Consider the following 144,179-nt stretch of genomic DNA (forward strand, 5'->3'; position numbering starts at 1 on the left):
CATCCGAAGAGCGACTACAGGAGGAAGGTCCTTCTCCTACCTGGCCGCCAAGACCTGGAACTCCCTCCCGACCGACCTGCGCCTGACCCAAGACCACCTCTCCTTCAGGAAGAAGCTGAAGACCTGGCTGTTCGAGCAGTAGCGGCTCCTCCCCCCCCCCCCCCCCTCCCCCCCCAGCGCCTTGAGACCCTACGGGTATGTAGCGCGCTTTATAAGTGTCACTGATTGATTGATTGATTAAAGAAGTAGCCTGAGTAGGCGTGGGGGGCATCAAGGGAGTTGGGCAGTTTGGAGGAGTCAATAGGTGGCGTGGGAGAGTCATGGGTGGACTGGGAGACATTAAAGGGTTGGGAGACATTAGGGGACAGGGAGACAAGGGTGTTGCAACAAGTTATAATGTTGAGAGCCAGGGAGGTAAGTAGAGATTGAGAGTAATCAACTCGATTGGGGGAAGAGGAGTGTGAGATGGTGAGAGGGGATAAAGGTGGAAGAGGGTGAGGGGAATCAGTGTAAGTAAGAGAGAAGGGGTCAGGGGGTGTTAAATGCTGTTGTTGGGCAGGGGAAACAATGTGGTGGGTACAAGAGGGGGTGGGTAGGTTATGGAGAGGAGATAGGGGGTAGGGGAGATGATGGAGGGTGAAGAAGGAGCTGAGGGATGGGGTAAGTCCGAGGGAGGCGACAGGGGGGCAAGGGTTAAGATGGAAGAAGTTGGGTTTAGGGGTTCAGGAGGAGAGATGGAAGGATTGAGGGATTGTGTGAGGGATTGGGAAAGCGAGCTGAAGTAGGATTCAAAGATGTGGAGGTGATTTTCAGAGGCCTGGATGAGAATGTTTCCAGATTTGAAGATGGAGATATCCATTTCGCCCGGAAAGGAAGGGGAGGGAGTGGTGGAGAGTTTCAGACCGTATGGGATATTGCAGGAATTCGTATTAGGGAGGTGACGGAGGAATAAGCTTTTCCATTTCGAAGTGCGTTTGGTGAAGAAGATGTAGTTGGTGATAATGGAGGAGTTAAGGCTATTATGGTAATCCGCAAATAAGGTTTCTCGGTGGAGACAGAGAAGTTTATGCTTGAAGTTCTTCTTACCATGTTTGGAAAGATGGGAGGGGTAGAGGATAGACCAAGAGTTAGGGCCGAGTTTCGAAATGTGTGAAGCTGAGATAGTGGGTGGAAGTGAGCGAGGAGGCAAAATTAGGGGTATAGGGAGAGAAAGTAGTAGCAAAACAGGTTAGACCGTACAAACCCACTAAACAAAACTATAAAAGGTGGAATGGGGGGGGTAGTAAGAGTTAAGTAAAAGCAGGTTCAAATAGTGAGGGACATGGGTGAGGCCAGACAGAGGGACACCTTGTGGAGGGGTAGTGTAAACAAAACTAATATACAAGGCAATCTTACAAATGGGCAGCCAAGGAATAGGAGACTGAGGAGGGAAAAGGGAGAATATAGTTACGTTTAGACAATGTAGAAATAGCAGAAAATGTGATAATTAATACGGATATAAGCTAGTTACGTTTAGACAATGCAGAAATAGCAGAAAATGTGATAATTAAAATGGATATAAGGTAAAAACCTAAGATACAACATATAAAATTAGAACATATAAAATGGAAAAGGGACTCATCGTACATTAAATACAAAAAAGCTAAAATATAAAACAAATTAGTACAGACACGATGTGAGCTCATGGTCATGAAAAAATGTCACTGGAGTAAAATATAAGCTGCGAAGATAGAGCAATATAGTATAAGTAAGAAAAATCAAACTACATGTATAAACAATCAAACAGCATGTAAAAACACTTAAACCCCCATGATATAACAAAATAATAAAAAATGAATAATGCACAATAAAAAGACAGAGGATATAAATGTGTATAACCAATACGTAAAGACAAAAACGAAAGATTTCGATTAAAAGGGAAGAGTAGAATGGAGCAACAATGAGAGGGGTGGAAAGTTTAAGGAAGAAGGCAAGCGCAAGAAAAATGTAGGGTGAGTATGGCTAAAAAAGATTTGGAAGAGATAGAAATAGAATAGTGACTATGTCTAAGAAAGATATAGAAGAGATAATAGGGAAATCAAGGAGAAAGAGGAATATACTTTGAGGGATGAGGTAGTATGCTGGCAAACCAGGCTCTCATTAAAGATGGCCGCCGAATTTTGAGGGGGAGGAGTGAGTCCTTTCTTAACGTCTATTAATCAGCAAGGCAGGGCAACAACAACAAAATACAGAAGGCAAACTGGAGGTCTAATAAATAAACATTGCTTGTTACTTTAAGAGACAAAATGGTCACCACAAGCTTGAGACAGCAGACAAGCAGGGAGGAGAGACAAATAAATTGTAAGTAGCTTCCAGGTAGGTTTTGGTGAAGATAGTAAGTAGGATTTGTGATGGGCAGTAATAAATATCATACAACACATCAGGCAAAATAATCTTGGGAGTATATAGCAAAAACACAGATTAGACAAGCAGCTAAAAATAGAAGGTTAGGTAAAAAGTCATCAAATGAGGTAGATCGATTTGGGAGCACGTAGCGCATTAGGTTAAATGTATCTAATAGCTCTACAATATCAAATACAGATTGTCCAGCATAAAAAATAAAACATTAAAAATAAAAATAGATATACTCACAATGCTAGTTACAGATTACAATTACTAGTGACTAGAAGGTTTGGGAGTAATAATAAGGAAACTCGTAGGGAACAGGACATTTAAGTTTTAAACTTACATAGGATAGGGATTAACAGCACATATAATAGAGGGTATCAAGATGCATACAATAACTGTTGATATAATGATTTGAGGAACAGTTCAATAAAAATAAGATAGGATTATTCTATCCCAAATGACCCTTCATGTAGCTTAACTGGGAGTGGAATCCAGATATAGTTATGGGCAGGGAGTAAGCAGGAGGCTTAATCACGTGATCTTGGTTTACAATTGTTTGTTTGGTAGATGTATGAAAATGGCCAGAAGATGGCGCTGATAACTCAATAATATTCCTGCTTCACTTATATCACAAACTTGCAATGATATCCAAGCTTTGGGGCCAGATGCTTAGCTGTTGGGTATGTAGTATGTTGTGACAGAGCAATTGCATTTTCGTAATTACTGTCTCACGCATTCAACCAGTGTCATCCACTATTAGACTGCAATGGCCATGATCGGGTTGCGTGGTTCAAAAATACCATCTAAGAAATGATTATTAGTGCATTGAGGCAGTGCAACAAACGTCATGTGAACTGCTCCAAACCACTGTGTGTTTGCTTGGGCAAGTGTGGGCATATTTATACCTTGAAGGTGCCTGGTTTGACGTATGGTTGGACATAATAACGTCATCAAAGAGTCTCAGTTCTTTGAAAACTCCATGAGTTCTTGGATAAATCAGTGCTCAAACAAGGGGAAGTCCCTGACTGCTGAAGGCGGGTTTTTCCAAGAAATCGTTGTGGATTTTCAGAACTAGTGGAAGTAGCCCTGCTGTATTTGGACTGCATGAGCTATGCCCACATATGGTTATGATTTCTATGCCTATATAAGAATATAGTGATGTATACCTTTATAAGAGCATGAATCGGTAAACTTACAATAGAGTCCTTAAATAATACATAACAGTAGACTAACTTCTCCTTTGTTTTCTTGTATGTTGCTTTCTTCTAACACTAACCTACATACAACCTTGCCACAAATCCAGAATGCATGCAAAGCCCTCCCTTGCAGTGAGCAAATTATTCAATGCCTGCCACTACTTTGTAATAGATCTAAGCGGTGGTGGGTGTATATTGCAGTACAAGGCATTTGGTGTGCTGTGGAGTCCGTGGGTGATGTCTTTCTGCTGTGAGTAGGTAGCCACTGGTGCTATGCTGACAGCAGATCGAAGTGAGGCGGTAATCGGGTGGCAGCAGGACAGGAATCCTGAATATAGTTCATAAAGCCCCTGACATCTTGTTTTCTCTGCCTGGTATAGCTCTTTCTCGAAGAACGTGTTGCTCCCTCTGGAGCTATCCAACATCTCCCTTGATTTGCATGCTCTCCTTACACAATGTGGATAATGTCTTCCCAGGTGACCGGTCAAACTGGAAAAGAAAAGAAAGCTGGGGTGATGGAGAATCCTGCCCTTGGTTCTGCCACGTATACAAGGTATGTTCTCTTATCCTGTTTAAAAGGACGGTGTCTTTTTAGGTCTGACTACAGACAGCTTCAGCTCTCTGCCAGAGTGCATGCTGTAAACACTACAACATATACGCAGAGATGGACTTTGGATGACCACATTTCAGCCATTGGCTCATGTGGGTCAGTCCCCTGCAGCCATTAAATGAAAAACATGTCTTTCACCTTTTGGTTCAGGTCAAAAAAGTACTTCAGTTTTCCCACCAGACGTTGACTATTAAATATGTTCGTCTGCATGCCTAAAACGTGCTTCCCATTGCAATTCTTGGATGGCGAAGTCCATGTGATTTCATAGATGCACATTTGTGTTTCTAAAAGTTTTCTCACACTACTGTTTATTCTTTACAGGTAGTAACTTTGCACCTACATTTGTTTCTTGCTCCTAAATGTGATGTGCACCCTAAACGTGTTTCCACACATGATGTTCTACCAATAGTGAGTTTGCACTAAAATATGATTTTGCTCTTAAATGTTATACCATAATTTTGCACTTAAATGTAATACTATAATTCACCAAAGGAGATTTTGCACGCCGAAGTGATGTGTTCTCTTAAACCTGTTTCACAATCATGTTGATGTTGGATCAAAGGTGATTGTGCACCTTAAGGTGCAATCAACCTTATTACTGTTGCACCCCTTTTACACCTAATGTGATATTTTATTGCATGTTCTGTCTTTGCTGAGCAGTTTCACACCGAGATACGAAACCAAACTCTTCTGATAACTTTGCACCAAAGATGATTTTGCACCTAAATGTATTTATGCACCTAATTGTGATTATTGCTTTTAGATGTGTTTTTTCACTGATTTAAGTCTTATGCTCCTGTTGATGGTGCAATGGTGGTTTAGAACTGAAATTATATTTTTGCACCTAAATGTGATTGTGTACCTAATTGTGATTTTGCACGATTGATGTGTTCTCCTTAATTTTGCCACATCCCTGGTGATGTTGCAATGAGTGACTTGCACCCAAAAGCGATTTGAATTTAAGTGTGATGATAAAAATGTGAATGCTCAGCAGCAAGGGTTGGTGTTACTTCTACATTTTTCTACATATATGCTGGTGTTTTATCACGGCTGTGTTGTCATGCACAGGCCAGTGCTAGACTCACTAAATTATTTGGAAGTCCAGTTTATCTGAGCAGTTCCATGGGGTGTAAGATGACGAGGGTGCCCCCACACGATTGCTTTACTCACAGGCATGATGGTCTGACGAAAAGACCCTGGAATGAATGAACTCATAATAACGCAAGAATAAATGAGCAACTCGTTTATTGATTTTGTGTAGTGCCAACCTAACAGTGCTGGAGGCATCAGCGTGCCGTGGATTGACCCACGAAAGAAGCGAACAACTGCAAATAAAGTTTGGAGAGGGAAAAATTAGCCTAGGCAGTGCGAATCCATGTCACTTAATCAAAAGAAGGCATGTCTCACACCTATCGCAGCCTCCTTTATAGTCATAGGTGAGGTAACATATTAGCAAATGTATACTATATATGCATGTAAATGTAAGATCTTCAGGGCCTATTTTCATATATAAACCACATGTTGGGGTCTAAGAGGTCTATGATCAGGTCTTTATCGGTGCCACGTGTTGAACTGACCACGTGAATTCGTCACAGTGTCTTTTTAATACAAATGTTGCAATTTGGTGCATTTAAGCAGGATCCCTTTTCAACAAGTGAAGTAAATGTTCTGCCCTGAATGTGCTAATACTATGGAGCTGAATGTATGAACTATTAAAGATGGCTTGGAACGGTAGCCTTATATGTCTCCGACATCCCACCTTAGTCCCCTTGAGAAATGCTGTTACTCTTTAACACCCTGAATTTCTGAAAGACGGTGCTTGACAATACATGAGCTGCGCCTACATTTAGCCAGGAAACACTGTGAACGGTCCTTGCCCAACATTTGGACCCTTATGACAAATTATTGGTGGTGTCCAGGGAGTACAGGCCCTTATAACTTCAGTGCCTATGCTGTCTAGTACATGGGTACTTGTAAACATTTTCCCAAGGGCCGCAAAGCTTGGTCTGTGATGTGACTGAGGGCTGCATCGATGTCAGCAGGGTGGGGATCCTGGGGGGGAGGCTTGCTGTAAGGTGGGTATAGTGGAAGCGAAGCATATACATCTAGTAGCTGAATCGCACAATGTGAAACAAGAAAACCTGGGATTAATCTCAGCTTCTCCCTTTTACCAAATTGTGTGATCCTAGGCAAACGTTTTGTTTCACTTTCTCTCCTTTTTCTTTTATTATCATATATAAGAGGACCTCGAAATACATGACTTCAGTATGTGCGCTGCACAAAACCTTCTCCTCTGATTTAATAAACTAAAACGTTATTCATATATAATAGGTGGCCGCCCGAAGAGTGCACATAACTGACTTAACTCTTAGTTCACTATTGGCATTATTGTCAGTGTTGGGGAAGAATGTATGTTTCTAAATACATATTTGAAAACTATCACTTAAAAAAATACTTCCCAATGCACTGTTAGAATCTGATATACTAAGGTGAAAGGATTCTGCATGTCAATGAAATACACTTTTTGAACTTTTGAAGAAACCGTATCATAGTTTTACACTTTTGCTGCAAGACAGCTTTAAAACGAAGGTGTTCCTACAATTAAGCTTTTAACTGGTATTAATGCTGTCATCAACTCCAAGCTTATCATCACATCCAAGCATAAGGAAGAACGCCTGCGGGGGTGGTTTAACCCGGCTTGTACCTTGGCCCTAAAAGAATTAAAGTCAGCCTTATCAGCAAAGCCTAGGGATAAGTGCCTGGTTCTCGTCCTTAGAGTTAGATATAAAGAAACGCTAAAACGTGGGAAACTGGAACTCCAACATGAAGCATGGGATAATTTGACTCTGGCTGCCGAAATGAATAATTGTACCCTGTTTTGGAAAACTGTTAATTCCCCATTCCTCAAAGATAAGATCCCCGAATTAACTTCCAACGTCTTGAGGGATGAGTGGATCCTTCATTTCTCCCAAATTTTTGACTCCGGTAGTGTATCAAGGGATTCAGGGGATACGTGGCCACATATGCCACTTGATATCACTGTCCAAGAAGTCTTAAATAGCATAAGGGCCAGTAAAGGAGGAAAAGCACAGGGACCAGACGGGGTACCAATTGATATATAAACTTGTCCCCGAAGTTTGGGGGCCTTTGTTAACCAATATTTTCAACGCAGCAGTCTGCAACGAGGTGCCCCCTATCTGGGAAGAGTCAATCTTAATTCCAATCTTTAAGAAAGGAAACAGAGGTGTGTCAAGAATTATCGTCCAATTTCCTTGTTGGACTCCTCCGTAAAAGTAATGAGTAGAGTGCTCTTAGTTAGGTTGGAAGAATGGGTGGAGGAAAATGGCATTCTAGCAGAGAGCCAGTTTGGGTTCAGGAAGGGCCGAGGCACGATTGAGCAGTGTCTAAATTTGGACCTGCTCATCTGTAAATATACTCAGGCAAAGACTGGCACTATTTATCTCTGCTTTGCGGACCTGAGTAGTGCCTTTGATCTGGTGGACCATGGCATCCTCTGGGCAAAGCTTATTGAAATTGGGGCATCTGAGGGTATTGTGCACTTCCTAGCACGTCATTATGCCAAATTAGGTGCTTGTGTCAGTTATGGCCTTAACGGGGAATGCACCACTAACTTTAAAATCGGGCGGGGAATTAGACAGGGATGTGTTTATTATTTATTATTTATTAAAACTTTTATAGTGCGCTCTATTACCACGGGGTATCCTGGCGCGGTGAGTGATTTGACAGCAGGAGTGATGGACCAAACCAGAACGATCTGTTAGAGTGGAGCATTAAACAGATGAGTCTTAAGTTCCTTCTTAAAAACAGTAATGGTCGGCGAGGCTCTAAGGAACAAGGGGAGGGCATTCCAAGCAGAAGCTGCCTTAACCGAAATTGATTGGCCTCCCAATTGGGCGTATTTGTATTTAGGAATGGTCAATTGGCATAGATTGGCCGATCGTAGGGCACGATTGGGAGTATAGAATGAAAATCTTTTCTGCAAATATGTCGGTCCCTGGCCATGAACTGCTCTGAATGCCGACACAAGAATTTTAAACAAGATTCGGTGTGGCACTGGGAGCCAATGCAGAGTTCGTAAGTGGCTTTGCACGCTCGACCTCCTGGGGAGAGAGAAAAGCAGACGTACTGCAGCGTTTTGTATCACCTGAAGGCGATGAACCATGTACGCAGGTAGGCCACTAAATAAGGCATTAGCGTAATCGAGCCGAGATAGGATCAGGGCTCGAAGAACAGTCTCCTTGGCTGCCCTGGGAAGAAGAGGGAAAAATCTTCTCAAGGCTCGCAAGGTACCAAAGCAAATGCCGGTCAATTTTTTTATATGATCCGAGAACTTCAGATCCTGACCGAACCAGACCCCCAAATTTTTGGCTGGGCCTCCCAACACACTAGGGCAAGGCAGGTCCGTGTGTGTGTTGGCTCCACTACTCTTTACTCTTTTCATAAATGAGATTGATTCTTTTCTCAAATCCTTGGCAGTGGATGCTCCCAAAATAAACGAAGACAGCGTCCCTGTGTTTACGCGGACAACGCGGTCCTAATTTCACGCACCCCTGTCGGCCTCCAACGGCTGATGGATGGCTTTTCGCAATTTATTAACAGCAGAAAATTAGTGTTAAATAAATCCAAAACCTTTGTTATGGAATGTGGGCGAAAGAATAGAAAGAAGCACTTCTCATTCTTTATAGAGGGTCAAAAGGTCCAAGCTGTTGATAATTTTTCCTATTTGGGGGTCACCTTCCCTAGTAACAATAATTGGGCCAACGAGCATAAGAATGTCCGGGCTAAGATGGCGAGGAGTTCTCATGGAATATTCACTATGGCTACAAAACTGGGAGATAGGCGGGTCCACGACATGCTAAAAATGTTCCAGTCTCGTTGTGTCTCGATTGCCCTGTATGGAGCAGGCATTTGGGGCCATGCCACGGCAGGATCTCTTCAGGTAGAGGAGAATGTCTTCTTGAAGAGACTTCTGTGCCTGCCAAGCTCTGTCTCAAATGTTTTGGTGCATAATGAATTGGGTATTTATCATCTTGCCGACTTGATTCTCCTCAGACCTCTGATGCTATGGCGCTCTATTTGGATAAAAGAAGAGACCTCATTGTGTAGAGCCATTATTTCTGATTGTCTTTCTTTGGATCACCATGAAAAGATTCCCTGGTTAAAGTATATTGTGGACAACTTCCGTGAGATCTTTGACATTAATATCATTGTGGACCGATGCGGGCCAATGAGCTGTCTAAAACTGAACTTAAGGGCTGCTTTTTACAACAGCTATCTATAAGGAGACATCAAAACAGTGCTGAACTTTCTTCCTGTGTTCTTTATCTTGACTTAAATGAATTTGTAGGTTTTCAACCGTATTTATCACAAGTGACCTAGAAAGCACATCGGTTTGTGTTGGCTAGACTGAGAACTGGAGTAGTCCATCACCTTGTGGCCTTCCCCTCTCTGCATTTACATCCTGTTGGCCCTTGTTTGTGTGATAATACTACCCCACAAAGCACTGTGCACTTTCCTTTGCCAGCTGTACAAATATCTGTGGATTGCCTATCTGAAGCCATTGTTTGTTAAGTTCGGTGTAAGGACAATACGAGACTCCATGAGCCTGCTTTTTAATTTACATCACCCCGATGCTTGTTTTTATACGGCTACTTTCATTCTCAAATCAATTAATGCTAGGAAAAGTATGCTTTTTTTAACCTTCTTAAACTGTTGTATCCTTTGCTTCTTATGGCTGTTGTTTTATATTGTAATCCTTTTTATGCTGTGCTTTTAGGGACTTGTGTTTTGTTCCGAATAAAGCCTTATGAAAAAAAAAAAAGTGGTGCGGGAAACTTAGTTACTTACTTTTGTTGACTTCAATTAACCTTTAATGAAGGTGTATCTGTATATTTAACTTTGCTTTAATGTTAGTGCTGAGTGGAGTGAACAGCAGCCCAGTGCTACTGTGGATCGGGGACCGCATGTAAAGGTCAGGAGGGGCGCAAGCGGCCGCCGGGCCTTACTTTGAGTATCACTGGTCTAGCGTGAGGTCATACTGATGTAGACATTTTACAACTAATGCGATATTTTGCCAGTATATTTTCTCTCTGTACTGGTCCTTGAAGGTCATGAAGGCGTCGACCATGGCGAAGGCACTGACACCTGTCCCATGGTTATCATCTCTATTGGTACAGATGCTACCAGCTCACTCACCTTCACTCCCCTACCTCTCCATCTCCATCCGCAGTAGATTTGGGTAATAAAAACAAGACAGCATAATGGCAGCATAAATATAGGCAGTCTGGACCATACGTTGGCCAAACAAGCTGCTACACTGACTCAGACTGATATACTGTCAAGAACCAGATGTAAAACCCTCCCAGTATCCCTCACTACCCCTAGATCCAACTTCACTCATACAGCATCCTCCAGGTCCAGCCCTGCTACATAAAACCAACAGCAGACAAAATGACTGTCCACAGAAGCACTGAACCACTCATAAACCTGACTGACCTGAGAGGTGTTACTTCCTTCATACTTCATTACAACCAATTACTGCTGAGCAGAGCACATATCTCCTATACATTCCTCAAAAGGAGCTGGTTGGCATCAAACTGACACTGGATCACCCGCATGACATGATGCAAAGTCTGAAAAGCGCACACTCCGTTTCACTATCACAAGCGCTTCCCTTAAAGGAACTGCTCGAGCAACACCTTATTCACTAAACCTACACCTGGAGAGCCCAACACCTACTTCAACGACAGTGCTTAGACAATATCTCTAATACACTAGCTCCAATGCACACCATACATCGTGCACTGCCAGACCCCACATGTCTTATGAATCTGTGTGCCTGTTCTCTGTGAAGGAGCCTTGTCTGCCAATGCCTGGGCTATCCTGTTGTTTGTGTGAAATAGTCGCTTCTGCGGTAGATGGATATTCTTAATGTTTGATGCCTTTTCTGTTACTGTTCTATGTGTGCGGCAACGTTGCGATCTGTCTGCTTGTAATGTACATGTTCTGTGCATTCCTGCTGCATTTTGTGAGTCTGGGTGTATGTGATTGAGGGAGTGAAGAAGCCAGCATTATACCGCCTGGGATGTTATTGTTCTGTGTCTGTGATGGAACATTGCCCTGTGGCTAAGATGCACTGCTTTGTGTTTGTTGGTGCTGCTGCCACTGGTCCAGCGCTCTTATTTGGACAGCAGTAGTTGTACTTCCGTTAGGGAAGCCTGCTAAAACGTTTATAGTATACAAAGCAAAATGACTGGTTTTGTTAATGGTTGTTTAGGCACCGGTTTTGCTTGTGTATAGCCGAGCTTCTCCAAGGTCCTTTTTTCCACTGATGTTCTTGAGTTGCTCTTTGATTTTTGCATTTGCAATTTCATCCTCAAGAAGACAACTTTATTTCACTTTAGCAAAAAATAATTATACATGGATACAAAGGTTTTGACATGACTGTATAATAATTACAAACATAAAATCAATAGAACACGCAGCAATCTTGGAGTAAGACTGCACTTCATCATAATGCAGTTACATTATACATAGTAAATCAGATACTACATTACTGGCAACTCTAACCCTACTGATTGATGGTCTACGTGACCCACACCCTACACAGCTCACCACTGCGCGTCCAGCTCTGACATACATTCAACGAGCACTGTGTATCCTCAACAATGCAAAGTGTTACTGCTCTCTGCATTATGGCAGTAGTTCTGAATTCCCACCCGAGTTTGGCTGGTCAATTGGGATATCAGTGAATAACAGTCTAAATGGGCCTCCTGGAAATCTAGTAGGATTGTTGCAGTCACATTGCAGGTGTAATCAGGCATGGATGTGCCTGCCCAGGACTTCCAGATCAGCCACCCAGTAGGCCAGCCAGCTGCAGTAGACGAGTGGCAGTGGGATTCTGAAGACTACTGACTTGCATCCCTTTGGTAGCCCATGTCTGCTTAGTGTGTCATTGCGGTAGGTGCCATCATTCCTTCCCCCATTCAATGATGAAGTGTCGGTCACAGGGGTGGGGGCAGCAGTCACTCGATCTCAAAGACCACATGGAGGCCATCCACCACTCTGTCTCGCGGGTCACAGGGGAGGACCACCAGTCATTCTGTTTTGGCCTCTTTTGTGCAAAGCTGTTCATATATTTCAAGGCAGCCTCTGTGGGCAGAAGAAAAAAAAATGACAGTAGTAAATATCTCTTGCGGCGGTTCGTGTATTTATTTGCTTATTTATTTGCAGTTTAACTGAGCACACTCCAGGCCAAACAGGTAGCTAGCTTCTTAAGGAAATGCTTTTTCTTGTTTTCGATCGCAAGTACATATATACACCAGGTCTAAGGTGGATTATGCCCCGAAAGACTTTGCTCCTTCATACAGCTTTCTTATCACCATTGATTGGCTGGATACTTACAAGGGGAGAAAGAGTTGAACAATTCCCCAAACCATATTCGGTTTTAGCCTAGAACTTTAATTATATGTAAATAGAACTACTTGTGCTTTCCTTTTTGGTAAGTCGTGTTACTAATAGGCTTGACTCTTTCATCTTGACCAAATAATAAAATATCTGCAATACATGCACTTGACAGTTTTGTCCTCTTTCGATGTTATCTCTATATAATCTCCTAGGCTATGGTCACGTTATTATTTTTTTGATGATGTTGGTTTTTTCCCTCCCGTATGCACTGACAAAAATGTTATTTTATGTTTTGGAAATGTATACATTTGTATTTAATATGTTATATGTGGTAGACATATAGTTTTGTGTTTTCTATGTGGCCTTTTACTTCTATTGTGATGTATATATGATTGTAAATATTTATGTGGAAAAATTCCTTTGTGTAAGTTTGTGGGTCATTTTATAAAATATTGTGTGTTCTTTTAAAAGTTGGTTATGGACTGTTAATGTTATGCTTTGTCTATGATTGTTACGGCCATGATGAAGTTCCCTTTTGGCACAATCGGGAACGAAATGAGTTGGCTGTTTGCCGGTTTAAAAACTGATTGAATAAAAGAAGTACTTTTGGAATTACTATTTTTGTGTCTGACTTTGCTACGAGTGCACTTTCACCTTCTTTTGATAAAAGAGGTAGAAAAACTTTTAGGTGCATGAGATTTCAAGTAACACACCGGGACAGTAAAAGGGATATACAATGAAGCATGACAAGTTATACAGGCAACAATACGCGCTGTATTGTATTGTAATAGCATTTATATAGCGCTTACTACCCCATACGAGGCGTCAAAGTGATTTTTCGGCGAGTAGCGCGCTACTCCAGAACCCAAGAAGGATTAGTGTTGAATTAGCATAGTGAAATATGAAAGTAATTCTAGTGGTGGATAGGTTAGTCAGTTATTTGGATTCAGAAGGATAGCGGAGGGATAGAAGAGGGGAAAAGGTTTGCATTTATATAGCGCTTGTTACCCCTGATGGGGTGTTGAAGCGCTTTTTTTTTTATGAGTAGCACGCTACTCCGGAACCCATAAAGGATTGGTGGTGAATTAGTATAGTGAAATATGAAAGTAATTGGAGTGGTGGATATTAGTCAGTTTTTTGGATTGAGAAGGATAGCGGAGGGATAGAGGAGGGAAAAAAGTTTGCATTTATATAGTGCTTGTTACCCCTGTTGGGGTGTTGAAGTGCTTTTCTGACGAGTAGCACGCTACTCCGGAACCCATTAAAGAATTAGTGTTAAATTAGTACAGTGAAATATAAAAGTAATTTGAGTGGTGGATGATATGTTAATCAGTTACTCGTATTGAAAAGGATAGCGGAGGGATAAACGGTTGCATTTATATAGTGCTTGCGACCCCTAATGAGGTGTTGAAGCGCTTTTTTCGGCGAGTAGTACGCTACTCGGACCCATAAAGGATTAGTGGTTAATCAGTATAGTGAAATATGAAATTTGATAAGTGGATATGTTAATCTGTTATTTTGATTGAAAAGATTAGTGGAGGGATAGAAAAGTAAAGCATTGTTATTTTTTTTTGTCATAGCAGTAGTGAGAGGATTGGGATGAGAAAAAAGGGGTGTGGAATTGAAGAGTCAGAGAGAAGAGTTTAGAAAGGCTTGTTTTGGGGAATCAGTAAAAAAGGTGTCCGATGTTGCAAGGAGGAGTAGAGTAGGGGAGAGTCTAGAAAGGGCTTGTATGGGGGTCATAGTAGTGGTATGGGGTTTGAGATGAATGAGAGAGTGGATGTAGAGGATATATTGATAGAGGTATAGGGTGAGAAATAGGGTAGTGCATTGGAAAGAGTAGTAGAAACAGGTTTGAGATGAGTCCGCAAGTTGAGTTAGAAGATATTTTAAGAGGTAAAGGGTGAGAAATAGGGTAGTGCATTGGATATGCTGAATTAGAAGAAAGTAATTAATATATAGATCCATAAGTACATGGAAAGTTTATAGCTGCATAAAGAAGGTATATGTAGATTAAAGATATTGATAGACGTTTAGGGTGAGAAATAGGGTAGTGCATTGAATACGCATTTGTTTTTGGGGAAGAAAGTAATAAATACATACTTCCAATGACATGGAAGGTATATCGAGCCATAAAGGAAGGAAGTATCAGTAGATTCATGATGCATTCAATAAACTGGTTTTCAAGTGTTGTACTTACATTTTTTTTTTTTTAAACCATTATTCAACATGTTTATACAAAGCAATACACATACATAGGTACATATCTATAGCACAAAACAATGATTACATACAGAGTGATATGCTGTATATTTCTGTTTCCGTATGGTGCTTATGTGGGGAAGAGCCAATTCTTCAGTAGTTTTCTGAAGATAAGGTGGTTGTTGTGGATCTTATGTTGTGGGGTAAAGAGTTCCATATTTTGGCTGCTTGAACAGAGAAGGATGTGCCACCCATGATTTTTTCTTGTATCTTAGAGGAAATGTGTTCATACACGGGGAGAAGATATACTAATTGAAGGCCAACATGCACCCAATCGTATCTGGCAATGATGTTTAAAAACTATCTTTTAAGATCTTTCTTGAAATTGTTAGACCAGGAGGTTGCACTGATATCCACAGGGTTGGACTTCTGTGCTTTTAGACACTCCCTGAGGAAACTGGCTTCAGTGGTCTTGATTTTTTGTATGGCATGGTTTCAAGATGGAGAGATTCAGCTCTTCTGAGTGCACTGCAGCCTCCTGAGATGATTAATTTGTTCATCAAGCGATTTGCAGTACTCGCAAGTAAAGTCCTTTGGACTATCCAGGCCGATTTGAATAAGTGTCCGACTTCAATGTGAAGCCATCATAGAGTTCTGCGAATTGGGGTGGCATAATGTGAGCTTCTCGAGCTGCATGCAAATCTTGCTGCAGAATTTAAGTATTCTTGTAATGGGACCAGCTGGAGTTGCCATAATCTAGTCTGGAAATAAAAAGCAATTGATAACTTTTTTAAAGTCCTGTGTTGAGATAAGGGACCTTCTCTCCCGAGGGGTCAGATTTCATAGTGTGCTCCTTTTGTTATTGGTTGGAGAGATGTGGGCATGCAGATTTAGGTTTTTGTCAAGGATAAAGTCCAAGGATTTTGCACTTTCTGCAATGGTTGGCGTGCAGTCAAGTATATTAGTTATGTTAAGGGTGTTGCAGTGAAGGGGTGAGCTACAGAAACTCTGTTTTAGAGAGTGTAATATGTTATGATGTGGCATCCTCCATGCCTAAATATCCTTGTCCTGTAACTTGGAGAAGTGCACCATGCCACAAGCAACAAATCAGTGGACTATTATCCTTGTTGTGGATTTAACACATAGAGCAGGGCTGAAAGTGTTTGTGTTTTGTGTACCTTTAGCTGTAACCAGACCTTTTTATCTGTTACTAGAGTAGAATTCTACAGCCCACTTGTGCAAAGGTCTTCTTCTATGCACTTTCCCAGTTCCTAGCACTGACATCCTGTATTTAATTGGTGCATGTATGTGCTGCACCCGACCGCGTCACTTCGTCCGCCTCGCTTTCACTCAGGGAGTGTTGGTTTTTAACCAACACTCCCTGAGTGAAAGCAAGGCGGACGAAGTGACGCGGTTTTTAACCAACACTCCCTGAGTGAAAGCGAGGCGGACGAAGTGACGCGGTCGGGTGCAGCGAACATACCACAAACAACTAAGGGAGGCTAGCCAAATTGGCTTAGAGTACGCAGCACGCCCAGCATTCCACCCGAACCACCCCAGGATGCGATAACAACAAAGACCGGTCCCTAGATCACAACGTGCGGCTCAACACACAAGCATAAGACGAGGTGCTGAGTGGCGCGGAGGATCGAAATCAACGATCGAACAGAATTTTTAGAAAAAGCAGGAGGCAGATACCCGCTTATTATACTCTTGAAGACTGGAGGTGTCTCAAGAAACTAAGGGACGTTTTTAAAAAAACAGATCCAACCGCAAACATAAGAGTGAGGATGGAAATATCTTCCCACAACAAGTGTATCAGAATGAACTCTAGAAAGACCATGCAATAAGGACCGCAAGGTAGAGGCAACCATCCAGTGCCTTTATAGGAGAGAAGCACATTATAAAAGTCTTGAAAAAGATGGCCAACATCCAATGAGTCCATCGAAACGCGTCGACGCCCTTCCTTTGCACAATTTAAAAACCCAACTCATCCCATGAACATTGAAAAAACAAGACAAGTCTGGGTTTGAGCTATATTGCGGGCCTTAATGTGCATAAACTGTATGACAAATTGTGAATGTCTGTGTCTCCCCTTCTCTCCCTTTTTCCTACTATCTCACATCGGATGAATTCGAGCTTGTGTGTAGACTCCCTTTCCCATATTTGTGTAATATTGATGTTTAGATAGGGTGTGTATGAACTACACGACGAATATTTAATGATGTCAATAGGAATAGTGTAAAGAGTGACAAACTCTGTTTTAAGTTTTGTGTATGTGGTTTTTTTAAACTTGTGCCAATATTGTTTTAATAAACTTTCTTACTTTTTATATACAATGTTGTTTATGTTTATATTGTGATCAATTTGAGTCTTGTGTCCAAGATCAATATTTGGGCCTAATTCTCTAGACAATTTACCAAGGGAAACTGTTGAATTCTACTGATGGTACAGGTGCCAGAGAAAACGCCAATCAACAAGTGTCTCCAGGAATGAGCCCCAAGGGAAGAAAACGTCAAGCAGCAAAAGACATACCTAGGAAGGTGAGTGGGGTGCAGAATAATCAAGTTGTAGCATAAGATTGAGCTAGAGAAAAGGAAAGCCTTCTGAGACAAAACAGGAGCTTTAGAGCAAGGAACAATTTCTGACTAAAAAAACAAGAGTAAGAAGAAGAGGAAGCACCTGGAACTACAAAAGAACCAGGTGGTGATGTACACCACAAAAAATACTTTTCAAAAGCATTGTGGCATAGGGAAATATTCTAAAGCTCCTCCTTTTGTAGTGGTCGAACCAGAAGATATTATTCAAATCCTTCCTTAGAGTATTATCAACTGACAGGACTGAATATTGGATAGACTTTTGTTAATTTGTTTTTCAATCATTTGTTTTCAGTTATTAGCTGGAATTTTGGATATTAGCCGCATATACATATATGTGGAGTCTGTTTTGATAATAGAATAACTCAATAGAAAACTAGCAATTGTAATTGTAAATGAATTGATATAGTGCTTACTAGACCTGACTGGACATCAAAGCCCTTTTCAGCGAATAGCATGCTACTCCAGACCCAAAAATGATTAGATGTGAATTAGTATAGGGAGATATGAAATTAATTTGAGCGGTGGACATGTGAGTTTGTTATTTGGATTGAAAAAGGACAGGGGAGTGATAGAAGAGGGGAGGATTTACATTTATATACCGTGTGCTATCAGAGATGAGGTGTTCAAGCGCTTGTCGGCGAGTAGCACACTACTCCGGGACCTAAACGGGATTAGTGGGGAATTAGTATAGAGAAATATGAAATTAATTTGAGCAGTGGACATGTGAGTCTGTAAATTGGATTGAAAATGATAGTGGAGGGATAGAAGAGGGAAGAGTCTAGAAACAGTTTTTTGGGAGTTCATAACAGTAAGCGGAGGTTTGGGATGAGTACAGGGGAGGTGGAGGGGGATGAGTCATAGGGGAGAATAGAAAGGCTTGTTTGGGAGGTCTAAATAGTAAAAGAGGTTTGAGATGTTGCAAGGAGGGGTAGATGAGTGAAGAGTCTAGAAAGGGTTATTTTTGGTGTCTTAGTAGCAGAATGGGGTTTGAGATGAGTCAGAGAGCTGAGGCAGAGGATATATTGAGAGGTATGGAATGAGATATAGGGTACTGCATTGGAGAGAGTAGTAGAATAAGGTTTGGGATGAGTTAGAGAGTGGCAGTAGAGGATATATTCGAGAGAGGCATAGGGTGAGATATAGGTGGTGCATTGGAGATGCAGAATCAGAAGTAAAGTAATAAATATAAAGATACATAAGTACATGGAAGGTATCTATGTATAAGGAGGGTGATCTATGTAGATTTAAGTTGTATTTAATAAACCCAGACTTTCAGGTGGTGCTGTACTTTAAGCTAATTTATTTGTTTTTATAATTTCTAATACTTTTTTTGTAATTAAATAATGAAGCAATTGTAGATATACTTATTTATGCAGTGACCTATATACATGTTAAACATAGAATAATATAATTAATATGTACATTTGTTAAGCAGAACTAAAAAATACTTATAGATCTATAAATATAATTATCATACACGTTTATACAAAGGAATACATTCTTATATACACAGGGATATACTGTATATTTATGGTTGAGTGCAGTTATGTGGGGAAGAGCCAACTCTTGAGTAGTCTTCTAAAGGTACAGTAGTTATTCGTGGATCTTATGTTTGGGGATAGAGAGTTCCATAGTTTGATTGATCAGAGAAGGATGTGCCACCTATGTTTTTTTTCTTGTATGATGGGATTTTGAGGCAAGGTGCCAATGTAGAGCAGAGGTTCCTTTGTTAAATGTATTTGGTGATTTTATTCCTGATGAAGAGTTGTCTTGTTCCATGTATCGCTTTGTAGGTGATAAATAGTGGCTTGAAGGTAGATCTTCTGGCAACTGGTAACCAATGTAGGATCTTCAAGGCTGGGGAGATGTGAGATTGTGGCTCTACATGTTAGAGTAGTCTGGCAGCAGAGTTCTGAATCTGTTGTATTCTTTTTCATATCTGTTAAAGATGATCTGTGGTAGAGGCTATTGCGTAATTGGAACTCCCAAGTGGGTGAAGATGCGTTGCAGAGTATTTATAGAAATGAAGCTTGATATTGCTAGTTTGTCTACTTGGGCATTCATTGATAGGAGTCCATGGTAACTCCAACGTTTCTTACTTCCTTAGATACTTTAGGTGGTGTTCCCAGATCACCAGGGCAGGCGGCGAGTGGGTCATAATTTTTATAATCGCCACATGCGACTATTTCCATTTTGGAAGCATTCATTTTGAGATGGCTCTGTCATCCACTGATCAACGGCTCTAAGGCAATGGAACATTTCTGAGTTTCCAATATCTTTAGGGCATTCCAGTTTAAACTTTCGGTGCCTGAGTAGAAGCTAGCTATAATATACTGCAGGCTTGTTCAGCAAAACCCTTGTAGTAACTCCTTTGCAAGTAATGTTGCGGTCATGCTAAGGGTCAAAGTATGCTAGGCTCCAAATTTGAAATTCACACTATGGCACATTGTGATTTGGCAGGTCTGGGTCTAAGTGGAACTGTAATGCATCTGATGTTCATGTAAAGTGCTCCGATACCTTCAGGTTGAGTTCACGCTATATTAAAACTCCCCCCCCACCCCCCCACACACAAAAAAAACCAAACGTTCAGCCATCCAGTTCAAACATCTTGAGAATCTGTGGTACAAAAGGGGGTGGTGATGGACGGAGCATCTGAATCAATCAAACACTCACACCCAGTCAAAAGATCTGGGTTTAATCCATCACCGTTCTTTAGCCCACTCTGCCACCCAGTTCAGACATGGCAATATGCAAATCAGTCTGACCCTGTGCCTCATGGGAACAGTACAGCCTGAACTGCCAAGCCATGTCTTCCCTGGACCGGAAACAAGCTTCCGAGGACCGGTTTCTGACCCAACGGATCTCAAGAACTAGAGACCAATCCCTCTGCTCCCCTTTTCAGCTAAAGTCATTGAGAACGCCATCAAAGCCCAACTCTGTGAGTTCATCTAAATGAACAACAACCTGGACCTCTCCCAATCAGGGTTCAGAAGCAAACACAGCACCAAAAACGCTCTCCTTGCCGCTACAAATGACATCCACACCCTCTTCCACTGAGGCAAAACTGCTTCCCTCATCCTCCTGGATCTCTCAAACGCCTTAAACACCATCTTCCACCACACCCTTTGTGTGGCTCCACGATGCCAGCATCCGCGACAAAACCCTAGAATGGATCCGCTCGTTCCTCACCGGCTGAACACAGACAGTCAGACTGCCACTGTTCAACTCAGAACCCACAGAGATCAGCTACGAAGTGCCTCAGACATACTCCCTGAGCCCCACCCTCTTTAACATCTACATGGCCCTGCTTGCAGCCATTGTCAAAAGCCACGGACTCAATATCGTCTCCTACGTTGATGATACACAGCTGATTCTCTCCCTCACAGACGAACTCACAGCCGCCAAGAGCAATTTCCACAACGGAACGAAGGCAGTCGCAACCTGGATGAAGGACAGATGCCTCAAGCTTAACTCAACAAACAAGATGCCAGTACTGCGCATTAGATTCAAGCTGACAAAAAATTTAGTTAAAAATCCTCAATTATAAAGACCACTTGTTTGTTGACTCTTGAATTGGCGCAGCCTTACTGCGCTATAGCCAAAACCCTTATTGTTTCCCTCAAGCTTAACTCAGACAAGCCGAATTCCTCATCCTGGGCTCCACCCTCTCCGCCCGGGCAACTCCTGGTGGCCTACAGCGCTTCTAACCCCCTCCACACCCACGGACCACACACAAAACATCAGCATAATTCCGGACTCCTCGCTCTCAATGAACCCTCAAAGCAACTCTGTTTCATCCTCCTGCTTCCACACGCTCCATCTGCTTCCTAAGATCTTCAAGTGGATCCCCACCGAGTCCAGGAAAACGGTCACCTATGCATTTGTCAGCAGCAGACCCGGCTTCAGCAAGGCACTCTAGGCTGGCACCACCTAGAAACGCCTAAATAAACCGCAGAACATCCAGAACGCCTCTGCCAGACTGAACATCCCACGCCGCAACCACTTCACCGGCCACCTGAGAGTCCTTCACTGGCTACCTATCAACAAAAGAATTATCTTCAAGATCCTCATGCATATCTAAAAAACCCTCCATAATGCCGGACCTGCATACCTCAAACACCGCTTCTCCTTCTAAACTCCTACCAGACCTTTCCGGTCCAACCAACTGGCCCTGGCCACCATCCCATGGATCTGACCATGGCTGGAGGAAGATCTTTCTCCTAGCTCGATGCGAAGACCTGGAACTCCCTGCCTCTGCACCGCAGACATTCACCATCACTACCGCAATTCAGAAAGGACCTCAAGACCTGGCTCTTCGACTGAACCGCAGATCCAACAGCACCCCCCAATCTACCCCAGCACCTTGAGACCCTTACAGGTAAGTAGTTACGCTTTATACAAAACTTGAAACCTTTAGTATCCTCTCCTCCGTGCAGCCTTCTACTGAATAAATGCTCCTTCAACACCCCCAGAGCACCCACTCGCTCACTCCTATGCAAATGTTATGTGTTTTAACCCCTCACTTAGACTTACTTGCCACCTCAATACCCTTCCAGGCCACAGCTCGCTAGCTCCTCCCCTGATGGCTTCTTGCACCACCACCCCCCACACCCTCCAAAGAGCTTCTGGTTTGTTGTAGTAACTCTCGCCAAGGACATTGTGTACAAACCTACCCCTGATTCTTCCCAATGTATAATTTTGCCTCTGTGTAGTTTTGCCCCATTTAAACGGTCTTTGTACTGGGTCAGATGGCACAGACCTCCCCAAGTTAACCTTCTTTGAAGGGGCTCTGCTCGTTGTCTTGCAAAGTTCTGTCGCAGATAACTCCATGGGCGGCTATTCCCTCACCCCTTCATTTACCTCAGTTCCCAACCTTGCTTCCCATATATGCCACCCTCGGCATACCTAAACGACCCCACCTCGGGAGTCTACCACTCTCTCGTATCCCTCTTCTCACACCCAGAGTACCACACCGGTTACACATAATAACCACACACATAGCAATAAAGGGTTACGTGCTTGTAAATGGAGAGTTCATGAGCGAGGCCGCTCCTCAGCTGCTCCAGCTCAGTGTTCCTCCGCTGCTGGAGTTGGACCCCGATCTTCATCTCTCGGATTCTGCTTTCCAGTCCATCCACCTGTTCCTGCACAGTGAGAGCGAGAGACATGGATCAGAGCAGCAGGGGAAAGTAGTCACATTCCTGAGCATGGTGCCCCTTGGAACCGTAAGGGTGAAAATGCTCCACAAACTGGGTGGTAGCTAGGGAGTGTTCTATATGTTTGTTCTATATGTTTGTGGTGGGGTTTTGTGTCTGAACAAAGCCAGGTGTAGATTTAGGTGAGCCTGATTGACCCTAAACATGAGAATATCTCATAAGTGGATAATTCCTACCTTTACTGGCATGCCAGGCTCAAGTCCTAAAAAAAAGAAGAAGAGGGACTCACCAAGGTAGGCAGAATGGGTGTGACAGCACTACGCATGACATCGCAGGAAGTGACATCATTGTGTGCCATCACAGGAAGTGACATCACAGGAAGTGACATAACGGCACGTGATATTGCATGTGGCATCACAGGAAGTGGCATCACAACCATTGATCACACACGAAGTGACATCATATCTTAAGACTTCACATATGTTTAGCAGGTCTATCATGAATACACTGGAGCGCATTACAGTATTTAGTCAATTAGATTTTGCATTGGGTTTGTGCCAAAATATTGATGCAACCTTGACGCAAAATCTGGGCCTTAACTTATACTTTTTTTTAACTCTGTAACAAAGAAATTGGCAATCAGGAGAAACATGGCAGTAAATCTGTTCTGCTTAATTGGTTACAATGTCTATATTTTAAAATATCTTATGGGGTTAAGTCACCTGCTGCAGGGATCTTTGTGTGTCAGCTAAATCTCAGGGAATAATAATAATGATAAGATAACTCTGGAGGATAACGTATTTGCTGGAAAGAGCTGTGTTTTACCTAGGTTTAGTTTGGAGCAAATGTAGCATAGAGTGTTAATATGCCTCCTGCAAAGCACATTATGTAACACGCAGATGACAGATTTTTATTTTATGTAAGTGGGTTAGTGGCTTACTTCTTTTAAGACACAGATAGTTTTGTTACTCGCAGTTCATAAATTGTAATCGTTCTAATGTACCACAGTGAGGTATTAAGAACATGTGGCTCCTACACCTTGTAACCTTCACTGTCTTATGTAACTAATCTTTTATATTCATTTACCACTATTGTCAATGTATTATCTATGTGTGATATAAAGCGCTCTGGCACCCTGCATTGGGATGAGTAGTGCTAAAGCACTATAATAGTATACAAAATAGTGATATTTAAATTGTTATTTGTGTAAATACTGAGGCGAGCAACAAATCAGACATTCTTAAAGTGCATGCATATATATCTCTTATATACAGAGACGGAACAAAGTCAAAAGCATTTCTCTCATAAGTACCTGTAAAGTGATCAGATGTGAGCCTTTGTTTCCCCTCCATTGCATCTAGCTGTGAGGCTTCCGGTAGCTTCATGACAGAATACTCCAATTAAAAGAGGTCTAATGGCCCCTTAACTCCGGCTTTTGTTATGGGGGAAGCTGGAATCTTAGAAGCCCCGCCCCCGCCTGCACGTTTCCGTTTGGAACAAAAGCAGACAACATTCAGTTGCTGCTGAAAGTGTCCCAGTGTCAGAAAATTACACTACACTAGTTCAGCATATTTCTGTGAATTCCGGGAGCATAGGAAAGGAACATGGCACTCCGCTGAAAGTGGCCAGCTTTGCAGCAGGTTAGACTGCGTCTATCCTCTGAAAATAGTGGATAGATGGCATCTACCCTCGACTTGAGCCCTGCTGACAAGCCATGAGTATGTAGGGTTTAGAGCATGGTATTCTAAAAAAAAAAAAAAAGGGGGTGACCCAGGGACCTGGGCCATACAATTATTATCAAAAGGATGGTTCCTGTAGGGAAGTGTAGCCTTGGACTTCCATAGCAATGGTATTGTAAAGAAACTTTTCACCCAGTTTTCTTAGTTTATGTAATCAATGTTTTCATTTGTGGCAATTGAATTCAAACAATGCAGAGAAAGTAATTTTTTTTAGATTATGCAATCAATATTTTTATTTATAGAAATTGGATTCGAATAATGCAGAAAAGGTTCATTTAGATTATGCAATTAATACTTTTATTTATAGAAATTGGGTTCGAATAATGCAGAAAAGGTTCATTCCAAAACAATACATTATTTATATTGGTCGGAGAAGGCGCGAACAATGGGAGGGAGGGGGGGGGGGGGGAGTACAGAAGGCACCAAAGCTCATCATGCCTGCAGTAGGACAGCCGCCATTGTCAATAAAGTAAATAGTGCTCACCCACTAGATAAGGCATGCTGTGTTAAGAGTGAAGTAAAATGTCTAGTCCAGGGTGGTACTGAGGCGGGACTAACAAGCCTCATAATGAATCGGAAGCCAGCGTTTACCAAGTACACTGACACCAGACAATTACAAATATGGGAGGAGAGAATGCGAGGCTTCCACAACATACTCGACTACTGCATGCCTCGCAGAGCGAGCAGCGCATGCAAGCTGCCCCTAGGCTCGACCTAAAACCAAAAAAAGTGAATTTGCTAGTTTCGTGTCTCACAGTCATTCACGTACCACCAGCACATTGCCACTGGGAGCAGTGGATCTGCCAGTGAAAGTTCTCTCTGTTTCGGAGCAGCACCTTAGTGGCATGGAGAGTTGCAGTTCACTGCCTCTGGGCCATGCCTGCAGCCTCATGGAGTACCTCGCTGTTTCTGAGAGCTCCGCCTTCATCTGTCACTTCCAGAAAACAGCAGCTCACTCCTGGGACCAGCGCACTGTTTCCTCACGCACAAAGCTGTGAGAAGCATCTTAGTGGCACTGGGACTATTTTGCTGCTACTTGTAGAGAGCCACCCGGCCTCTGGACAACATTGTATCCACACACACACACGCACGCCTTCACCCTCGGGACGGGCACGCCCCGAGGTATATAATAAAAGCGCGGAAGACCGCTCGGGGTCTTTCCGGCATACCCTCCTACCTGTGTGTGTGTCCACTTCCTTCACCCGCATCACCACGTGCGAGGCCCAGACCTTGCGCGCTACACTGGCGACGAGGCCGGTTCCGCCCCCGCGCGTGCCTGGCCGACTGGTAGGTGCCGCCTGCTGTGGTGCCTGCTGGTGGCTCTCCAGCATCTTCGTGACCGCGGAGCCCGTCCGCCGGTCTGCGGCCCACGCTCAAGTCGGCTCCCCGCCCACGCGCCTCCGAGGACGGAGCGTGTTCAGCCGGCGGGAGCCGCCTGGTGAGTCTATTCGCCCCCGCCCGCAGGCCTGCCCGGGGCCCCCGCGCTGCGTGCGCCGCTGTCCTGGAGCGTGCCCCGTGGTGCTCCCAGCGCGAGCGCGTTCCCTGTAGCGCGCTGCCCAGGTGGGGGAGGGGCGAAGAGGGGAGACGCTGCACGTCAGCCCCGTGGCCCTTCCAGGGGTGTTCTCTGCACCTGCCCTGCATTCTGCTCCCGCGTGCACCGCCCTGCCTCGTGTGCAAAGCTGGCTCGAGGCCCGAGTTGTAGGAGCCTTGAACAAAAAAAAAAAAGAAAAACACGAAGAGGACAGATTGATGAGCAGGCCGGTGGTGTCCCTTCATTAAACAAGCACTGGCGCATCCAAATACAGTCATCTGGGGATTCACCTGCATAACAACCAAACCATTCCAATTCATTCACTCTGCCCCAACTACACAGCGCGACCTACACAGCTGAAGTGTCCCCCAGAGGAGGCACTCCAACATGAACGACGCTGCGACAGGAGGTGCCCCCACGACGCCGGCCACATCTGCCGTCCCTCCACACCCGCCTCCACGGCGCGGAGTAGAAACGCATGTGGTCAGCCATGCGCACACTGGAGTAGCCCCACTTCCGCCGTTCAGCGAAACTGCGGACCCCGCGACTGCGGCACCACGCTGGAAGGCGTGGCTAGGACGCTTGAACCTCTACTTCAAGGGGACCAGGGAAAACGACAGCACCGTAAAGAGGTCGCTCCTACTCCTGTATGGTGGTCCGGAAATATATGATCTCTTCGAAAATCTCCCGAATACTGGTGAGGACGACGACTATGACGCGGCGGTGACCGCGCTCAACACTCACTTTGACCCACAGGTCAACACAGACTTCGAGAAGTTCAAGTTTAAACGGGCGTGGCAAACCGAGAGTGAATCGGTGGACATGTATTATGCGAGACTGCGCCGGCTGGCCAGCAGCTGCCCGTTCACCGACCCACGTGAGGAGATCAGAGACCAAATTATCGTAGGCTGCAAATCGAAGCTGTTGAGGAAGCTCATCCTCAGACAACCGGGTATCACGCTGGATGCCATTCTTATCCTCGCTAGATCCCATGAACTGTCAGATTCCAGAGCAGACGAAATGGAGCTGGCCCTCCGATCCCCCATAGCCCCACAAATAGCACCCAAGATGGCGCTCGTCAAGGAGGAGACCGTCGACGTGATACAGAGGAGACCGACGGGCGGAAGAGCGCGACAGTGGCAGGCTCGAGACGCCCAGTGCGCATACTGTGGGGGAGACCATGCAGCGACCGCTGTGTGTAACGCGAAGGGAAAGACGTGCTCGAAATGCGGCAGGCTCAATCATTTTGCCGCGGTATGCCAAGGAGGACGATACAGACCCAATGCGCAAAGGTCGCGAGGCGGATACGGGTCTCGGTCGATGTCATCCAGAGTGCGACAGCTATCGCTAGAACAAGCATCTCCACCGCCTGACGCGCAGGCCCAAGGTCGGAAACCGTACTACGAGGACGAAGAAGATGACGAAGTATACGTAATATCCTATGTCAGCAGGGTAGCCACCCGGAAGAGACCACCACCCATGTGCACGATCTCAGTAGAGGGATCAGAAATCAGAGCACTGATCGACACCGGAGCCTCCGTGAATGTCATGGACTCTGATCAGTATGAACAGATGTCACCAAAACCCATACTGGCCCCGACGCACGCCCGAATATACACCTACGGAGGCACCGAACCCATGCCGCTGCGCGGTGTAATCAGCACCGTCATCAGAAATGGAGACTACACAACCACGGCCCGGTTCCACATAACTGAGGGTAAGAAAGGCACACTGCTCAGCTGCAACACCGCGGAAGATCTAGGGTTGGTCTTCTTCGCCAACCAAGTCCTCCAGTCGCACGCCGATACCATGCTAAAAGAATTCCCTGCGCTCTTCAGCGGCCTCGGAAAGCTCAAAGGCAAGAAAGTCAAACTGCACATTGACACCTCAATTCGTCCTGTCGCCCTGCGACACAGAAGAGTACCTTTTAACCTCCGCCCGCAGGTTGAAGAGGAGCTGAGGAAGCTCGAAGCTCTCGACGTGATTGAAAAGGTGTCAGGACCGACCCCATGGGTATCTCCCCTGGTGGTTGCCCCCAAACCCAAGCAGCCTGGCGCCATTAGGCTGTGCGTCGACATGAGGCTACCGAATACAGCTGTGAAACGGGAGCGCCACCTCACGCCCACCATGGACGACATCGTGGCCGACCTCAACGGGGCAAAGTGGTTCTCTAAACTTGATCTCAACGCGGGCTACCACCAGCTGGAACTCGACCAGAACAGCCGTTACATCACGACATTCTCCACCCATGTTGGGCTCCGGCGATATAAGAGGCTAAGTTTCGGAGTATCATCGGCGGCCGAAGTGTTTCAGAACGCGATAAAGGAAGTTCTGTCAGGGTTGAGTGGAGTCATAAATCTGAGCGACGATATCCTGATCTACTCAAATACATTGGAGGAACACCACACACATCTAAGGGCCACCCTTCAAAGACTACAAGACCATGGACTAACCCTCCACAGAGAAAAGTGCTCATTCTACCAGGAAGCAGTGGACTTCTTCGGATACAGATTCACACGTGAAGGGCTCAGGGTAGACCCAAAGAAGGCGGAAGCCATTCGGAATACCAGCACACCCAGAAACCCCACCGAGGTGAGGAGCTTCCTCGGGATGGCCACGTACTGCGGCCGATTCATACCCAACCTGGCCGACCTGGCCGAGCCCCTTCGCACACTCACCAGGCAGGACCACGAATGGGAATGGACGGGCGCAGCGAATCGAGCCTTCCAAGAAATCAAGGCGAGCCTTCTGGACAAGGCTACGATGGCGTACTTCCAACCCCGAAGGAAAACTGAATTAGTCGTGGACGCCAGCCCCGTAGGCCTCGGCGCCGTCCTACTGCAGGAATATGGTCAGAATGACTGGAAACCTGTTGCGTATGCGAGCAAAGCCCTCACAGAGACTGAGACACGGTATGCTCAAATTGAGCGGGAGGCGCTGGCCATCAAGTGGGCCTGCCTCCACTTCCACCTGTATCTCCGTGGCCAGCCCTTCACCATTGTGACCGACCACAAACCACTTCTACCCCTGTTCACCGGATCCTCCAGGCTCGCCCCACCGCGGATCGAACGATGGGCCGTCCAGCTCCAAGGCTACAATTTCAATCTGATCTTCCGGCCCAGCGCCAATAATCCGGCAGATTACTTGTCCAGACACCCCGATGTAACCCGACAAGCAACCCCGCTGGCTGACAGTCCATTGGTGGAGGAATTTGTCCACATGGTATCCGCAGCTGCCTGCCCGGAGACCCTCACCCTGTCGGAGATCGGAAAAGCCACTGCAGAAGATGAGACCTTGACCCGAGTCAAGAATGCCCTGGACACAGGAAGCTGGACAAGGTTTCTGGAAGGAGCACAAGGACTTCGTCCCGAGATAAGCCATGCCCGACAACAGCTATGGCAAATCCGACATGAGCTGAGCGTCGGCGACGAAGGCATCATACTGCGGGGACATCTCATTGTAGTGCCGACAAGCCTTCAACAACAGATCCTTGCGATCGCCCACATGGGCCACCAGGGAACAGCCAAGACCAAGGCCAGGTTACGAAACAAGGTGTGGTTCCCGGCCATGGATCGCATGGTGGATGAGGTGGTGCGTTCCTGCCATGCCTGCACCATCACGGGGTCGGACCCAGCCCCAGCCCCGATCATCACGGAGGAAGCGGCGACAACACCCTGGACCCAGCTGAGCATCGACTTCGGGAGTTTCCCCGACGGCCGACACACGCTAGTGGTCGTGGACTCCTTTTCGAAATTCCCTGTTGTGGAGCTGCTGTCATCCACAGCGTTCGGACCTGTCAAGAAAGCGCTGGACCGCATATTTGCCACCATGGGACTCCCTGAAGTGGTGAAGTCGGATAATGGACCCCCATTTCAAGGGCGAGAGTTTCAGGCATACCTGGATGGCCTGGGGATAAGACACCGCAAAATCACACCGCTGTGGCCGCAAGCAAACGGCGAAGTAGAGAGGCTCATGCGGACCCTCAACAGGGCGCTTCGCATCGCGGTCAATGATGGCAAAGACCCAGAAACTGAGCTGGACCGGTTCCTGAGTGCATACCGGCAAACCCCTCATAGCACCACTCATTGCGCACCGGCACATGTCCTATTCAAGAGGGCACCCAGAGGCAACATCCCGGCGTCTTCTACATGGACCCCTGAAGAAAGAGATAGTGATGCTATCCAAGCACGAAGAACCGTCACGAACCAGAAAGCAAGTGAGAGAAGACATGCAGAACACCAGGGGCTACAAGTAGGAGACCGCGTCGTGGTCCAAGATCGGCACCCGGGGTGGAAGTTTAGAACCCCATTTGAACCAGAACGGTGGATCGTGGAAAAAATCCGAGGGACGATGGTGACGGCCCGCCTCGGCCAGCAGACCGTCACAAGGAATGTATCCTGTTTCAAAAAGATAGGAAGCTCAGACAACGCTCACCACGAGGCCGACAAAACCATGGACACTGCAACAGATGGCCCGGGCGATGGAAGAACGAGAGCCCAGGACTCCGTGCCTCCCCAGAATCGTGACCAGCCAGAAGGAGACAGGCGTCAGGGCGAGGGGGGCCGAAGCGAAACAACTGGGTGTCCCTCCTTCTCCCGAGACGAAGCCACCATCCCGGCTGGGGCTGGCGAGTCACCCCCCCGGTCCAACCACAGGTACAACCTGCGGCCCAATCCTGGACCGAGCCAAAGACTCCGAGACTTTGTATGCTCTTCCCCGTAGCCATTGTATTTGGACAGTTGCATATGAACTAAATTGAAGGAGGGATGTAGAGAGCCACCCGGCCTCTGGACAACATTGTATCCACACACACACACGCACGCCTTCACCCTCGGGACGGGCACGCCCCGAGGTATATAATAAAAGCGCGGAAGACCGCTCGGGGTCTTTCCGGCATACCCTCCTACCTGTGTGTGTGTCCACTTCCTTCACCCGCATCACCACGTGCGAGGCCCAGACCTTGCGCGCTACACTACTGAGAGGTTCTCACTGTGGCGCTCCGGCGGGTGGAGTTGGATGGTCAAGTTGTTCTCATGCTCTGAGCTAAGGTTATTACTATACAATATTTTCAAGTTTCTCTATGGTCATTATTATCTGCCTGGATTCATAGTGTTCCGACTCCCTCTGCCGGTCAAATCGTTTACCTTTTTTCCACGGATTATCCTGTTTTCAAAACATCTTCTATATGCGGGGAAAAAGGCTTGGTGTCTGCTTTCCCTGGGAGCTGCTGTTTTTAGGTGAAGCCTAACGGGCCGTGTACCTGAGTGATGGAAAAAGGCATTCTGCCGGATACCAAGAACATGAGAGGGCTTGGAGCCTCCCAATGCTTCCCATTGGCTGGCTTTCCCACAGCCATTTACCTGCCTCTTATTCATACCCCAGTTTGTCAATCTTGCGTTTGTTTGTGTCATGCACGGAGGCCCACCTCTTTACTGTACCTTTTTTGATTGGCAGGCTTCTATGCTTCTGTACTTGCCTTTCAAGCAATAGTTTATTCTCTTCGGCTAAGCACTCCGTGAGCATTAAGTATAATGGGGTGACCCTGTAACCCTCAGAACCTGGGCGGGTAATTGAACAAACAATAATGGTTCTGTCAAGTGGAAATACCATTCAACAAGGCATTTTAACCTGTAATCTCAATAGTGTGTCCCTGGTGGGGTACAGACGTAGTAGCACAAATCAATAAACACTGACCCAAATGGCTGAGAAATTAAATCTTTAGTATTCAGCTTTCTCAATATTTTTGACTTATATCACGCATTAGTTGTGCTGTCCAAAATACAAGAAACATATACAGTGCAATACAACGTGATTTGTGAAGGACTAATACAGGTTACAAAACATAAATACATGAAGGTTGCAATTATTCAAGGTTATCAACTGTAAACACAATAGTGATTAGGCAAAATGATTTCTTTTGTTCCTATCCGACTTTGTACAGCCTATAACATGGTGCGTCGACGTTTCGACCCTAGTGCTGATGCGCTGACTACGTGCATCTGGGGGCGGCTCCTCATCAGGACTGGGACAAAGGTTGAACAGCTTGATAATATTTCTTCCTTTAAGTTTCTTCATGTGTCTGTCAGCCGACTAGGCACGCTGAATGAGGTTGGATCACTGCTCCTTGAGAGTTTCTTCAAAGCCAATCGGTGGGAAAAGTACTGGTCAACGGACGCCTCGGCTGCTGCTTGAGCGTGAGAAAAGGAGCAACTGTCTCCTTCAGATTCTTCGCCATCAATGGCGAAGAACCTAAAGGAAGAAATATTAGGCTGTCCAACCCTTGTCCCAGTCCTGATGAAGACCCGCCCCAGATGCACGTAGTCAGCGCATCACCACTAGGGTCGAAACGTCGACGCACCATGTTATAGTTCTAACTGTACAAAGTCTGATAGGAAAAAAAGAAATCATTTTGCCTAATGACTATTGTGTTTACAGTTGATAACCTTGAATGATTGCAAACTTCATGCATTTATGTTTTGTAACCTGTATTAGTCCTTCACAAATCACGTTGTATTGCACTGTATTTGTCTTCTTGTATTTTGGACAGCACAACTAATGCGTGATATAAGTCAAAAATATTGAGAAAGCTGAATACTAAAGGTTTAATTTCTCAGCAATTTGGGTAAGTGTTTATTGATTTGTGCTACTACGTCTGTACCCCACCAGGGACACACTATTGAGATTACAGGTTGAAATGCCTTGTTGAATGGTATTTCCACCCGACAGAACCATTATTGTTTGTTCAAGCACTCCGTGAGAGCACATGTGGTCTCTAGCTGTCGCCCAAATTTAATATTTCCCCCATGCACTCCGTGTTGTTCCCTGACTGTCACTCGTGTGGTTCTCCCTAACCCACTCCATGTTGCGCTTCCCTTTGTGTATTTTGTCTCATTGCGGTCTCACGCGCATCCTTCCCCACCCCTTCCTGTTGCTTCTTCTCCCAGCCCGCCCTCCATGTTGCTTCCATCCCCCAGTAGCTTCTCCCCACTCACGCCCTCTGTATTGCTTCCCCCCCTTCCAGCCCTTAGTGTCTCACTCTCTGCCTCCCACCTGCATCCTCCATGTTGTTCCCACCACACTTGCCTATAAAGAAACAGAAAAATGAGCTACTTTTTCTTTATTTACCAATCTAGCTTGGTAAATTAAAAAAACAAACATGCTATTTTGTAGGCGTGCGAATGCGCGATGCACTTTCCTATAAACTGCTATATCTGCTGCACCAAAGCACTTTAAAAAAATGTTTATTTTTGCCATGCTGCACAACATCGTGGATGCTGTACAACATGGTGAAAAACCCTTGGCAGCCAGGCCCCAAAGGCACCACCTGTTGGGTTTGCCAAAGCTTTTTTTTCCCCTTTTATTTAATAATTTTCATTGTGTGTAACAAACATTACAGCTTCTGATAACCATGATATAGACATGCGTCAGTCTGGCATGGTTTATTTTTATTGTGCATGAACAAGAAAGATCACAATAGGTGGATAAATCCTTGGTAGCACACAGTTATAGCAAGACTACATATTTCAGGTATAGTGCAATAGGGTTACATTCGGGACATCAGGGGCATATTTTAGCAAGCATGCAGGATCATGTTTCTTACACATCACTTAAGTCGCACATCCCTAAACCCTGAGCAATAATGGCGAAGTATCGAACCACAGTGCATAGAACAGTGACAGTTGAAAGCATTTCATATATCTTTGGCATGGAGGAGGGGAGCTTGGGAGACAAGGAAAAGAAGAATTCGTACAAAAGCTAAGCATCATTTCCCAGGGGGAAGGTATCCGATCCTTCAGAGTCCTGCATGAGGAGATAACCTTGGAGAGGACCCTATATATCTTTGTGCCTAGAAGCACAAGGGAGCGTTTCAGCATAGGCTGTCAGTTGCGCCTGACAATAAAGTAGGTCATCCAGTCAGTCCTTGAATTTTGGAGCCCGCCCCCTACCCCACCTGGAAGCTACTCTACACCTTGGCCAGTAAGAGCGACATAGCAAGGAACTTGCGATGTGACTTAGGAACCTGTGCTGTATAGCCCAAAACCGCCACTAAGGAAACCTTTTCTCTTGTAATATCTGTAATTTTCTCAAGTGCCTCGAAGACCTCTTCCCAGTGCTCCTGTATCTTTGAGCATTCCCATGCTAAATGTAGGAATCCAGCCCCCAATCTTCCACATCTCTCACAGCAATCAGTATCAGCCACTTTGAATCTATACTTTTTAGCGGGTGTACAATATAGGCGTTGTAGGAATTTGTAGTATATGACCCGCAATCCACAACTAGCGGAAATTTGTGAGGTTTGGAGACAACAGTATGTCCATTGGTCGTCAGTCACCTCCCTCCCTAGTTCCACATTCCAATGTGCGTGGGCTGAGCTTGGAGCTTCCGTTTGTTGTGTGCGCATACTGTGATAGAGCCCAGGTACTAGGTTTTTTCCATCTGTGGATCCCAACATTTGATGTAACGGGGTAAGGCTCGTGGGCTACCGAGGAAAGTCTGGGATAACTGACTGAACCCCTTGTCTGAGTCGGACATATAAGAAGAAATCTAGAGGCGTGGGTCGAAACCCATGGAATAGCTAGTCTGAAGAGCGGAATATACCATCTTGAAAAAGGTCACCCCATTTAGCAACCCTAATCCGTTCGCATAGTTTGCGAAATCCCTGTTCCTGCAACAATGGCATGCAGGGATGATAGGATAGTGGAAGCCTCAATGAGTATAACAGGGGGGAATCAAGAAGATCTGTGATACGATTCCATGCGTCAACCGTGCCTGTGACCGTGGTGGGTGGTGTGTCGCGAGTGCGAATGGGTTCATGTATGATACCATCCAAAGGAATAGGGTCAGCGAGCCAGTTTTCTGTAGCTACCTGTGGCATGTATCTGGGGGGATTAATCCAATAATAAGCATAATGGGCTTGCACACTTAAAAAATAGACCTCGAAGTCTGGGATATCAAAGCCGCCCTGGGCATAGGCTCTGGTGAGTGTGGACCAGTTGAGCCTTGGTTGTTTACCTCCGCAAAGCAATCGAAGTAATTCAGTGCAAGAGTTTTAAAAAAGAAGGGACCAGTGTTTTAAGGTATATTCATGAAGAGATATAAGAACTGCGGGAGAACAACCATTTTTATCAGAGAAGCGCGACCTGGGAGCAAGAGAGGGGGGGAAATCCAGCGAGTAACATTGCTGATAAGGTGAGTTATAGCTGTGCCATAGTTGAGACGTCTGGTGTCTTCTCTGTCTCTGGAAAGCTGTATACCCTGAGAGCGAAGGTCGGCATCGCACCATTCCAATGGAAAGTTGAGAGCAAATCTAGTAACTGCAGGTGTCGGAGGAAAAATTTGAGATTTCCCCAAGTTAATGTGGACCCCGGATAAACTACCAAATACAATGAACTCCCGCAGTAGGGGGTTGATGTTTTGTTGGGGATGTCTAACATACAGGGTAACGTCATCTGTATAGAGACGATATCAACATTTGGCGTAAATCGCAAGGGAATGCCTTGTCTTGGTGGTGCTGACGAAGCCTGGATGCCAGTGGATCAATCACTATAGCGAATAGAAGTGGAGACAGCAGGCATCCCTGCCGGGTGCCTCTCGTGATGGAAAATGCAGATGAGAGGTGACCATTGATCAACAACTTGGCAGTTGGTTGTTAATATAGTAATCATCCAAGAGATGAACAGAGGAGGGAAGCCCATTTGCTGTAGCACTCAGAGGAGATAATCCCATTTCACAGAGTCGAATGCCTTAGTGGCATCCAAAAATACTGCAGCTAGTGGGAACTCAGGTGCTACGTTTTGGAGCAAGGAGAACAAGGTGCGAAGGTTATGGGTTGTGGCGCGTCAGGGATCGAAACCCGACTGATCGGGAAGGATACGTTTATCCGTTAAAATAGTTAACCGGTTAGCCAGGACCTTAGCTAATATTTTTGTGTCACAATTTATAAGCAACAACGGTCTGTAAGAGTCACAGGAATCCAGGGGCTTGCCGGGTTTCAAAAGAGAGGTAACAAGTGCTTCCCTCATCGATGGGGGGAGCACGCCATTTTCTAAGGATTCCTCATATACTTCTTTAAGAACCGGAGCCATGATATCAATATAATTGGTGCCTTGCCAGATTTCAGTTGCACTATCGCCTCCCTAATTTCGTCCAGCTCGAAAGGGATGCATAGGAACTCCCTCTGTGTATCACTTAGCCACCCAAGTTCCACATCTCTCAAGAAGTTATCTAGGTCCACTGACCCACTTCGCTGCATGGTATATAGCGCAGTATAATGTGAGGTGAACATTTCAAGTATGTCGGTCGTGTCCCGATGTAATATCTCCCCAGGCCTTTTAACTTTCTGTATGTGATTTGAGAAGCGTGGGAGTATAGTCACTTCCGCAAATGCTTTTCCAGGCCGTTCACCTTCACCGCATCTGCGGGCCACCCAATAGCGTCAATTAAATTTCACCTCACGCGCTGCAGTTTCTCCATATTCTGATAGTTTCTCTCGGAAATCTTTTTGCACCTGTCCTGTGTCCACCACCACCATCCAGCCTCCAACCCCTTCAGGTCTTTCTCCAATTTCCTTAGTGTTCCTTGTGTATCCCTAGGCTCACCAAAGCTTTTGAGATACAGATCCCTCTGATTGTGGCCTTGAAGACCTCCCATATTGTCTCCACACTACCCACTGACCCTTTGTTTCTTAGGAAGTAATCCTGGATTTCCTCCCCAGTTCACTATAAAAACCGCATCTAGTAAGGCATTGGGCTGTAGCCTCCAGCTAGGCCGGGGTTTATCATACCCTGGAGGTATGAGCGTGAATTTCACAGGGCAATGATCAGAAAAGGTTCTGGTGGGATGTGTGACATCACGAATAACCGGTCCCAGGCCCCTTGAGAGTAAACAATAGTCTAGACAAGCCCATGTTGCAGCATATGGTGTGAAATGTGTGCCTTCTTTGGCTTGCGGGTGAGTGTAGCGCCATGTGTCGATCAAACCCCCCTCGTCCAATATTCCCTGCAAGACCACCTGAGAGTTATAGTAATGATATGATGCGGTATTGGTATGCGTTAAGGGCTACGTAAAAGTCCCCACCCCAAAGTATATGGGTGGATTCCACATTTACAATTTCCCCCCTGATGTTAGTAAAGAACTCAGGAGTGTCTACATTAGGGCTATAACAGTTTGCTATTGTGACCGAATCCATGCCCAAGTGCCCCCATGCTATTACATATCTCCCTTGGGGATCCGTTATCGCACCTGCTAGAATAAAAGGTGTCAGTTTTTTTATTAATATTGCCGTGCCATGGGCATAAGAGAAGTATGAGGAGAACAACCTACCCTCCGCCCACTTGCTAGCAAACGTGGTAGGAGAATGTGGGTTAATATGGGTCTCTTGGAGCATAGCAATGTTTATCTGTAGACAGTCCAGATAGGCTAGTATCTGCCTGCGCTTTCGTGGGTCCCCTAACCCCCTGATGTTCCAGGACAGTATTCTCAGTTGAGATTTATCTACCAAGTCCATCATATCTGCTAGTAGTGCAATACTTGCTACATTGCAAAGCTGTGCATAATAATAATCGGACAAGTAGAGAATCACATTTACAAATGGAGTGCTGTAAATTACGCATGTCAGAGCATTCATTAACCCACATCCCTACCTCCCCCTCCCACTGAAGCATCCCAATTATGCCCGTTGCGTTTCTCCCTCCCCCCACCCTGTTACCCAGTAAACAGAACATTACGTTTAGCCGCTCTAGTCAGTGAACAGAGAAAACATGAAAAGGGGATCTCCCTTAGGGGGCAATTCTGCTGGGTGGCACACGGTTACCTCTCGCCGTTAAGGGGAATCTGTGCTGACAAACTACTCCCTTAGTGGGCCTCGAGGGTGCCTGGCTACCTTTGGATTTTGTTTCCCAACAAAAGGCAGGTCTCGCCTCTATGTTCATGCACCCCACTGATGTGGGATCATGTTGTGTGGGTGTCCGTCGCGCAGTTCTGTGTCCATGTTCATTAATGAGAAGCAACATGCAGCCATCTTTCATGGTATCCATCAGTCTATGTTCGGTGAGTGCGATCTCGGCGAATCTTGTGGTGTGGTGGTGGCAGTCTTTTGTCTCTTGAGATGCTTTAGAATTTCTTCGACTTGTTGAGGCTTTGTGTACAACATTTGTTTACCTTGGTATGTGACCCAGAGGCACGCGAGATATGGGGGGGCGTAATCTATTTGGGCCTGTCTTAGCTTTTGTTTTACAGGGAGGAATTTGTGTCTCTGCTCTTGCACGATTGCAGTAAAATCGGGGTACATGGCGAAGGGCACTCCCTCAAAATGCAATTGTTTCTTCTCCCACGCCACCTTGAGGGCAACGTCTCTGTCCCTGTAATTCAGAAGATGCACAATGATGGGTCTGGGCGTGCTTCCAGGGGGTGGCTTCGGACCAAGGGAACGATGGGCTCTTTCAACTATGAAGTGGCGGTAGTGGCCCCCACCATGCCAACAACAACCTCTCAATGTATTCCTCGATTTTGCTCGTGTTGGTACTTTCCGGTATGCCCAGCACGTGGATGTTGTTCCTTCGGATTAATGCTTCAATATCTTCATTCTTGGCAGCTATGATCTTCAGTAGCTTATCCATTTGCATCACTGTGCTTTGAATGTGGTCTGTAGCATCTTCAGTATCAGATATGCATTGCTCAGTGTCCTTTATGCGCGCCTCATGACTGTCTATTTTGCGGACAATCGCGTCCCTGCCGCACCTCCAGGAGGATTGCTTTCATGTCCTCGCCCTGTGGGGATTGTGATTCCTGCAGTGACCCTTTGGCTCCATTATAGACCTCTGCAGTCTGCAGGCGAGTGTTTTTCTTCACGTCAAATGTGAGACTCGGTTGGCGAGCGCCCGGCTTTCCTATTTGGAGCGTCTGGTAGTCTCGTGGATGATGTGAGACACGTGTTGGGTAATAGCGAGGTGGACTCCCCTGGACACTCCCAACAGATGCTGCTCTTCTGTAACGGCCGTGCCGGAGTCGTGACAGGGATGATTGGGGGAGTAGAACACAGCCAGCCGGTGTTCCGTAATGGGTGCGCCACAAAGACTATATCGAGGTCAATGCACCAACCTCAGCTGTTTGCGTGCGTATTCCTTAGTGTCCTGTGGTACTTCAATATCAAGCAGTAATCCTCCCCTGCTCTGCAGCGTGTTTCTGATATTGTGGGGACTTCCCCTGCCCCAGCCACGCAATTAGTAATTGGGAGGTGATAGCGCTATTGGTAGGCAATGTCACATGTGCGCTAGACTCCGCGCTGTCCAAATAGAATTCCTCTTTGTAGTCCTGCGTGTCTCACACTTCGCCCATTACAGCCGCCCCGCAGAGTATGTGTGAGGCTTTGTAACCACATATGGCAGAACCGCCACCCGCACAGTTTTCAAATGTTGGCACTGCACCGCCCATGTAAATCAGTTTCTGGCTGTGTTAAGGCAAAGTGAAACAACTGTCGGACTCTATGGCAGGCCTCCCACTGACATGGTTTATGTGAGCTAGTGCTGAGGCACTCACAGCTTTGCCGCCGCCATCTCAGTGCTCAGGCCTACACGCCACTTGGGAGCCACGGCGCTCGCGTGAGTACCCTCACCCAGCGGCAGTTCCGAGCCGCTCAGGGATGCACAGCGGGATCGTCTGCACTCGGCTGTAACGGCTGCAAACCGTGTCGGACTTTCTCCAAACTTGGGTCGCTTATTCCCCAGGCTTCAGGCTCTGCATGCAGATGCTTGGGCAAGTCGTGCCAACGGGACAGGATAATCAGCAGGATATCGGCGCCAGGCTGCAGGAGCCTCACACAATGTCGGCCATTCTGCTTGTGCGCCACCTAGCGCCCCCCCTTGGTTTGCCAAAGCTTGATTTACCATTCACCCAATCCTACTCCTTTGGGTTTTCCTACTTCATGATAGAGAAGCAGTGCCTGTTTATGTAGTGTAGACACCATCATTATAATCACCACAATTATTAAAGAGTTTTACTAATTTTTGTGACTGTGGGGAAATACTTTAGTGCATTAAGGGCCAGGTTATCCTATACATGGACAAAAGCACAAACGTTGGTGATAAATGTGTAGTGCTAAATGAGACCGCCAAATTTGTCCACCTTATCTGATATATGTTGTCAACTGAATAAAAAGGCACAAATATTGTGTAAGTAGTTTAAGCTGCAGCATGTGCATCAGATAAACACAGACAGTGGAGGTGCTCGGATTGGTTGTGATGTCAAAGGAAACTGAAGCAGCCGGATGAATGGAATGAAGAGTTATGTTTCAAGAGATCTCATACATTTTTCAAGATTGATTCTACAGGCAATGATGGCTGGGTGCATATTCTACAACCTAACCCTTAAGCCAAATGAATGGCAGTTAAGGACCGAAATAAACGACTGGGGCCTACCAAATGCAAGTCTCAGTGAGATTACAATATGAGTTTGCAGTTCTGGTATTTAGCAGCTGTTCTCTGCACATATTTGGTGACGTAAGAGACATGTATGGTATTTTCTATGGGCAGTTGGTGGAGAGATTTTATGTTCTTCCTAATATGGCCTTCTTCTATGACCCCATGGCCAGTAGAACCCTGGCCTTTTGCTTCCTTTTTGAGATGCCACGATAGAGGGCACTCGCGTGGGTCCAGTCTTGAATTCCCAGAGATGCTTTTAAATAGTGAGAATGGAGTCAGAAATCTTCTTTAAGCAGGGAAGAAGAACCCAAATGTGTTTTAGTTGCATTGTTAGCCTGAATACTTCCATATAGACTTTCATCAAAATGATACTATAGTTCATTTACCTTCGATTTAGAGATGATGCTCTGATGTAAAGGTGGCAAGCAAAGTCAAAGACTGCCATTTTGCAGCCTAGCTTTGGAGCCAAAGACTGACCTCTGTCTCCGTTCAGCTGAAGGCAACTGCTATTGCCAAAATCTGTATTGGTGTCTTGCACAAACGGCACTCAAGAAATTGCAAAACGTCCACAAGCTTACAATTCACTAAGTTATCCAGTTAAAGAAAATTGACCATGTTCTAGGACCAGTTTAAGCACTATATTGTTTGGCAGTGAACGAACGAATTACAATCTGCTAGTGTGTCTCATATTATTAGGATATGTAAGTGAAGGAAGATGGTTCTCCAAACCTTCAACCCTGCCATGTACAGGACAACCACCCAAGGAAGTGGGAGGGCTAAAGCAAAAACACCTACATTCTGGTTACTGTTGCTGAAAATGTATGAAAGTGTATCTATGATTATGTGCCTCTGCTATGGAAAGATTCCTCTGACAGAGTAGGGGCTGGTAAAAGAAGGACATTATGCTGCCCTCCTTTTTGGTGGATGGTGTCTTCTGTCCATCACCGCCAAGAAACACCTCGTAGCGAGGGGCAGAAGAAACTATTATAACCCCCACACCCTGACAAAAAACTCCCAGAGTATTTTGTGCTCATTCTTTTTTTTGTTTTTGAGAAACAAACTCCATTTTGGGGAGTTTGTTTCTTTTCAACATAACGTTTGGAAAAGTTTGGCGATTGGCCATCAAAACTGATACCGACCATCCAACAAACTTATGGAACATTGAAAGGAACTGTAAAGACCGGGGTTTCTTTCAAAGTACGGAGGTGACCCCTGGGCTGTGGTGTCATCTCATAATTGTGTGGAGCATGGCCCGTCAGGGTGGCAGAGGACATTACCTCTGCCACCATGACAGGTGAAGTACCTCCATCTAACCTATTATTTTGTAAGCCAATATGTAGGCCATAATATTCTGTACCAAACCGAGCAAGCGTGTCTAACCCAGCAATGCGTACGCCATCAATAAACGACAGTCCACCAAACCTGGCGTATGGTGTGCATGCATTAGTAGGTGCATACTCTGTAAGCATGGGCGAATTTTGCGAATCTGGCGTTTGCGAATTTTGCGAATTTGCGAACTCGCAATCCGCGAATTCTCGCGAATTTGCGGATTTTTTTTTGTGTTCACAAGGATTTCTGCCAGTTCGCAAGGATTTCTGCCAGTTCGCGAGGGTTTTGTACCAGTTCGTAAATGCGAACTTACATGTCGGCTCGCAACGGTCGCGATTATGTTGTTTCTACGTCTGGTTCATCATCACAGGTTTCCAGCACCCTCTGTTTCACCCCTGCCACCCTCTGTTTCACCCATGCCACCCTCTGGTACATCAATGCCACCCTCTGGTTCATCATCACTGTAGATTATGGGGGGAAAAAGCAAGCACACCTGCCTGCTTCAACTGACATGAATTAATTTGGGGTTGATTTATTAATGTGTCACTGTTTTAAAATTCCAGTCTGGCACCTGCTTCCTTATCTGTAATTTGCTTTCTGTTGCAGTGCAATTGTTTTTTCCAGGACCTTTGTGGCCTACTTGTAGCTATTCTATGAGCCTGCTGTGAGGGTCAGAGCAGGGTCATACAATTGTTGCAACTAGCAACTGAACTCTGGAGGGGCCCTTGTCAGGAAGCAATACAGGGAATGGTTACTAATGATGAGTTTGAACTTTTGAACCTGCTGAATGCTTTCACTTTTGCAAAACTCGTTTTTCTGCAGAACAGCATTACAGCAACTGTAATGCCCCAAACAAGCTTATATGAGAAAGTTGATTTCTAATCCAAAAGTTATCCAAAGAAAATCAAAAGTACTCAAATCCAAAAAAGTGCAGGCAAATGTCAACCTGAGGAGTTATTCTGATAAAAATCATCATTTTCAGACGGTCTATGCTGCTTGCTAGTAGATTTCTTGTGCAGAATTGCAATTTTTGTAATTTCGCGAGTGCGAGATTGTTGCTGCCCGCCGCACCTACATGTTCGCAATTGCGAACTTACACCGCACGCCGCAAAATTGTATCACCAAGAAAAAAAAATCCGCTGCGTGTGAATTTGCGGATTTTCGGTAAATTCGCGAGCGTTCGCGGATTGCGAATTTACCGAAAATCCGCAAAATTCGCGAGCGGAACGGATTTTCCGCCCATGCTTAATACTCTGTCTTCAAAGGCGGATCACTAACGCTGCTGCATTGTATCCACGAATCAGAGGGTGGTTGGTGTCTGACACTGTGGCTTTGGGTGCATGACTCTGAATGCACACTCTTATTACAGAATGGTACTACTGGCTGCTTGATTGAGCAAGTGTAGGGTCTATTAATAAAGGCTGGTGCGGTGGCGTTGTATGCATGCATCACTCCATGCATATCCCAATGTCAAACAATGGTCCCTGAAGTCGCAGCATGGTGTGAGCATCAGTTGTACTGATTAAAGGCTGGTAGTGGGGCGCTGGATGCCTGCCTGTGGATAATGCATGGTTCTTGAAGCTGCACTGTGTGACCACACAACCCTCTAATAAGGGATGGCATCGGACACTGCAGCAGTCCATGCACAGGATACAGAATGCAGGGCAGTTACCTGTGGATTGCTGCTGTACACTCATTGTCTGATGGAAGTGCCTGACTCAAATCCAGTTGTGATTTAGTCTGGGCGCGATAGTCACAGGGCTGTGCTACACTTCAAATTATTCTGATATAAGGTATAAGGGGATTCTTCTGTCCTGGAACCTTATAGCTTTTGTTTACTACAGTGACACAGAAAACGCAAATCCTCAACTTCCAAGCAGGCCACATGGAGAAATAGAAAAGCAAGGAAGTGTAAACAGGAAGTGTTTAGCAGCAGTACCCTCAGCTGGAGCACCTCCTCGTCTCGCCTGCGCTTCTTAAGCACGATGCGTTGCTGCAGCCTCCAGTTGCGCGTGTGCAGCTCGCTGACCTCAGCCTGCAGGGGCCTCAGCGCCTCCTTCAGCCGATTCACCTCCTCCTGAGTCTGCTGCAGGGCACTGGCACTTGCCGCTCCCCTCTCCAGGAGTCGGACGAATACTGGTTCATACTTCGCCTCCAGGACGTGTCGGCTTTCCAACATGAAGTTCTCAAAGTCCATTGAAAGTCTCCTGCTGTCCTGGAGGTAGCGGCTGCCCCGCCGACTCTGTGGAACCTCCAGGCGCTGCATGAGGGCCTGCTTCCTCTGGGCACAGGTGTCCCTCACACTGGACAACTCTTCTGAGAGCTGTGTGACCATGCTCTGCAGCTCCTCCTTGCTAATTTGGAACTGAGCCACATCATGCCTCCTATTTTCTAGCTGGTACTGACACGCCACACACTCCCTGGTGACCTGGAAGAGTTTGCGCTTGACCGCCCTGATCTCCTGACTTAAGCTGTCTCGCTCCAGCACTACCTTGGCTTGCAGCCTGTAGGCCTTTGCAATGTCCTCATGGGCCCCACGAATATCTTCTAATTTGGGCTCCAGCAGCAGGGTGATCTCCCGGATGAGGTCGTCTCTCTTTAGCTCCAGCTCCTCCACGGTCTGGATGCAGAGATCAAATCGGTCTCCCAGGTCCTCGAGGCCACAGTTGTCATTGTCCTCCATCAGCTGACAATATACACCAACATCAGACATCATCTGGTCCCTGCAAAGAAAATGTCATCAGGTGAGATGAAGCTGCAACAACCCACATGGATTCCATCCGCAACCACCACAAACTTCTAATACATTTCCCCATGGTACCCATAAAAGTACATCATTTAGGGCCAGATGTACATAGGTTTGGCTTTGCGATTACCAAATAGCACATTTTTGCAATTTGCTATTTGGGAATCAAAAACACCCATGTACTAAAGTGTTTTTGACACTATTTGCGATTCCTAGTGGGTCGAAAAAAGAACTCTCATTATTATTCATGAGGAAGGTCTCGGTTTGCGACCCATTGATACTTGCTCAACTCACGGGGATGGTGGCATGCTGGGGTCAGCAGACCACCATGTCTGTGACAGTTTTTTAAATTAAGCAGTGTTTTTTAAATGCAGTCTGTAGAACCACTGGCTGCTCTTAAAAAATGTTTTCCCCAACATTCACAAAGGGGAAGGGGTCCAAAAGGAAAGGGGTCCAAAGGGGAAGGGCCTTCCCATTTGTGAATGTGTTACCACCAACCTGGCCATTGGTGATAAAACGTGAATGTTTTGCTACTACATTTCGGTCAAAAATCATTCACACATAGCACTGCGAGTCGGTATTAGGAAGTGATGCTGGAAACATGCCCCTAATCACAGACCCTATTTGTGATTCGGTAATAGGTTATAGAATTGCAAACGGGGCTTGGTGCATGTCAAAAAGAATGTATTCGTTCACAAGCAGCCCGATTATGTAAATCGGGCTGTTTGCGACCGTAAATTTGCTTTGTACATCTGTCCCTTACTCCCATAGCCAGAGGGGAGAGAGTATTTGCTTCAAATCGCTGATTCAAACCTTGGTGGGAGAGGACAACGTGTACATTGTTATGTATGTTATTTACATTTACATTTGCATAGTGCACAATCTGCCAGCGGTTTGCCATCTCAGTACTGTCGGTAATTCCGGGAAGATTTTCCAGAAAAGTTCCCAGGCTTCTGTCTCAAACCACAGTCTGATTCTGCCTGTGGAGATGTGCTGTCAGCAGTCTGAATGGGTGGGTTCTGGGATTGTGTGAACCTGTCAACTTCAGTGAGTTGTGGGTGATTGTTCTTAGCACCGGAGGCGAAAACCAAAGGTTGGACTGCATAACTTGTGCACCTTCTAAGCCAGTTGGCACGCATGCTGCCCAGCAGATGTACATGCTTGCGTAAGGCAACTGATGATTTGGTGATTGTGAGTACCTACCGTTGGATGCCACAGTGGCCCACTGATATTTAGGGGTGGTGGTGCATGCTAAGAGCTCTCTTTTGATGTGCTGTGCTGCATGGCAAAGCAGGGTGGGTCCTAGCAGAGACTGCTGGCGTGTGCACGCTGATCCCCATGATCTGAGCCTGGCCCAGATATTCTTCGGGGCTCCCTAGAATCTCACTTCAGCCACTAAGGGCAGCTGCCCAGGACATTAATGGAACAAAGCATTGGTGAGTCATGCTTACATTCTTTTCCCCAATCCTGCATTTGGAACAGTTCATTTCTAAGAACCCCCCGCGGGAATATTTGGCAGCTCTCTCCGAGAGCTCCAGCAAGGGGTGGAATTTAGAACACCCATCAATAAGCAACGCTGGCTGCTAATGTGATCGGTATATTCAATGTTATAATGATTTGGGAAAAAATAAATGTGTTAAAGCTGTCCAGCGCATCAGCTAAATCTATATACACATTGATTTTAAATTAAATGTGTTTCCTTAGTCAGTGGTTAGTTATTGAATTAACCCTTGTGGGCCTTTGTTGGATACCCCACTTCAGAAGTACTTCATTTCGGCCCGAAACGTTTCACATAAAAACAAATGTTAAAATACAATCATGAAGATCTTTAGTGTTCAATGCGCCCCTCTTGGTTACGGAGAAACTCTGCAAACCTCTTCTCTCTGGGGTCCCTGAAAACAAAATTAAGGAGCAAAACGTAACCATAAACAAAAACCTAAAATGGACGGTCATGAACTATGTCAGGAGGTTTGCACGTTCTTCGGCCCAGACATCCATTTAGGTACTTGAGGAGCAAGCCACATACAAGATACAAAGAGCAATATCAGCAGAGTCACAGTTTTGCAATTGGTAGTTCTTACGTCACGATTTCTTAAAGGTAGAATGGCCACAAGCTATTCTATGTTACGTGTCCATCTTCCCCCTGAAAAAGCAATGGGGTCTAATCGCCAGATATTTGTTTTGGCAGTGTTTATCTCAAGCCCTCTGGCCACCCAAAAGGAGGCACATTTATCCAAGAGGGCCTGCAACCCCATAGGTGTTCTGGACAGCAGTAGAGTATCGTCCGCGAACATGCGCACCGCGGTGCTCACGCCCGCCGATTTCGGGGCATCATGCTTGCAATCTAACAAACAACCAGATACACAGTTGACATATAAGCTGAAGAGAATGGGGGCGAGGACAAAGCCCTGTCTTACACCTCGCCTGATAGGAATTCTTCTGGTGGGATCATCATTGCGCAATCGCACCTGGCATAGGTGTGGGAATGGAGTCTAATCAAAATTCGTAAAAAGTTGCCCGGAATCCCGTACTCCCTTGGAACCCTCCAAAGGATTTCTCTAGGAATTAGGTCAAAGGCAGCCCTCAGATCTATAAATGCCACATAAAGAAGATCCCGCCTCACATCAATGTTTTTACATTTTATTATCTTAAAGCCCAATCACCTGCTCCAGGGGACTGACCCAGCTTCTGATCCCTTCCTGAGTGTCAGAAAGGATGTGATGTTCGGACATCCATTCCAACAATCTGGCTAGTATATGCCCTGCCTGCAAAAGATCCTTTGGCTTACATCGATCCAGCTGATCAGATGATAATTTGCAGGGTGGTACCGGCGCCCCTCCTTGAAAGCATGAACATTCATCGCTCCCTGCCAGGTGGGGGGATAGTGCCACCTCTTAGAATTTCGTTGCTCGGTATATTTATATATGACATTCAGATGGTTGGCTTTGGCAGGTCCAAGTCCCCGGAGTCCCATCCGGGCTAGGAGCTTTCCCTCTTTTCAACTGACTCAAAGCCCTCAGTTTCTACTGGACTGAATTACACAAAGTTCTTGGGTCCAGCTCTATCAAGGGGAGCTATCTGCAACCTTTTTGGCCATTACTGGGTGACAAAGATTTTGGTGCTTGCTCCATAAATAGTTCGGTGAAATGAGTCACCCATAAGTCAGGCTGGACAACAGCGTCAGATGCAACATTGACGGCTCTACTCTCATTAGCCAAGATCTTCCAAAAGTCCCTGGTGTTATTATTCCGTAAGGAGTCCGTTAGATCCTCCCATTGCTCATCCTCCCGTAATTTCTTACTAGTGTGGAGAATCAGTTTATAGGCTCTTCACGCTCTCCTAATTTCCCTCATGTACCCTTCCATTAGAGCTTTGAAAAGCTCCTCCTTAGCCTTTATACCCTGTGGAGAGAATCATCTAGGCTGCGAGTTTGCCCGCTGAGTCCCGTTCCTAGCTTTTGTGAGCTGTAGCTTCAATTGGTTCACCAGCTCATGGTGAAGAATAACAAACCCAGAAAATGTGCTTGTCTATAGATCAATAGAGTTGAATACTTCTAGGAAGGTGGCGTATAGGGAGCTTAAGACTGTCATATTGGCATATCCTCTCCCATCTTACATTTCGACAGTTGTTGGTCACAATAATGGAGCTAGTGGGCTTGCTGGGAAACAACCGTTACAACGTATGCCTTACAAAGCACGCTTTTACCCTGCATGCAATTGCAACGAAAATGGCTTGCTGTAGGGGGTATAAGGTGTTGGATTTAACTCCAACACCTTCCCTACTGCTGCACAGACCGGAGATGGAATAGTAAATTATACTATTCCAAACTCCAGCGCACCACCGACAGCAAGTCGGGGTAAATAATTACGTTGTAACGGCATGCGGGGTAAAATCATGCATTGTAACGTCATACAACTGGGTTTGCTTAGTTCAGTTTGAATGAGAGGAGCAGGAATACCCAACTGAAGCTGTGCACAGGGAGCGTTATGGTCACTATCAGCTTTCGGCATGATCTCAATGTCAACCTATAAAAAGAAGGTAAACCAGGAGCGATAAAAGTCCAGCACACATGCTCCTTGCAAATAATCAAAGTACAGATTAAGTGTTCCTTGTGAAAGAAGACTGAGGCAATTGGCTCCAGGGAATGGCATATGCTTCAATAAGAGCACAGGCCCTCACACACACAAATGGGTGTCATGCTTCATCATTGGGCTAGCTCATTGTCAGGTCGGCGCTGCAATACCCAACAGGCATCCACAAGAGGGCTCTTTGCCGGAGATCTTTTTCATACCTGTATGGTGAAGAGCCCTATGTTGTTTAATCTTTAAATGTCTCCAATGGCTTCCATCTTTTGCTCCCATGGGCTACATGCAATATCATATGCTGACGACACACCGATCAGTGTATCGATCCCTAAGAACTTGCCAGCTACCGCTGACAACTTTTCTCACTGTATGTCTGTGGATGCAGGCTGGATGGAAAGGAATGTTGTCAAACTGGGCCGAGGTGTTGCTCTTTGGGATGCAAGCCTTTTATTTGGAATGACAACGGTTTGCCCGACACGCTATATACACTCCCTACTCCAGTGGAAAAGGTAAAAACTTGGGGTGATCCGAGATAGCAAACTCTCACTTGATGGACATGCCAATCATACAGTTGCAACCTGTTTCTGGCTTATAAGGTAGTTAAGGAAAATCTTCCCCTTAATCCCTTTTTCAGCATGGAAACAGGTGGCCCTGGCATTGGTCATGTCCAGAATGCATTATTTGAATGCCCTATTTCTGGACTCAAATATTAGTACCCAGGCAAAACTGCAGGTAGCACAAAACGCTCACGCAAGGGCAATTCTGGACATTCCAAAGTGCCAATCAGCCGCCACTGGGTTTCGAGAGCCGCACTGGCTCCCCATCTGTAACCGGATCAGGTTTATGGCTATCTGTATCATACCCAAGGCTCTTCATCAAGCAAGTCCAGCTCAGAGCAGGGCTTTGTTTCACCGGTACACCCTAGGCAGAAATATCAATTCAGTCAATTGTAATCTCGTTACCATGCCAAGAATCCAAGAAAAGAAATCAGGGTGGGAGGGAGAGGGGGGGGAAAGAGCCTTTTCGGTGGCTGCAGCCAGACTCTGGCACTCCCTCCCCAGTCCCAGACTGTGATCAATGGTCACCGGCCTTTTAGAAATGCACTTAAGACCTGGCCATATACTACTTAGTCACCCTGTACTGCAGCTGTTCTGTAGCAATCTGATGTGATTCTAGCGCCTTGATTCCTATGGGTAATTTTTACACTCTATAAATTTAATTCAAATCAAATATTTTCATTGATTCATTCCCTGCATTGGCTCCCCATCAGGAAACGCATCTCCTTAAGGTGGAGCGGGGTATTTAGGGTCATGCATAGTAAGAGTACCCCACATCTGAAAACTCTTTTTCAATGGTATACTCCGGGGAGGCGCTTGAAATCTTCCTCACAGAAAAAACGTATGACTCCCAGATTTTGCAGATCCAGATGGGATGGCCGCTCCTTCTCTGTAGCAGCCGCAAAGCGATGGAATTGCCTGCCCACTTTTATCTCCAACGTGGACTCTTTTCCGGTTTTTAAAAAACATCTGAAAACCTGGCGTTTTTCATCTTGGATGGCTGCAGGTGTGTTTCTTTCTTTCTCTCTCCTTGTCTGTCTGCTCAGCGCCTTGACACCCTCGGGTATAAGTGCACTCTGTAAATAATATCATATCCTAGCCTACAGAGGGAAGCAACTTTCCATGCTCTTTCCATAAGCATCGTTCCTTTTTGCAGTTTATCTATGCTGCCTAGAACTGAGGGACATAGTTGTCTGTACAACCACAAAAGCGTTGATATGACCAGTTGGATGAAGATGCCTATGGTGCATGTTTTTGGTTTGCTGCAGCTGCACCCCGTTGTGAAATAGCAAGGCTTCCTAGCCCGCACACAAGAGGTGGAGAATCATGATTTAAGGATACTGGTGGAGTCTGGAATATGTTATGCTTCAAACTATCTGTGTAAAAAATATTACTTAGATCACAGTTTTTCTATTGATGTCTGAAAAGTAATATCAGTCCACACCATGGAAGTGTGGTACCTGGCCTAATTCCTGGCCTGATCACGAGTGTTTATTTTGGGAACGGCATTCCTAGAGTGTCTGGTTGCTTCTGAAAAACAACTTTGTCTATGCAGGGCTTCCCCATTGTTCTTAACCTCTCAAGGTTTGTCATTGCCTCTTTTATGCTAGCAAGCATCAGTATCTCAGCATTCTTTATAGCTTCCTGAGCTTACATAGAGGTAGAAATGACAAGAGATTGAGGTATGTACTGGTAGTTAACATTCCTGAATTTCTGTGCCAGCTGGGTAATGAGGGTTTTGTTGGTTTCCTGGTCCAGCCAGACGATGGCTGCATCAGCATCCCTGTCTAAATTCCTAATAGGTATTTCCTAACCAGACAGTGCAAGTTGTCTGTTGTTGAAAAGACCTACTGTCAGCTAAAAGTGGGCTCAGATCTTGCCCATTCCTTACCATTGGTTGAATTTATAGCCACTGTTTATTTGCTTGTTTTTTATTCATCAGCTTGTGTATGATTTCCTTCATGTGCTTGTGTTTCTTATCCCCCTTGAGCATGGGTGCATTACCCGTGTCCTTCCACTGTTCACTTTTGACGCACTACTTTTTTTCTTTTTCACTCCTCAAAATTGCATGTGTTTTCCAGCTGTTCACTCCCTCGCTGCGCTCTGTGTTGCTCTCTCTCACCCATGTGCTTCAATCCCGCCCCATTTGTGCTTTGCTCACTCCAATGTGCTTATCCCCCATGTTGTTGCTGTTCCCAACCTGTTGCTAGGTGATGCTGCTTAGCAACCCTTTGCTGGCCATCAGTGCTTGGCAATCAGTTGAAGGTCAGAGCAATTAGTAACCAGTTGTTGGGTCTGGTCACTTAGTAAGCCCTTGCTGGGGCTGGTGATATGGTAACTAATATGGCAGAGAGAGTTCCACGAGAGCCCAGGGTAAACACCATTAAGGGATAGCTTATGTTATTCTAGTCAAGACGTAAAAGTAATTTACCAGTTCTTTGTTAGTAAATAATATTTCATATGACAATATGTACAAAACCAAATATATATCATTAGACCCTAATTGCTTATATAGTAAGTGGCAATGACTATGGATAACAAGTAAGGCACTGTAGCCTATAACGCAGGTTATTGTGTATTGTATAGAAATTATGCACTTGGGTGCATCACCAGTAATAAGGGGAAGATAAGAAAGAAATCAGTCCTAAGGCCTGAAACCACACCACCCTAACATGCAGTGCTCGTTGAAATGAACATGAAATGTGATATAAACAGACAGGAAGCGTAGAGTCCTAGACCAAAACGGAACGAGGTCATCAAAACTAGGCAGCCCTGGTGTTCAGCAACCTGGAATTCGGCAGAGTTAAAGGTGGGCTTCACAGAAAAACTTTGGGCACCTGCACTTTTTCTTTATTTATTGAGTAAGCAGTGTGCAGCTGGTATATACATGCAATGCTGCCTTCATGACTTTGTGTTTAGGCCCAGGTCAGTTTACTTGGTACCAGCGGCAGCCCCGCCATTAAAGCAGAAGAGTGTCGCCCCACGGCTCTCTGAGCAGTGGAAAAAGGAAAAAGAGAAAGAAAATAACACAATGTCATTATCATTTTATTTTTCAGTGCTGAGCCAGTTTAGGGTGGGGTGGGCAGGACTATCATAATGCAGGGAGGAGAAGTGGTGGGCGCCATAAGTGCCATGATGATTTGGCCGTCACTCTTAGGACGGCAAAACCGAAATGCGCACTTATCATTTCTCCACCTGGCTGTGTTGCACAGTGGAGTGGAGAACAGTCCCAGGCTCAGTGACCAGTTATTTCTATTACCAGCATAACAGCAGCATTGTAATTGGCTTAGGGGAGTTTGGAAGCCTGTGTGCTGCAGGGAGTCAGGAACAGAAGAGCGGCAGCCGGCAGGTAAATGAACTTTTATTTTTTCCCCCTATGCCCGCATTAACCCTTTGCCCATTGCACCACCACTTCTCTTCACCAGCAGCCGCTACTGCTTGGTACATGTTAAGATGTCTCCTGCCCATGTAATTCGTTGGGGCACACAAACGCTCATTGGTTCAAATGTACATTTATAAAAAATAATCTTCCCTAGTTTGTCCGAATACATGTTATTTACAGCAAATGTACACTTGAACACGTGCTGTTCCATTTGCCCCACATTGGTAATGAAGGAGACTTCTTACCTGATTCTTAATGGAATACCTGTTTCACTTTTGACCGGATAGTAACCCACCCAACTTTCAGACCTCTCACTGGTAATGGTTCTGTAGAGTTCTGTACATTGAGGACTTTGTTATGAGGTACATGGTGCTGGCCCCCAGAGTAACTGATAACGAGATTACCTGTACCTGTGGGGAGTCTGTGAGACAAACGGAGATTGCAGGTGCAACTCTGAAGTTCCACAAGGAAATTAGGAATCTCTGTAGGAATCAGTAATTCCAGTCCGACTCAACCAGCATTTCCCCATTTCACCCATAGTTGATTCAGAGATTTCAGCTGCTTTCAGCAACGCGAGTTCACAGATTAAATGTGCATTAATTGAGGATTTTGCATGGGCCCTTTATTTCCAATCGGGCCAGTGACCAGTTACCAGCTCAGCTGGTAAAAGGGAGGTATATGTCTAATCTGTTCAGGAAAGATGCTTCTGCCTTGCAGCATGCACCTGTTCCTATGCAGCAGCAGCATGCTCCGGGCCCTGTGGAGCATTGGAATAGTCCTGCTGCTATTCTATGCACATTGTCTGCTGGCTGCTGCTTTTAAAATAATATTTAAAAACTTTGCTAAGCTTAAAAAAGCATGAAGCGCTATTGTTCTCAACTTCATTCACCCCTATAAAGAATCTCAAAACAGAATTGCCCATTATTTTTTCTATACAAGCAGACTGAGGGCTATTGTATAGCAAAACAGTGCCCCGTTAAGGTTGCTTTTTAGGTCGAGCATTCAAGTTCTCTTGTATATACTTTAGTATATACTTATAAGTGTATGTACTTTGTGGGCTCTGGAGATCAGCCCTAGGACTTGTCAGCTTTTGCTTAGGGACTTTTTTTCTGTTCAACTGCCTCAATTTAACTGTCTTAATAGAAAACGCCACACGGAACCGCCCTTCATCATTTGGGATTCCTTTTTGACCCAGAGGTGGGACACCTGCCTCTAAACAATGAGGATAAGATGGAGATAGCCCTCATCTAATCGGCTAGATGTCGATGGAATCCTACTAGTCAGAGTATGAGGATAAAACAAGGTGACTAATGTTGCAGTGCAGATAAATCAAAATGTGAAAAACTGTGTGTTTAAAATTGGGTGAGGAAGTACTGTAAAAAGTTTATTCTGGTGTAACTCACTCCTCCAATTTTAAAAAGCCAAAGGCAGCCTATAGATATTGCTGGCCGGGTGTAAATGAAGGTCAACATGTTTCAACAACTCGTGGACAATTACGTCCTTGCTTTCTTCAGGACCTATCTGACTGATGCTACTGCAAATGTGATAAAAAAAGATATATATATATATATATATATATATATATATATATATATATATATATATATATATATATATATATATATATATTTATATAGTGTGTGTGATTTCATGAAGTGCTAAGAAATAATTTTTAGACATTTTGTCTAAAAATGATTTCTTAGCACTTCATGAAATCACACACTATTTTTATATATATATATATTTTTCCAGTACTCCCTCACCCAATTTTAAACACACAGTTTTTCACATTTTGATTTATCTGCACTGCAACATTAGTCACCTTGTTTTATCCTCATACTCTGACTAGTAGGATTCCATCGACATCTAGCCGATTAGATGATGGTCATCTCCATCTTATCCTCATCGTTTAGAGGCAGGTGTCCCACCTCTGGATCAAAAAGGAATCCCAAATGATGAAGGGCAGTTCCCTGTGGTGACTGATGGGTACTTTTGACTGCCCCCCCCCCTCCTTTTGAGGTTAGGTAACCCATCTAGGAGATTAGGATGGACATAGTGTCTGTGTTAGGTGTTTCTTTCACTCTAGGCATTCTTTGTAGACCCTTTGATACTTTTTTGTGTTTATTAGCTGTACGAGGGAACGTGTCAAAGCTTGGTCTCTAAACTCCCTTGGGCCCCAACCCCACTATATTGTTATTATTAATAGAAAACGACCGGTAGAAGTCAGTAGAATTCCAGAATTGCTTTCTGCTTGTTGAACTGTCTCTATTTAACTGTCTTGTTAGAAAACGACAAGTAGAGTTCAGTAAAATACCATCATTGCTTTCTGCTGAGGGACTTTCTTTTTTTTCTGGCAACTGCCTCTATTCAACTTTCTTGATAGAAAACGACCAGCATAAGTCAGAATCACTTTAGCATTCTCTAGATTCCAGTCCATAGACATTTTCTTCCACAAGCACCTGTAGACAATATTTTTTTCAAATCTTGTATTTTCAGGGTTATGACAACCGAAGGCCCTGATTTTATATTAAAAACAGAGCTTTGGACTACACCCTTTCTGGCTGAGAGGCAATATTTCTCTCCATGTGTTCCCACACCTAGCGTGTCACGCAGTTCGGTGCTTACTTTCCCTCCATGTTAAAGAACAGTAGATGTTTCAGCACCCTGGCTAATGTGCTGCATAGCTAAATATGTATAAGGTCCTAAAGGCGAGACCGATTGCATTGCAAATGCTTGTTAATTATGAAGAAGCTAAAAAAGATTCTTACTTTTACTGCGCAGCAGGCTAGGTGACCTCTGATTCAAGCCCTGATCATGAGCACATTGGACGAGTGTAATGCTTTTTATGCTGGTCTTCTAAAGTATTTGATTAAAAAACTGCAATTAATTCAGAATGTAGCTGCTAGAGAGATTTTTAATCTTGGTAAATTTGATAAAAAATTCTATGCACCTTAGAAAACTTTGAATTTAAGGTCTTGTGCCTCAGTCATTAATCCAATTTCCAAACCATTGCACCAATTACATCTCCAATTTGTAAAAAATATATACTCCTGCTAGAACTTTATGTTCAGGCTCACTGAATGTGATTTTGGGGGAGAGGGGTGGGCAGAATGCCCTACACTCCCAGAATGTTCAGGCGATGGTAGGGTCCAGGGTCGAGGGGCTTCAGGATTGGTTTTAGAGTGCAGGGGCAGGATTATCACAACAGTTTAGGCACATGTCAGTTAGGGCAGGGCGCTATTTTAGAATTTGCATACACCCCGGCTTGCAGGAACTGTCCTTAGTTTTTCTAGTTTTCTGTGCCTAGGTAGTTCAGATTGTTTAGTTAGTAGTGGTAGGTGAGCCTTTTTCTGCAACTATTATGGCGTTGCCAGAAAGTGTTCTGAAAGATTTCCAGGTTTTGCGGAAAGCCAGCAGGGCCGGTCTGCTGGTGGAGGGGACCCTGAAGGAGGCTGGCAGCCCCATCGTGGAGCGTCCCAAGAGGAGATCGGCAGGAGAAGGGGGAATTGGGGGGGGGGGGCAACCGAGCGCAGGAAGGGGCGGGGGTGGAGGGGCCTTAAGCCATCTATTTTGTATTTGGGCTCCTTTTATTTATAGCCCAAATGGAGCCCAAGCACAAATGCTTTGGGCTTGAGCTCCCGGCCACCATTTTAGGTTTGGCGACCTGGTGGCTGAGGGCTTAGGCCAGTTAGTTTTTGTGGTGATTGGTCGTTTCTTTATTCTTGCCTTTTTCTAGGTGTTAGGGTATTTTTGTGTGAAGTTAATGGCAGGAGATTACCGCATTTTTGAAGCCCTCCGCCTCTTGAGCGAAGCGGGCCGGATGGACCTGGTACTCGGTGATGTGGCGGGACAGGCACGCCCTGCGCGACAAGCTTCGGTGAGGGTAGCAGCGGCAGTGGCCGCCTGCACATCCCCCAAACTGCAGCGTTTTTCACAGGTAAGTGAGCATAAAGAGTTAGGGCGGGTCGGGGACCCGATCATGGATTTTTTGGTGGGGGCGGCGGGCCGGAGCAATTCTGTGGGGGTTAGAGAGCGTGTGACTCCCTCCGTGAGCGCGCCTGACACAGTGGAGCGCGGTAGTAGGGTGGAGGCCTGCACACATTGAGCTTACCCTCTGGAACGAGGGATTTAGCCAGGGTTTTTCCTCCGTTACACAATGGGAACCGCTGAGCTTCTGGCTGCTGGGGAGGGGGGAACAGTTGGGGTGCATATGTCTAGCCCTCTGCTGTTTTCTCCCCCATATTCTGTGATGGGCAAGACAGGATCAGAAGGGGGGAGCTGACTGGGGGAGGATGAGTGGGCCCAAGTGGGGGGCAGTCACCAGAAGGTTCGCTTTTCTCACAAAACTGGGGGGCGGGGGGTTGGGGTGTTCCCCCGGTAAGCTTGGGTGGTTTTGGTGCCCCTGATATGGGCGGCAGAGAAATGGTTTTGGGGGTGGGGGACAGAGGAGATGGCATGGGTCTGGAGTGTGAGCTTACAGTCAAGTTGGACCCAGCTGGAGGTGGGCCGACCTGGGAGGGTTTTGGGCATTTTTCTTTCCTGGGTGGAAGGGGAGTGGGGTCTCGAAGGTTGGGAGCATTTGGATGGTCATCAGGTTTTTGGGCTCGGGAGGGGTGAGCACATGGTGGGAAGGCCATTGGAAGGGGGGAGAGTCAGAGGGGGTGCATGTTTGGTTAAGGGATTCATTAGGCGAGGGGGATAGGACTGGGTTGGGGCCCTGCGTCTGCAGTGGTACAGGCAATGCTGGAGTGGAGTGGGGAAGAAGAAGGGGGATCCCCCCCCCGGTAAGTGTGGTTCGGTCAGGGCTTTCCAGAGGCAGGCGGGCCAGGGATTATTCTTTGGAATTGCAGGGGGTAGGGTTTTCAGGCAGATGTGAGGGAACCAGCACACCAGTCCAAACTTTTTCATTGCAGGGCAGGGAGCGTTGCAGTGCTGTGACTCGGTAGGGCGGGGTTCGGCTTAATTACACAGAGGAGAAGGGAGGGTGGAGCCTTGCAGCACATTCCGTACCAGTGGGGGATCCCGTCGTGGCCATCGCATGATGGTCCTGCGCGACCTAGCTGGCCCTAACGACAGTCAGGTCAAGGTGGTCTGCCTTACCAGTGTTAATGGATTTTCAGAGAGGTCAACGCATGGGGAGGACCGACGGGTACAGTCGGCTCCCCGCAAGAAGGACATTCAGGGGCAGTTAGGGCCAGTGTGTGGCATGCGGGGTCCGGTAAGGCCCGTGCCATTGATTTTGCTACTGAGATGCTCCAGGTGGAGGAGCCAATTGTTCTGGATTATGATGCGGACAGCCCAGAGGAAGGGGAATTGCGGGATAACGAGGAGGGGGGACCTCTCATGTGTCTTCTAGTATTTTGCAAGCTCCGGGAGCGGTGCGGCACAGAAGAGCAGTTGCCTCAGGATCCAGGAGAGAGCGCGGCCCCTCAGTGAGGGCTCCTCGGACAGTGGATCAAACTGGGACAGTGGCACGGCGGTCGGGGTCCATCCGGGCAGCCTCATTAGAGCCAGGTGAGACCGTTAGAACACAGGCCAAACCTAAAATGGTATCTGTGGGGACCGGGGCGTAGTGGGGGAGTGATGGAAGGGAGGTTTCACAGGGGTAAATATGTTAAGGATACAGGGTAGGTACGGGAGATGGGATAGTAGCGCGGGGTACCAAGGTGGAGAGCGGGACGAACACAGATGCAGCCGGGGGTGGTAAGGAGCCGTTGGAAAGTAAGGAAGTAAAAATTAAGAAGCTGCTCTATATGGGGGTGACCAAGCCTTTGGGTGCCTACTTAATGCTGGCCACCAAGGAACGCATATGGAAAGGGGAATACGTGGAAATGCTGAAGCTCATTCATAGGGAGGTCAGGTCAAAGAGGGCTCTAAGGAAGAGGAATATGAGTTGACCAAGCGCCCTAAGATACCGTTAACCATAGAGAACTGGACAGCAGCGTTTCTGATTTACACTAGCTTGTACTACGAACAGTTTCCTGAGCGCAGCGTAGCTATCTTTAAATATATGGATGTAATCCGGAAGGCTCAGATTACGGGTGGTGGTTACGCTCAGGCACAATATGACGAGGCATTCCGGGCACATATGGCTTGGGACCCTGAGGCAAAATGGGGAGAGTTGGACACTGATTTATTGCAGCATACGATGGGGTCAGCGGCTGGTGGGAAGACCATTTTTACAGCGAGCCGGTTGCCTTTGGTAGATCGGCCCTTTCAGGGGAAGCCCACCCGGGGAGGGGTGGGAAGCGCAGTGACGACACAAACTGGAACTGGGGCGTGCTGGGACTTCAATAAAGGTTTATGCACAAGGGAGTATTGCAAGTATTGCCACGAGTGCTCCAAATGTGGAAAGCGCCATCCCCTTGTTAACTGTTGGGGCATCAAGCCACCGGGAGGCCAGCAATGGCAGCAATCAGGTACTGGCGCATCTGGCCCTCGCAACAATTCCAGAGCAGTAGGGGGGGGGGGATAAGGGATCACAGGGAACTGGTCCCAAAGGCTCTTATGCCAGTTAGGCTAACAAGGCTGGTAGGAGTACTACAGGAATATGGGGATCTGGGGGCTAAACAGGTGTTTTGCAATGGGTTTCAGTGGGGGGTTCATTTGGGCTACCAGGGACCAAGAAAGAGAAGGTGGGAAGAGAACCTGAAATCAGCGGCAGGACACAGAGAACTAGTGCAGGATAAATTCAACAGGGTGGTGCGCGAAGGAGGGATGGCAGGCCCCTTTGAGGACTGGCCAATAGAGAACTTGATTATATCAGCCATTGGGGTAGTGCCCAAAAAAGAGGGACAGTACAGATTGATTCAGCACTTGTCATGGTCAGAGGGGTCTTCAGTTAACAATTTCATTGATGAGGAAGCGGCCTCAGTTTCATATTCCTCAGTTGGCGCGGCCATGTCACTAGTTGTGACCGCGGGCGCAACTGCAGAGATGGCAAAATGTGACATAAAGTCAGCATTTCGGTTGCTTCCAGTCCTTCCAGATCTTCTGGGGATCCATTTTGAGGGTAAATGGTACATGGACAAAGCATTACCGATGGGTTGCTCTATGTCATGTGCTTTGTTTGAATGTTTCAGCACCTTCCTGCAATGGTATTTCATGCAGCACACGGGTCACGGGTTGGTGACGCACTACTTGGACAATTTCTTCTTTGTTGGTTCCCCGGGCTCCGCGGAATGCCAGATAGTTCAGGACACTTTCCATGAGCTCATGGAGGAACTGGGGGTGCCTTTGGCACCCGAGAAGACAATGGGACCTACTACTGCCATATCTTTTTTGGAAATCGAAATTGATTCAGTAGCAATGCAGGCTCACTTGCCGGTGGATAAAAAAGGGAAAATGTTGGAGTTGTTGGACAGAATGCTCTCAAAGCAGAAAGTGACAGAGAAAGACATTCAAGTGTTAATAGGTCATCTTAAATTTGCCTGCCGAGTTGTCAGGGCAGGGAGGACTTTTTGTAGGCGGTTGGGGCGGGCACTGACAGGACACCATTTGCCTCACCACCATGTCCGTCTGTCAGCAGGGGTGAAGGAGGATTTGAGGATGTGGTCAGTTTTTCTTCACTCCTTTAATGTAGTCCCATTGCCAGGGAGGAGGACGTCCAGTAGGACGCTCCATTTTTTTCTGATGCGGCAGGCAGTGATGGCTTTGGCATATATTGGCAGGACAGGTGGTGGGCTGAGAAGTGGCCTCAGGAATGGAAGGATGGGGGGAGGAGCTAGCCTTTGTGGAGCTTTTCCCGTTACTGGTGGCATTGACCCTTTGGGGTGAGGAGTTGGCTCACAAGAAGGTCTTGTTTAGAGTAGACAACGGGACAACATGGCAGTGGTGGAGATCGTCAATAGACAGTCCGCAAGAAATGAACAGATTTTGAAGTTGCTGCTAGTTTTTGTGTTAGGCTGCCTTAGACAAGACATTGCTTTCAGGGCCTTGCACATACCTGGTGTGGACAATGACATAGCCAATGCTTTGTCTCGTTCACAGTGGGGGAGATTCCATGGGCTGGCCAAGGAGGCGGACAGGACACCTACCCCAATGCCAGAGCACCTTTGGTATGTAGGCAACGTACGGTTTTACAAATGATGGTAGGTTCCCTGTCAGCGTCTACTCAGGTGGCATATGCGCTGGCCTGGAAGGATTTCCTAGCATCTGGAGCGTGTAGGCTGGAGGAGGTCTGGCGGCGGTCCAAGGATGTGACACAGTTTATCCTAGACCTCATTGATAGAGGTCTTTCCAATGTTACCATCGCCGGGAAATTGGCAGGAATTTCTTTTACGGGAAAACTCCTTTGGGGATACTCTCTTTCTGCAGGTGAAGTAGGGAGGAGAATGCTCGAGGGTTGGGCTAGGGAGCGGGGAGGGGAGCGTCTTTCCCGGAGCCCACTCTCATGGCAGACTCTGGCACGGTTGGTGGAAGTTTTACCTGCAGTTTGTAGGGATGATTTTGAAGCATGTTTGTTCACTACTCATATGGTGTTTGTTTTTTGGGGCATTCAGAGTCTCTGAGCTCCTGGGCCCCAAGGTGAAATGGGGAGTCAGTTGGCAGGTAGTGTTTTTTGCGGAGAGGGGGGTACATATTTGGCTGGCCAGTTCAAAAACTGACCAGAGAAGTTTGGGGAAAGGTGTTTGGTTGGAAGCAGCAGCCCAAGTTTCTACGTGTCAGCTTAGTTGAGCCCGCCGTTGGTGGACTTTGTCAGGAGGGACTGGGGGGGATATGGTTTTCCGGCATCTCAATGGGTCCGGGGTAACAGTTTACCAGCTGCGCATGATGCTGCGTAAGGCTTTGCAGAGGATTGGTATGGACGGGGCGCGGTATGGGACTCATTCTTTCAGGATTGGGGCAGCAACAGAAGCGCACAACAGTGGTTGGTCTCAGGGGAATATTATGCGGCTGGGGCGCTGGCCGTCAGACTGTTTTCAGCGCTATGTGAGAAGGAATGCGGAGGAGGCGCATGCGTCATCCTCCTTGTTGTGAGTCTCATTCTATTTTTCTCATAACAGGTTCGGTGGCTGGGCCTCACTCGATGGAGTTGACCGTATGGGTAGTGGGACACTCATTCATCAAATGGGCGCAGGTCTAGGCTTGCCAAAGTTATGTTGGAAACATGTTGGTTTCAATGAGCAGTCATTTAGAATTGTGTAGAAGGGTAAAGGAGGGATGCTTTGGAAATAATTGATACCATGTTTGAATAAAGGGATGGTGAGGGGCCAGTGCCCAGATATTTTGCTGATTCACCTTGGCACGAATGATCTTTGTGGAGTTAAGGGTGTGGTGTTGCTGAGGGCTATGAAGAGGGATTTGTCACTTGTAAAGGAGCGATGTTCGGGGTGCCATGTTTTGCGGACTGAGTTGATTCCGTGGAGGGTTTGGAGGGGGGCTGTGAACCCCAGAGCTATTGACAGGGCACAGAGGAAAAGTGAATACGGAAATTTCAAGATTTTGTCGTAGTTTGGGGTTTGGGAGAGTGACACACAAAGAAATACGTTTTGAGGCGGTAGAGTTCTTTAGGGATGATGGAGTGCATTTATCCAGGCTTGGTATGGTCCTTTATTTGCTGGAAATCCGGAAAGTATTGTCTAGATGCTTGAACGTCCAGAGGAATGCGGTCTGAGTTTGAGAGTGTCTAACCTATTTTGTGGGGCAGAAAGGGGAGGGGGTCGTTTTCTCCCACCCCTTCTTTCTGGGTGGCGGGGGTTATTTGAGATTTGACAGGTTTGGCAGAGGTTTGTTGATTATTTGTTAAGTTGGGTTATTGACAGGGAAAGGGTATGCAAGTTATTTGTTAGTTCCGTTACACAGGTTGGGTGATTGACAGCTGTAAAGGGGCAGGCCGGGGACTTTGTTTAACGGAAGGGGTTGAATTTATAGGGTTATACAGGGTTATACAGTGATATATTGTTTTGTATTGTGTGAGACTTGGCCCTTTCCCCAGAAATTTTTCGCTTTTTATCCCCTGTTAATTTAGAATGCCCCTATTGAAACAACAGTGTGTAGGTCTTGTGTAGTGGAGAAGGGCCTGTGTAGTGTAAAACTAGTGTTAAAGTACAGGTACTTCCTACCCCTAACATGGCCGCCACAGACCACTGCTGCAGCAGCGTGGTTTAGAGGGCACATTCTAGTAGCCAGGGGCAGGCTGGAACCCTCAGGCAATGTATCCATCTTAGCCTGCCAGCCTGTCCACAGGTAGAATGGTGGAACCTCCGGAAGCCTCTGGAACCTTCTGGAAGAGGTGAGGTGACACCAACTGACACCAACTGACACTACCAACTGTCAACTGGCACTATAAAAGGAAAGGGAGGGAACTTTCCTGAGGAGAAGAAGGAGAGAAGACCTGGGGAAGTACCTACGCAGGAGGATAGGCAGTGGGGGTCAGGGCAGGGTCTTATGATGCTGGAATGACAGGGCCTAGTGTGCTGCTTTACAAGTGTTGAGGTATCCTGTTCCCCCCCCACTGACCTAACCCCGCGGAAGGGAACCCCCAGGGACCACTTGAAGGGATTGGCTGAGAAGAACTTGGAACACCAGCCACCAATTTATCCCCCCTTCAAGGAACAAGAAACTAAGCAACTAAATCAAGGAACAAGAAACCAAGCAACTAAACTAAGGGCGCAAGAAACATCACGCCAAGAAGAAAACTAAATCCCCACAGGACTTTTGAGGAACCCACCAGGTATTGGCGCTGTGTCGCTCCCTGTGCCCCCTGACGCCATCTGGGATTCCCCTACCTGATTGACCACTGTTGGGTGGCCTGTCCTGTCTGATCTGATGTCCTGCTCCTAATTTAAAGGAACTGTCTGCTGGTTAAGCGCTCCCATTTTCTAAGCGCTAGCATCCTGAGCTACCTGTCCTGCAAGTGCTGCCTGAACTGCCTTATTTCTGGGACTGGCCCCTGGGAAGAGCGCTGAGGTAATGGAGGAGGTTGCTGCCTAGTTGAAGCGCTGGGAAGTTGAGAGACTGTTGCCTGAAAAAGCGCTATAACCTGCCCCTCATCAGCGCTGAGAACTGTGTGTGAAAAGCGCTGGTAATTGCTCCCCTGCTGTCTGTAAAGCGCTTAAGCTTAGGATGTCTGCCTGTGGGGAGCGTCGTGAAGTAACTGAGGAAGCGCTATCCTAGAACTGCTTAAGCGCTACATTGCCCTTCCAAGCGCTTGACTGGTGAAGAATTGCTGTGTCCCCTGGGAAGCGCTTGCCGGCTGTAATTGACTTTGTAAAGCGCTGTGAGGAGGAATGCGCTGTACCACCCCTGCTGGGCCTCCAACTGAGCGCTACGAAGTAATTGATGAGCGCTGTGGTAATTGCCTGCTGTGGCCCATCGGAGCGCTGTGGAGTGCCTGTAAAGCGCTGTGAAGCAATCTGCCCAAGCGTTGTTGATCGCTCCTTTGATGACCCCCTGCTGAAGCGCTGGAGGAGTGCTGCAACCTGCTCCCTCAGAGCGCTGTAAAGTGCCTGTAAAGCGCTGCCCTTAAAGCGCTACGAAGTCCCCTCCAAGCGCCTACCTGTAGCCCCTGCTGAAGCGCTGACTGGGCAATCACCGCCGCGGGCCCGGTTCGACTGGAGGGCCTTCCTGCTGTTAATTGCCTCGTTGCGGCAGCCCCCGATGTGAGGAGAGGGCCGCCGGAGACCGTGAGGGCCGCGTTAGGCCCTGAGGCCGAGGAGATCCCGTGTCACGTGACGGGGGAACGCCGCCGTGTCACCGGCCACGCCCCCGTCATTGCAGCCGGAGACTGTGGGAGACTGCAGCGCCAGAGCTCGTAAAGAGCAAGAGCCCCCTCCGAAATGTTGGGTCTCCCCCGAGGTTGTCCCTGAATGAACCCCGGGCCCCCGGAGGCAGAGCGAGGGCCGGAACCAAGCGGAGCCCTCCCCTTTTGCCTGTGATCAACGCAAGGGCCCGGGAAGGGCCGAAGAAGGCAGGTAAACCCCCGGGGAGGAGGGCGGAAGGTCGCATGAGACCCGAGTTCGCCCCTCCCTGGGGAAAATTGGTAACTGGGCCCCTGAAGGCCATCGAGGGACCCCTGCTAAGAAAACGTTTTACTCCTGCAGTGTAATAATTATCTAAATGTGCTGCATTGATGATAAATGTTTTTCATTTGCCCTCATGAGATTTTCCTGATTCATAGGAGTGATACACTGCTCATTCATGCATTAGGAGATGTGTAGTTGCCCAATGAAAGGTTGTACTCCGACTAAATGAGATGTTTACTCACTGGCAAGGGAATGTTCCACCTTTGCTTGACGCTTTGTCAATTAGAGCCTTATGGCATGTTGAGTATTGAGTAATGACCTGTTTATAATTACCTAATAAGAGGTTGCCTGATTTTCCCTAAAGTGGTTTACTCCTGCATAGGAAGGTGTTAGATGTTCCTGCCTAGTGCAGAGTTCCCGAGGTACTTTCAGCTACTACAGGGGAAGTTTAATGCGGAGTAATGGAATGTTTCACTTCTGCTAACTGAAGGTTTTAGCCTTAAATGAAATGTATAGACTCCCACTTAGTGCTGAGGAATGAAAAGGGGAATTTGCTGGTCAAACCTGCTTTAGGCAGGTCCTAAAAGAGTACTGTTGCTGGGCTAAAGCGTTCTATGCCCAGGAAAAGGATATTCTACACAAATGAAATGTTCTACCATTGAGGAGATATTTTACTCTTATTTAAGGCACCATTTATTCCTCCAGCTAGGAAATGTTATTTCTTTCCAGATAGGAGTATTGAAAGGTACTGATGGAAAGCTTTGAAGGAGATATTTATGCCCTTGTTGCCAAACTTATCCTGAATGGGATGCAATGTTATCTGAATGTCGTTTAATGTTTCTGATGCAGGTGCTGACCAGGAGCAAGGCATAGGTCAGGCCTGAGTTTTACTAAATATGGATTTATCCAATATTTAATATTTATGGAATACCTAATATTTATGCAACTGAAGTTTAATGCCAAGTGTTGACACACAGGTGTCTGGAAAGAGAGCTATGAAGCTAATTTTATGATGAAATGGGTAATGTGGGATAAATGAAATGTTTTCTTCCACGTAGTGCTAAAATTACTAGAAAGCCTACTGTTATGTATTTACATGTTTCCTGTTATAATTCCTTAATGTACTACTTTCAGGTGCTAGCCCAGAGCAAGGCTGAGGTCAGGCCTGCGTTCTTCAAATATTTAATAATCTAATATTTTAATATTTATGGCATATTTAATATTTATGCACCCAGTATTTAATGTGAGGTTTGAAACACATGCATTTGGAAAGTAGGCTGTTAAGCTAACTACTCTAACGAATTCCTAATACCCTGATCCTGCTCTATCTTAATAAAGGTAACTTGAGTTTTTACACAAACTCACTGGAGTGGTGTCACTAATTGCGTGCCCAGGTTTCTGACTCAGTAGTTGCGTGTGCTGCATGGTTGCTTTACACATAAGCTTTCTGATGCCTACCCGCTCGTGCCATGCTACCCTAGGGGACTGGTGACCCCAGTTCCAACATATTGGTGTCGAGCGGTGGGATCCAGGACTTGTGACCATGCAGCACCCTCCATTGGGACAGGGTGCACAGCAATTGGGCTGCACAATTATTGTGTGTGTAAGCCAAAGTAATTGACCCCTCCACTGTCTAGCCTGTGAGTGTATCAGGGCCTGTTGGACCTCATTCTGTCGCCACATCCTAGAACCTTTTCCTGAATTATCTGAGTCCTCACCTGGCACTGGAGTGTTGTGTCAGGGGATGGGGGTGCCTGTTGGGCGGAGGGAAGAAGGAACTCCGTACCACTTTGGGGGCACGGGTAGGAGCCCACCCAGAGGGGAGAGGGGATGGGGAACAGGAGGGGCAGGTCACACCCAGGGAGGCGGGCACACCAGAAGACCCAGGCCTACTCAAAATTGTTGTGTCTGACAAGGTGCTACCGGGAGGATGTTCTGGGGCAGGGAGTAGAGTAACTGGGGGTGTGCGTCGTCTAAGATGATAGAGCATGAGAGGGAGAGTGAGAGCCTTGCAATGGATGAGAGGAAGCGGGTGCACAGGCTTCAGCTAGAAGAGTTAGAGCTGAAGGCCTTGGAATTATGTGTACCAGGTGCTTCCATGGTGGCAGCGTACCCGAGGTTCGGAGTTTAGACCAGTCACAGAGTGTAGGACCTGGACTGGGGTTTCAGGATCAGGAATTGCCTGACCTGGAGGGTGGGGTACCGGTAACTAAGGACCCTACCGGTGTGACTCCCAGGGGTACCTCTCCGGGTAGGAGGGTGTGCGGAACCCTGGGAGGGGGTGCAGAGGGAGGAAGGACTCTCCTCTGGCACCGGTCCAGCCACAGGGCGAAGATCCTGGGTTGGGTGGCCAGGTTCAGGGGTTGCCTGACCTGGCGGGAGGAATCTCTGTATTCAGAGTTCCTCCGGTTGTGACTTCCAGGGGTACCTATCCGGGGAGGAGGGTGCGGAACCCTGGAAGGGGGTGCAGAGGGAGGAAGGACTCTCCTCTGGCACCGGTCCAGCCACGGGGTTAAGATCCTGGGTTGGGTGGCCAGGTTCAGGGGTTGCCTGACCTGGCGGGAGGAATCTCTGTATTCAGAGTTCCCCCGGTTGTGACTCCCAGGGGTGTCCCGAGATGCCCCAGCTGTGGTCACTGGGCCTGGCGTGTTCTTTAAGAGAACACCAGGTTGGGAGACTAGGCTGTCCCGATGTGTCATCTAGGAGGGAGGGTGCGGAACCCTGGGAGGGGGTGCAGGGAGAGGTAAGTCTCGCCCCTGTCACCAATTCAACTTAAGGGTTTAGACCCTATGTTGAGGAGGAGAGTGGAAAAAGGTACCACGGGCCTGGGGCGACTGCCCCCCACTCTGGGAGAGAGTAAGGGCCAGAGACATCCGGATTGGAGGTCTGTCCTGGCCGCATCCCACTAGGAACACCAGTGGGGTGGTTGGATTAGCGAGGATGTCATGGTGGTATTGGGCCTGCGTCCACCTTTTTCCGCCCCAAGCAGGGAAGCCCGTCAAGGGAATGATCGGTCTACCCTGGCTTTTGGCTGGGGGGGAGATGTGTGAGACTTGGCCCTTTCCCCAGAAATTTTTCGCTTTTTATCCCCTGTTAATTTAGAATGCCCCTATTGAAACAACAGTGTGTAGGTCTTGTGTAGTGGAGAAGGGCCTGTGTAGTGTAAAACTAGTGTTAAAGTACAGGTACTTCCTACCCCTAACATGGCCGCCACAGACCACTGCTGCAGCAGCGTGGTTTAGAGGGCACATTCTAGTAGCCAGGGGCAGGCTGGAACCCTCAGGCAATGTATCCATCTTAGCCTGCCAGCCTGTCCACAGGTAGAATGGTGGAACCTCCGGAAGCCTCTGGAACCTTCTGGAAGAGGTGAGGTGACACCAACTGACACCAACTGACACTACCAACTGTCAACTGGCACTATAAAAGGAAAGCGAGGGAACTTTCCTGAGGAGAAGAAGGAGAGAAGACCTGGGGAAGTACCTACGCAGGAGGATAGGCAGTGGGGGTCAGGGCAGGGTCTTATGATGCTGGAATGACAGGGCCTAGTGTGCTGCTTTACAAGTGTTGAGGTATCCTGTTCCCCCCCCCACTGACCTAACCCCGCGGAAGGGAACCCCCAGGGACCACTTGAAGGGATTGGCTGAGAAGAACTTGGAACACCAGCCACCAATTTATCCCCCCTTCAAGGAACAAGAAACTAAGCAACTAAATCAAGGAACAAGAAACCAAGCAACTAAACTAAGGGCGCAAGAAACATCACGCCAAGAAGAAAACTAAATCCCCACAGGACTTTTGAGGAACCCACCAGGTATTGGCGCTGTGTCGCTCCCTGTGCCCCCTGACGCCATCTGGGATTCCCCTACCTGATTGACCACTGTTGGGTGGCCTGTCCTGTCTGATCTGATGTCCTGCTCCTAATTTAAAGGAACTGTCTGCTGGTTAAGCGCTCCCATTTTCTAAGCGCTAGCATCCTGAGCTACCTGTCCTGCAAGTGCTGCCTGAACTGCCTTATTTCTGGGACTGGCCCCTGGGAAGAGCGCTGAGGTAATGGAGGAGGTTGCTGCCTAGTTGAAGCGCTGGGAAGTTGAGAGACTGTTGCCTGAAAAAGCGCTATAACCTGCCCCTCATCAGCGCTGAGAACTGTGTGTGAAAAGCGCTGGTAATTGCTCCCCTGCTGTCTGTAAAGCGCTTAAGCTTAGGATGTCTGCCTGTGGGGAGCGTCGTGAAGTAACTGAGGAAGCGCTATCCTAGAACTGCTTAAGCGCTACATTGCCCTTCCAAGCGCTTGACTGGTGAAGAATTGCTGTGTCCCCTGGGAAGCGCTTGCCGGCTGTAATTGACTTTGTAAAGCGCTGTGAGGAGGAATGCGCTGTACCACCCCTGCTGGGCCTCCAACTGAGCGCTACGAAGTAATTGATGAGCGCTGTGGTAATTGCCTGCTGTGGCCCATCGGAGCGCTGTGGAGTGCCTGTAAAGCGCTGTGAAGCAATCTGCCCAAGCGTTGTTGATCGCTCCTTTGATGACCCCCTGCTGAAGCGCTGGAGGAGTGCTGCAACCTGCTCCCTCAGAGCGCTGTAAAGTGCCTGTAAAGCGCTGCCCTTAAAGCGCTACGAAGTCCCCTCCAAGCGCCTACCTGTAGCCCCTGCTGAAGCGCTGACTGGGCAATCACCGCCTCGGGCCCGGTTCGACTGGAGGGCCTTCCTGCTGTTAATTGCCTCGTTGCGGCAGCCCCCGATGTGAGGAGAGGGCCGCCGGAGACCGTGAGGGCCGCGTTAGGCCCTGAGGCCGAGGAGATCCCGTGTCACGTGACGGGGGAACGCCGCCGTGTCACCGGCCACGCCCCCGTCATTGCAGCCGGAGACTGTGGGAGACTGCAGCGCCAGAGCTCGTAAAGAGCAAGAGCCCCCTCCGAAATGTTGGGTCTCCCCCGAGGTTGTCCCTGAATGAACCCCGGGCCCCCGGAGGCAGAGCGAGGGCCGGAACCAAGCGGAGCCCTCCCCTTTTGCCTGTGATCAACGCAAGGGCCCGGGATGGGCCGAAGAAGGCAGGTAAACCCCCGGGGAGGAGGGCGGAAGGTCGCATGAGACCCGAGTTCGCCCCTCCCTGGGGAAAATTGGTAACTGGGCCCCTGAAGGCCATCGAGGGACCCCTGCTAAGAAAACGTTTTACTCCTGCAGTGTAATAATTATCTAAATGTGCTGCATTGATGATAAATGTTTTTCATTTGCCCTCATGAGATTTTCCTGATTCATAGGAGTGATACACTGCTCATTCATGCATTAGGAGATGTGTAGTTGCCCAATGAAAGGTTGTACTCCGACTAAATGAGATGTTTACTCACTGGCAAGGGAATGTTCCACCTTTGCTTGACGCTTTGTCAATTAGAGCCTTATGGCATGTTGAGTATTGAGTAATGACCTGTTTATAATTACCTAATAAGAGGTTGCCTGATTTTCCCTAAAGTGGTTTACTCCTGCATAGGAAGGTGTTAGATGTTCCTGCCTAGTGCAGAGTTCCCGAGGTACTTTCAGCTACTACAGGGGAAGTTTAATGCGGAGTAATGGAATGTTTCACTTCTGCTAACTGAAGGTTTTAGCCTTAAATGAAATGTATAGACTCCCACTTAGTGCTGAGGAATGAAAAGGGGAATTTGCTGGTCAAACCTGCTTTAGGCAGGTCCTAAAAGAGTACTGTTGCTGGGCTAAAGCGTTCTATGCCCAGGAAAAGGATATTCTACACAAATGAAATGTTCTACCATTGAGGAGATATTTTACTCTTATTTAAGGCACCATTTATTCCTCCAGCTAGGAAATGTTATTTCTTTCCAGATAGGAGTATTGAAAGGTACTGATGGAAAGCTTTGAAGGAGATATTTATGCCCTTGTTGCCAAACTTATCCTGAATGGGATGCAATGTTATCTGAATGTCGTTTAATGTTTCTGATGCAGGTGCTGACCAGGAGCAAGGCATAGGTCAGGCCTGAGTTTTACTAAATATGGATTTATCCAATATTTAATATTTATGGAATACCTAATATTTATGCAACTGAAGTTTAATGCCAAGTGTTGACACACAGGTGTCTGGAAAGAGAGCTATGAAGCTAATTTTATGATGAAATGGGTAATGTGGGATAAATGAAATGTTTTCTTCCACGTAGTGCTAAAATTACTAGAAAGCCTACTGTTATGTATTTACATGTTTCCTGTTATAATTCCTTAATGTACTACTTTCAGGTGCTGGCCCAGAGCAAGGCTGAGGTCAGGCCTGCGTTCTTCAAATATTTAATAATCTAATATTTTAATATTTATGGCATATTTAATATTTATGCACCCAGTATTTAATGTGAGGTTTGAAACATATGCATTTGGAAAGTAGGCTGTTAAGCTAACTACTCTAACGAATTCCTAATACCCTGATCCTGCTCTATCTTAATAAAGGTAACTTGAGTTTTTACACAAACTCACTGGAGTGGTGTCACTAATTGCGTGCCCAGGTTTCTGACTCAGTAGTTGCGTGTGCTGCATGGTTGCTTTACACATAAGCTTTCTGATGCCTACCCGCTCGTGCCATGCTACCCTAGGGGACTGGTGACCCCAGTTCCAACATATTGTTTGTAATATTGTAATGTACGGGTGGGGGCTAGTTCAAGGAAATATTAGGGGAGGGGATGGTGTGCTGGGTAGGTATGTGGTTTATTTAGTGAGGCTTAGTTTAGGAAGGCTTTTGACGAGGTTTATTAAAATTGTTATGTGTGCACCTGTTTCAATAAAGCGGCCTTTTACACACATTTCCTGGTTTGTGGTCTGCTCCCCCCCACCCCTCCCTCCCAAAGGGGAGCTTGGAGGGGCAGCCGACCCCAGGAAGGTCCCCCCCGGGCAGTTTGGGAGGGGCGGGTGTAAGGGGGTGGGCCTTAGGCCATCCAATTTGTATTTGAGCTCCTTTTATTTATAGCCCAAATGGAGCCCAAGCATAACTGCTTTGGGCTCCTGCTCCCGGCCAGCATTTTAGGTTTGGTGACCTGGTGGCTGGGAGCTTAGGCGAGTTCGTTTTTGCCCTCCCTCCCTATTTATTTAGCTAGTTATTTATTTATTTATTTATGGGTTTTTCCTTTTATCTTGTGTTTTATCATTGGGAAGCTTTGTTGCGACAGGTGAGCAGGGTATGGTTTTGTATTGTCGCTTGAAACAGGTGCTGTGCGGGGGTTATTTGAGGTTTGGCAGAGGATTGTTGATTATTTGTTAAGTTGGATTATCGACAGGGAAAGGGTAGGCAGGTTATTTGTTAGTTCGGTTACACAGGTTGGGTGATTGACATCTGTAAAGGGGCAGGCCGGGGACTTATTTCGGTACTGTAGGAGGCAATTGATTCATTTTGGGAGGACTTGCAGCAACTCAGGAGCGCGTCTGGCCCCCACAATGTGTTCAAATAGGCGGCAGGGCGCGTCATATTACATACAGTAATTGCACAGGGGGAGAAACTTTCAAGGCCACAGTTGATATGCTGTCTTTTTAGAAAGAGTGGCGTGCGCATGTAACGAACCGTAGCATGCTCGGGCGCGAACATTGCTTGGTGACAGAGCGCCGCAGAATAGAACCATGCTCAATTATTCAAGTATGGGTAATGCCTCCATCCTGCTGCGGGGCAGGAGCAGTAGCTTCGTCTGTTTCACTTGTTTTACATAGCGCAGCCTTTACCCATAGGTGTCAGAGCACATTACTGCGAGTCAGTTTCCCGTATTTTCTGGGGCCAATAATTCTATCTTAGTCAGACGTCGCAGTTGCTTAGGAAAGTACACCTGTCCTGGATGTACCTCAGTGCGCGTGAGGCTAGCAACAAGCCGACACTGCATGATATACTCTGCAAGTACATATATCTGGGTGCCTGCGTATGAGTCGAGTTGATACTCAGTATATTTACGGGTTTGTGTACCTGTATTTAGGGCACGGTACACCAGGCCTTCAGCTAGGGTGCACTGTATGAGGCCGCCCATGTGCAAGTGTGACTGGCTGCCCCCGTGCATGAGGTGTAATACATCAGGCAGGCAGCGAGCTAGAACTGTAGGAGGTGACTATGTGTACGTGTGACTGTGGGCCCATGTTAGAGATTTGTTTTATTCAGGCAAGCTGTTAGCCAATAATGCATGAGGTTATCAGTAGGTTCAGGTGTCCGAGTATCCAGTCATAGAACATATGCGGCACCAGCCAAGCAAATGCTACTGCATAAGTGTGGACAGTATGTGCACACAACCGATTGATGGTGTATAGGGGATGTGGCGCGCAGCGTGCATGGGAATGAGTGCCTGTCTTCTGCAAGTGAGGTGCCGAGCTATATGTCATGTGTGCACAGCAGATTTGTGAATGGCTGCTCTGTTCAGGAGAGGCGCGTCGTTGTGCGCTCAGTACGTGTATGTGAAAGGACACCTGCTCTTGCGCATTGGTAGGCCATAGGCAGTGTTGGCGAGACTCATCTACCTTATCCCAAAACAAGATAGTGTGGCAACGGGCAGAACAATAGGTATGGTTGACCTCTACAGTTTTGCATCAGTGCGCAAAAGGTGCAATTTTTCAGTCCCGTTTCATGCATGGGACGTCTCCTGGGGTCTGTTCTAATACAGTAGACTAGGCTCTGCATAATTACACGTCTAGTGTGCCATGAGGAGCCGTGAGCCGCGTCAAGTGCCCTTCTTGGCGGGGTGGTAACTTTGCTGCTGTGCTTTCTCCTGTGGCGCTCCATGAGTAGGCCCCTCATATCTGTGTTTCTATCTGACTGTTCGGCATCGCAAGGTTTGTCTGTTTGGAAGACAGTCTAGGATGTGCCAAAGAGGATTATTTGCATGTTCTACTCCCACCCCCAACTAATAGGAATATCCTCTGGCACTTATTATCCCCCGGGGCCTCAGCCTAGTGGTATAGCTAGTCCCCTGTTATGCACAATCTTGGGACCAGTATCGTGTTAGTTTACCTATGAGTAGGAAAGGTCAAATGACAATAGTCATTTCGCCTCTTCCATAACTCTGCTGTCATCTCTGTCATACAAGGCTCTGGAATCCGAGGGCAGCCCACGCGCTGCGCCACCAGTCCGGGAGCCCCTGCTGCCTCTCGGGAGTAGGTTGTGTCAGCAGCCTGCGGTGTTACTCCCTCTTCATGCATATGTGGAGCAACTGGTCAACCACAGCCGGTGCCTGGTCTGCCAATACCCCCCTAAGAAGTGGCCCCCTAGAAGTCTCAATATAGAGCGACCTATCTGGTATCCTTTCACCCCCTGGCTCGTTTTCTCTTTCTTGGGTGGTGGCGTGGCTCGTTGGGGCCCCCTCAGGTGGACACTTGGCTTCTCTTTCACGGTGGGTATGGTGGGGCTCCGTTGGCTTCGGTTGACCTGCGGTGTGTAGGAACCTGAGTATCTATAAATTCCTTTAGGCCCCTCCCAAAGTGAGTAGCTGGCCTGACGTTTGATGTCGCCAACCTTGTGCCCCCCCCCCCCCCCCCCCACCTTTTTGGTTTGGTTTTTCATCTCTTAGGGGGGTCGTAAGTCAACCTTGAGACAAGCTATCCTGGGTAGCATGGATTTGAAGCCTTTAGGCTAAACTAGGGGGCATGTGATTCCGGCTGTTACCGCAGCAATCCTGTATATCACATGTAAGTCCACCTTGCAAGTTTTACCCAATAGATGCTCCGCACCCTGCAGTAGACTTATGAATTCTCTGTGGGTTTAGTTCCACAAGAGTAAACATAGCAGTTACAATTGAATTTGGAGAACTGCGCTTCGGCAGAAGTCGTACATCATTGGATGTAGTTTGCTGTTGCTTTGTGTGAGGGTGTGTAGTGTCTCAGTCATGCACTGGTTCCCCTATTGTTTGATTAGGGAGGGATACCAGCAGGGGAGGCCCCCTTCTTCGCCTGGTCTCTTGCTGGGGTATGACCTCACGCACCTGGGATAGTCTACACTATTGCTGTAGAGGGATTATTCCCGGGTGGAGATGCTGTTAGCATTGGTTTCTACAGGCGGGTCTTTATGCAGGTCAGGAGCCTAAGGGGCTCTTTGTTTAGTTTCAGCTATCCCTTGGTGGTGGTCGTAAGTCATCCTACTTAGCGACTAGCTAACTTAGTGGTAGCATGGCCTTTGCTGCTTCCAGACAAAATCCCTAGGGGGGCATGTTATGCCTGCTGTAATTCTTGTTAAATCCTGTATTTAGCATCTTGGGACTTCGCCCAAGTTTTATAGTCTGTTAAGTATTGGTCCACCCCGATTCCCCTGTGCTTTGCGGATAGCAGCACAAGCGTTCTACGCATGCACACTTTCTTGTTGATTGTGCAGAGGACGGGGTTGCAGCAGTAGCTGTAACTTCACCTGGGTGTAGTCTTCTGGCGCTTTGTGTGAGGTGAGGGGTTGTGTCCCAGTGGTAGGTGCTGGACAGCCTAGTTATGTTACGTAGGGCATTCAGCAGTAGGTGCCCCTCCTCTCCCCTGGTCTTTGACTGGTACTATGGCCTCACAAACTGGGGATGGTTACTCTGATTTGGTGATAGGCCCCGGGGGGATCTGCAGATTAGTGGCAGTGGGGACTGTCAGTCCTTCAGGCATGTAATGTTCATGTCAGGAGATTTGGTCTCTGTGTGGTGGAAAGGGTCCCCGCATCTGTCGTTTGGACTTGTTCCTTGGACTGACGAGAAGCTCTGTTGAGCTATGGTTGGAGGTCGGGGTTATTTGTGGCAGATGGTGTTCATCTCATGCCTGGAGGCTTAGCCCTGGCCCTCCTCCATCTGAAGGAAGCATTTCTGAGCAAAGTTGCAGGTAAAGAGTAGTAGCAGTGGTGGGGGGCCCGTGCGGCAGCGGGTACCACCGCACGGGCTGTGGCGGAGTTACTGGGCGATCCGGAAGAAGAGAGGTGCAAAAAACTGTACTTCAGCGGGCACATAGGGGTGCCAGAGTCTAACCTCAGAGCCTAACCTGTAACCTCATGGGAGGTGCAGGAACTCGTGTCGGCGCCCCAGTAGTCCTTCGGGCGGTTGTGGGCCTGTGCAGCCGGGGGTTTGCCTAGTCACGCCCTGCAAGGGGCGTGTGTAGTATAATTATAATAATTATAATAATTGTGCAGCAGTTGGGTGGTTCGCCACTGTGCTGTTTGGCTCAACAGGCGGGCAGGTGGCGAGAATGCGGCCTGCCCTTGGATCACCCGTAAGTTAACCCACCATCATTACATATGTTGTATGTAATAAACCTGCAGCAATTTTTTCCCAAACTTAACACTTGTGTCTGTGTGTTATTTGCGGGTTTGGGCATCTCGGGGGCGGGGGGTTCTGTGGCCCTGATGTGACTATGCGCTTGCCCGAGGCCACGCAGTGGCCATCAAGAGGGCGGGCTCCTAGTCACGGAGGGCTGCCCCCGCCCTCTTTGTGGCCAGCCACTCCTCACCTGGGCAGGCATCGCCCAGTAGAGGTAGGTATGTTGCTGACGCACGTCCGGGGCGGCTGGGAGGAGCCTCAGGGGGTTTATCACTCCCTTGCTCCATCTGGGAGGCCTCTTTGCCGCTCCGGACGTCGCGCGACAAGCTTTGGGACACTCTTTTCCCGCCCTTCCTCGAACCCAGAGTGTCTGCTTGAGGGGGGCTCCGGGGGGAGCTTTAATGTGTTCCTTTTTCGTTGCAGGCGGAGTTACTGGGCGATCCGGAAGAAGAGAGGTACAAAAAACTATACTTCAGCGGGCACATAGGGGTGCCAGAGTCTAACCTCAGAGCCTAACCTGTAACCTCATGGGAGGTGCAGGAACTCGTGTCGGCGCCCCAGTAGTCCTTCGGGCGGTTGTGGGCCTGTGCAGCCGGGGGTTTGCCTAGTCATGCCCTGCAAGGGGCGTGTGTAGTATAATTATAATAATTATAATAATTGTGCAGCAGTTGGGTCGTTCGCCACTGTGCTGTTTGGCTCAACAGGCGGGCAGGTGGCGAGAATGCGGCCTACCCTTGGATCGCCCGTAAGTTAACCCACCATCATTACATATGTTGTATGTAATAAACCTGCAGCAATTTTTTCCCAAACTTAACACTTGTGTCTGTGTGTTATTTGCGGGTTTGGGCATCTCGGGGGCGGGGGGTTCTGTGGCCCTGATGTGACTATTGGCGTGGAGTTCTGAAACATGGGACAATGGACAAACCTCGCAGAAAAGGTAACAGAGAGATGAGGAAGTTCTGCCAAGCGGAAGGCTTAATATTTTTGGAGTATTACAATATTAAACATGAGAGTTTGGAGGTTTTTTTTTTAGAGATGACGGGATCCATTTCGTATCGCGTTGTACTTGATGCAGATACCGGGAGATTTGACGCAGATGCTCATTTTGCCGATCACGATGTAAGTTCAGTGAGCAGTGGAGGGGGACAGAAACACTCTGGTTTTTCTGGTGGCGATGTGGTGCACAACTTTAAAAGTTATTGCAATTAATTAATGTTGGTCATGTTCAGACCCATTTGAAGTTTCGGGGGGCAGATTATTAATGGAATGGGATGGCAACAGTGCTGTATGCACAAGATTTGGAGTTTGAGGGAGGAGAGTTGTGATTGGCTTTCGGTGAGTGATGTTGGGAAGGGTTGCTTATGGGAGGGGGAGAGGCTTTTGGATGTATTTAAAGATGTTTAGTGAGGACACATTGATTTAGTATGTAAGGCTAAGAGCCAATGTTTATTATTAAAGTTTGGCACCTGTTTCATTAAATCAGCCTTTCCCCCGCTATCACGTGTCCCGTCGTTCCTGGAAACGCCATCCCGACTGATGATCTTGTTGTGTCTACATTTCGGAGGCTTGTTTGAGAGGATGCGCCGTCTCGGTGTTTACTGCACAGGCCTGGTACAAACTTCCTATTGTGTTATGGATGTAACCAAATCATTTTACATTTCGGAAGGCTCTAAAAACACATTTGATAAAATAACTTGGACAGACTCCTATCTTACCTTCTTAATAATAATAGGCCGCCTACGGGCAATCAGTTGCTCAATAAATTAATAATAAAAATAAGTTAAATAGTAATAAATGAATAAATAAGTAATAGTTAAGGCCACGTTAAATGTTCGATTGGGAATTGCATTTTATTCCAATTAAATGTTTGGAATGTTTGACTAAAGGGACCCAAATAGCACATGAAACTGAGCCTATTAGAAATCAAAATCACTCTAATGAACATATAGTAAGAGAAATAGAGCTGACTGACAAAGGTAAACTTACACATTTATGTACGTTAAGTCTTTTTAAGTTTTCACAAAACTGCATTTTAATATTAAGTTTACAACTGTGGAAAGTCCGCTGTCGGGGCATGTCCTATCCTTCTATGTACGGAGTTCTCCGCCCCAACTGCAGAGTCTCCACAGTCGTAAACTTGCTATTAAAATGCAGTTTTGTAAATACCAAAAAAGAGTAAACTCGCACAGATATGTATGTTTACCTTTGGGAATCGTACCCCTAGCTACAGCAGGCTCATCTATGGTTATTTCAGGGCTTACAGCCGAAACCCCAGTGCCCTCTAATGTGCCTAATATCAGGGGCGGCTCTAGGCTCATGGCGGACCTGGGCAGGGAGCGTGGGTAGGGGGCCCCGGAAGAGGGGGTCCGGGCAGGGCAGAGCGCGGAGGCCAGTGAAGAGGGGGGGGTCAGGGTGCTTGGAAGTGGAACAGAGCTGGAGGCCACGAAATCCCTGCTAGGGGCCGCCACACAAATATGTATCCATCCTCAGAGGATTATTATATTAAGGATATATATTGGCATGGTGGCCCCTGGGGTTTGGTGGCCCTGTGCAGTTGCACAGCTTGCACATGCCTAAGGCCGCCCCTGCTAATATTGCCCCATGTTAATGAGCTAGTTTGGGGAGCTTGGCACGGAAGTCGCACCCACTCCTACTGCCAATGCAGTTGTAGGCTGTGATACTTCGGGAGAAAGCTCGCCTGGAACTTTAGCTGACAATATGGAGGAGATTCAAGCCAACAGTGAAATTAACTTTATTGATAAAGGAGCAGAGGAACTGGAAGGTATTGATCATGAAACCGAGGCTGCTTTAGTAGAACAAATAGCCCAGATACAAACTCAAGCAAGAGAAACGGGGGTAGATGGACCAGCACCCATAAACCACTGGTCTGCCAAGCAGCTGAGTGGCTGGAGTCAGCCAACGCCTGTCCTTGCTCAATAAGAAGCACCGTGTAACCAGCGGAACACCGTTCACTGACCCCAGAAAGCACACCACCCCGGTGTGAGAGAACCATGAGGTCTAGGACCATACTGGTCCCTTAGGAGGTGAATCTATGAGTGGCAATTTATATGTTTCTTGATTGCACTCTTCCAGATGTGCCTATTAATGGCATTAGTAGGACGATCAATGAAGGGGTGAGGATATTAGTAATAGCACTGGATGATTTGGGGGAGTCTGATAAGTTCCCCGCTGAGAGCAGTAGAACCTCCACAGAGGGGCCTCAAACAGGTGATTCGAGCTTCCTGAGCACACCAGCTAATAACAATACTGAGAGCACTACTTTTAAGCCGGAACATTCCCAATAATTCATTATTTCAGAAGCCATGAATGCTCTGTACAAGGTTTTGTTGCTAATACTCTCACTGTTGGAGAAATCCTTAGACGGGTCGGAAAACATAGCAACATTGGAGCGTCACCACACTTCTTTTGGAGCAGTATAAAAGGAAAAATAATATGGTAATAACAGAAACTATCATTTTATTTTTCGTGGAGTTAAGGTAGGGCGGGTGGGCTGGGCTCTCCTGCCTCAAAAGGAGGAGGAGTGGCTGCTGCTGCACCTTAAGTGCGCACTGCAGATTGCCTGGCCGTCTTGGGCTGGCCAAACAGTCATGCACGCTTTGCATGTTCCCCACCAGCTGTATTACACAGCCTGGGTGGTGAACATGCACAGGCTGTCAGTCCCCATCTGAGCACCGAACCACAACGCTCAGACCAATCACGATGCTGCTGTCATGGTGACAGCAGCATTGTGATTGGCTTTGGGGTGCCCGGGAGCCTGGCTGCTTCCGGGAGCCTGGAGAGCAGTAGGGCGGAGAAGAGGATGCGGCTAGTGACTGGGCCGTGACGAGCAGTGATCTTTCTTTTTCTTTTCCAAACCCTCCTCCCCAACCCCCCCACTCACCACTGTTCCCTACCAGCCGCCACTAGCAACATTGCTGACATTGATATTCCATGCCCTTGTGCCAGTAAGACATAACACTGACGCGACCACTCAGACTACAGGGGGAAATGAATCAGAAAATCTAGTGGCTCAAAACACAGCTTTTAACGCACCACTAGATATATGCACAGTTAGCAGCTAGAGTGTATCTTCAACTAGGAGTCCTGCCCCAAGGGTGGAAAAAGCATGTGGAGGGGGTAGCACAGTCACCACTCTCCCTAGCACTAATGCCAATCGCTCATGGGCAAAGGCTGGAAGTAGCATAATGAAAAGCAAGCCCACGCCGGCAAGTTGTATAGCGAGAACAAGCAGTGCTGTAACGTGTTATCTAAAGAGCTCTGCAATGCCAGCAGCTACTGGGAGAGGACCAAGCAACATCAACAGTGGCATAGCTAGACACTTGGCCACCAGTGGCGGTCCCTGCGTTTGCTGCACCGCGACGGCTGCAGGAAAGTAACAGCCGGGGAGGCCGCTGCCCCCAAAACTCTTGCGGCTCGAGGCGGACCACTCCCCAACCCCCCCTTGCTAAGCCACTGAACATCGAAGGAACAGAGTACAAAGGAAAGAAAGGTAAACTCAGGGAAAAGATAAGGAAGGAACCAATCTTTCTTTTGTACTCGAAAAAGTGACTGTTCTCTGACCACAATGGGTGAACAAATAGATATGTTTCTAACTGTATTACGAGGTCTGATACAATGGACAATGTTGATGCTCATATTCCATACAGCTTTTAACTACCCTGCTGCCCAATTGAAGCAAAGGCCTCTAAGAGCACTATAGCTCCACAGCGGGATGGCAAATCAGACCAGATGATCATAATGAATCGGCTAAGCACCCAGTACAGTCCAAGAAGAGGTTGCTTTAGAGGAAATATTGACCCAGGAGAAGGGCTATCAAGGGAACGCACAGAAATTGCATCTGAGTTGCGCACATGATGCCTACTATGGAAGGTGTCTGCGCCACCTAGAGTGAGAGTCGTGGCACTAGTCCCCCTGAAGAATTAGGGGCATCCCACTATTTAAATCCATTAGCACTCCTATTCGTAGAAACAAGAGGAGAAGCGGTAACCAAACCAGCAAGTCACAGTGCCAGGCCGTATAAAGTCACTTCTATCAATCACAAAGCAACAAATTGCTGTTTGGAATTGATCGATCTTTTCCCAGACGCAGGGTTCATAAATCCCCTGAACATGTTAAGGCTACTAGCCCTCTTTTTTATGCGTTCCATGAGCTAAGAGTGGTGTCCTCAGCAGACCTCATGAGAGTAAAATTGGTCAATCAGCTTCCTGGGTCTGGATCGGGCATGGGTGGCGCTCAATCATCCATAGTGGAATTTAGATCTCTAGGCATCACCAGGCTGCTGTTGAAGCATCTAAATGACTACCACGTAATGGGTGCAGACAATTTTCCGTGCTGTAACATTGACTAAAGAGCCAATGCTCCCTTGGGGCAAGAGTGCTCACAGAAAGACCTCTATGGACCATTGAACTTCATCATGCACCGCTATATAAAATCCCAGTAAGGGGCAACCAATTGGGCCCTATAGATGATGGTTAGGACAACTTTGTATCACCGCTAATAACTACTCAAGGGCAGTCAAGTTTCTCATCTCTGTAGATGCAGTGATTAAGTCAGTCCATCATGACTGGTCTTAGATAGCAGCAGCGTTAGCTAGCAGCAGCAGATCCACTGCTGGAGGGGAGTTTGATTGATTACTGGGGATCTCATCACCAGTACCTAATGCCACTAGCTTCGATTTTGTGCCTAAGGTTAACAAAGAATGTAATATTAATAATTAATGTTTGTCCATTCTATCATGGAACACATGCAGGTTTGGTCTGTAAAATGTAGGATGAGGACTGGTTAAATTTTATAGGACAACACTCTGTATGCTGTTTCTAGGAAACCTGGGCCATAGAGGGAGCTAGCATACCTACTAAAATCTCCGGAAAGGGTTGTGCATCTGGGGTCTTGCAGTATGTGTGTCCTGCAAACTGAAATGTAAAGTACAGCAACTCTGGGCAGTGCACTTATCTTCTAGTGTTTTACACTTGAGGGTTAGCCCTATTGGCTCGGAAACTGATGTGATCGATATTCTGAACGTCTACATCCCACCTGATTTGTCGCCCAAGGTCAAGTTTATTTGAGGGAACTTTGTCACATACACATTACAGATTTGAGAGGAAATCGTCAGTCGAAACTTATCTGAGGAAGGTAACGGGGGTAAACACTTGATGCTGATCTGTGGTGATTTTAACACACAGCCATCTGACCTCATCATTATTGGCGAGGTTATAATGGAAGACTTCTATTTAGGCCCCTCTGAGACAACCATGAGTCCCCTTGAACCTACCAAGAAGGGTAAAGTATTTTCAGAATTTTTGATTAACGCCCAGTTACTCTTTATTAATGGTCGCTCAGCGTCCTATAGCACTGCCAAAGTGAAGTATGATAATGGCAGAAGAGCTCCACTAATAGTTTGGACTATAGTTAATATTGAATGTTGGGGATGAGTCTAGGACTCGGCTACTGTTAGGAGAGTTGAGAGTGAGCATGACCCTGTGGTTTTATGTAAGAAATGGAGCCCCGGGTGGCGTATTACCGCTGGCAACCCAAGATTAGCGAACTATCTCCATGATGGTCTCCCAAATAATAGCAGGAAGAGCTTAAGGTGGAGCAGAGAGAAATACCAACATGAACTCCCAATCATTGGAGGTATAATGTCCAAGTATGGATCTACAATATTGAGCTGATAACAGTGACAATATTGTGTAAGGCATATGAATCCATGGTTAAAGAGCTAGAGACTTTGTGGTCAAAACCAACTGGGTCAAGGTTGCAGGCTTCACTGGTGAGAGACCAAATAGTTGGTTTGACACTGAATGCTTCCTTGGGAAGAGAGTCACTTCTCACGCTCTGATACAGCGCCACGGTAACTCGTAGAGCGAGGCTTTTTTCACAGATGTAGCAGGCAAGAGTATATGTTCCAAAATGCTCTCTGGGCAGAACTGCGAGAGACCTCTTCTGCAAAAAATACTAAGAGGTTTTGGGAACGTGTCACATGCGTAGAGAAGGGTGTAGTAAATACATTAAAGTACCACATTGGCCAAGCAGCCTGAGAAAAGCACTTCAGTACACTACATAACATTGTGTCCAGTGGCACCTCTGATCCACAGTTAGCGGTGGAGGATCCTTGTAAGGATCATTCTGCAATTAACATCCTAGTACCACAGGTAGAAAAAGCACGGAGAGGCATGAAAAGGCATGAAGCACCAGGGCCTGACTTAGTGCCTGCTGACATCTATCTGGAGGAGCTCTTCCTGTGGGTAGAGTCCTTGCTGGAATATTACATTCGTCCATGGCCTCCAATAATGTTCCACTCTCATGGAGCTTAGCTATTCTTGTGCCTATATTTAAGAAGGGCGATTGTGGCACTCCATCTAACTACAGCCCGATTTCTCTCCTAGATGAAGAGAAAACAATTCTCAGGAAAGTCCTATTAAACAGGTTTCAGGGTTGGGGGGACAATCAGAATATTCTGAGGCGCAAGTTGGGCTCCCATCGCGGGTGGGTGCCATCAACTAAGCAGTATGGTTACTTATGATCTCGCATACATATATAGTCAAAAAAATCCTCACCGTAATTACTTTTCTTGGAACTGAAGGCAGTTTATAATTTAGGTGACCGGAAGAAGATGCGGAGATTATTGACAGACCAGGGGGCTGATGCTAACCTGGTGAGGGCAATAATGGCACTGCACACAGAGAGCACTGCCAGGATTAGGTAAGGACCAGATGACGAGTGCACTGAAGCTTTTTCTGTAGGAAAGGGGAAACGGAAAGGATGTGTGCAAACACTTTTACTTTTTAGCCTCTTTTTAAATGATGTCGTTGAATATCTACTGGGAGAGCCCTTGAATGCCCCCTTTATAGCTGGAAGTAAGGTCCCGATATGAAAATTTGCTGATGACGCAGTACTAATGGCACAAACAGAGAACGCAACCCATGGGTTATTAATGCCGTTCGTAGAGTACCACCAAAGGAAATCTCTGACCATCATTCGAACCAAAACAAAGAGCATGGTCTTGAATCTATCCCCTAGCTTCAAGTGGAGCCTATCGATAGATGGTGTCCCCATTGAGACTGTTAAGCAGTACCATTATTTGGGGAGACAATTCTGCACATACAGAAGGAACTGCAGGTCTGAGCCAGTCTTCTGGTGCAATCTTAAGGCAGGTGCTAAAAGTATCAGCATTATGCTGCAAATGTACAAACAAAAAGTAGTAGCAACGGCACTATACGGGGCCGAGCTTTGGGGTCATGGAATTCCACACCCACTGCAGGTGGCCGAGAACAACTTCTTAAGAGCCTTGCTGTGGGTTTTGAGCCTCGGTATCGACGCTAAACATCCTGTGAGTCAGTGCAAAAATCACTTAATCTCCCGAAAGGAGGATGTCTTTATGTAATGTAAGGCGCTCTGATTCAAGATGCATGTTCGCGCTATATAAAGCCATAGCTGCCAGGGTTTCAGATTGCTATGTGTAACAGTTTTAAACATTGTTCTTTCCAAAAAATGGGACTGATGAGGCAAGTTTGTGAGAAAAGCGTGGCGGCATGTTTCCGCTCACTAATTAAATTTACACTCCTATTTGGCTTTAATTAAAATACTTCTGTTGCTTAATAAAAATGCACTCTAACAGTGCGAAATGGGATACTTTCCAGCAAAGTGTAAAACGAGGGGAGTGAGCAAGCTGACGGAAGTCTGATAAGGAAACGAGGGGCAGATTTATTTGTTAATTTTAAAATGTTATATACAAATCATGGTTGCTAATTACTTATCTTAGGCAGCAAACAACCATTGACAAAGCCAATAGTCCAGGTATGCTACTGGTAATATATAACTAGGGATAATAAAAAAAATAAAAAAAATAAAAAAATTACAAGTGGGCGGCGCATTAGGCTAGACCACAGTTTTGGCCCTTTACTTGTCATGGTGTCCCCAGGGCTTCAAATGTAAGCTCTTCAAACGTTTAGACAAACCATGGTTGCTAAGTACTTATCTTAGGCAGCAAACAGTCACTGACAAAGCCAATAGCCCAGACTTGCAGGTAAGATACTTGTAATAGGAATAATTGTGGTAATGACAGAAAAGACTACAAGTGGGTGGCTAGACCACAGTTTTGGTTCTGTGCTGTACTAAGGCAGGTCCAGAGAAGAAAGGTTTGAATCACTGGGTAACAGTAAGGGGGAACAAATGAGCGTTATGCAGGCGAGTCAGTACTCCGGGCCTTAAGAGGCAGTATATGCAGCAGGGCCTTAGAGGCAGTGGATGCATATGTTATATTTCTGACTCTTCTGAACTTCTTTTGAGGGGCAGAATAGATAGTACAGTGGTAGTTCATGGGGGCCATGAATGTCTTTTTAAGTAACGTGTATCTATGTTCAGGACGGAGCGATGGAATCACTTGGGTAATTGCTTCACAACAATGGGCATCCCCCCCCCCCTTTTTTATTGCCTGTTTTAATGTGAGGGTGGTAAATGGGCCACAAGAATCTCTCGTGGGGTTGTTTCTGGGTTGAATGTTTTATCTCCCAATTATAAGTTTAAGCGTAAACACTTTAGAAGGATTATCCTTTGTATCTACTGAGTTGATAGTTAAATCAGTCATGGTAACTCCTATATGCTTATGCCCGCTTTCTGGGGTCCTCCTTGCGAACAAACTGGTATTTAAGCGTAGGGCGTGATAGTGTGCAAGCCAGTTTCCCAAGCTGCGTTGCAACTGTGCTAAGCACAGACGTCAACCACGTTCTGTGGCAATTCAGGGCAGAAAGCCAAACAAAGGGATTTGTATGTTTCAATTTTGAAGGCAAATAATATCATGGGGGGCCTAGAAGTCCATTCAATTTGGGGAACCAGTAGTGTCTAAAGGACCCTTGTCTCGACAACATGGTGAGAATACCATACTGGGCCACTAAGATTATTAGTATTAGATAGTGGTATGAAGAACGGCACTGCTGGTTATTATACGCCTATTCGATCATATAGATCAGATCTTCCTTTAAAGAGCAGCAGGTCCTGCTTCAGGGGTTTCCCTTGTGCCCACTAGATCAGAGTTGGGCATGGGGGTAAGGCAAGCCAATTCCTTCGGGTTGCCTTTCTAGGCCAGCAATGCTATAAATTTCTGTCTTACATTGATACTTTGTTCAAGAGGAAAGCATTTTTCAGGTTAGGTAAAATTTTCAGTTTTCACTTGTAACAGTTAAAGTAGGGTAGCGTTGACCTTATACTGGCCTGGGCTCTGCAGGATCTACTTCAGTCCTTACTGTGAATGACTGACTGTATTGTGCGGTTCACAATCATTCCAGGGAACTACAAGCAGCACTGATAGGGGAAATCTGTGAATTTTTCAATGAGGCTGTTGGCGAAAGGCCAAGAAAAAGTTTTCTTCATTGTGGGTTACCTCAATTTTATGTTTCCACCATGAGTTGTTCAGTGGTATTAGATAACCACTTCATTAGAAAGCTATCCTAGTGGTACCTGTTGAGGGAAGCCTTCAGGCTAAGTCTTGGAGGAAGGTAAAGCAGCTTGTTTTAACAGTCTTAATCTCATTAATGAGTAAATAAAAGGAGGACCACACCGGGAGTATACAACATATGTGTTGGTGCTGAGCACATCCAGTTAGTCCCTTTAAAGGTATCCCGGCACTCCGTTTCAGCATCAATTAGGCAGTGGGGGATCAGTGTCTAAATCCCGGGGCTCCATGTGCTGGTAGTGCGCTTTGGTAGGGACAGTAAGTAGTCATGAAAGGGCTATTGGCATTCACTGTGGTATACAGGTTTATTATTAGGCAAGGTTATACTAATGGACACACCACGGTTGGCCGGGATGGTATTTAACAGAAGCCAAAGTGGGGAGCAAAAAGGCTCTTGTGCCATTTTTGACAGTCTGGCATAGTTAGGGCTGTGCTAATCCGTTTGTGTAAAGACTTTGATGCTGCACTGTCAAACAGACTGTCCTTTTTCACACATAGATCCTATGCATAAAGACGTGGGTAGAAAACCAGGATTAGGAGGCTATGTCCTCGTCTGCAGCACAGTTTTCTTTTAGTAACAATGAATGTGAAGATAGGAAGCCAATTTTACAGCCTAGCATGGTTAGGGCGGTGCTGATCCTATGCTTAAAGACTTAGATGCTGCACTGGCTGTCCCTTTCAAACTTAGATTCTATTGCCTAAAGACGTGGGTGGAACACCAGGAATAGGAGATGTCCTGGTCTGCAGCTGAATTTTAGTAACAATGAAGGTGCCGTGGCACTGCACTTCACACTGTGTAACGTCCTTAAGGAGTCATGTGGGCACTATTGGATTCACGGTGGACCCCATGCACTGGGTCACTATACTGCACACTGGGTACTATTCTTTAATGAAGGTCATTCTACAGGGCACTCTCTCCGTAACACTGATCCAAACACACTACATGGGACACAAACTGAGGCTATGCTTAACACTGACAGTTGGAAGTGTTAAGGAGTATGCATCGGGCGCTAATTTTATCTAAAACTTAGCATGTGATGGTAATGTAAGACAAGCACGTGTACAGCAGTTATCGCCAGTAACACCGATGGTTTGTGTTTATCTTTCCCATTTATGTATGGCCGGGTCCATGGTGGACATCTGTGAAGTGCTCCACACCACAACGGCTGCAACAGGTGGACAGCCCAAGGGATGCGTACGTCAGTTTCTCAAACCTGTCAACGCAGGGGAGGAGCTCGCCGGCGGGCATCACCAGGCTTCAACAGCTCAACGAAAGCAGCAAGATGTACGACGGACAATGGTGACTTGGTTGTGGGCCACTCATGATGAGGCGTGCCAAACATGTTTCTTTTCCTTGCAAGCGAATGTAGGAGGAGGGCGGAACAGAAGGGGTTTCCGTCCCCTTAGGGGGAGAAGGGGGGGGGCATACGCCCCAGGCAGTTAGTAATTCTTTTGGTCTAAGCTACTCTCCTAACAACTTACTCCCTGTCAGTGGTGATACTTCACCTGGGGGAGAACGATTTGGCCAAACTGGGTGGGCACATCCTTATGGAAGAAATCATCTCTGCTGCGTGGTGGGCGGCCAAGACATGTCCGGGTCAATGCCTTTCTTTCTAGAGACCGTAGGAAAAGGGGGCACAAACGGGGTTTTAATATCTCACTCTTTGAGAGAGGGGGCCTATGCTCAGCCAGTTAGGAAAGTCTTCCAGGGACTCTTAGCTCAGCAGCCCGCCCCCCCCCCCCCCGTCAGTGGTGATACTTCGCCTGGGGGGGAGAATAATTTGGCCAAACTGGGGAGGCGCACCCTTATTGGGGGGATTATCTATACTGCGGGGTGGGTGGCCAGGACTTGCCCGGGTTGCACAGTAGTATGGTTGCAACTTATCCCTGGTGACAGGGGCGAGAAGGGTACTCGGTCAGGGCGTTGAATTACTCGGTAAAGAGGATCAACACACTGTTAGGCAAACTATTTCAATTTGTTTGCTGACGATTCCACATGGGTGTATCTGGGGGGCGCTTAGTTCTACCTGGGGGGCAGGGTACACTGGACTGAGGCAGGGCTAATAATCTATGGGCCTGGTTGGGGGGGTTTTTTGCAAAGTAAGTATGCTCCTGGTTTAGGTCTAGGTAGGGGGAGGCCAGATCGTCGGTTAACAATGCTGGCCTGTGGCGGTAAGGTCATGACCGGTGAGCAGCTATTTTAAGGTCTGAGGGGACGGGCATCATCCATGGGAGGTTCCCGTCCAGGGGGAGGGGCCATTGGCCACTCCAAGAACTCCAGGGGCAAGGTAACTGGTGCTTCAAAGGGGCGCGGGTTGGAGTAGTCACGCTTTCCTTAGGCTGGTAGCCACCCCGCGCGCGCATACTTATGACGTCACCGGATGGCGCAGAGTAAGGGCCCTCCTTTAGTGGGTAAATGGAGTTCACGGCGTAGACCGGGTAATTACCAGGACCGGCTGCGCATGCGCACATCACTAGGTAAGGCGCAGCTAGTAGGACCTGACACCGGTTAGCGACCTTGCCATATGGCCAGAAATGTAGTATACAAAAATCAAGATGAGGATGTTAGCTTCGGTTAGGAAACAATCTGTATTAGAGTTTCTGTTAAGGTTAGCCTCTCAAACTTGTTGACAATATTGTATCTAATGTCCTGCTGATTTTTGTATAAATTGTTGATCATGCAATTAAAAACCTTTTAATTTCATATCTTAATAAATACGGCCGGGAGGTCTTGCGACCTCCCGCCTTCCAAAGATAACCAGGTCTCATGTTCATGTGTCAGGTGTTGGTGTGGTCAGATGGGGGGGGGGCGGCAGCCAGTCGCTGACCATGTGAAAAGGGGGGGCTCTTGGCCCCCCCGCCCGCATGGCGGCGCGGCGATCGCCCCGCCCCTCCCTTTGTGCCCCTCGGTGGTGGGGCGTGCCCTCCTGGGCGCGCCCCACCACCGATTGGTTGGTGCCCTCCCTGACCCGGATACCATGGTAGGATGTCCGGGTCAGGGGCGGGCGTTCCGGGAGGGGCCGGGTGGGGGCGTAGCCACCCCCACCCAGCCCCTTGGGGGATAAAGAAGCGGGGAGCGCCCAGGAGACCCTCTTCTCCCTGGACGCTCCTCCACAGCGTGTTGTGCCCCGCGCTCGGGGCTTCTTGTTTTTCCCACCCACCATCCCTGAAACTAAATGATTGATGTTGTCTTAGTCTAGTTTAAGTGTAATCTGTAGGTGCTTGTTGATATCCTGGATATGCATAAGTGATCTGTGTCTGGTTTGTATATTTTACTGGTCATGCTTTCTTTAGGAATTTTTTCCCCTTTAGTGAACTGTGATGAAACATGTTAGGATATTGCAATTGTGCTTAGGACTTTTTTCCCTTTGTAGCTTTAAATTGATGTTTTGATGTGTTAGCTAGAGTAGTTGTCATTAGAATTTTTCTCCTAGGTCGTCGTATTTATTAGGTTTGGGGCATGCGGTAAGGTCATGACCGGTGAGCAGCTATTTTAAGGTCTGAGGGGACGGGCATCATCCATGGGAGGTTCCCGTCCAGGGGGAGGGGCCATTGGCCACTCCAAGAACTCCAGGGGCAAGGTAACTGGTGCTTCAAAGGGGTGCGGGTTGGAGTAGTCACGCTTTCCTTAGGCTGGTAGCCACCCCGCGCGCGCATACTTATGACGTCACCGGATGGCGCAGAGTAAGGGCCCTCCTTTAGTGGGTAAATGGAGTTCACGGCGTAGACCGGGTAATTACCAGGACCGGCTGCGCATGCGCACATCACTAGGTAAGGCGCAGCTAGTAGGACCTGACACCGGTTAGCGACCTTGCCATATGGCCAGAAATGTAGTATACAAAAATCAAGATGAGGATGTTAGCTTCGGTTAGGAAACAATCTGTATTAGAGTTTCTGTTAAGGTTAGCCTCTCAAACTTGTTGACAATATTGTATCTAATGTCCTGCTGATTTTTGTATAAATTGTTGATCATGCAATTAAAAACCTTTTAATTTCATATCTTAATAAATACGGCCGGGAGGTCTTGCGACCTCCCGCCTTCCAAAGATAACCAGGTCTCATGTTCATGTGTCAGGTGTTGGTGTGGTCAGATGGGGGGGGGGGCGGCAGCCAGTCGCTGACCATGTTGCTGTGATTGGGTCCGGATACCCCCCTGCTTGCACTTCATGCAGAACTTAGCTTCACCCAAATAGCGGAGGTAGCAGACCTTAAGCCAGTGCTTTATTGGGTCAGACTGGTGAGGAATCCTAAGGCTGCAACATACCATAAAACATCACATTTACAGTATTCAACTTAAAATGTACCAAGTGAAATGAACACAAAATGCAGGTTATTCATTCAGGATTACAAAGTGCGTGCATGTGCCTACTACTAACAAACAAGCATTGAAAATGCAATTGGTCTCGCCTTTCATTAAATTGAAGCCATTTGCTTTGCTATGCAATATCATTAGCAAAGCAAATGGTTTTAACTTAATCAAAGGCGAGACCTATGGCATTTTCAATGCTTGTTTTACCTGTCGTTGTTGAGCCCCGGCAGGATCCAGCCCACTTAAAAGCCCTGCTTTAGTGAAATGCCTACCCACGGTGTTAGGAGCCTACCAATCACAGCATGAAGGATACAATCATCCTTTGTAAATGTATCCCACCTGCTTTCATTAGTCACTTTCACGTTCGAGATTCTACGGTTTTATTTATTCACGATCATTATATAGCATAAACTTTTAGGAAGCAGTGGAATGCTGTAGACCGGCGCTGTTAAAAGTTTCGGTTTTTTTTTAACATTATTCTCATGTAGACAATTTCCAGGTGTACTGCGAGCTTTTTCCCTGCCTCCTTCTAGCTAGAGATGTAGGGTATTTATTTCAATGGCCTTAACACCTGGCTTACTGTAAACTGAATTTTTCTTAACAGCTCCAAAATGGAGCTCATTCTCTTCGGCCGTAAAAGAAATCCCTTCCCATGCTGCCCTTTCTTCTTGAGCTGTAGTTCATGAAGAAAGTGAAAAATTGAGTTGCAGTATTTATTTAACTGCAAGGCCGCCCCCCTCCCACCCCATGCTAAATAATTGCCACGAAGCCGTCATCAGTTTATGATTTGAAACTTATCCTCCTCCGTCTTACTGAAAAAAAGTGGGCGCTTAAAATCAGAGCAATTAAATCTGTTTCATAGTTTGTTCATTTAAGTTGCTTTAAACCATGTGTGTCTACGTTCAAGAGCACAAAACGCAGTTGTGGGAGCTAAAGGTCATCTCAGCAGCCCATGGCGCGTTGCATTGGCTTCAGGTATTCGTTTTATATTGGGTTATTTGCATGCCCACTCTAATTATAAGATTCTGTGCTGGGGTTTATTACGCATAATTATGGATTTGCAACATAATCCATCGACTCCATCGCCCCCCTCAAACCCATTTCCTCGGCTAGGACCCGCCCCTCTGCCCCTTGGTTCTCTACAACCCTCCGTGAGGAAAAAAGCTGATGCAAACTACTTGAACGCAAGTGGCGGCAGAACTACGACCCTGAATCCAAAGCTATTTACAAAACCGCTCTGAAAAAATTTCTTAAACAAAAAAAAACCACCATGAGGGACTACTTCTCATTACAAATCCACAACGCTAAGAACTCCTCAAAAACCCTCTTTAATATTGTCAAAGAATTTGTAAACCCCCCTGCCAGGGCCACGCAGAACCCCTCCAGCCAGGCACTATGCAATGGACTCTCGGACTTTTTCCTTGAAAAAAGTGAAAAAATTTGTACCTCATTCCCTGAGGTACCCCCCCTGACCTCCCATGTGATGGCCCCGGAATCCACCTCCTTGCAGTCTTACAACAAGCTGTCTCTTGAGTCCGCACTCAGGCTATTCACCCAATGCAGATCTGGTTCCCCTTCCGACCCAATTCCTGCCAAGACCATGGGTGACCTAGCCCCCTCACTGGCCAACTCTTTTCTTTCTATCTGGAACGCCTCCCTCCATCATGGCATATTCCCAACTCCGTGGAAGGAAGCTCTGCTGGTCCCCATTCTGAAAAAACCGGACGCCGATCCTACTAAATTTTCCAATTACCGCCCCATCTCCCTCCTCCCCAAACCCGCAAAAATTTGGGAAAAGGCCGTGCAGCTGCAACTAACAGAGTATCTGGAAGATAACTCCCTGCTGCACGACTCCCAATCCGGATTCAGAGCAGGTTTCAGCACTGAGACTGCTCTTCTGGAAGTGGCTGAGACTATCCGTGAATGCGTGGATAGGGGCGAGGAGGCCATGCTGGTCCTCCTCGACCTATCCGCCGCTTTTGATACGGTCTCTCACAAAATCCTACTAAACCGTCTAAAGCAGGTCGGAATCGGTGGCTCCGCTCTCGCCTGGATTGAATCCTTCCTCACTGGCAGAGCTCAGAAGGTGGTGCTTAGGCCTTTCAAATCAGAGGGTAAACCCCTGCTGTGTGGTGTTCCTCAGGGCTCTGCCCTGAGCCCCCTGTTTTTTAACGTTTATCTCGCACCCTTGGCCCCAGTGGTGGAGTCTTGTGGAGTCAGAGTGGTCTCTTACGCTGATGATACTCAGCTGATATTTTCCTTTAGAGACCACTCAGACTCCACCTTTGCCAACTTCCGCCAATGTCTGAACAACATCTGTGACTGGATGCTGACAAGACAGAAGTCCTGTTTTTTAACCAGAAAACACCTATTTCCCCCAGCCTGTGGTGGCCCTCAGCACTTGACCCTGCGCCCACCTCTGTCCAATCAGCACGTAACCTGGGCTTCCAGTTCGATAACTCACTCTCTTGCAAAGCACAAGTCAACAAGGCCACCTCTGCCTGCTTCGCGAAGCTGCGCATGATTAAGAAGATCTTTCCTTACCTTCCCTTGGACGCCCGCCGAACAATCACTCAAGCCCTCATCACATCTCACCTAGACTACGCCAACAGCTTATATGCCGGTGCTCCTCCATATCTGATCGATCGGCTTCAGATCGTTCAGAATGCGGCAGCCAGACTGATCGCAAATATCCCCCACCGTCAGTCGGTTGCCGCCTTTCGCAAAGAGCTCCACTGGCTTCCCATTGCAAGCCGCATTCAATTTAAGATCCTCACCCTCGCCTTTCGAGCTATCAACGGCCTTGGACCTAGCTACCTGAAAAAGCGAGTGTCAATTTCTCAATCTGTCAGATCACTGAGATCTAACAACTTACGCCTCTTAATTGCACCTCGCTTTCGACGTTCCAGAATGGGCGGCAGAGGGTTCAGCGTAATCACTGCCAAACTATGGAACTGCCTTCCTCTCGACCTCAGGTTCTGCCCGTCTGAATCCATCTTCCGTGCTAAATTAAAAACCTGGCTGTTCTCCAGATTATGATTCCTGTCTTGTAAGAAGCTTGTTCCACCCCTCCCTCCCTGAGGTTCTGTTTTTAGCGCCGGGACATCCCTCCGGGGGTAGCTGCGCGCTGTATAAGCTACTTAAATAAATAAATAAATAAATATCTGCACCATAATCTGGTTTTTAACAAAAAAAGTGTTTATTTAAAATAAATGCAAAGTTAATAAAAACGTGGCTGCATGTGTTTGTGCGCAGTGGTACTATTGAGGTGAAATGTTTCCACAAACGGTATTACCATTTAGAAATTACAAAATAATTACGTCAAACTATCAAAAAAGTGCTGCATAGTTGACCTTTTCATGACACATAATTTAGTCAAACCAGGTTCCGCATAATTTGGTGCTCCCCTCCCTCAGAATTCCAGTGGCCCTGGTTCTTTGTCTTTAAGTCTAATCCCTGAATACAATGTCACTTCCTGCAGAGTAAGGCAAGGGCCCGATTGATGGTGCGAAAGTTCTCCTGCTCATCTCTGCCTCTATCTAGGAAAAAACACGTAGACCAATGTGCTTGGCTAATGAGTGAGTTCTTACGAGTTGAGTGGGTCTCTTGGCGCTATTTAAATTGTCAGTCAGTCCTCATATAAATACCTCTACGGAGCCCAGACATGTTGCAGTGTACTTCAGAAAAGTGGTGTTTGTTTTAGCCGGTGCTTAAACTAGGAGCAGTACTAGAACTGAACTGCTGTGGAGGGAAGTGACAACACGTTTCTCGAAAATAAAACAGTGGCTGCAGCTCACTAGATCAGAGCCTGTGTTGGGGAGAATATATTGATAATGTAGAAAGGAAACAAACTTCAAGAAGAGTGACGAGGCTCACCGGTCTTGGACTTGGGATACTTTATCTCAGATGTAAGTCAATGCAGCTGATCCATGCACTAAATAATAACTAAGTGCAATATAAAAATATAAAAAAGTAACAAAGAACCCATGGAATGTAATCGGTGCCCATGCCAAAATTATCTAACGGAAATAATGAGGTCTGAACGTCAGGGGAGCATGGAAATTTACAGCGTATCACACATGGGGAAGATGTTCAAGATTTTTACATCAGAATTGTTCTGGAACGATGCATTCAGCAAACGCGGGTCAGCCTCGACTCGGAAAGCACACAAAACAAGCTGCATGGTAAAAAAAATATTTTAAAAAACACAGTGCCTACCGATGAAATGAAGCTAACAAAACACGAGCCATGAAAAAAGATGAAGCAGGGTGTTTCAGAAGTGGACGGCTGTGGAAGCTTCAGAAAGCACGAAAGTGAAAGCATTTCGCTTGCGCATGGAGCCGAATGCCAAAGACAAACAAGCCACCCCAGAGAAATGAAAGGCGCGTCAGCCCTTGTTGAAGATAAAAATGGCAATAAAAAGTGCTTAGCGGCTAATTAAGAGACACTGTCTCCCGCCGCATGTAAAAGATCCAATCCTGGTGGGCTGGGCCAAATGTGGACAGGGTGGTAACCAGGAGGGACTAAAAAGCCTCCTGCACAATCATAACACCCGGTTTTGCATAATTGGTGACGCAAAATGATGCGCACCAATGGGAAACACGGGCCGAGCAGGAAGTGAGCTTCTGAAATCCTATCGATTCAAAGAAGGCCTCGTATGGCGAGAGTAGTGCATGCGCGCTGCTTACGCCAGGTTAGACCTAAAAACTGGACAAATATATGTGCCCTGCATAGCACTTCTTAGGTTCAGTCATTCACTTAATACAGAGTTTTCAACTGGAATTAAGTATGATTGCTGATGACTACAACACGTAAACAATATCTTTCTAAAGTAACTGAAATACGCGAGTTAAGGTGATTTTGAAAAAAATATTATTGTGCTGAACAAAATCATTGACTAATTCTGTAAGATAACCAATATTCCACACGACTCCCTTTATTACTCGGGAATCGTTTTTTTTTTAAAGCACCTTAACTGCTGCACTGTAGCTCCCCTTTCCTCTCTACCCAGGACACCTCCTAGTTCTAGCTCCCATGGCTCTTCTTCCACCTCTTTCCTCCCTCTCTCTCTGGGGTATCTTCAGTGCTTAAGTTGTTAAAGAAGAAATGCTGATGCCCAAAGTTTGCTGATGACCAAATGCTGATGCCCAAAGTTTTGCTCAGATGCTCACAGCCTTTGCAACTGCATGTCGGCATGCCGAATACCAAGGCTGTGTAGTCTTCATTCCACATCAAACCATTGTAATCTACCAGCGGACACTCCCCGCCTCTTTCCTCACTTTTTCATGTTCTTTTTCAACCCTGATTTTAATATGTGTCACGTTTTTTTTGTTCAATCAAAGTCTGATGAGGAAAAAGTAAGGGCCAGTCCCAAAAATGGTAGCGAAGGTGGCCCCCTCCTGCAAGCACACCGGGGCCCAAGAGCATAAGGGGTCTTCTGAACATAGAGGTATTTCATCTTTAAACTAGCAGTCAGGGGTCCAATTTTACTTGAGTGCACGGGCCCCTTTAACCACCGGCTCAAATTAAGCACTGGGACAGGTCTCCCTGATGCACTTTTCATCCTCTCTACTGCGGGCTCCGCGACGCTCACCGCTGTCTTCTTGGCTCCTCTCCCCTCTTTCCCTTTGATTCCGGTTCCCTCTCTGCCCCGGGCACCTCAGCCCTCCGTTTTCGTACTCTTTTCTCCTCCGGGGACTCTTCATCCTTTCTTCCCCCTCTTACCTCTGTCTCCTCTGCTCCCACGGCCTCTCTCCGTCACTGGTTCCTCTTTCCCCTCCACTGGTTCCTCTTTCCCCTCCCCGAGCACCTCTTACCTCTGCCTCCCAGCCGCCTCTCCCATCTCGCCCTCGGACTCCTCTCCCATCTCGCCCTCGGGCCCCTCGTCGTCCTGCTCCGGGTCGGACATGTTTCCGCGCTGCTGTGTTGGTGATATTAATAAAGCCCGCGAGTAACTCGAACCAGCTCCAGGCTCAGAGCCAGCTTCGGCGCCAGCTGTCCCCGGGCCCCACCCCGGACTCGACGGGGGCAGATACCGGGCTCATCGGATCATTTATAGAAACGGCCCCACCTAGCCACCCTCAACTGGGGTCCAGAGGCTCCCTAGAGAGCGGTGTCCGGGGCCAGCGGATGTCACAGAAGCTCCATTACCTCAGTCACGAGGAGGGGGAGTTGTTAGGAGGCCCACGCGGGGGAGGGTGCTCGAGTGTCATCAATGAGCAACCCACAGTGTGAGTGGAGACCTCCACTTACTGGAGCTCTTCTGTTTCAAAGTTGGTGTCTCTTGCAACTCCCCTAGACGGCTCCCATCCTTGCACTCTTTGCCCCAGTGGATCTCAGCAGTCTTCCAGAATGAGCCACGGAGATAGCTCCGATGGTTAAGGCACCTGCTGGAAAATGTTGTCATTCAATTGAGGGGTTTTGTCCTACGGGTCCTGGCTGGACAATTAACATTTATAAAGAAGAAAAGGTGCCAGGGCTCGGTTTTTTGAACACCAAAGCTTATTTATTCAGCTGGTGTGAACCTTCCTTTCTTTGTTTCAAGAAGGTATGCAAACGTCATTATTTAAACATTTCAAAACATTTACACATTTCAGCAATATACAGAGGGTGAAACATCCCTTCTACTGGGGATACAATGTAAGCAACATTTCATACATTTCAAATGTTACAGTGTATTCAAATAAAAGTAAATAAAGAAAAATTCATAAACAGTTACACTTTCATTATTTAATGAAACAGACATTAAATCATGTACACCAAAATTAGTTGTGGTATGTTGGTTTTGTAATTGTATTGCCCTATACTATTATGCGCCTCTTTTCGACAGCCAAATAGCCGACGCGTTTCCAAACCCTTCTTATGGTCAATAGGGTTCTTCCTCAGGGCTGGGCTGTATACCTATGGTGTAAAATTAGGGACATTTAGTATCTCGTTTTCCTAAATTTATTGGTTCGCTTCATATACAGGCGAAGCCTGTGAGGTTTTTTACCTTATATCGCGGTATCACTGTTTTCAAAAAATGGGCATCGAGTGAGCTTGAGTTTTCACCAACACCTAAACAGAGGTAAGGATTGGCGAGTATCATGAATATGTTTGACTTGCACATTCATTGGCACATGTGGTTCTCAGTAAGGGGTGTGCTGGCACTTACTTGATTATTGTTGGTTTGGTTGTTCTCTAGCTCAAAATTTTCTTTGGAAGGAGTCTATTGCGCGTTCCCCGGTAAATTCATTCTCCATGGTTAAGAATTTAAAGTCAGTCCAGCGGTCGGACATTTACTTGGGTTGTGTTGGGAATTGAAATTACATTTTTCTTACTTGAATGGAGCGCGGCAGACGGCCCTGGTATTTCTCAATTTCTATTCGGTGGGCGGTTATATTTCGGTTCCTGATTCTGTAAAAAAATCAAAGCGGTGTCTACCGTTTGTTTGGCGGTCAGGTCTACAGTCAGTACTTAGATTTTGGTTGCGCGAAGCGTCCTACCTTAGTTGAAGGGTATCTAGCTGCGCTCGGGATTCTGGAAGGCCGCGCTGTTCTCGCTCGGTGTGTTGATTTCCAAGTGAATTTTGCAAACCCGGTGGAACACGGTTTCCTGTTTATATATGCTGCTAGGTATTGTGGGATTTGTAGTCATATGTAAGCCTGGGCGTAGTTCGCGTAGCCGCACTCCGCGAGCTACGCGAAGATGCACTTGCACTCCGCGAACTACGCATAACTCCGCGAACATGCGTAGTAGCTTGCTTGACCCGTTTGCGAGCCGTTTTTGTCTTCCGGAGCGCCGTGGAACTCTGGAACCTGCTCGACACCACATCTCCAGACGTCGCCTTCCTCACGGAAACATGGATGAACGCCTCCTCAGCACCCGACATCGCCGTCGCCATCCCGGACGGATACAAGATCACCCGGAGAGACCGCGTCAACCAGACAGGAGAAGGCATCGCCATCGTCCACAAGAACACCATCCGCATCACGACCAACTCAGACGACACCCTCACAGCCGCCGAACATCTTCACTTCCAGATACACACGGACCCCAAGACCACACTCAGAGGCACCCTCATCTACAGACCCCCAGGACCTCGCACACAATTCAGCGAAGACATTGCAGACTTCATCAGCCCGCACGCCCTCGCCTCCGCTGACTACATCCTCCTAGGGGACCTCAACTTCCACCTGGAGAACAACAACGACAACACCACCACCCTCCTGCTGGACAACCTCGCCAACCTCGGACTCATGCAACTGGTGAACACCCCCACCCACTACGCCGGACACACGCTTGACCCAGTCTTCTCCTCCAGCAAGTACATCTCCTTCAGCCACTCCACCGGACTCCGCTGGACAGACCACAGCTGCGTCCACTTCAGCTTCAGAAAGACCACGACTCACCACCACCCGCAACAGGTTCCCCGCAGGAACTGGAACAAGATCACCACCGACCAGCTCACCACTTCACTGAGCCAGAACCCTCCCGCCAGCTCAATGGACCCCAACCAAGCAGCCAACAACCTCACACAGTGGATCACCAATTGCGCTCGCCCAACCAGCCTCGACCACTCGCAGTCCGGCTTCCGCGCCAACCACAGCACCGAAACCGCCCTCATTGCAGCCACTGACGACATCCGAGCCCTGCTCGACAACTGGGAAACAGTGGCCCTCATCCTCCTGGACCTCTCCGCAGCATTCGATACGGTCTGCCAACGCACCCTAGTGCAGCGCCTCAGCAACATCAGAATCCAAGAGAAGGCACTGGAGTGGATCATCACGTTCCTCACCGGAAGAACCCAGAGAGTCCGCCTCCCCCCCGTACAGATCCAAGGCTACCGAAGTCATATGCGGCGTACCACAAGGATCATCACTCAGCCCCACCCTCTTAAACGTTTACATGAGCCCCCTCGCAGCCATCGTACGCCAACACAACCTCAACATCATCTCCTACGCCGACGACACCCAGCTGATCCTCTCCCTCACCAACGACCCAGGAACCGCCAGAACCAACCTACACGAAGGGATGAAAGACGTAGTCGAATGGATGAGGAACAGCCGCCTGAAACTGAACTCAGACAAGACGGAAGTCCTCATCCTTGGATCATCACCCTCCACCTGGGACGACTCCTGGTGGCCCCCTGCCATGGGCAGCGCACCCAAACCAACGGACCACGCACGCAACCTGGGCTTCATCCTGGACTCCTCCCTCTCGATGACCAGACAAGTCAACGCCGTCTCATCATCATGCTTCAACATCCTACGCATGCTCTGAAAGATCTTCCGATGGCTCGCCACCGAAACCAGGAAGACGGTCACACAGGCACTCGTCACCAGCCAACTGGACTACAGAACACCCTCTATACCGGAACCACAGCCAAACTCCAGAAAAGACTCTAACACATCCAGAACGCCTCCGCACGACTCATCTTGGACATCCCCCGACACAGCCACATCTCCGGACACCTGAGAGACCTTCACTGGCTTCCCGTCAGCAAGAGAATCACGTTCCAACTCCTCACCCACGCACACAAGGCCCTCCACGACCTGGGCCCCAGGTACCTCAACAACCGCCTGACCTTCTACACTCCCACCCGCCAGCTACGAACGACCAGCCATGCCCTCGCCGCCGTGCCATGCATCCGAAGATCCACCATGGGAGGAAGATCCTTCTCCTACCTGGCAGCCAAGACTTGGAACTCCCTTCCCATCCACCTCCGCCTGACCCAAGACCACCTCTGCTTCAGGAAGCAACTCAAGACATGGCTGTTCGAGCAGTAGCGGACCCCGCTCCCCCAAGCGCCTTGAGACCCTCTGGGTGAGTAGCGCGCTATACAAGTATCCTGATTGATTGATTGATTGATTGCCTGCATGCTCGGGATGTGTAGCGCGTGAAGTTACCCGTGAGGTTTGTCCCGCCCGCTCGCGTCCCCTTATTTCCGGTCACTACTAACGTGTTCGCGAGTAATTCTGTGCCAGATTGCAGTTTCTGCGTGTTCGGCAACTCAATCTTACCGACAAGCATCCTCGCGCACGCGAAAATGCTATTGAGCGCGCGAGAACTACGCTACGCAGCAGTTTGCGGAGTATTTGACAACTTCGCGTTCTCCGCGGAGCGCGGAGTTGCCGAAACTCCGCGAACGGAGCGTAGTTCTTCGCCCAGGGCTAGTCATATGGTCTATTTACCTATTTCGGGTTGTGTATTGTTAAATTTGAGGACTTGGAGAATGAAGTGCTGAAGCGCATTAACTATTATCTCCTTAATAGTTTGCAGAGGTGGGGTTCACAGGGGACTCATTGGTAAGATCTCTGTAATTCGGACATTTCATTCAGGCCATCCATCACACAATTAAACTTGAGAATTAAGTAAGCTTCTCTTTTGAGTAGCATGGCATCGATGTTTCCTCCTCTGGGAGGAACTTTCATGGCTTGTAGTATTGTCCACTTAAAATCGTTTTCATTGTGGTTCTGTTCCACAAAATGTTGCACCATTGGTGCGGACAACACTTTATTTTTAATCCTAGATTTGTGTTGGGTCATTCTCTGATTTACTTTTTGAGTGGTTTTTCCTATGTACAACTTAGGACAAGGGCACATAACTGCGTATATTACGTTTGCTGTTTTACAATTTGAGAATCCTTTGTGTATCCATTTGGTTGTTTTGAATGTAAATTCATCGCCTTCTATTGTGTTAGGGCAGGAGGCACATGAACCACATTTGTGGTGGCCTGTTACGGGTGGAAGTTTCCACAATGTACGTAAGTCTGCCTTAACTTGACTTACTCCTAGATCGGCTCTTACAATGCGCTGTCCAATGCTTCTGGTTTTCTTTAAAGCAAACAAAGGCTGTTCCATTGGGACTTCTGAATTTTTAATCAAATGCCAGTTCTTTAAAATAATGGATTTGAACTTATTAGTGTATGGCCCAAATGTGGTAACACATACCGGCCTTTCCAGGGGTTTGGTTTCCTTTTGAGTTTTCAATAATTCTTCTCGTGGTGTGTGCCAAGCCCGGGTGGTTGAATGTTTTAGTAACTTATGGGGATAGCCCCTCTGTTGTAATTGATCACTCAGTATTTGTGAATGGATCAAAAAGTCTTCCTTCCTGGAGCAATTTCGTCGGATTCTCAACATCTGTCCATACGGCAGATTAGATTTTAAGCTTTTGGGGTGGTAGCTGGCGTAGTGTAAGATAGTATTTTTATCTGTGTCTTTACGATGTAAAGTGGTTGTCAACTCATTTTCATAGGGAAAAACCACTACATCTAGGAAAGTCAATGATGTTCTGCTGAATGTCATTGTGAATTTTATATCTGGGTGTCTGGTGTTTAGCCACTGATGGAACTGGGCGAGCATTTCTTCAGACCCTTTCCATTGGCACCAGATATCATCAATGAAGCGATACCATTTGGTGATGTTTTGTTGAAATGGATTATTACGGAAGATGAAGCGCTCCTCATACAGGGCCATGAAGAGCACCGCCATTTCTGGGGCATAAGGACACCCCATGGCGGTGCCCTTCACCTGCACGTAGAACGCGTCCATGAACCGAAAATAGTTCCTTTTGAGTGCTATTCTCGCTAAGTCAATAATAAAGTCTGTTGGGACTCTATGTGGTCTGGGTCTTGTGTCTAGGTAGTATTCCATTGCTTCTAGACCCTGTTGTTGAGGGATTTGGGTGTACAGGGAAGTGACATCAAAAGATACCATCAACTCTTGGTTGTCATCAAACGGGGTCCCTTCAATTTTATTGATGAAGTCCCTGGTGTCTTTTAAGTATGATCTTACTTCGGACAAGAACGGCTTTAGGAACACATCCACATATTTTGCCAGTGGTTCCAGTACAGAATCACACCCGGAGACTATAGGTCTTCCGGGTGGTTCTGATAAACTTTTGTGGATTTTCGGAAGAAAATAAATTACTGGAATGCGTGGACTTTTCTTATCAAGATATTGGAACTCCTTCATTCCTAATATCCCTTTGTCACGACCCTCAGTTATTTTAGTTAGAATCTCAGCTCTTATTTGTGGAGTGGGGTCCTCTTTAACTTCTCTGTACCATTCGGTATTCTTAATTTGACTATTGGCTTCGGCAATGTATTTGTCTCTATCCCAGACCACCAGGGCGCCCCCTTTGTCTGCGGGTTTTAGCACTATGGATTCGTCATTGCGTAACCTGTTCAAAGCTGTTTCTTGGTCTCTGCTGATGTTCCTCTTGAGGAACATTTTTTGTTTACTTAATTGTGTGATGGAGGATAGAACGATCTGTTCGAAGGCTATTATTTCCTTTGGGATTGTATATGTTGGGGGTACAAATGTGGATTTATTGGATAGATTAGAGGGTTCATTCACTCTGGTATCCTCTCTGTTGTGGAAAAATGCCTTTAATCTCAGTTTACGACAAAACTCCAATGCTTCGATTTTTAGGTGTGTCAGGTCTGTGTTGGCTGTAGGTACAAATTTGAGTCCTAGTTCTAATACGGACTTTTCGTGTGTAGTTAGTACTTTGTCAGAAATGTTTACTATGGAGGTCAAATCTATGTTTTGTATTGAGTTCTTCGTGTTCGCATTTCCCATGGTTGGGGCTGCGGTTTGAATCTCACTCTTCCCCTGCCTTCGCCCTTCTCTAAAAAAGGATTTCTTTTGGAGGATCCCTCCCTGGGGTCTGAGTCGTTAGCTGATTCTGAGGATGAACTTTCCGAAAAGGTTAAAAATCTATTTTTAGACCTCCCTTGGAATTGTGACAACGCTCTTCGAGATTCGGTTTGGGTATAATAATCCTCCTTGAGGTATGGGTAAACTGATTCTATTTTAAAAGACTTGACGTCTTTATCAAATTTGTTAGACCTGAAATTAATGGTATTGTCCCTGAATGTTGCGATTTCTTTGTTAATCTTAAGTGGAGATAATAGTTAATGCGCTTCAGCACTTCATTCTCCAAGTCCTCAAATTTAACAATACACAACCGGAAATAGGTAAATAGACCATATGACTACAAATCCCACAATACCTAGCAGCATATATAAACAGGAAACCGTGTTCCACCGGGTTTGCAAAATTCACTTGGAAATCAACACACCGAGCGAGAACAGCGCGGCCTTCCAGAATCCCGAGCGCAGCTAGATACCCTTCAACTAAGGTAGGACGCTTCGCGCAACCAAAATCTAAGTACTGACTGTAGACCTGACCGCCAAACAAACGGTAGACACCGCTTTGATTTTTTTACAGAATCAGGAACCGAAATATAACCGCCCACCGAATAGAAATTGAGAAATACCAGGGCCGTCTGCCGCGCTCCATTCAAGTAAGCAAAATGTAATTTCAATTCCCAACACAACCCAAGTAAATGTCCGACCGCTGGACTGACTTTAAATTCTTAACCATGCAGAATGAATTTACCGGGGAACGCGCAATAGACTCCTTCCAAAGAAAATTGTGAGCTAGAGAACAACCAAACCAACAATAATCAAGTAAGTGCCAGCACACCCCTTACTGAGAACCACATGTGCCAATGAATGTGCAAGTCAAACATATTCATGATACTCGCCAATCCTTACCTCTGTTTAGGTGTTGGTGAAAACTCAAGCTCACTCGATGCCCATTTTTTGAAAACAGTGATACCGCGATATAAGGTAAAAAACCTCACAGGCTTCGCCTGTATATGAAGCGAACCAATAAATTTAGGAAAACGAGATACTAAATGTCCCTAATTTTACACCATAGGTATACAGCCCAGCCCTGAGGAAGAACCCTATTGACCATAAGAAGGATTTGGAAACGCGTCGGCTATTTGGCTGTCGAAAAGAGGCGCATAATAGTATAGGGCAATACAATTACAAAACCAACATACCACAACTAATTTTGGTGTACATGATTTAATGCCTGTTTCATGAAATAATGAAAGTGTAACTGTTTATTAATTTTTCTTTATTTACTTTTATTTGAATACACTGTAACATTTGAAATGTATGAAATGTTGCTTACATTGTATCCCCAGTAGAAGGGATGTTTCACCCTCTGTATATTGCTGAAATGTGTAAATGTTTTGAAATGTTTAAATAATGACGTTTGCATACCTTCTTGAAACAAAGAAAGGAAGGTTCACACCAGCTGAATAAATAAGCTTTGGTGTTCAAAAAACCGAGCCCTGGCACCTTTTCTTCTTTATAAAGGAAAATGTTGTCAAGCATTAAATGGGAACCTGCGTGTTCCACAAAGGTGGCAAACACACTCTTTTGTGTCTTCTCCGAAATACAAGTTTGTAAATGTGGATGCCTTAGAGACAGAGGCGCTGGAATAGGCGTGCAGGGAGTGCTTCAGTAGGTCAAGGGCTGCAGATTTTCTTTTTATTTAATGCAGTTTTATATAGCGCAAACTTTACCCAAAGATGTCACAGCACTTTACAAAAGAACCAGGTAAGTGATAAGGTACACAATATTCACTAAACACGCTAACAAGTTACATATTTTTCAGTTACACAGATACAAAAGAAACAAGCATTGGCATAACCAATAGGTCTCGCCTTTGGGACCTTATAAGTGATTAGCTACGCAACAGTTGATGTTGTTGCACCAAGGATATTATGCAGCATAACTAAATACTTATAAGGTCCCAAAAGTGAGACCTATTGGCTATGCCAATGCTTGTTTATCTTTCTATGCCGTTTTGTGTTTTGAGCATGGTAAATGGTGAGTATTATGGTGTATGTTGTGTGTATTGCCAAACAAAACTAGAGAATTTCGGTGATTTTGCGCCAGACAATAACTCACTTTTCAAATGTTTTTTTTTTTTTTACTTAATTTTCAACCCCCACAACACGAGGCCTTCAGCTGTGCCCAGCGGGGTTGGCAGCAGAACATGGCCCATCACACCATAGTCGGGTAGCACTTTCAAACAGTCTTCTACCGTGCACAGCAGGGAACTGCTGTGTGGCATGGCTTTCAGACAGGCCTTCGCCCAATCCACTGCAGGCAGCTAACACTGGCTACTCATAGCCATTGGCCAAGAATAGCAGTGGTTGGCCCCTGTGGGCAGCAAGTCCCTGCTGCTTAATTAAAAAAAACAGCTAGGCAACACCTTTGGCGGTGGCCAATTCATGCTGGTTGCCAACACAGGGCGCATGAACTTCGGCTCTGTGCAGCAAGCTTTTTCCCTATTTTTTATGGGAATGTTATTTTCTTTGTTTTTGTGAACATTTGCAATTTTCAGCACACAATAGTGACTTTATTGCTGTAAGATCTCAATTTTCATTGAAATCCTTCACATCTTTTGTGGTTTTACAAAGTTTTGTTTATTGCTCTAAACATTCAAAAGCCTGTGGACTCATCTTGGTTGTGCGTAGTGGGACTGGTTAGCCTGCTGGCTACCAGCAATTTCTTCAAATGTGATATTCTGCCACCGGTTATGCTGTTTTCTTTAATAGAGACACTGGCGGACCAGGTGGTTGTTATCTCTCAGCCCAATTTAGCCACACAAATATGATGAAATCAAAATAATAAGCAAATAAAAATTGGACTCAGGGCTTATCCTGTGAATATACCTTTGATGCCAAAGCATCCAGGAATGGTGCACTTCCCCACCTGGGGACAACAATTCTGTGCAAAGAAAGACGATAAAAGAAAAGTAGCGCTTCACTGCAAAGTCTGTCAAGTGAGGCTGATGTGTTTTGGATATGAATAAAACCAATCTGGCCACTTTGCAACCACTCTGTCTTGCTTTATTTAGTTATGTATTTATTTTTCATATTTAAAACCTTTTATTCCTCTCCATCCTGAGGCTGCACTTTGGAATAGAAAAATGTCAGAAAAAGGGCACTTCCCACAAGAGTGGTTTTCTTTTTTGGATCCATTTCACAGGGAAGCAACTAAATGAAAGAAGGAAAGAGAGGTTGTGAACGTTTCTTCAAGTCACGGTTTTCAGTAAGTGAGGAGCAAGACAGAAAGGGAGGGAATAATAGAAAGGGGGGAGGGGGTCAGCTGCCAGCACAGAAAAGAGGACATTGTTCGTGTCTTCTCTGAGCTGCCCGTCCCCGATCACTGCAAAAGCAACCACGCTCATACATGTAGCCCCCTGCCCCCTCAGAAGTATTCTAGAGCCTCTTGGCATTACAGCCTTAAGAAAAGAGGAAGAAGGAGAGGCATAGCGAGCATTGGAGAGGCGGAGCGAGGCGCGTGCGCACATGCTCGTAACTGCAAGCTCTAGGCCGCCACAAGCAAAAGCGCGTGGTAGCATTTTCTGGAGCCACACAATAAATGTCTCGCAGAGGGAGCGCATGCGCTGGCTCAGCGAGACCTAAAACTGAGCACGCTAACAAGTTACATATATGCAGTTCCAACTCTAACTATTTGCATATTTATTTTGTAAAAAATGAAAAGGTGGCAGTCAGTGTTAGTTAAAAGGAGGAGTAAAATACATATTTACAAAGTTGATCTCATGTGAGTGCTAAATGACCGTAAGGGTCAAGAAATGGGTTGAATTATTCCAGGAACTGCCTTTGAAGGAGGATAGTTTTAAGATCAGTTTTGAATGTCTGGAAAGAGGTGGTGGTTCAGAGGGTTGGAGGAAGTGAGTTCCAGATTCTGGTTGCATTATCAGAGAAGGATTGAGCCATAAATCTTTCCCTTTTGAAGGTAGGAGGTTCGAGCAGTACGTTTTCTACATTGTGTGAAGGTCTCGAGCCGCCAGAGATTTTGAGTTTATTAGCCAGTGTAGGGTTGAGGTGTGCATGACTTTGTGGGTGATACAGGCAGTCTTGTAAATTGACCTTGCTTTAATAGGAAGCCAGCGAAGAGACAACAGTAAGGGTGTGATGTGATAATTTCTTTTAGCCCCAGATACAAAGCGAGCTGCTGAGTGGAGGATGGATCTTAGTGGGGAAAGGTGGAATTTGGGGAGGCCAGCAAGGAGAGAGTTTCCGTAGTCCAATATGGAAAGAACCAAAGATTTTACCAAGGTTTTTGGTCTTGCTCTGGAAAGAGGATCCCAGATTTTTTTGGGAGATTACCCAGCAGTTCAATGTAAAGGTTGTACAGTGTGGGTGCGAAGATCAAGCATTGAGGGATGCGTTGTCTAACTGCCACTGAAGTGGAGAGACAATTTGCTATTTTGATAATCTGGGATCTGCCCGCAGTGTATGAGTGTACAGTGTGGATCACCAATCCCAAATGCACAGTTCGATATACATGTAGAAATTGGAAAAGCACCCCCACAAATAGCTGTAGGAGCGCCATTGTGAGAAGTTAGCCTGGCATATGATGTTCACTAGTTCTAGTGGGCACCTTGCACCAGTCTAATCGACCCTTATTGATGGTAGGTAATAAAGTCAACCTTATAGAAAGCTATCCTTAGTGGTACATGTGGAGAACCGCCTTCAGGCTAAGACTTGGAGACAAGTTAGGCAAGTTGGTTTACCATTTATAATCTCTTGAGTATAAAATGAAAGCACACCACACAAGGTATATATCAAATATATATATATATATTCTAAACACAACCCCTTTGGACTCTTTATGAGGTCAGAGCTAAAAGTACAATACAAGGAACGATAAGCATACGATAAGTTGCACAGTATACGTTTTGCTCTAGGGGCCTCACAAACCATATACTAAAATAGTGGTATAAGAACCACGTGAGAAATAGAAAGCAGGCCTGGGCCTGTGGAATCACTGGGGCTACTCAGGATAACCAAAGGTTAGGATGTAGGAGGCGCAAGGGAGACGCGTGCAGTGACTAAACACAGCCGCGGGTTACCATTGACTTTCTATGGGGAACAAACAAGTTAGAACTTTAAAGAAAAAGGGTAGAAGGAGGTGAACTGCGATGGAACCCTTTTAGACTAGGACACTTGGAGAGTCAATACCCACGGGAGCACCAGAGTTCTTGTGTTACCTCACCCAGGGAAGCAGGGTGTATAGGTGTCTTTTCATGTCGGGTTTCGTCATCGATTCCAATGGAGACCTGCGAAGAAGTGCTGCAGGCGACCAGAGAAAAAGTGTCCGGGTGGATCCATGGGTGGATCGGAGATGTGAGGAACCTGAAAGCAGAGGAGACAGAGTCTGGGCCACTAGCCAGTGACCAGGGCGGCGATAGAAAGATGTCAAACAGAATTTCTTTGAATATTTGATCGGCGGAAGATATCCCAGGCCACTGATAATGAATTGCTTGAACTCCGTCAGGGTTCTAGAGACTTGATTTCCTATCTGACACAATTGAACAAAATAATTGTAGAAACCAATTGGCCCGAAGAGAAGAGAGCGGCTCTCTTTTACCGTGGATTAAGAGATGAAATCAAAGATACCTTAGCACAAATTCCTAATCGCCCTACAGAACTATCGGCATTAGTGGATCTAGTTTTAGAACTGGGCTTTCGCAGCTCAGAGAAGAAAGGCGAAAAGAAAAAGGAATTTAAGGTGAATTTTCCTCGCTTTGATAGAATTCGAGCTGAAGGTGGAAGATCTTCTGGATGAAGCACAGAGGAGGGACCAATGCAGATTGGGGCAGTTCGTGGTCCTTTGAGTAAAGAGGAAAAAGAACAGCGACGATTAAAAAGGCTGTGTTTATATTGTGGCACATCAGGACACTTCGTAAAAGAGTGCCCTAAACAAACAAAGACACCGAGATCGGGAAACGCTCAAAACAATCAGTAGAGGGAGTCGCTCTGATGGCAAATGAAGAAAAGACAATCCCAGATTCTCATGTGATAATGAATACGTTACAGACATTTATTCCTCATGTAATTTTACATATGACGCTTACGTTTCGAAGTCAAGAGATCCTGGGAGTGGCCATAATGCTGGATTCCGGATCTACAGGAAATTTCTGTGACATCAAATATGCCCAACGGGTTGGAATACAAGCTATTCGTAAGGAAAGGAGTGCACCAGTTTGTGCAGTGGACAGAACTAATTTGTCTTCTGGTCCTATTACTTGCCATACCGAACCACTAGAATTGATTCAATCTGATGGTCATAGAGAGGTTTTGCAATTTAATCTCATTGATGCGCCTCAATTTCAGCTGATCCTGCGATTACCTTGGTTGGCAATACACAATCCTACCATCGATTGGGAAAACAGGACAGTACAGATGCAATCCACCTATTATTTAGAACATTGTTAAAAGTCGATTGAATCCGACTTGCAACCCTCTCAAGCATCTTTGCTGTAATTTGGAGGACAGTCAATTGGAGTAATCAATTCAATGGAAATTCCCAATGAATATCGGGAGTTTGAGGAGGTTTTCAGTGTACAAGAAGCCGAACAGTTACCTCCCCATCGCTCGTATGATTGTGCCATTGATCTGGAACTGGGATCAGTACTCCCATGCAGTAGAATCTATGCATTAACAGAAGCAGAGAATCAGCATCTTAAAGAATACTTGGATCATTATTTAGCCAATGACTTTATAAGACCCTCCCAATCCCCGGTATCATCCCCTTTAGTCTTCATTTCTAAGAAAGAGGGAACCTTGAGGACCTTCATTGATTATCGAGCATTGAATCGAGTCACAGTCATTCATTATTTACTTTATTCGGTTTCGTTACTTGAAAAACCATAAAAGTATAAACATCTTAAAAAACATTACATTTTCCAAAGAAAAAGAAATTACATTCAATTATTTTTTAAATCATCACAGTGGATTATTTACATATTAAAATTTACATTGTGTTTTTCAGTTAAAAACCTATAACAGTGGTTTAAAGTGCATCAGAGCTCATGTTACAAATTAATTATATGTCGAATACAGAATTTTAGGAACCTAGCTATATTTATGGCTAGAAGATCTGATTCCAAGAATTGGAGTACTATGAAAGCGGGTCAGCATTGACGTAGGCCCAAACTTTTTCAAATTGGTAGGAGCCACTGCTTTCTAGGTTTGGTGTAAAATTTACAGAAAAGGGTTACATGTAAGAGCGATTGAGGGGATATTCCGTCACAAGGACAATGGCTTAACAACTTTGACCAATCATTTGTCGTTGGAAAAGTGACAAATCGATGAAAGATGTTTAATTTGAATCGAGTCAGTAAAAATCTGTCAAAGCTGGATAGCTTCCAAGTTAAATATGGCTGGATTGACACCGTTGTTTGGATTGACAGGGAATGCTGAACAGACATTTTATTTACTTCAGCTATCAAGCGAAGGCCAGCTAGGTACATTAGACATTGATTCTTTAACGTCTTCCATGAAATCTGGAGCATATCGTGGGGGTTATGATAATAATTCTCCAGACCCAGGTCGGATAAGAACTTCCTAACATACTGTAACCACTGAATCTTTTTAACATGTTCTAGCTTAACACAATCTGTCACGACTGATTGAGTAAGCGTTAACTTATTGGACGTCCGGAGACAATGCCATAACAGAACTGGTTGTATCCCAATGATGTCAGAAATATAGGACACGCCCAGTTCTAAATGGCAGCTAAATGTGGACGCACTTTGTGGAACTGCAAGTAGGAATCTTAAAAAGCTATTTTCTACTTTTTGTATGGATTCAGTCTGAACATACCCCCACACCCCTGCCCCGTAAATGGCGGTGCTAACGCATTTGGCCTGATAAATATGTAACATCTCTTCCTGGGGTCGTTTTCCCAACCTCTGGGTGAAAGCTACTAGAGCCATTGTAGATTTTAAAAACTGCAATTTTCTAACCTCAATTGCACTTTTCCAGGTACCCTTTTCATCTATTACAACTCCTAGGTAAGAATAAGTGGGAGTGTGGTCCACCCTAGAGTTGCTTATATAGATGTCATTTCCTTTTCTTAGTTTCTGACTAGAGGTCATAAAGGTTTTTTTAATGTTGATTTTTAAATCTAAATTCGACATGAATACATTATATCGATTTACAGAGCGTTGTAGTTCAAGGGGAGTGCAAGCAATAATCATCGCGTCATCCGCGTATAGGAGAGCGGAGATTGGACGATTCTGGACTAGGGGTAGGTCCTGGCTCCCCTCCAACATGGCTGATTCCAAGCCGTTTGTATAAAGAGTAAAGAGGAAGGGGTCCAGGACTCAGCCCTGTCTTACTCCCTTCCCTGCTCCACACTAAAGTGCGCAGATAGTTGACCCCCAGATCATATCTCACTCTTGCAGTTGCGTTTGAATAGATTTCACTTCATGGAGATAGTTAACCAACAGAGGCTCAACCCCCATTGCTGTCAATATGTCCCAAAGTTTTGCATGACCTACGCAGTCGAACGCTGCAGTAAGATCTACGTAGACCATGTGCAATCTTCCACCCTTCACGTCCACGTATTTACTCCTCAGTAACGCCAAGTTGAGGACCTGCTCGATGGTACCAAGGCCTTCCCTGAATCCGTACTGGAGGTCAGATATAATGTTATTATCTTCCGTCCAGTACTGAAGGAGTTCTAACAGAATACGGCCCACCACCTTTCCCAACAAGTCCAGTAATGAAATAGGGCGATAGCACATTGGACTATTGCGATCGCCCTTTTTAAAGACCGGAACCAAGATGGATTCTGACCAAGAGTCCAAGAGGCCAGCTTTTCCCGTGGCCTCTAGTACCCCGAGTAATAATGGGGCCCATAGGTCCATTTTAAATTTATATAAGTCCACGGGTACCCCGTCATGGCCCGGGCCTTTCCTCCTCTGCTGGCTTTTGGGGCATGCTCGACTTCGGCCAGAGTGAAATCCAGGGCCAGTGAACTAAAAGAAGGGTTTGGCTACTACTCCTATTCCCATGAGTACAATGGGTTTGGGTGGAATCCTCTGTTAGTCCAAATATCTGCGAGAAATGGGCTATCCAATCAGATTCGTTAATATTGACTTCTAATTTAATGCTCTCCCTTGGGCCAGACAGGAATGGGGTATTTATAACTTCCCAGAACGCTATATTGTCATTAGTTTTACAGCTGTTGTGTAAAGCTACCCATAGTTCCTCTTTTAGTTCCATTTTTCTTTGTCGTAGCGTTTTATTATATGTTTTCCTAAGTTGGATTACCTCCGTCCTATCTCTGTTGTTTTTTTTGAGTGCAGCTTTAAGGTCAGAGTAGGCTTTTGTGCAAGATGAATTAAACTAGCCACTCCTATTTTTTCTTTTTCCTTTGGGGATAATAGTTAGGGCTTCATTCACAGATTTAATTATTACCTTAAAGTTGTCTAAGATCTCCTGAGGGGTTAAACACTCCACCAAACATGAGCTTATTGCGGGCAAGGAGGTTCTGACAACCTTTTCAGTTATTACTTCAGGATCTAAACGGGCCTATTTTATAGAGTAACCATTCAATCTATTGATGGTAAGGCTTTCCTCCTGATACAGGGTCATCAGCTTTATTCTACCTCGTGCCAATTTCATGGAAAAGGTAATAGTGATCGGAAAATGATCGCTAAATACGCAATCATGAGTTATAAAGTTTGTTATGAGGTGTGAAGGCCTAGTTGCCATAAGATAAAATCCATACAACTAGAGGCTCCTCTACCATTAAAAGTTGGCCTTAAGGGAAAAATGGGAGATAGCAGTTCATTTGCAAAGGTCAGTTGGAGAAGTGAAATTGTCTCGTTCATGTACGCCCCGGTAGTAGGGTGGGGAAAATGAGTAATATTATTTTCCTGCTCGTCTAAAAGGCCACAAGTAATAATATTGTTTCTTTCACAGAGAGGTAAATTAAAATCACCACCCCACACAATGATGGAATTTTTCCGGTTGTGGTTGTTAATGAAGTCTAGAAGGAAATGACGAATTTCCTTCAGCGTCTCTACCAACTTTATTTGCTGCAAGTTATTATAGAAATTGACTAACACAATGAGGGCCGATTTATCTATGGCTATTGAGATTATCTGGTAATTCTCCTAATTTTTTAAGGTGATTGTTTCTCTCACCTGAATTAGGTTTGAGATGTACACCACTAGCCCACCTCTCATACGCCCTGATGCTGATGTAATTGCCGGTGAAAAGAATGTTTTGTAACCATTTAGATGGATTGGTTGTACTGCCCACGTCTCCTGTAGACACAGGATATCGTGGGTCCGCACAAATGTTAGCCATCCTTCCTGATTGAGCTTAGATCGGAGGCCAGCAATATTCCAAAATATAACACTAAGGGGGGCCTCTCTGAGATGGTTAGAATCGAGCTGGGGGCTGTATTCAAGCATCTTCTTTCCTTTAGAGGCCTGCTATTCGTTAAGGAAACCAAAAATAGGTCTGAGTCATTTATTTTTTAAAAGACTTTGTTGAGATAACTTAATGTCATGGTTGGCTACAGGAGATTCTTGAACCTGTTCAAATAGGACCGGGATAGGGTTAGTTGAAAGGATCAAAGGGTTTTCCAAGTGCTCTGCTTCCTGAGATGGATTACAAACGATAGTTGCTTGTCCATCGGTACTATCTCCCTCAGCTAGAAGAGGAGCAAATCCCAGAGCACAAGTTGGTTGTCAGTCCACTTCCTCTAAAACTGACAGGAGCTCAAATCTATTAGAAGTTAAAATAGAGCCGTTTGTTTTCGAAGTGGGGTTGAAGACCGGCTTTTAGAAAAAACCGAGAGGAAGGGACAAAATTGCTGTTGGAATTATGGGTGCTTCCTCCTTAAAGTTTAGAAGAAAGCGAACCATTCTGGGCGTCTTAAAGTTTATGACAATGCAGTCACCCTGAATGGATATTAAGGAGGGACCCACCCACCCTACTCTCCGGGCCATCAGAATTTGATTTATGTTCTGAGGATTAAAATGTTTATATTTCACCAGCCAATCCACCACTTTATTACGGAGGGAGAACCAGGTTTCTGTCTGTCCCTGTTTTAGAGGTGGAACCCCCGTTAAAACCAAAACATAGGGACAAGATGCGGGTGGCAGATTTAAGTTATCAGTATTAGGTTGAGCAGTACTATTGGTGGAATTAAAGTTGGTATTTTTCTGCCCTTGATTTGGTGGGTTCTCCACCCTAGCAGTAACCGTTTACATGCGCTTCTCATTTACGAGGTTTAGAGTCTCTAGAGGCGGCGCCTTCGATGGGCCAGACTGGACCTCTTGACTGGGTTGATTACAATAACCCCTTTGTAATGGGGGAGTGTTCGTACTAATAGGTGTCATCTTGGGAATTTCCAGTCGAGCTCTAATTGAATCAACGTCATCTTTCAATTGTTCTAGCTTATTTCCGATACGGATAAATCTTTTATCAAGGACGGAGGTCAGCTGTGAAGTCATTTCTCTGAGTTTTAATTCGAGAATGTTTTTTATGAGGCCTTCCATATGGTCCCCCAGGTCTTGTAAAATTACTTTAGAATTGTTAGTGGGGGAGCCTGACTGAGCTTCGGAATAACTTAGAACTTCATCTGTTTGGGTTTGTAGTGAGGCTGTTCCCAGTGAGCTAGAACCAGGGCAATCGGTTTCCTTTCCCACTTTACCCTGCTTGCCTCCCTTCTGTTTCGATCCCAATACTCGCCCTTTCCTTTGTTTGGTTTGTTCCCGAGTTTGTGGGCCTTTCCCTCTTAAGATAGGGGTATCAATCTCCTTGTCCTGGATATTAGGAGATTGAGGTTGGAGATTCACAGAAGGGGAAGAAGGTATTAGGGAAATGATTTTCTTTGCTGATAGGGAACTAGTGGATTCCTCCTCCCCGGTCAACGGAGACTCTATCAGATCGAGTGAGAGTCTGTGCTCAGTTAATGGGATCTCGTGGTTGAGAAGAGGTTCTGCTCTTATCAGGAAAGCGTCCAGAGTGCCAGCAGTACTCTTTCGTTTCTCCATCAGGGTTATTTCTTTCCAAAGGAATCAACAGTAAATGGTCACTAAATAGTCAAATTTAGGAACAGAGAAATCAAATTATTACTATTAACTGAACAACAAATTTAATAGATAGTTCAGATAAGTTTTTCGACAATGGCGCTCATGTAAAGGGGAACCACCACCATTAAGTCCGTTTAAGCAGAGTTCTTACCAGTCCTCCTAGTGTTTCAACTCATAGCAAACTGCCAAGGGACTAGGCCCTGCCCTGCCCATGTCTGCCCCTGACGGCCACAGACGACCCGTCCTTTGCCCGGGCTTAGCCCAGTGCACGCCCGCGCGCGTCCCGCAGGGCGGGAGATAGAAAATACTTAAATATCCCCGGCAAAAGGAAGGGAGGGTCTGCGGGTCTGCGGTTCGGCTTCCTCGCTCGCATTCTCCTGGGTGTTGAAGTCTGCCTCAAAGCGCCCACTGCCGCCACCAAACGAAGTGTCTCCCGCGGAGCGGGGGGCGCGAGAGGCTGATGTAGGTCCTGGCACAGGGAAGGGATGGTCTGCGGGTGGGCTTCCTCGCCCGAGTCCTCCTGGGTGTTGAAGTCTGCCTCAAAGCGCCCACTGCCGCCACCAAACGAAGCGTCTCCCGCGGAGCAGGAGGCACAAGAGGCTTATGTAGGTCCCGGCACAGGGAAGGGAGGGCCTGTGGGTCTGCGGGTCGGCTTCATCGCCCGCGTCCTCTTGGGTGTTGAAGTCCGCCTCAAAGCGCCCACTACCGCCACCAAACGAAGCGTCACAGTCAAAAAACTTTATCCTCTTCCATTAATCTCCGTTCTATTGGATCAGATAAAAGAGGCCAAGATTTTTACCAAATTAGATTTGCGTAGGGCCTATCATCTGGATCATATGAAGGAGGGAAATGAGTGGAAGACGGCATTCCAAACAAAGTTTGCATTATTTGAGTAGAGTCATACCTTTCGGACTCTGCAATGTCCCCGCAGTATTTCAACATTTTATCAACGATGTTCTGGGGGATTTAATTGATAAATTTGCCGTGATTTATTTGGATGACATCCTAATCTATTCCAAAGATCCACAAGACCCTCCAGAACATGTCAAAACAGTACCCGAACGCCTACGCAATCCTCGCCTCTATGTAAAACTAGAAAAATGTGTTTTCAGCTCTTTGAATGTGGAATTTTTAGGGTTCGTCTTATCTTCACAAGGCATTACCATGGACCCAAAGAAGGTACAAGCTGTCTCTGCGTGGCCACCTCCTAAAGATGTCAAGGAAATACAGAGATTCGTGGGATTTGTGAATTTCTATCGACAGTTCATAAAAGGATTTTCACAGTTGATTGTTCCGATTACTCGTCTCTTACGGAAAGGTGTGAAGTTTCAATGGACATCAGAGGCCGAGCAAGCGTTTTCAAGTTTAAAGAAAAGTTTCACTTCTGCTCCCATTTTGTTACATGCTGATCCCACTGAACCCTTTTATGTGGAAGCAGATGCGTCAGATCAAGCCATTGGGGAGTTCTTTCCAAACAGCATCGAAACACTGGGCAACTACATCCAGTAGCCTACCATTCTCGAAAACTGAGTTCAGCAGTAATCTATTATACCATCACAGAGAAGGAGCTCTTAGCAGTGAAAGATGCATTTGAAGATTGGAGACACTACTTGTTAGGAGCCAAACACACAGTTGCAGTATTCTCAGATCATAAACATTTTTGAAAACAGCAAAGACCTTGACTTCAAGGCAGTTACGTTGGTCATTATATTTTGCTGATTTTGATTTTGTTATCACCTATCGTCCTGGGAATCGGAATGGAAAAGCAGACGCTTTATACAGACTATACACAACAGAAGCTGAACACCCAGTGGAACCACAGCCCATAATTCCAGAATCCAAGTTAATTTGCACCATTACCTTGAATGAATTTCAGGAAGAAGTTCAGAAGAGTATATCATCAGAAGCAATAAAACAATGGGTCTCTGAAGGAACTGGAAGAAGGATTCAACAGCAATTGCCTTATCACAAGGATGCCCTATATCTGCCTACTAAAGTTCTACAAGATAACGCTTTACAAGAATGTCATGATCAACCTCTAGCAGGTTACAAATGAATAACCAAAACCTTAGATTTAGTAAGGCGATATTTTTGGTGGCCTGGATTATCCACGCATGTTAAACAATATGTTCAAACTTGTTAACTGTGTGCTAGAAGTAAACCTACCAGACAGGCTCCACAAGGCATGTTACAACCCTTACCTACTCCCTCCCATCCTTGGCATACAGTTTCTATGGATTTGATGGTAGAATTGCCCCTCAGTCAAGGATATAACACTATTTTAGTTGTTGTAGACACCTTCACCAAGATGTCCCATTTCATTCCATTAACTGGAGTACCAACAACAAAGGAACTGGCAAAAGAGTTTAGTGAAAATATTGTAAAGATACATGGGGTTCCTCAGGTAGTGATTTCCGATCGAGGATCACAATTTGTATCTCATTTTTGGAAGGCCTTCCTGCATGGTTTAGGGGTGGAGACCAGATATTCTACCAGCTATAATTCCTAGACAGATGGTCAGACGGAGAGAATAAATCAAGAATTGGATTAGTATCTTTGTTTGTTCCTTTTGGATCAGGGTGGGGACTGGTCAGACATATTGTGGATGGCTGAATTTGCATTCAATATTGCGAAGAGTGTATCCACAGGTTACTCACCTTTCTACTTGAATTATGGTCGTCACCCTAACTCCTTTCACACTATGAAAGAATTGGAAGTACCAGTAGTGGGAGAAGTAATGAGGGATTTGACACATCTCCATCAGTCAGCAAAGGCCAATTTGATTAAAGCAAAAGAAGCTTACAAAAGTTGCGCAGATAGACATAGAAAACCAGCGCCAAAGTATCAAGTGGGAGATCAGGTTTGGTTGTCTTCTCAGAATTTGCATTTGAAGGGTAACTGTAACTTTCAGTCTCGATTTGTAGGTCCCTACACAGTTGAACACATTTTAGAACCAGTTACAGTGAAGTTGAAATTACCTCCCTAATTAGGTATCCATCCTGTCTTTCATGTTTCTCTGTTGAAAAAGACTGCACCACATGTTAGAATCTCAAGGCCCCCAGAACCCTTAGAGATTAATGGGCACCCAGAATACGTAGTAAAAGGAATCTTAGACTCTAAACTCTCTAGAGGGAAGCTTTTCTATCTGATTGACTGGAAAGGGTATGGCCCAGAGGATAGATCATGGGAGCCCTCGGAGGATGTTCATGCCCCTCAATTAAAGAGACGTTTTCACTTACAGCATCCATTCAAACCAGGACCGATACATCGGTCTTTGAGAGGGGGTACTGTCAGGAAAATCACAGTGGCTACATTATACAATCAGAGTCCACTTTGTGCCCAGAAGAAAAGAGCCATGGTCCTCATTAAACCCAACATGATCAATCACTGGTATAACATTGCTTAGACCAGTGACCGTTACAAGATGGCCGCCACAATGCCAGAGTATTTCTTGTCATCTGGAGCCCTTGGACAGTCTAGTGAACAAGGGCAGTGCGCGCAGGTTCTGTTGCGCACTTCACTTGAGATTCGAGCGTCGCAGCAAGTCTGAACCATTACTCCGCATTTCTTTAGTGCGAGAGCGTTCAACGGTTATCTTTGAGTTCAGTGACTACAGTTTTGGAGAAGATTCAGCAATTAGTGGCGAGTCTTTGCGCGACATTTCAGAGTAATTTACAAAACGAACTTTCGCTTCACGAGGGAACAGGGTTGATGTTCCCTCAGAAGGCGATAAGAGCTGTGAGAGGTTTCATATCCTCCCACTTCAAGTTTTTAGAAGAAAAGCACCTTAGGAGCAAGAAAGCAGTAAGAAGAATTCTCGACCAGGGTAGAATTCCTGAGCCTTAATAGAGAGATAACTAAACAACTTCCAAGTAAGACCGTTTCACAGAATATCACACAGTGTTTTGTCTGTTGCCAAGTAAGCTTCAGCTACTAGCCACGTTCCCTCCTCTTGCGCTTTACCTACCTCTTTCCTTCCTGGTATCCCTTTTGCGCGCTTCCTTGTGGATCCTAAGGCACATACTAGAGACAGAAAATCAAAGAGATTCCACCAAATAAGACTAACTTGAGAGATGTAACGCTCTGATGTTCCCTGGATCGGGGACAGCCTGCAAATACTCAACAGACAACCAAGAGTTGCTTTACCGATTTAATTATCAAAGGTAAAGAACAGTGCTTAATGTTGTTACACACAATACAGTTTGAAACCAATAATGTTAACTATACCCAATCACAGCTCCTGGATGGTCTAACCGTCCTTCGCACGAACACCAGTCCCAGTGTTCCTCCAGCGAAGGACACCGTGCTAAGTAGCGGCCGACAATGCCGCTCGACTGCTGTGATGGGTTCGATATGATGGACCCTTGTCCTGATCTTAGGTGTGGCTCTGAGGTAACTACCCAACGAGGGAATGCCCAGCCGGGCACTCTACCTTCCGTTCGAGTATCTGGCAGGGAACAGCCGCTCGACCTGCACCGCTTCCAGAGTCCACAACAAACGGGCACAGACAGAGAGCAGCCTCTCCAATAGTCCTGTCTGATTAAAGGGTACAACAACCAATGCCCAGAGACGCGGCAAACACCTCCTTGGTGTGCGTCTCAGTGGCGGGTTGTTAAGGGTCTCCAGTAAGAGCAAGGAACACCCGTTCCAGCCCTTGGGTTCAGTGAAGGTTTAAGCACAGCCGTGCTTCTCCGGCTTCTGTATCCCAGACGCGTAAAACACCTCCTTGGTGAGCGTCACAAATACAATCACTAAGCCGGTAACAAGTTAGACCAGAGAGCGTCCGCTCTATCTGGTCTCGGCGTCTCAAAAGTCGATTCCCTTACGGGTACTGAGGAGTGAGACCTCCGATGCCAACAACAATCCGAATATCCGACGCCGCGTCCTCGCGTCTGCCTGTTTAAGTAGGCGTGTTCCTTCCGCGCTGCCTCTCTGCTAAGCATGCTGGTAGACGTAGTTCCCTCGGTGCCGCTCAGTTCGGGTCAGGGCGAGAGCGATCATGACAGTCCATCCTCCCTCCATCAGCCCCTCCCAACCGGTCTCGCACTTGTTGGGTGTTTCTTGTGGAACAAGGAGACCAAGCGGGGTGCGTGGATCCCAGCAGCCGGCTCCCAGGATTGTTCTTCCGGGCCATAGCCTTTCCAGGCTACCAGGTACCATAGCTTGCCACGTCGCCATTTGGATCCCTTGATGCCAGCGACCTCGTATTCCTCCTCGGAATCAACTGCTACCGGGGCCGGGAGAGGTCTTGCCTTTTCAGTTGCCGGTTTTGACGTAAATAATTAATTTACTCTCTTAATTTCTATGCAGGTAAGTACTTAATCAATAATAACTCAGATCGGATGAAAAAAGACAGAGTCCATGGTGTTAGAGTTTCTAAGGGTTTTATTCCTCATAAAGGAATGGTCAAGACCAAGATATCGGATTCTGAACACCACAGGGGTGTCAGAAGGGATAGATGAGCGCGCTACAGTTTATTAACAATACATAGCTTATATACTTAATTCACATCATAAGTAATAGTGCAGGAGGCGTAACAGTTGAGAGAAGACAAGATAACAGTATACACGTGGTACTAGTACGTAGTCAAGAGGCGTGAACTGGAGGTGTGTGCTAGAAACGTCACTGATAGGTGACGCAAGTGGGTGGCACCAAGGGGCGGTGCTAACAGAATTGTTGCAATGTCAGCAGAAATCGGAAGCTTGGATGCGCACGCAGCTGCATGACGTTTGATTGACGTGGTGCAGGGGACTTGACATTTACACTGACGGAAAGAGACAGAAGTCTGGCATGTCAGATCAACTTGTACTTCTATCATATCTGATATCTGATGTTTAGGAACCATATTATCTGGACGGAAAGGTCTCTAGGGCAGAAGCTATTCTATGCTAACTGTGGATGCGTGTATAAGCGCCTAAGTGTCTACATGAGAAACGTGGGGGCACGGGGCCTTCCATGGAAGCATGGTAACAGAGACTATGAATTACTTGCACTGGGACAGGTCGGCCCTTTTTGGCTCTGCAGCTGGGGAGGATGTTTACTGAAGCTGGTAGGCAGGAATGCATTTTCGAGGAGCGGAACAGATAACTCGAAGGTTATAGTCAGTCTTGGCAGAAAGCAGGCTGAGCTGAGCGCGAGGGGCCGCGCTGAAAGTAAGTCGGAGTTCACGGGTACAGAGGTAGCCTGGGCAGAGGCTGCCATAGTCAGAAGCCAGAAAAGAGGCTCGATGGCAGAAATTCAGGGCCTACTCTGTCAGAGCAGGAAAAACATGTAAAGTACACTACAAAAAGACGTTGGCATAGCATACTTAGGAACGGACTATATAGTCCATTCAGGGTGGATCTGAAAGAGGACAAGTTAACGTTGGACGCAAATGTATTTGCGTCTTCATAGCTGGTACAGGAGGGAAGTTACATGCACTTTAAGCTGGTACATGGAGTCGGTGGGGTACGCGCTAGGGAACATAACATGACCAAAAAATTTATATTTCCTCATTCCCTCCTTGTTCCCTACGGACCCTTCATGCTATATCGATCCTCATAAATCGATCAGTTTGTTCTTGTAACATCATTTGTTCTTCTTTCTTTCGTTTACGTTTTGAGAGAAAACTGGAATGTTCAATACAAGAAGTGGCACACAGTCCACAAATCGCTGGCCCACACTGCAGGCACAGGCAGCAACCGAATACTAGGACTAGGCCAATGCCTAGGAAGGATAGGATCTTCCATCCCCACGCTGTTAACGTTGTCCAGAACCAACCGGACCAAGTCCAGGTGCCTGGATCCTGATGTATCTGATTTGCAATTTTATGGAGACGTGTAATAGCTTGATATACAGATGGTGCGTTTTGTGGTATGAAAACACAGCAACTTGACCCGATGACCTTACAGGCTCCGCCTCTATCTGCCAAGATGACGTCAATAACAAGACGGTTCTGAAGGACAACAACCCGCATGGCGGACTGCTCTTCTGTTAAGTTACCTAAGGCGGAGGCAGTTTCATTTACTACTGCTTCAAGTGTTCTAGTTAATCTACGTATTAATTTACTATTCTGAACAGGTCCTAAAAAGAAAAAGAATCCTTTATTAAAATCGGTGTACTGTTCCCATGCCGTTTCTGTGTAGTCGACAAGTGGGATATCTCTTCTGGGTCTATTCTTTACTAGATTAGTATTTCTATGGTAATCAGGGGGAGCTAGGAAAACAGGTGGCAGGAGGAATGCAATGTAACAGGTACCATCCCAATCTGGAGGTAAGCGTATGTATGCGGTATGACCACAAACAAAGTAAGAGTGACTGATAGCTTTAAAGGACGATTTACCATGATCACTGAATTCGACCACAGTAGGGCATTTACTATGACCTAAGTGTACTGAACCTTTCTTCTTGATACATAATTCGCCAGTAACTGGCAATACTGACATAATGGGTAGAATTGGCGTGTCTTCGGATTCAACAGTAAGAATCATAAGGCTAATTGTGTAGTTACCTAATCCATATACTTCATTTTCTAGATCAGTTCCTGTTCTAGTGGGGAGTCCCTCCTTATCAGGGTAACAGACGTCGAGCAGGACTAAGTTCAGGTTTCCCCAAACCCAGCCCCCGTCGAAAACAGCAATATCAGGATCTAAGGAATTAATTATTTTAAACCATGCTCCGCAAGAGCCATTGTGAGTGAACGGGTACGGAAAGAGGGGCAGAGCTCCCTTGTAGTTCTGGTAGGGAGGGAGTCGGCCACATATCCAGCAATTTGTAGCATTGTTAGTTTGATGAGAATGGTGTAGCATACTGATGAATGTATTGTTGCGCAGCGCAAGTCTGTAGGAAAGCTCGTGTGGAGGTAACTCACTAAAAGTGTGTTCAGCAGATACATTATAGACAGATTGTTCACGCTTGAAAATAGGGTAGTAGATAGGTAAAACGATGCTCGCAACAATAATTAAGATACTCAGAATAAACATGATTAACAGTGTCACTATACAGTGACTACGAAGTGATTTACAGTATGTACGTTTCTTGGCTTCTCTCTCTCTCTCTCTATCTCGATCTAGGGGATACATGTCAGAAACTATTTAACCGATTCACCTAGGGGAGGACTTAAACAATTAAACTGTCTGACTTGCTAGATCGGAGTTTCATGCGATAATCTTCTTGGGGAGTCTTTTCTCGTTCAGATTCTGTAAAGTCTTTAGGCTCAACACAGTCTTTGGTGGGGGTGGACGAGTCTCGATCAGGTTTCAGTCCAAAAAATTTTTTCACATGACTCGTGTGAACCCACCCCTTTCTCCCTTCGATCTTCACGGCGGTCCTCGTGGTGAGAAGGACGGTCTTCGGGGACTTCCAGCGGGGCTCCAACGGACTCTTTCTATCAAAATTGCGCACTAGTACAATGTCCCCAGGACGGACGTCGTGCGGCTTTACATCAGTGTTGTCAGGGAAGGCTGCGGCAACCTGTGAACGACATGATTGGAGTGCAGACATCAAGGAGGCAAGGTAATCTGTCAACATATTACAATCAACATCAGTAATCTTTTTCGGAATGGGCGTCCCCCACATATTCGGTGGTCTGCCAAAGACCACCTCGTATGGAGATAGTCCTGATCTCGAATGGGCAACCATTCTCATGTAGAATAGTGCCACTGGCAGGGCGACTATCCAGTCGACCCCTTTCTCCTGACATATTTTGGCAAGGCGGATCTTTAGTGTCTGGTTATGCCTCTCTACAAGGCCTGCAGCTTCGGGATGTCGGACACAATGGAACTTCCACTGGTATCCCAGTAATAAAGAAACTTCTTTCATTAATGCAGATGAGAATGGCTGACCGTTATCTGAGTACACGACACGAGGCAAGCCGTATCGTGGGAAGAATTCACGAACCAGCTGCTTGGCAGTGGTCGGAGCAGTGTAATCTGGGACTGGGTATGCTTCGGTCCAGCGGGACAGAGCACAGACGACTACGAGAACATATTTAAATCCTCGACAACGGTCCATCTGGATATAATCCATCTGGAGGACTTCAAAAGGGTGATCGGGAGGATGGAATCCACCTTGCTCTACAGGGACACTTTTACCTGGATTGAACTGACAACAGATCATGCAAGTGCGCACTTTCTGTTTCGCTGCTGCTCGTAAGTGTTTATTGTTCCAGAGATTTTGTAGACTGTCTAACATCGCTTTCTCTCCTAGGTGTGCTGGGCTATGTGCTGTATTTATCATGACTTGAACCATAGAGTCAGGGAGAAACCATGTAGATTTTCCCTTCGTCACCCAACCTTGGTCTGTTTGGACCCCTCCTTGTTCAATCCATTTCTTTATTTCTTCTGGAGTAGCGTGTGTCTGAATGTCGATAACATCTAGTGCGGGATCCCTGACTGTCATGCAATTTGTCGGTCCTATTGTCTTTGTCATGTCAGTTGTCTGAATGTTAGTCAATGCTGTATGTTTTGCTGTCTGGTCTGCTAGGTCGTTACCCTGGGAAACAGAATCTGTGACTTTAGTATGTGCTTTACATTTCATGACTGATATGCCTGAAGGCAGATGTATTGCTTCTAACAGTGCTTGAATGAGGGGACCATGTTGAATCTTGGCACCATGAGAGGTCAAGAAACCTCGTTCTTGCCATAGCATGCCGATGTCGTGTACAACTCCGAACGCATAACGGGAATCAGTGTATACATTGACATTTCTGTTCTTGGCTAGAATACAGGCTCAGGTCAGAGCGATGAGCTCTGCCGCTTGAGCATACAGTGTGTCAATACGATGTGTTTCTTTAACTTCAGTTTCAGTGGTCACTGCATATGCGGCCACTAATTCTCCTGTACTTGTTCTCATACATGAACCATCCACATAAAGTGTCAGGTCTGGATTTGTCATTGGAACATCTGTCAAGTCTCGTCGGGGCTTTGTTACTGCATTAATGATTTCTATACAATCATGCGGGGCTGGATCTGTCATAACTGTAGGTAACAGTGTTGCTGGGTTCAGGATACTGCAGCGTCTGATTTCTATGTGTGGCTGGAATAGTGTCAATTCGTAACCTGTCAGTCGTGCTATAGTCAAGTGTTGAGTTTGAGTTCTGTTTAAAAGAACCTCTACAGAGTGTGGAACTTGTACTGTTAACTGATGGCCTAAAACAATTGAGTCACTCTGTCTTATTGCTAACGCTGTTGCTGCTACTGACTTTAAGCACGCAGGGAGTGCCTGGGCTACTGAATCCAATGTACTTGAAAAATAAGCACAAGGCTTATGTGAACCTGCTTGATCTTGAGTGAGGACAGACAATGCTGTACCGTCACGTTCTGTAACAAAAAGTGTAAACGGTTTGCTGTAACATGGTGTCGCTAAAACTGGTGCTTGGCATAATGCTTTCTTTAATTCCTCAAAGGCTTGTGTGTGTTCCTGAGTCCAAGGGAGGACAGTCGAAGTCGCTGCCTCCTGCGTCGTTAACTGGATGAGTGGTTTAGCTAGAAATGCATATTGAGGAATCCATTGTCTGCAGTACGAGGTGAGGCCTATAAAGGCCCGCACTTCCTTTTGTGTCTGGGGTCGTGGCATATTTACAATTAACTGAATGCGATCGGGAGTGAGCTGTCTCCCCACTTTGGACAGCAAGTGACCCAAGTATACAACTTGCTGAACACAGAATTGTAGCTTCGAAGGAGACACCTTGTGTCCCTTGTCTGCCAGGAAATGTAAAACTGTCAGTGATGCTTGTTTACATTCGGACTCACTTCGTGCGGTGATCAGTAGATCATCGACGTATTGCAGTAAAGCGGTGTTAACTGGCATTTGAATACAATCTAGTTGTCTTTTCAGGGCTTGACTATAGATGCTGGGGCTTTCTGTGAATCCTTGAGGTGCGCGGGAAAATTTGAAACTTCGTCCATTTAAACTGAATCCGAAGAGATATTGGCTCTCTGGATCAATCGGTACACTAAAGAAGGCGTTCTTGAGATCGATTACAGTAAAGAACGTTGCTTCTGAATCAATGGTAGTCAATAGGGAAGAGATATCGGGGACCACAGGGTACTGTGGTACAATGCATTTGTTCAGTTCTCTAAGATCAATCACCAGCCGATATACTGGCGGTGCATTGGGGTCTGTACGTTTAAGAATTGGAATGATGGGTGAATTACAGATATTAGAGTCGGTCTCTACGACCACTCCCTGGGCAATAAGCTCTTCAATGATTTTCAGTAAAGCCACTACAGCATCGGGTGGTAACTTGTATTGTCTGATTCTGGGTAGAACAACTCCTGTCTTGAGTGTAACACGGTATGGAGTGATATGCATACAACCTACGTCAGCTGGGCCTTTTGCCCATAGGTGATCTGGTACATTTTTCAATCTGACATCAAAATCTCGTAAAACATAATGACCCTTGAAATCCCGTAGAAAGAGTCTAACTCCCTCCGGGGAACAGCATATTATAGCTCCTAGAGCCTTCAGAGTTTTAATTCCTAACAGATTTTCTGGGCATGAGTTCGTAAGTAATAAATCTGTAACTCGTGATAATAGGCCCACAGCCAAGGGTACTGGTTCCGATACTTCATTTACAATAGGCTGTCCTGAAAACCCAAGGGAAACATTCTGCGAGCCTGAGAGGGGTGCCCCTGGGACTTCATTATGACTGATTGTGGTGCGGCTTGCCCCTGTGTCAATTAAAAACTTTCTGTCTTTTCCCAATACGTGACTGTGTACATAAGGACCTTCTTGATCTACAGGAATTTCAATAAGAGGCAAACCACCTTCCCTCTCTAGGCTGTTTCATGTATATCGGGGGTAATCCGGATATGCAGATTGGGCATACTGATACATCTGTTGTGAAACTTGTTGAGTCGCGGCAATGGGCTGTGGCTGTGGTACTGCTACTGTCTGTGCTGTATGAGATGGAGCATGCATAGGCTGTGTATTCTGCATTGGCTGTACATTTTGTGAGGTCTGTTGCTGAACCTGATCTTGTCTAGGCGGATGCGGTCTTTCTTTAGTTTTACCTGTTGAGATGTTATGTTTCAGGACTGGGCATTCATGTACATAATGACCTGGCTGTTTACAGTAATTACATGTCCCCTTAACGGGAGCTGTATTATGACTTGTCTGGGTCCCACCTTTTCTCTGACCGTCGGCTGGGACCGTCTGAGCTACTAACATTTTCATTTTCGTATCTTTCATACGTTTCTGTTCTTGATCTTGTTCTTCTCTAATTCTGTTCTGATGATATTGTAACATTTGTAACATCTGGGATGGCGTATTTGCCTGCCAAGTACTTTCAACCTTGTACACTCTATTTTTAACTAATGGTAGGGAATTCTCGACTAGTTTTGATACAAAGAGGTGTGGATATGATTCGCTACTTGGTTGTAGGCCACTATTTATAATGAAACATTTCTCGAATCTTGAATAGAAGTCACTAGTATCTTCATCATGTTTCTGTTTACAGGACGAGATGGCGTCCCAATCTTCCTTTCTAGTTGTCAATAATCTTGGCAAAACCTGTACTATTAAACCGGGTAATGCTTTAGTCTTGTCCCCAAGGCCTACTCCTGGGACCCGTTTGCTTTCTTCGTCTTCTATTTCTGCCCATGCAATCTTTGTGTCCCCCACCTCCCATTCTTTTTCCTTTAATTTCTCGTAAATGCCCGTGGGCAACAGTACTTTTAACATTTTCATGATATCATCATACGTGTAATCCCCCATTAACAACATGTCTTTAAGCTCTCTGTGAAAACCTGCAGGGTCTTTATCATGGCACGGAACTAGTTTCTTCATTTCTAACAGCTCTAACTTAGTCAGTGGCGTGTGCACATATACACGTTTCAAGGCATGATCCTCACCCATAACTGGGTGTACTTCTCGTAAGGGGTTCTGACTTTCAATGCCACTCAGGCATTGCATGTGATAAGTTTTCCTTTCTGGGGGCGGAGCGGGAACATATTCGGAACTTATGAAGGTGTTATATCTATGTCGTTGTTCTAGAATTATCTGTATTAACTTGGTACTGAAACCTCTCCATCTATCCATAAGTAGTGCTTCTAACGTTTCGTGTAAGGGACCTGGATCGGAATGTTTATTTCTGTATTTCGTGAGGAGGTGCTGAATCATGTATACACCTGCTAATTTCTGTTCGTCTGGGGAAAGGTTCAGAAATGTCTGAGCTAAGGTATCATCATTATATATGTCTGGATTTTCAGCCCATAATATGGCTGACCGGGCTAGTTCTTGTTCATCCATTGAATTGAGTACATGGTACCCCATTCGGTCTCGTAGTCTTTTATCAGTTTCCTGGAACAGGTGTTCAGAAGAATTCGGGTTTGTTAGAGCAGAGAGAAAAACTCTCTTGCTTTCTGGACGGATGCCTTTCCTAAGGTAGTTTCCCTTACCTACATACGCTATAGTATCTGTAGTCCTTCCTGGTTCTTCAGGTTCTTCTTCCTCCTCGGAGGAAGCTTTTTCTTTCTGGTGTGCTGTTATCACTGCTTTTCTGATTTTCTTGTACATACTGGCTATGCAAGCCCCCTTGTCATGTTTTCCTTCGGCTATGTTTTGACCCCACTTGTTTAGTGCATCTAATTCACTTTGATCTGTTCCGGGCCTGTCTCGTTCTCTTATTAAGCAATTTATAAAAAATCGTAGTATTTGTGCTTGAATGTCAACTTTCTGTTTCTCCATGGCATCCCTGATACTGTCAGGATCTTTCCCTGTCTGAACAAACTCATATATTCTATCTAGACGGTCCTTCATTCCTACATAGCATAGCAAGATATCAGTAGCAGATCTTAACCGTAGTGATGCCAATATCATTAAATCGTTTTTACCGGGTACTGGATCATATCTGCAAACGGAAATGTTTTCTTTAAATGCGTCAAGTCGGGGTGACTGGAACGTGAGAGGACTCTGCGTGTCCCTGAAATTGAATCTGCGTGTTAATGGCGGGGTCCGAAGACCCGCAGTCGCACCTCCTGAAGCGGATGCTCGAGCATTATCTTCCTGTGGAGTCTGTACCTGAACTTGAATTTGTCGTTTGGTAGGATCAGGTCGGAGTGGTTTCGGTAGGTCAGTTTTTAGTGCGGGAAGTGGCGGAGCTGGCGGAACATGATCTGGGGGCGTAGTGCCACCCCCGTCCCTGTCAGTAGGCAGGGCACGAACAGGCAGATTGGTGTAAGCTGGTGCTACATCCTCTAGATAAGAATTTAGGAATATGTCTTTAGTAGTCTTATGCATTACTTTAGTTGGAACTAATGGTGGCGGTAAGTTTTTCGGTATTTCTGATAGGGCCTCAGGTGTGCCCTCGGCTGCAAGATACATACCGTTTACAAGATTGTTTCGGGCACGGTCTATTTGTTCTGTTTTTACTCGGATCCCTTCAGTAACTAACTCGTTTTCTTGGGCCTTTTCTGATTCTTTAAGTCTGTCTTCTCTACGGAGTGCTTTCTCAGCACGCTTATGTGATTCCTTACGCCAGAATTCTATGGCGTCTTTCTGTGATTGTCTAGCTTTCTTTTTCCATAATGCTTCTTCTACCTTCATGATGCACTCGGCATCCCATGTTCCGGTAACAGGCCATCTGTGTCTTTCGTCTAGGTGCTTGGTGTAATCGGCCCATAAGTCCAGATACAATATGGCATCTATGCCATGTTTATGATACATAAAGTTACCTGGAGTGTCCCTAGGGGGAATAGGAATTTCTTCCTCCAGTATCCCTTTCCTAGTTCCTATCTGCTTTAACTTGTTGAAAAACGGCATTTTGCTTACTTATTACTGAATACTCGATCCTTACTACTTAATACTGGTTACAGCTACTTTATACAAGAAACACAAAAATGCACATTAAACGGTCACATTCATACCACGACATTAATCACATAAGAAGACATTTAGAGACATAGATGACTACCCCCTATACTGGATGTACTGCTCAACAGTACAGATACACTGGTGTAACAGTGCAGAAATTCAGAATACTAGATATACTGCTAAACAGTACAGATACACTGCCTAAAAACAGTGCAGACCGGACTTGTGTACCCAAACCCGTCTAGATACGTCCCAGCAATGGTACTCACCGGGAAGCACGGAAACAGAAGGCCTCGGAAAACTCGACTGGACTCGACTCGGTACTTCGGAAAACTTCGGAAAACTTCGGAAAACTTCGGAAAACCTGGTGGGCCTCTTGACACCTCGGACCTTGCTTCTTTCGGCTAGGCTCTGGTCGGGATCCTCCGCACTCCTCACCGCCTCGTCTGGGCACTGATCGCAGTCTTCGTCACCTCCGTGGGCCAGAGGGAGATGCAGGAAATCCTGCCAGTACGCGTAGGTTCCGTCTAACCGATGGCAGGGGACAGAGCTTGCAACGCACCAACCGGCGCGTGAGGTGGGGGAGGGGTCCCTGTTCGGGCGCCAAAATGACGTAAATAATTAATTTACTCTCTTAATTTCTATGCAGGTAAGTACTTAATCAATAATAACTCAGATCGGATGAAAAAAGACAGAGTCCGTGGTGTTAGAGTTTCTAAGGGTTTTATTCCTCATAAAGGAATGGTCAAGACCAAGATATCGGATTCTGAACACCACAGGGGTGTCAGAAGGGATAGATGAGCGCGCTACAGTTTATTAACAATACATAGCTTATATACTTAATTCACATCATAAGTAATAGTGCAGGAGGCGTAACAGTTGAGAGAAGACAAGATAACAGTATACACGTGGTACTAGTACGTAGTCAAGAGGCGTGAACTGGAGGTGTGTGCTAGAAACGTCACTGATAGGTGACGCAAGTGGGTGGCACCAAGGGGCGGTGCTAACAGAATTGTTGCAATGTCAGCAGAAATCGGAAGCTTGGATGCGCACGCAGCTGCATGACGTTTGATTGACGTGGTGCAGGGGACTTGACATTTACACTGACGGAAAGAGACAGAAGTCTGGCATGTCAGATCAACTTGTACTTCTATCATATCTGATATCTGATGTTTAGGAACCATATTATCTGGACGGAAAGGTCTCTAGGGCAGAAGCTATTCTATGCTAACTGTGGATGCGTGTATAAGCGCCTAAGTGTCTACATGAGAAACGTGGGGGCACGGGGCCTTCCATGGAAGCATGGTAACAGAGACTATGAATTACTTGCACTGGGACAGGTCGGCCCTTTTTGGCTCTGCAGCTGGGGAGGATGTTTACTGAAGCTGGTAGGCAGGAATGCATTTTCGAGGAGCGGAACAGATAACTCGAAGGTTATAGTCAGTCTTGGCAGAAAGCAGGCTGAGCTGAGCGCGAGGGGCCGCGCTGAAAGTAAGTCGGAGTTCACGGGTACAGAGGTAGCCTGGGCAGAGGCTGCCATAGTCAGAAGCCAGAAAAGAGGCTCGATGGCAGAAATTCAGGGCCTACTCTGTCAGAGCAGGAAAAACATGTAAAGTACACTACAAAAAGACGTTGGCATAGCATACTTAGGAACGGACTATATAGTCCATTCAGGGTGGATCTGAAAGAGGACAAGTTAACGTTGGACGCAAATGTATTTGCGTCTTCATAGCTGGTACAGGAGGGAAGTTACATGCACTTTAAGCTGGTACATGGAGTCGGTGGGGTACGCGCTAGGGAACATAACATGACCAAAAAATTTATATTTCCTCAGTTTGAGCAAAGAAACGTGAAAAACAGGATGTATACGCAGACTCGGAGGTAAACACACCTTCACGTTCGCTGGGCTGATGCACTTGGTGATACGGTAAGGGCCAACGTACTTGGGATGAAACAAGCTGCGTTTGCGAAACCGCATGTTCCGAGTAGAAACCCAAACGTAGTCTCCCATTCTGTACAGTGGCCCAGGCCTCCTCCTCTTATCTGCCACGGATTTGTACTCCGCCTTGGCCTTGCCCAAGAACTGCCTGGATCGAATCAGGGTTTCCTTGATGTTGGATACTCTCTTAGATGTTTCAGGCATCTTGTCTTCCTTGAGAGGGTGAACAAAAGGGAGGAATCTGGGGTGATGTCCGTAATTGCAATAGAAAGGTGAAGCCTTGTTAGAGCTATGCGTGGCATTGTTATATGCTATTTCAGCGATCCATAGCAGATCTGCCCACTCGTCTTTCCCTTGCTCGACAAAACAGCGCAGGTATTGTTTGAGCGACTGGTTCAGGCGTTCAGTCTGGCCATCCGTCTGTGGGTGGTAACTAGTGGACATGGCCGATTTGACGTGCAGCACCGAACACCACGTTCTCCAGAACTGGGCGGTGAACTGTGACCCTCTGTCTGACACTATCACGTTGGGCAGGCCGTGGAATCTCACCACGTTCTTCAACAGCAAGGATACCAAAACCCCTGCAGATGGTACTTGCTTACAGGCGATAAAGTGACCCAGCTTGGTGAGGTAGTCAATCACCACCAGGATAGCCGTGTTTACTTGATCCCAAGGCCTGCTTGGTGTGGGAAGGGGTTGAAGGAGCACTTGAGGCTTTCTGTGATCGACTTTCATGGAGACACAGGTAGAGCATTCGGCTCCCCATCTCCTGACATCCGCTCTCATGGCCGGCCACCAGAACTGTCTACCCATGCTGGCCATCGTTTTCTCAAAACCGAGATGCCCCGCACAGCGCGATACATGGCACCATTCGAATGCTTGCTTCCGGAGTCTGGAAGTTGGCAGTAACAGACAACGCCCTCTCATCGGAATCCCATCCACGACTTGCCATTCCCTGTGGCTACGGAGCCATCTATCCCAAGTGAACGTACGGATCCCTGTCTGGATAGCTTTAAGGAATGCGTCCGGTTGAATAACACCCAACACCACCTTGGGATGTATGATGGACCGTTCCAGGGTCGGACTCGGGTTCTTGGCTGCTGTCTGACGTGACAGCGCATCCGCCTTTCTGTTTTCCGGCCCAGGCCGATATGTGATGTGGAAGTTAAACCCTGAAAAGAAAAGCATCCACCTCATCTGTCTGGGCGAGAAATGTTTCGCCGCCGTCATAAACTGCAGATTTCTGTGGTCCGTGTAGACCGTGACTACATGTCGTGCCCCCATCAACAAGTGACGCCACTCCATGAAGGCGTCCTTGATTGCTAGTAGTTCTTTTTCCGCGATATGATAGTTGCGCTCTGCATCATTCAACTTCCTGGACATAAAGGCACAGGATGAAGCTCCCCTGTCCCATGATGACGTTGTGACAGTATGGCACCCAACGCAACCTCAGACACATCGGCCTCCACCACGTAAGGTTGCTCTGGATCAGGGTGAGCCAACACAAGAGCTGAGCTGAAAGCCCTCTTCAGTGCCACGAATGCTCCCTGCGCCTCTTGATTCCATACGAACTCTTGTGATTTCCGTAGAAGGTGTGTAATCGGGGCTACCAATACGGAGAACCCATCAATGAAGCGCCTATAGAAATTGGCGAACCCGATAAAGCTCTGCACATCCTTTACCCCCTGCGGGACTGGCCATTCTTCCACAGCCCTGATCTTGCGTTCCGCCATCTCTTGCCCGTCCGGGCTCAGCATTACCCCAAGGAATTCAACGGACTTGACGTGAAAGTCACACTTGCTGAGCTTGCAGAACAGCATGTTCTCATGTAGCTTCCAGAGCATTGCCTGGACGTGCCCGACATGGTCTTCTTCCGTGTTAGAATAGATGAGAATATCATCGATGTATACCACCATGTATACATCTAGGACATCGCGGAACACCTCGTTGAGGAAGTACTGAAAGGCCGCAGGGGCATTGCAGAGACCGAATGGCATGACGAGGTATTCGAAGAGGCCAAATCGGGTCTTAAACACCGTCTTCCACTCGTCGCCATTTCTCATGCGCACCAGATGGTATGCCCCTTTGAGATCCAGCTTGGTGTAGACCCGGGCCTTCTTCACCTGCTCAAGGAGAATGCTTATAAGAGGCAAAGGGTACCTGTTCTTGATGGTGATAGCGTTCAAGGCCCTAAAGTCCACACATGCCCTCAACTCCCCATTGGTCTTCGGAATGAAGAAGAGGGGCGATGCAGCAGGCGACTTGGAAGGTCTGATAAACCCCAACCCCAAGAGCTTGTCAAGATACGCATGAAGGTGAAGATTCTCCGGATCGGTTAAGGCGCATAGTCTGCCACTTGGGACACTAGCACCCGGTACCAGGTCGATTTGGCAATCGTACACTCTGTGCGGAGGGAGCACCTCAGCCCGTACTTCATCAAACACGTCCTTGTAATCGAGGTACGCGCTGGGGAGCGCTACCTCCTTCTCTGCTGCCGTGGCGACCGTGTGGCCTTCGCCCTGAGGGCTGTGGAGAGAATCCTGTCGCCTTACGTACCGCCGAGAACAAAGCGGTGAGGTCATCCGGATGTCATGGGTTGACCAATCTATGGAAGGGTTATTTTTTTTGAGCCAGGGCAGACCAAGAATGACACCGTACTGAGGTGCTCGGATGATGTTAAAGTCAATGATTTCTTCATGCCACTTCCCGTACCTAACAGGAATCTCTCCCGTGTGGTGTCCGATGGGCCCTGTAGCTAAACGTCTCCCATCCACTGCATATACCTCTTCGGGTATAGCCTTCGAGATGAGCAGGAGTCCTAATCTCCGGGCCTCGTTCTGATCCATGAAGAGTCCGGTGGCTCCGGAGTCCACCATGGCCACCACAGGGATCCATTGGTCCTGAACCCCAATGTACACCGTAATAAACAAATGTTGCTACCCCGCTTGATCCGAACGAGACATAGAAGGGATGGTTCCGTGACTCCAGGAGGCCCCCTCCCTTGTCCGGGAGTCCGCTAGTTTTCCGCCGGTGCATCCACCACAGCCGTCACCGTTCGGTTGGACCTGTATCGGCTGGTCTTGAGTTTGGCAGGGCATTCGCGGACGTAATGTCCCTTTTTGCCACAATACAAGCATAGTCCTTGCTTGCGTCTTGATTCCTTCTTGGTGGCCGTTAGGCTGGCCCTTATAGCTCCTATGTCCATAGGTTCGGTCTTTGCAGGTGAGCTAGGTTCGGGGCCTCCCACCGTCCCGTAGGGGGTCACAGGTTTCCCTTTCTTCTTATGATCGCCTTTCCTCTCGCTCAGCCTATGGTCCAGCCCCAACACCAGATTGATTAGCCCCTCACAAGTTTTGGGTTGGGGGTCTATCTGTGCCACTACGTCCTTGAGCTCATCGCACAGACCTTGATGAAATAGCGCAGTTTGTTTGGAGAGAGGCCACTTGGTTTCGGCCACTAGTTGCCTAAAAGAGTTCAGATACTGTAATAAGTCACCACTGCCTTGTTTTAATTCCAACATTTCTCTATCCGCGGTATAGGAGTCCGCCCTCCTATCAAAGACTTTCAAGAATTCCTCGCAAAAAGCACCCCAATCGCACAAGAGTGGGTCATCCCTGCCTACTAGCGGAACAGCCCATTGCGCAGCGTTCCCGGCCAGGTAGGAGATCAAAAAGGCCACCCTGGCTTGGCTGGTAGGAAACGCCTTGGGCTTGCAGGACAAATGCAACGCTATCTGCATGAGGAAGACATGTACGGTATCGGGATCACCACTGTACCTCTCCGGCGTGGCCAGAGGGATAGAGACCGGCATCTCCACCACCACTGCAGCGGATGATGTCGTGGCGGTAGGACCTGGAGCGAAGGGGTCTGCCTGAAATGTGTCCATCCGGGCCTTGACGTCCGCTGTCTCCTGTCTGGAGGTGGCGAGTTCCACTTGTACAGCGGCCAGGACGGCCAATACGTCGTCTATCGTTGCCATTGCGGTAATTTCCCGACCAGGGGATAGTTATGGTTGTAGAGGTCGGATATTTTGTAACGCCCTGATGTTCCCGGGATCGGGGACAGCCCGCAAATACTCAACAGACAACCAAGAGTTGCTTTACCGATTTAATTATCAATGGTAAAAAACTGTGCTTAATGTTGTTACTGATGGAGCGAGCTTTAGAAAATATTTTATTCTAGCTCGTGATGTCATACTCTCATAACATGAACTAATCAATTAATGAGCTGTTGCATGATTTGTTTGATTAAACCAACCTAGATTAAGTTTGCACCACACATATACACGCGGGAAACTAATTACATGTGCTCTTGTTGCATTTGCAAGTCTGTTTTTGTAACACATTATTAATATTGTCCTGTTTGTTATGTCTGTCCTATTGTCTTTGTCACTATTAATATGCAGCTGATCATTCATGGCATGTGCTTTTATATGTGCTTATATGTATGTCCTATGTTGTGTTTGTCTGTCTGTGCATCATTTAATCATCTTTTTACTCTTTCAGAAACATAAAGCTGGATTACATGAAGAATGGTAATTATTTTATGTGTTGCTTTATTTGTTTGCTTTTGCTAAATGTCTTTTATTAGTGGGTTAATTAATAATTAGCAAGGGACTGGGTGGTACAGAAGGGTTTGCTTTACCTGAATTAATTATTCTTTTGTGTTTGTTTAAATAATAGTTTTCTGAAAAAGTGACGCAAGCTAAAAGTGGCGCAGTGACGCAATCAGAAGCGGCGCAGAAAAGGCCTGCTGTTGTTGAAAGCCACATGAGACAACTTTATTTTGAAGTGGAAGAAAAGCCTTTTATTGTGAAAGCTTTAAAAAAGGAACTGCTAAAGTCAACTCTGTGGAGTGGGTTTGGATGTGCCACGGAAAGCTCAGAACGGTCAGGCTCAAGGTTGAAAGGAAGAGACGTGACAAGATTTTGTATTGCTTGAACATTTTTTCTACAAAATGTAGCAGATTAAGGAACTGTCGCCAGGACTCTATGCATGAACAATGGCTCTGTGCAAAGCCTGATCTCGTGGTGGAAGATGTCACAGTTTACTGTGGCGTGAGGTGGTTTAGCCAATGGAGAGCCAGAATTCAGCTAATGGAATGTGAAAAATAGTTAGATCAGCTTAATTTAGGGTATAAGAATAGGCTTTAGCTGCAGATTTTTGGCTTACGCTCTTGATTCCAGAAGGACGTGTTCTGCTGTCCGATGATTACACGTAAGGAAAGTAACTTTTTAAGATTTTGTTTTCAGGCGATGAGGGTAGAGACAGAGAGTTAGTTAGGGTTTGGAAATGCTCTTTTTCACTTATTTCTGCTAATGAATAATATTATCTTGAATTAAGTTCTCTTTATAAATGCTGAATAAAACTTTCTTATGACATTTTCTAATGCTTGATTAATAAAGTTCCAAACCTAAGTTTTCTTAAATATGTTTTAATAAACTTTTAAAAATGACAAGCTGGTCTTGTTTATTGTAGATAGTTTATTGGCAAATTCAACATATAGTATCTATTCACCTCATGATTTCTTATGGGCCTGGTATTGATTGGTAAGTGTAAGTGTGATAGTGGATTATGACATCATTTATAAAGAATTTTAGTAGCTGCGCCCCATCAATTTGGTAGCTTCAGACGGTTACATGTTGTTTTTGACATGCATGTTACATATATGTTGGTATAGTCATAGGATCAATGTTTAACATACGTTGAGTTTTTGAGTTTTTGAATTTTGTCAGATTGTTATATGTAGTATGTAATCTTAAGGGTTTTTCCAGCTGTGAAAAATTCCTGGTATGCCATGGCAAGAGTAGTGTGACTAGAAGAGTTACACAGTGCATTTGTCTGTTTCAAAATTGTGGTATAGAATATATCACGTGTTGTGGACGTACAACACAAGTTTAGGGACCTTAGATTGAATGTATAGTGAGGATTGCCTATGAAATTGTAGCATTAAGCAGAGGGACCTGATGAGCCTGTTTTAAAGCTTTCTGTGAAAAAGAGTAGTAGGATTTATTCAAGCTTGAGTGAAGGGTGAGATAGTGTCGTCTATTCTTATCATCGCTTGACGTTTTCTGTGGTTGGTTCAAGCCCTGCCAAGAATTCGTGTGTGTATGATCAGGGTTTCCTTGTTTGAAAGTGTGTGAATGATTGGTAACCTGAAGGGTAGGGTAAGAATTACTCTATTGGCAATTGAAACTGTTCTGTGAGAATAGCGTCGTCTATTCCACGCTGAGAATACTTGAATGAATGAGTAAAACTATCTCTTTGTTTAGAGAAGCAGATAAATGGTTTCCTTTATGTTGTTATTAATTGCGTTTTAAAAAGATAATAGGAAAGCGTTTTTAAGTCTTTATGGTAAAGAATACGCTATTTTAGAGGATCGCAAAGTGTTTTGCGCTATTTAAATGCATTTAAAAGCATTGCACGCTATGTAAATTCATTTAAAAGTGCCCCGATCGAAAATTGTAAGGGAGGGGCTGTTTTGGGAGTGGAAGCGTGTGAGGAGAGCCTGGAGCTGCAGCTGCTGCATACGTCAGAGCCTGCCGCGCTCTAATTGGTTCAGGTTTCCTAGAATGTCTGGGCAAAGCAGCGCTCTCATTGGCTGAGGCGCGATTAAATGCTCGAAATATTGTTTGCAGTTGCAAGTGTTCTTGAACTGCAAGTGTTCTTGTTTGGTTTCTGTCCTTCTCACGGATCGCGCTGTTGATTTAATGTTAGAGAAAAAGTGCCTGATTGTTTGCATGTCACAACTGATGTGAATGCTGGTCAGCGAGCGTTGCATTAAGTGAGCGTGGCGTTGTGGGCTCGTTGAGTTGCACCTGTAAACATCCCCGTTCTTTTGGTTTAATAGTTAGTTGCGCGCTAATGTTTTAAATTAAGGCTAAAGTGTGTCCCGAGCATTTTGTGAAGGAGGGGCTGCTGCTTTGGGAGAGCTGCCAGCTGCAGCGGCTGTCTACGTCAGCCGCCGCGCTCCCATTGGTGGAAAGGCCGTCGCGTCATAAACAGAGCCGCGCTCTGATTGGGCGAGGCTCCGTGAGCCGCGCTCTGATTGGGCGAGGCTCTCTTAGCTGCGCTCTGATTGGCTGAGGCTTTGGTAGTTGAAGTATGTTGTTTACCATTGTGTGCTGAATTAATGTTCAACTTACAGGTGTCCCCGCTACAGCCGCGCTATTAAATTAAAGAAAGAAAAGTGCGTGTCACACCTGATTTGTGTGTAGCCGCCGACGAGTGTTGCGCGTTGTTTTAAAATTAATGGCACAATGTAATGAGATATAGTGCTCCTTATATTAAGTGTAAAGCACATATTACAATCAAGGGGCTGAGCACACGAAGGGAGAGAGAGACTGCAGCAGCAGCGGTATACGGTCACAGCAACAGCCGTGCTGTGATTGGACGAGCGTTGCCAAAGCTGCGTTCTGATTGCCTGGAGCATTTTCACCCGCTGTGCTGTGATTGGCCGCCGCGCCGCTGCGCTGTAATTGGCTGTAGTAGCGTAAACAGTGCTGTGGTTGGCTGAAACATCGCCAACAGCGCTGTGATTAGCTGAGGTGGGTTGCCACTTTGAAATATTTGCGAGTGTCTTTGTGAGTGTCTTAAGTTTTAATGAAGTATTGATTTTGAGCGCTTTAAGCGCAAGGAGAGAGACAGACTGCTGTGACAGTGCGTGTCACAGTAAAGGTGGGCTGAAATTGGCTGTGTGTCAAGGGATAGTCGCGCGTTGATTAAGCTAAGTGCTGCAGTGTCACGGGAGGAGCTGCGACCTGATTGGTCGAGGAGAAGAGCTGTGCCCTAATTGGTTAAAGACGGCGAGGGAGCTGTGACCGGATTGGCTGTGCGCTGGTATCAAGACTGCCGAGGAGTTGCCTGCCGAGGAGTGGCAAAGGGGAATTAAAGCGCTGTGATCGCGCTGGTAATTGATTATAGCCAGCTGATGCTTGAGGAAGCATTAACCTCTTCCAAGCTCAGTTTAAAATGGGTGTCAGCCACGTGTAGCAGCAGAAGTAGGGCAGTGAATAAATAAAAGAATTCAGAAACACTTTAAAAGTGTATTTTGCAGCAGGAGGCAAATTTAAAGCTGATTATTGCAGGGGGAGGTCTGAAGGTTTTTGCAGCAAAACAATTTATTTAAATTAAAAGCAAGCACATTTAGGCTTATTTTTTACAGGTATATGTTGCAGAAGGTGTGTAAGTAAAAAATAAGTACATTTAAAACACATGTGATTATATGCTGGTATTTATTGTTGTAAATAAATATTTTGCGTTGCTATTGTTTTTGCAAATTTAAGTTTTTCTTTCCAGGTTTATTAAAATTAGCGATATAGGTAAATTATGAGTTATATTAAATTGATCAGGTTATAAAGTTATACTTCACCTGACCTTGTTAAATTAATTAATTAATTGATCAGTAAACGCTATTAGGCCAATTAAGTGAACGTAATTACTTATTGTAATTATTGAAATTAATTTTAATAAAGGTAAGTATTTTAAATTATGGATAGTCATTATTTGAAGAAGAAAACGTTTTTCTGCTATCAGAAAATGGAAAATATATTCAAACAGGTTAAAAGGGTTGTTGCTACATGTGAGAGCAAATTAATGAATAAACAGGTGAGTAATGAAGTAACTAGTAAGCATAATAAAAATACAGATGCTACCACAAAAGAAATCATTTTTAATGAAAATTCGATTCCCAAATCAGCGAATGTAAATAATAAACCTGACAGAGAAGAATTAATTTATCATTGTAAAAATTATGTTGTAAATAAAGATAAGGACAGAAATAAAAGCAGATCCCCAGAACAGATTAATGTGACGCCAAGAAAGCAGATTAATGTAAAGCCAAGAGTCCCAGTCCAGATTAATGGAGTCCCAGTCCAGACCCTTTCTCAAGGTGTCACAACAGGTAGGTATGATGAGATGTCTAGTACTTCTGAAATTAATATTCCTGATCATGTAAATTCTACAAATGATTTAATTGAGCAGTTAACGTCAGACATGGAAGCAGTGACAGTTCCTGTGATAATTGGACCTGTTCCCCCAGTGCTTAGAAAAGATGAAACTAGTCCCACAGCTTTAACGGTCCCAATTCAGCATTATTATAATGTACCTGAAAATAAGTTAATAATGATTCCAACTCAGCAAGAGAGAGTGATGACTCTAGCTTTACCTAGTGAAAACTTTGACGTTGACCTGATTGACCTGACACAGCCTGGTGAGTATAAATTACTGGATAATACAATCAGTACAGACAGATTAAAAAGATTGCAGGATGATGAGGACATGGAAGGCTTGAACAATACAGGTAGGTTTGCCTCTGCCCATATAAAAGATTTAATTTGGGCTTTGAGAAAAAGGGGTAGTCTGAATAAATGTAAAACAAAATGGACAAAGAAAAAAGAGAAGGAAAAAGCGACTTTAGCTTGTGAAGGTGGGTGTAAAAATCCACAGATGCAGAATGAGATAAATCCGCAGCAACAGTTACTGAATGAAAAGCTACAAATTCTGCGACAGGTGGTGATTCAGCAGAATGAGATACATTCGCCGCCATTTCCAAATTATGATAATGAGCAGAAATACAATACAGATACAGGATTTAGTGGAATCCAGGAAAACAGACGTGATCCAGTTAAAATTGCAAACAGGCAGGGAAACTTATTTCCTAATGTTCCACAGTACAAGATGAAGCCAGAAACAATTCCTGTTATTGAAACATTTATTGAGCAGGGTCTCTTAAAAGAGATTGAGAACAGTCTTTGTAATTCACCAGATATGGGAATTAGAAAGCCAGATGAAACGTACAAAATAGTACAGGACCAGAGAAAGGTTAATGAGATAGTTATCCCTTGTTGTCTTATTGTGCCTAAACAAGTAGAGATCCTTTGTCAGATACCACATGATACTGAGTGCTATTGGGTCACAATGCACCCAGAGAGTCAAATAATTTTTGCTTTCAGGTTCCAAGAGAGAATTCCCAGACAGGTAACTATTGAGAAAATCAAAATGATTCAAGCAATGGAATACCTAAAGTCACAAAAACAGGTAAGAATGCTCCTAGGCATGGTTGGTTACTGTTGCCAATGGATTAGTGCTTTCTCAGTGTTTGCAAAACCATTGCAGAGACTGACAAAAGCAGATATAAAAGACCTAATTGTCCTGACAGAAATAAAGCTCGAAGCCATTGAGCAATTTAAAAAGAGTTTGAGTGAAGCTCCTGTTCAGGGCATGCCAGACTTCAACAAAGAATATGAGCTTCTAGACCAAATAGCAGAGATAAAATGTGCTGGAGAGAAAAATGATCATGTCTCAAAAGGTAATGAGCACGCAGGTACCATTGTTAAATTTAGTGCTCAGGAGTGGGTTGCAATCTATGGGGAAACATTCAATGAACATGTTTCATGCATCCTCATACTAATCTTTGCAATTCAGACATGGCAAGAGTTAAAACAATTACAAGATGAGGCATATGATGAGGAGAAAAACACATGGCTCAAAGAAGGTTGCAGACAGCGAGAAGAGGATGAAATTTGGTTTTACAGAGATGACAGACCTGTTATGTCCAATTGCATGATTGCTGACATGGCACAGATGTACCATGGTCCAGGTCATTTAGCAAGAGACACAATGATTCAACTGTTCAGGGAAACATGTCTGACATGTCAGAAAAACACATGCCAGAAAAACAATCCAGATCAAAAGACATTTGAGAATTTGGGAACCATAGGCCGGGAGGGTGGTTCATTTGCAAAAATTCAAACAGATCTTTTTGAAATGCCCCAACATAACAAATTGAGATATGTCCTAGTCATCATTTGTTTATTTTCAAAATGGTTAGAAGCTTTTCCAACAAGAAAGAATGATACAGTTTCTGTATTCCATCAGTTGGGAACAGATGTGGAAAGTGAGCAGGCTCATGATTTATTGCCAAGAGATTTGGTCAGAACAAAGGTTCATCGGAGGAAAAACTGTCTAGTACCCAGGTGGCAGAAAGCAAGACAGGTGACAACAGATACTGGATGGATGCATATCAGTAATACCCTTTGTGCACCTGCACCTGATAACACTGATGAAGTTAGTGAAGACACTACAACTGATTCAGACTCTGAAAAAAAAATTCCTGAAGAAAATCCAGATCTTGAAGATCGACAAGGTGGTCAACATCTGGATGATGATGTCAAAAATCCAGATCTTGAAGATCGACAAGGTGGTCGACATCTGGATGATGATGTCAATGTGAATGAAACATTGAATGAAGAAGATCTAGAGACTGTAATTCTAGATTCAGAAAATGATGAAAATCTGCTAGAAAAAGAATCTCAAGAAAAAGAAGAAGATTCAGAAGCAAAAAATTCTGAGCAAGAAGATAATCAAGTCCAGGAGAGTATTGAAAAGCAGAAGAGTAGCTCTGAATGCGGGAACAAGAATCCTAAAACTGGGAAGCTAAAGGTGATCCCTGAAGAAGAGGAAGAATTACCAAGTACCAGCTGTAAGGATGATGTTCCTAATGGAGTGAAGCTGCCGAGTAAAGAAGTTCCTAGGTACAGATTTGAAGTCTCAGAAACAAATACAGACGGGAGTGATGAAGAGTCTGAGATGAGAAAATTCGGAAAAAGGGCTTGGAAAGCTGAATGTAAAGAAAGCAAACCTAAGAAGAAACTCTTGAGAAAAGGTGATGTCTGGCCTAAAGATTTAAAATTCAAATATGAAGTGTCAAGTCAGAAGAGTGATTCAGACAAAAAAGAGCAAGCTGAAGAGAAAACATTGAAATGATTACCAGGAAGAGCAAAAGACCATTGAGACCAAATGTAAAATACAAGTCTCCAGAATGGGCCTACATAACTATCACTCCAATAGTTGAGGAGCGCAGTAGCAGTCAAAATGGTGACAATGACTAGGTTTAATTTTCTTTAAGATGAGGTTTATTTTTGGCATAAGTCTGAAGAAATTTTGTTAGGGTGACACAAGGTCGAAGAAATTGTGTTAGCTGGAAACACTTTTATGTAAGACGCAAGGTCGAAGAAAACATGTTTATAATTTGAAAAAAAAGAGGGGGTATATACTATATACTAATTTTTCAAAAATTTTCAAAAATGTACTTTTTGTTTTTTGTTTTGTTTTATACTACTCAGATTGATATTTGTTTTGTTGGTGCAATTCAAAATGTAGTTATGCAATTTAAAACTTAGTTCCCTAAATTCATTGGGGGGTTGGGGATTCAAAGGTAGAAAGGATCCAACTTAACTGAATAAAGAAAGGGTAAAGGATACAGAATTAGTAAGGTGTAAGACTCAATACTAAATATGAGATAGATGAAATTAGAGCTTAAGTACTAATCCTGAGTAAGCCGAAACATGTTCAATAGATAACATTTTTAATAAAAAATTTTGGGTGTTGTT

At 46.0% G+C, this 144,179-nt stretch overlaps 1 protein-coding gene across 1 annotated transcript; it reads right to left on the minus strand.

Moving 5' to 3' along the window:
• Window positions 1-11,585: 11,585 nt before the first annotated feature.
• SYNC (syncoilin, intermediate filament protein) lies at window positions 11,586-96,419 on the minus strand. Its single transcript, XM_086955711.1, has 4 exons — window positions 96,149-96,419; window positions 43,535-44,318; window positions 22,443-22,567; window positions 11,586-12,366 (listed from the first exon to the last, which is right to left on the minus strand). Exons 1-4 carry the CDS (start codon window positions 96,238-96,240, stop codon window positions 12,312-12,314), a joined length of 1,056 nt encoding a protein of 351 aa, XP_086811837.1. The 5' UTR covers window positions 96,241-96,419; the 3' UTR covers window positions 11,586-12,311.
• Between the last annotated feature and the right edge of the window lie 47,760 nt (window positions 96,420-144,179).

Source organism: Lissotriton vulgaris, chromosome 2_1, assembly GCF_964263255.1.
Source record: "Lissotriton vulgaris chromosome 2_1, aLisVul1.2, whole genome shotgun sequence".
NCBI lineage: Eukaryota > Metazoa > Chordata > Amphibia > Caudata > Salamandridae > Lissotriton > Lissotriton vulgaris.

Bases quoted from the DNA above. Each gene is read 5' to 3' on its own strand.
- SYNC (XM_086955711.1), bottom strand. From the start codon at position 96,240: ATGTCCGACCCGGAGCAGGACGACGAGGGGCCCGAGGGCGAGATGGGA. The intron at 22,568-43,534 runs GTACTGCTGCTA...CTCACTGTGCAG, and splicing joins AGGAGGTGCTCCAGCTGAGG to GAACAGGTGGATGGACTGGA. The intron at 12,367-22,442 runs GCACGTAACCCT...TTCTGCCCACAG, and splicing joins CATGAACTCTCCATTTACAA to AGGCTGCCTTGAAATATATG.